Source organism: Malaclemys terrapin, chromosome 1 (assembly GCF_027887155.1).
Source record: "Malaclemys terrapin pileata isolate rMalTer1 chromosome 1, rMalTer1.hap1, whole genome shotgun sequence".
In the NCBI taxonomy this organism is placed as follows: Eukaryota; Metazoa; Chordata; order Testudines; family Emydidae; genus Malaclemys; species Malaclemys terrapin.
The window spans coordinates 243215600-243359778 of NC_071505.1; the positions used below are offsets into that span (position 1 = coordinate 243215600).

The 144179-nt window shown below is 44.1% G+C and overlaps 3 protein-coding genes across 4 annotated transcripts; 1 reads left to right on the plus strand and 2 right to left on the minus strand.

Moving 5' to 3' along the window:
* Positions 1-5110: 5110 nt before the first annotated feature.
* CUL4A (cullin 4A) lies at positions 5111-95226 on the minus strand. The gene is made up of 20 exons (XM_054011182.1): positions 94644-95226; positions 92806-92921; positions 80591-80694; positions 74227-74296; positions 72240-72313; positions 71825-71987; positions 67251-67340; positions 66304-66386; positions 64182-64249; positions 46653-46771; positions 44088-44280; positions 42458-42562; positions 32166-32276; positions 31167-31252; positions 30053-30160; positions 25836-25949; positions 24420-24525; positions 13072-13244; positions 12074-12226; positions 5111-6416 (listed from the first exon to the last, which is right to left on the minus strand). The coding sequence occupies exons 1-20, from the start codon at positions 94795-94797 to the stop codon at positions 6321-6323; spliced, it is 2286 nt and encodes a 761-aa protein (XP_053867157.1). The 5' UTR covers positions 94798-95226; the 3' UTR covers positions 5111-6320.
* A 6237-nt stretch (positions 95227-101463) lies between these two features.
* On the plus strand, positions 101464-120800 carry PCID2 (PCI domain containing 2). 2 transcript variants are annotated; one of them, XM_054011149.1, is made up of 15 exons: positions 101464-101591; positions 101837-101923; positions 103886-103975; positions 106260-106333; positions 107368-107433; positions 108009-108050; positions 108625-108679; positions 112208-112311; positions 114467-114542; positions 114656-114797; positions 116309-116409; positions 118084-118157; positions 118310-118435; positions 118652-118775; positions 119875-120800. In XM_054011149.1, the coding sequence occupies exons 2-15, from the start codon at positions 101888-101890 to the stop codon at positions 119962-119964; spliced, it is 1200 nt and encodes a 399-aa protein (XP_053867124.1). In that variant the 5' UTR covers positions 101464-101591; positions 101837-101887; the 3' UTR covers positions 119965-120800. The 2 variants fall into 2 exon arrangements, with proteins under 2 accessions (XP_053867124.1, XP_053867132.1); XM_054011157.1 differs by lacking the exons at positions 101464-101591; positions 103886-103975 and having other exon boundaries at positions 101612-101923.
* Positions 120801-122360: 1560 nt separating this feature from the next.
* On the minus strand, positions 122361-141153 carry PROZ (protein Z, vitamin K dependent plasma glycoprotein). Its single transcript, XM_054011137.1, has 8 exons — positions 141002-141153; positions 138760-138923; positions 136130-136154; positions 135089-135202; positions 132124-132255; positions 129619-129707; positions 124016-124139; positions 122361-123513 (listed from the first exon to the last, which is right to left on the minus strand). The coding sequence occupies exons 1-8, from the start codon at positions 141069-141071 to the stop codon at positions 122996-122998; spliced, it is 1236 nt and encodes a 411-aa protein (XP_053867112.1). The 5' UTR covers positions 141072-141153; the 3' UTR covers positions 122361-122995.
* Between the last annotated feature and the right edge of the window lie 3026 nt (positions 141154-144179).

Genomic DNA, 144179 nt, shown 5'->3' on the forward strand with positions numbered 1-144179 from the left:
CGGACTGAACCCCCCGCGCGCCCCGCTCCAGGCACGGGTGGCTCGAACACAACCCGGCCGGGGCTGGCCCGTCAGCGTGAGGCAGGAAGCAATTCAGCTCCTTAGTGGAGTCAGAGAGTTGAAACAATAGGGGCCGCTGCCCCACACGCAGCAGGGCACCTGCAAGGCTGCCCCGCAAGCCGGGTGAAGTGGGCAGGTGGGTTTCACTGCGGGCTGGTTATAAATGCAGGGGCTGTGTCTGCCTGTGGGCAGCAGGGAGCTAAGAAAACCACTTGTTTCAGAGTAGCAGCCCTGTTACTCTGTATCCGCAAAACCAACCAGGAGTCCTTATGGCACCTTAGAAACTAACACATTTATTTGGGCACAAGCTTTTGTGGGCTAGAACCCACTTCATCAGATGCATAGGATGGAAAATACCGTAGACAAGTATAAATACACAGCACATGAAAAGATGGGAGTTGCCTTATCAAATGGGGGGTTAGTGTTAATGAGAATTCAATTAAAGTGGAAGGGGGGCTGTTCTCAACAGTAGAATACCAAGGGAGGAAATCACTTTTGTGGTGGTAATGAGGGCAATGTAATCAGGGTGGTCCATTTCAAACAGTTGACAAGAAGGTGTGAGTAACAGTATGGGGAAATTAGTTTCTATAGTGACCCATCCACTCCCTGTCTTTATTCAGGCCTAATTTGATGGTGTCCAGTTTGCAAATTAATTCCACTTCTGCAGTTTCTCATTGAAGTCTGTTTTTTTGTTAAAGAATTGCCACTTTTAAGTCTGTTATTGAGTGTCCATCGGCTGCTTGCAAGCGTCGCACAACTTCAAGCCCGGGGCATGCCCCTAACTGGGTGCACTAAACTAACTCTGAACTCAACTACTTTAACTATAGGTACTACTAACTATGAACTAACAGAGTCCAAGAGGGAAGCTGCAGCCAAGCTGGAGCAGAGCAGTTCCGATGCATCTTCACTGGCGGCAAGAAGGAACTGAGGGTGGGGGGAGCGCACAGCACCCCTTATATTGCACCACAGAGGTGCCACTCCAAGAATTGCTAGGGGAAAAACTTCTGGCACTGGTGCACATGGTGAGCACGCACACCTATTGTGGAATGCATGTGAGCAATCACTCAAAGAAGAACTAATATTTAACCTGAAGCTAAAGCTGAAACTATTTGCCACTTCTTCAGCCAAAAATCTCCCTTAAGAGAAGGTTTGCATCAGCTCCCAAAACTCAGTAGAAACTTGGTTCATTTTAAGATTGATTCCACTTTATAAAAACAAAAAGACCGCATATTGGAAACGAGGGAAAATCACAACTTTTAACTGAGCCCCCTTAGTTCTGTCAGCCTTCCATTTTCCCTTCTAGCTTTACATTTAAAGACACAATATTTATACTTCACAGGTGGCATATTAGAAATGTGAGCTATAGAGCATTCCTATTTTGTTTCGTATATGTCTGATATCTCAGTATTCCATCAACATAACCTTTGAACTTTCCATATAGTACCATAATTTAATCTCACATGACCTAGCTGTTTGGATATAGAGATACACTAACTCTTTGTACAACCCATGGAATCTTTGTATGCAGTGTTGTTATAACCATGTTGGTCCCATGATATTAGAGAGACAAGGTGGGTTAGGTAATACATTTTATTGGACCAACCTTTGTGAAAGCTCAAAAGCTTGTCTCTGTCACCAACAGATGTTGGTTCAATAAAAGATTACCTCCCCCACATGGAATCTTTGTGAACTATGGGAAATGCCTCAGGCTGCTTTTGCCTAATCAGAAATTGTTAAAAGATAACCCTAAGGAAGGTCAAGTTTACACAATCACTGTATGATTAAAAGGTATTGAAAGTTTCAATAGACACTGAAGATGACCATAGAATGGATAGATATGCTTCATAGTTCTAGGTTAAGGGAACCTAGTTGAGGTTGTTTGTGTGAAGTTAACTGCACTTTCGCATACTTTAAAAAAAGGGGAGAAGGTTGTAAAGTAGAATCATAGTTTAGGATTTATAGATTTTTCTAAAATTCATGTTTTGAGAAAACTAGAAAATTCTATTAAGACTTCTTTGGCTAACCTGGTACAGAAAAGCAGCAAAGTAGTGTTAGCCAGTGCATTTAGGTTATGTTTATATGCACCACATGAATAGCTATATATTATATAAATACCATATACGTGTGTTCTGGGTAATCATGCTAAGTTGTACACTGCTTAGTTTAGCTCATTTATGCTTAGGCATATATCCCATGAGGCCCTGGGAGATGTATAGCTCAGCACTTGGCTTAAGCAAATACAAAAACTGTCAAAAGCTAGATATACGAGCATTATGAAACAAAGGTACAAGGTAGTATAAGGAAATAATGAAAGATGTATGAATGCTTTGTATTAGGGAGTATCTTCATGCCCCTTAACATTTGGTATTTAATATTCAAACGAAAGATGGGAAAGTACAAGGAGGCACCAAAGACAAAGCTGGCTTGTTAAACTTTAAGTGCTCTGTTACTTGTAAACAGCCATGCTATAAAAGATGGCCAGTTTAAAGGGGCACTTGGGAAGCACATTCTCTGTCCAAGATGAACTGAACACACTGCGAGACTTCAGTTCCCAGGAAGGATTGGTGATGTATTAACTTTTTCATGTACCATAGTGTGTTTTGTCTTTAGACAACTTTGGCTGAGTTTGGTTATGTGATCTCTTGAATGTTCTTAATATCAAACTGCAAGTATAGTCAATGTATTGGCTATACCTTTTAGTCCATAAAGATGTGTTGTCATAAAGATGGTTAGATGCTGTAGTGGAAAAGATATGGAGCACAGGACATTCAATCACACCGTAATATGATTGTTTCTCCCGGTCAGCTTAGTTAAAGGATATCCTGTCGCTCATGCATTAGAACTATTTGTTTTACCACTGAAATTCTGTTTCTAGGAATATCTTGTATTATAAATCAGTATCTCAATACATTGTGGTAGGGTTTTTCTGCTTTTAACACCCCAGACCTGAGAGCATTTAGATTTCATGGTGCAGAGAATGAAGGAGGGTCAGCTCTACTGCCTGACCCTTCATCAGAGAGGTACATCACTTGGTCACTCTTCTCATCATGGGTGCCCCCACTAAATTAATCAGTCTGGGGAGAGAAACCTTTATATCCTAAGCTGCTTTTCTATAGTCTTACTTGGGGCCTTTTAGATAAGTGATGGCTACAGGCAGCATGCTTCAACATAACCTCTTCCTAGTACATGAAAAAATAGTTACCTCTTTTTCCTCCCCTCCCCACAAAAAAAAGGGGGGGGCAAAACAACCCCCGCAAAAGTCTCCCACTCCAAAAAAACCCCCAGAGCCCCGATACATACAGTATTTAACTTTTCATTGTGGGTTGGGATCTGCCTTTATCTCTAGCCACCATTGCAAGAAGCTAAAACACTATGGTGGAAATCACTGCTGTTATCATTGAAGTCCTCAAGAGGCACTCTTCCTCTTGTGGACCACTAGAGACAGAATTCACCAATTTTTTAAAAAAGCATCTAAGGAACGCTTTCAGTAGTGTCTGAATATGAATCCGCAGCAGAGGAATTGGGGCCTGAGGGGGAATTACTGTTTGTGCTAATTTAGGGACAATTTAGATCATAGGTTGGTTTTAATTTACATGATATTCCACTGCCATATCATGGGTGAATAAAGAATGATTGGCCTCTAATACTAGAGATGCGTATATCTGGTACCATAAGACAATTACAGTATTGAACAATATTATTACCATACACCATTTATATTATAGTGGCATAGAGACTGTACAACCTTCAGTCTATCACTGCAACAAAATTCCTCATTGTGATGTAAACACAGGGAACTGTACTAAGATCAACTCATTTCACATAAGCCACTAAACAGTATGACGACTCTGGTCACTAGTGACTTGGATGCAAATGTATTAGTTTTAAAAGGCTTACTCATTTGTTTGGGCTGCAAAAATGCTAACAAAAGGATTGTAAAAAATCTTTTTATTGCTATACAAGTGAGAGTAATTTGGCTAACAAATACCAGTCTCTAGGTAGGTTGTTTTTTTAATTACATAGCTCAGAATTCTTGTCTGTCAATTACCTTGCTTCCACAGCAAGAGCCATTTCTCTTGTTGATGAAAATATATCTTCTAATAATAGCATCAATTTTTATTAATTTGTTTTTAATCAAACACTAGTCAGAAAGTTAGAGTTTAATTTTTGGGTGGAGGGTAGGAAAGATAAGGTAGAGCAGTGGTTCTCAATCAGGGGTCCAGAGCCCCCTGGGGGGAGCCCACAAGAAGGTTTCAGGGGGTATGCCAAGCCCGGGCAGCATTAGACTCACTGGGTCTCAGGACAGAAAGCCGAAGCCCTGCTGCATGGGGCCCTGAGCCCTGTCACCAAGGGCAGAAGCCAAAGTTTGAGCAATGTAGCTTTGCAGGCGGGGCCCCCAGTGGCTTGGGGCCATGGGCAATTGCCCTGCTTGGTACCCCCACTGCTAGCCCTGGCTTTTATATGCAGAAAAACAGTAGTTGTAACAAGGTGGGCGGTGGAGTTTTTATATCATGGAAGGGTGGGGGGCTCAGAAAGAAAAAGATTAAGAACCCCTGAGGTAGAGAGCATTGTTCAAATAGCATAGATTATTGGATTACTGCCTGTCACTCACAAATCTTTAGTCTGATGAAACCTCTGCCCCGTTACACTTGTGTGTTTATTACATAAAGCTTTTTATTTTAAAACACAAAAAACAGCAGTATGTTTTAGCAAACTGACTTTGGCTGGTTGTAATGTGAATAGGGAATAAATCAATTAGTTAAAGGTTAGGTCTATTAATTAATCTTCAATGACAGATTGAGATTAAGTGCCAAATTCACATGGTGGCTAAGAAATTAATATTTAATACATATCAATGAGATTTTATTTGAATTAACTAAAGATTTAAATATTAAAGCAAGTTAAAATATAAGTCTACATTAAATTACAATATTAAATAGCTTTTAAATACATTTGTTGTACTAAACATATGATAGGGGGTTTGGTTTCTAACACAGAGGAAAAGGAATAAAAATAATTCAAAGAATGCAATACAATTCATGAGACCAGATGACAGAATGAGGACTTTAATATGGAAACCCAGAAGATGTCAGCTTTTAGCAATGGATACTTAAGAAGGGGTTGTGGACTTATAATTTATGCACAAAAGTCATATTATATAAATTTAGTAAGTGATTTTCAAGAAAATATTGCTTAAATTCTCATTAGGCCATGATCAAAACTCCTTTGGTAGCTTTTAATCAGAATGAAACACCATTATGCAAATCCTGTAAAATAAAACAGGTTTGTAAATATTACCACAAAAAAAGTATCTTCCTTATAGTTACAATTATCTAACAGATCTACATGTCCTTCATTCTTTAATTCAAATCAACTTACATATATACAATATGTAATAGGGAACTCACAAAATCCATACTCTCTCAAGACAAAAATCTATGCTTTCACAACATCGAGACTGTAAAGCCTTTGAAATCTTTTCTCTTCTTGTGTTGAGTGCACTGTACAGTAATTATCCTATATTTGTCTCTAAAGACAAACTAAATTATACTGAAGTTTTACATAAACAGTGATACAAATCACTTGCCCTAGAGCAAAAAATTCCACAAATGAATACCTCAGCTAAGTAATCAGACAGCTCACTACAGACATTTTAACACAGTTGTCCTCTTGGCACTTCAAAGATTTCACTTCAAAACCTGATTTATCCAAACCAGACTGAAGTTTAGAACTATTTTGAAAGAAAATTAAACAAACATGAATATAACAGTATCATGGTGTATAATTTCAAGAATTCACTGAATGTTTGTACACAAGTGTTAATTAATTAAAAGGGGTTTTAAAAGATACCAGAGTGATTTTTTGTAGCTAAAGTATGCAGCATTAAGGGTCTTTATGGATGTGCACTCATGAACACATACATAAATAAGCCAGAAAAAGAGTATTTTTTTACCTTCCCTTCCAACTTCAAAAGTTAATTTTAAACAAAGTAGAATAAATGTATCTTGAACTCAAAAGAACAAATGGAAGAACTAAAAGAAATAAAAAATGTGCCATTTAAAAATCACTAAGGAGTCTTGACAAGGATGATCGAAGAAACATTTCCTTTGCTTCTCATCCACACCAGTGCATGCAGCTGGTTGAATAGTATACATCAACTTGAGGATCTGCTAAAAGTAAAGTCTGCAAACAGCATAGGTATTTAAAGTCCTGAATACATGATTCTGGTGTCTTCTTAGAAAAAAAAAAGTTCTCTCCCATTATGCAACATAGTGGTATTGGTTGGGGTTGTCTTTGTCTCTCTCCATATAGTCTCTATCTATGAGAGATTCAATCCTTTTTTTCAAGTCTCCAGGCTATAAGAAAAGATCAAATTGGTATTATGTTTAGTAATATAAATGAAATATAAAAAACTTATTTTCAATCCCACTATAGTAAAATGAGGACAGTAATCTTTATTTTAAAAATTGGCACTATAAATTGTATAACAAAATACATCAAATTAAAAATGCATTTCTATATATCTATATCTATAAATGCATTTTGTTATATAACTCCTGATAAAACCTGTTGACTTCCCCCCCATTGTTAAAGAAAACATATTTTAACATTTGAATCTTTGATTTTGATTCAACCATTAAATCCTACACTATTTCCTTATTTTCTCATCTTTTAGAAGGATAGAAAAGAATAGAAAAATTAATGAAAAAGACAATTATCTTTTCCGTAACTGGTGTTCTTCAAGATGTGTTGCTCATGTCCATTCCATATTAAGTGTGTGCGCTCACCACATGCACCGGTGCTGGAAGATTTTCCCTCAGTGGTATCCGTAGGGGACCGGCTCTGCCGCCCAATGGAGCAGCACGCACAAGGGGCCCTGCTGGCTTCTCCCACCCTCAGTTCCTTCTTGCTGGAAACTCCGACAGTGGGGAAGGAGAGCGGGTCATGGAATGGACATGAGCAACACATCTTGAAGAACACCTGTTATGGAAAAGGTAACTGTCTTTTCTTCTTTGAGTGCTTGCTTATGTCCATTCCATATTAGGTGACTCCCAAGCAATGCCAATGGAGGCAGGTAGGAGTTCACAGACATGTAGATTGCAACATAGCTCTGCCGAACCCAATGTCATCTCTGGCCTGCTGAGCAAGGGCGTAGTGCGCTGTGAACGTGTGAACTGAAGACCATGTCGCAGCTCTGAAAATGTCCTGAATAGGGACATGCGCCAGGAAGGCCGCCGAGAATGCCTGAGCTCTGGTTGAGTGGGCCCTCACAATCAGCGGCGGTGGGACCTGTGCCAGCTCGTAACAGGTCCAGATGTAGGTGGTGATCCAGTTGGAAATCCTCTGCAAGGACACCGGAAGGCCCTTCATCCTCTCCACTGTCACGATGAAGAACTGGGTCGACCTGCAGAAGGGCTTGGTATGCTCCAGATAAAATGCCAGGGCACGTCTGATGTCCAGGGCATGCAGCCTCCTTTCCTTACTAGCGGTATGTGAGCTGGGACAAAACACCAGGAGGAAGATGTTCTGGTAAACATGGAAGAAAGACACCACCTTCAGCAGAAAGGCCGGATGGGGTCACAGTTGAACTTTGTCCTTATAGAACACTGTGTACGGTGGCTTCAACGTCAGAGCTTTAAGTTCCAACACTCGTCTCGCGGATGTTATGGCTACAAGGAAAGTGACATTCCATGACAGGTGGGAGAGGGAGCAGGAGCCCATAGGCTCAAAAGTTGGGCCCATGAGCTTAGAAAGAACCAAGTTAAGGTCTCACTGTGGGACAGGGACTCAGGCCGGTGGGAGGAGCCTCTCGAGACCTCTCAGGAATCAGACCAACATGTCGTTGTGAGAATACCTTTTGGATCTGTGGGTGGAAAGCGGAGATAGTCGCAAGGTGCACCTTGACAGAAGACTGGGCCAGCCTCTGGTTCTTAAGATGGAGCAGGTAATCTAAGATAGATTGTAAGGAGGAGCGCATTGGAGAAATGCTACACTCGGACGCCCAGTGGGAGAACCTCATCCACTTGGCCAGGTAGGTCACTCTAGTGGAAGGCTTCCTGCTATTCAGGAAGATTTGCTGGACCTCGTTAGAGCAGGCCTGCTCCTCTGGGTTCAACCACACGGCGTGGATGCTATGACGTGGAGGGGGGCAAAATTGGGGTGTCAGAGATGCCTGCGATCCTGTGAGAGCAGATGGGAAGGCTCCAGGGAGCGGACACCATGTCCATCAGCATGCCGATCCAATGGTGGTGAGGCCACGCTGGGGCGATCATGACTACTTGGGCCTTGTCTCTCTTGATCTTTGACAGGACTCTGCTGATGAGCGGGATTGGTGGAAACGCGTACATCAGTCCCCCCGCCCATGACAGGTGAAAGGTGTTGGAGAGGGAGTCCTTGCCCAGACCCTATAGGGAACAGAAGTGATGGCATTTCCTGTTCTGACTGGTGGCAAACAGATCCACTTGGGGAGTTCCCCACCTCTGGAAGAGTTTCTGGGCTACATCCGGATGGAGCAACCACTTGTGGTGAGAGAAAAAGGATCTGCTGAAGTGATCTACCAGCGTATTCCTGACACCGGGGAGGTGATAGGCCTACAAGTGGATTACATGCTTGATTCAGAAATCCCACAGAGAGCCTCTTGATAGAGAGCTGACGAGTGCACTCACTCTTGCCTGTTGATGTTGAATGTCGAGGTCGTATTGTCTGTCAACACACTCACCCCCTTGCCCGCCAAGTGTGGTACAAAGACTCCACAGGCCAACCTAACCGCTCTGAGCTCGATGATGTATATAAACATCATCTCCTCCTCTGGGGACTACACGCCCTGGGTCTGAAGGTTGCCAAGATGCGCTCCCCAGCCTAGGTCTGAGGCGTCCAATATCAGCTTGATACAGTGACAAGGGCTGTCGAATGGAACTCCTTCCAGGACCGCCCTGGAGTCCGTCCACCATTACAGCAAGGTAAGTATCGTCAGCGGGATGGTAACGACCTTTTCCAGGTGATCTCTGGACTAGGAATAGACAGTCACCAGCCACTGCTGTAAGTGTTGCACCCAGAGGCTGGCATGGTGGACGACATACGTACATGCTGCCATGTGTCCCAGCAGGCGCAGACAAACCCTAGCCGTGGCCTGGGGGAACGCAGACTCCCATGCAGAGGTCCACCAATGCTTGGAACCTCTCCTGTGGCAGAAACGCTCTGGTGCAGGTGGAGTCGAGCACTGCGCCGATGAACTCTATCCTCTGCACTGGAACTAACGTTGACTTTTTGTCGTTTACCAGCAGGCCCAGGATCGGCCTGGGTTGGGACCTGGATTGACCTTTGACCAGCCAGTCAGTCATCGAGGTACGAGTAGATCTATATACTCCAATGCCTGAGGTAAGCTGCTACCACTGACATGCACTTGGTAAACACCCTTGGCGCTGTTGCTAGGCCGAAAGGGAGGACCGCAAACTGGTAGTGGTCCGATCCCACCATGAAGCGTAGAAAGCACCTGTGTCCTTGGAATATCGCTATATGGAAGTACTTCAAGTCGAGGATGGCATACCAGTCTCCTGGATGGAGGCGGCCAGGGAGACCATGCGGAACCTCAACTTCTTTAGGTATTTGTTGAGGTCTTGTAGGTCCAGGATGGGAGTAGATCACCCTTGGCTTTTGGGATTAAGAAGTGCCGGGAATAGAACCCCTTGTTCCTGTACTCACAGGGAACCTCTTCCACCGCACCCAGCTGCAGCAACCCTTCTACCTCCTGCGCGAGGAGACTCTCGTGAAAGGGATCCCTGAAGAGGGACGGTGAAGGGGGGTGGAGACAGTAACTGTAGGATATAACCCTGCGGCACTGTACTGAGGACCCAGCGGTCCGAGATTATGGTGGTCCATGGCAGGAGGAAAAGAGAAATGCGGGTGGAGAAAGGCAGGAAAGATAGATCCGGGGTATAGTCTGGCAGGTTGCCGTTGGGTTCACCCTAAAAATACCCACTTGCTCCCCTGCTTGGACGGAGGGAGGGGATGGGTGCCTCAGGCGGCATTTGTAGCCCCTGCTCTTTTTGTGGCATGGCTCCTGCCGGGATTGGCTGTGGTTTGAACCGCTTACAGACTTAAACAGGGGCGTACAGCCCTAGAGTTTTCAGGGTAGTGAGGGAGTCCTTGAGCCCATGCAGCTTACTATCTGTCTGTTCTGCAAACAGGGCCTGCCGAAGGGAACGTCCAGCACTGACGGCTAAGCCTCTGTCGACAGACCCTAGAGGAGCAGCCAGGATGATTGCTGCATGGAGATGGCCGAGGCCATGGTGCAAGCCACAGAGTCAGCCGCATCTGAAGCTGTCTGGAGGGCCAACCTGGCCACAGTGGTGCCCTCTTCGAGTACTGTCCAGAATTCCTTCTTGGACCCTTCGGGAAGCGAAGCCTCGAACTTGGTCATTGCCTGCCACATGTTGTAATCGGAGCAGCCAAGGAGGGCTTGGTGGTTGGCCATTCTCAACTGAATGCTGGAAAATGAATAAATCTTTCACCCAAACAGATCCAGTCTCTTCGAGTCTTTATTTTTGGGTGTAGGCCCGGGTTGCCCCTGCCTCTCCCTTTGATTAACAGCCTCAAGTACGAGAGAGTTTGGGGCTGGGAGGGTGTAGAGATACTCCTGGCCTTTAGCTGGCACAAAGTATTTACGTTCAGCCCTTTTCAAAATGGGGGCAGGGAAGAGGGGGTTTGCCACAGGGCATTAATAATTTTTGATTCCTGTAGGGGCAGCTGCCGTGGAGCAGAGGATGTAGTAGTTCCTCTTCAGTAGTTCATGATCCTTAGCATCAACTTGTGGAATTGAGTGAAGGGTACCTGTGATGGCTTCGTCCAGCGACAATGAAGACGACGACAATGTCGCCTGATGGTCCAGCAGGCTGTTTCCCTGTCTGCTCATGGGCCTGGGAAGTTCTGCCTTCTGGGGTCTCCACCTCTGGTGGATAGCGGGATGCTGGGGCCAATGGCCTATCTGAGGCCCCCACCTCCGAGCGGACTGTCTGCGAGGGCTGGGAAAATCCCCATGGGTTCCAGGGGTACCAGGCCACCGGCTTTGGGCCCAAGGGGTTGGTTGTGGTGCCGACGATGTGGACATACTGCCAGTGTTTGTCCTGCAGTCAAGGACTCCTGCTCAGTTCCACAGCTGGAGGTGGAGTGTTCACTGGCAGGTGACCATGATCGATGGAGGCATCGAGCCACTTAGCACGGGTCTTGGCTCTCCTCTAGCCCTGTCGTTTTCCTTATGGAAGGGGGAGGGGGGAAGAATCTTCCCCTTGTGGTTATCTTCAGCTTCTTGATCGGAGCAGGGGAGGGGGATCGGTGCTGGCTCAAAGATGGCACCGGCGGGGCACTTCACACTGACGCTATGGTGCTCAAGGCTGAGTCGGACCTCTGCTCTGGTGCCAGGGTCAGTGCTGACTCCATCAGGAGCGCCCTGAGACGGATGTCTCTCTCCATTTTTGTTCGGGGTTTGAAGGATTTACAGATGTGACACCTGTCGCTTATGTGTCCTTCACCTAGACACTTCAAACAACTAGCGTGTGGGTTGCTGATGGGCATAGGCCGCTTACAATGATCACAGGGCTTAAAGCCTGGAGACTGGGACATGCCCCGTACCTAGGCTGAGTCCCATTCAGGACCGCTGAACAAGAACTAACACTAAGGGAACTATTAATTATTTTACAACTATTTTACAGGAAACATTCAGAAGAAACACTGAACGAAAAAAAATGCTAGCCAAAGCAGCAGACGTTCCAGGACCGTCCTGGAAGGAACTGAGGGTGGGATGGGCCGGCAGCGCCCCTTATACTGCAGCATGTGTGCGCCGCTCCAGGGGCACCAGAGCCGGTCCCCTATGGATACCACTGAGGGAAAAACTTCCAGCACCAGTGCATGTGGCGAGCACATACATCTAATATGGAATGAACATGAGTGAGCACTCGAACAACCAGGTATTTTAAAAAATTCTAGTATGGATTGAAAGGAAATTAAGTTCACTTACCTTTACTGGAAATTTCAGCTGATTATACAATTCAGAAACAAGAAGGTTATGGCAGAGCGTCTTTCTCATCTTCATTATTCGTACAATAGCAGCATCAATCTGATATTGTCTATCTTGAAACACTCTTTCAGTTGTGCTAACCTGTTCTTCAACCTAAAGGACAAAACAACATGCATCAAGCCATCTTTCATTGCCAATTTTTCTGTCTGAGTGTTTGGTTAAGCTTTAGGGAAATATACAAGTAATGTGTGGAAGGAAACAATATTCATTTATTCTTCTCTTTCTGACAGACAAGCACGCACACTTAAAACCTGGGCTCTGGGATGTTCTGATGCTGTTAAAGGAAACTAAGGATACAAATTAAGCATATGCAAAGCAAATTCACATACTTCTTATAAAATGTTAACTTGATAAACCAAACTACAATAAAAAAACAACACTATTTCTTTAATTAAAAAAATACATCAATACAGACGAGGTTTCTATGGAACCTTAATGTATATGGACCTTCTGAAATAGAGAATCATTCCAGGACTGTACGTTTCAAAGAGTTCTGTATGTTAATGGCAAAGAAAACAATTGGACATGCTAATTAACACATCAATCATGCTGACCCCAAGAATTGGAATCCATTCCCAAAGATATTCACAGCAACAGAGGGGATGATAATTATTTCAATAACTCTCTTCTCTCCAAATAAAAACAGTTGATATGTTAACAGCATTACTTTTGTTCTGTTCAATTAATGTAATGTAAATACTTCAACTGCACTGTCCAAACAGTTAAGATGTATTGAAAGGTATGTGAGATCATACCAATTTAGGACACAAACCGACTACCAATGAGACTAGAAATATTTCTCGCCTCCCAGGATGAGAAAAATATTGCTGAAAATGCAGAGACTGTGTCAACTCAGCCAGGACATATAGGTAAGCAAGGCACAGTATCAGTATTGTAATCAAAATAGATGCAAAGAGTAAGAGTATTTTAATACATACTGTTTCTTTCATCTGTATTTGGTTGATCTTTATTCTAAACAATTTATGCTTGAAGTCACCATTAAAAATGAATTTGTCTCCATCTTCTACATCCTTGCCTTTTGGATTTTTAATCAATACTCGTGCTTTCCCACAGGCCAAAGACTGCAAGGTTCTTCGCAATTCACTGTCCTCTGTAAACAGGTTAAAAATACAATAAAAAGCTGACTAGAAATTTGAAATATTAAATTGTTAATTTATAAATACAATTTAGAACATTCCTCCTTTTCTGAAGTATATTGCTATAATTTCTTCCAACTCATTCCTAATTATGCAATGTAATTCACAACTTTAAAGGCCCAATCCTGCATATCTTACTTATATGTAAGAACTAACAGTATTTCAACATTGTACAAGACATGAACAAAGACGTGGCCCCAGCCTCAAGGAGTTTACAATCCAAAAAAACAAAGATCAGACAAGTGTCAGAGGGGTAGCCATGTTAGTCTGGATCTGTAAAAAGCGACAACAAGTCCTGTGGCACCTTATAGACTAACAAACGTATTGGAGCATAAGCTTTCGTGGGTGCATGCGTCTGACGAAGTGGGTATTTACCCACGAAAGCTTATGCTCCAATACATCTGTTATTCTATAAGGTGCCACAGGACTCTGGCGCTTTTTAAAGATCAGACAACAATGTACTTGGAGACTTAAGAGATTTAAAAAAAAAAAAAGTAAATTGTGTCACTCTGTGCTTCATCATTGGGTACTGTGATATGAGTATGTTCTAAGGTGAATATTATGTTAAAAGAAAAAGTGGACAGCTGTTCATGCTACCAGGAAAACATTTATGCACTAAAAACAATACAATATGGAAGAACTAGAAACCAAGGAATTGACATAATGAATCTTAATATGTAAAGCACAAAGTCAAAAGCAACTTTGGTGTTAGGCAAAACAAACATATTAATACACTAAACATTTAACAAAAGTCTTCACAAAGTTTAAGTCCTGAAAATTTCAAAGTGAATGTACATTTTGTTGTTCTCTGCCTAATCTCTTGAATACCATTACCTGAAATATAAAAATCACAATAAAATGTGTTAAGATAGCACTGCGTGTAGACCTGTGAACTGAAATAGCAAAGGTTTTGCAAGCTAGTGCTGAAGTGCATTGGAAGAATTGAGTAAAATGCTAACATTATTAGGTCTAAAATTAGCCCTATTAGTTTAGTTTTCACATTCCTGCAACACCACCATTAAGGGTATGGCTATACTTACCTCTGGGTCCGGCGGTAAGCAATCGATCTTCTGGGTTCGATTTATCGCGTCTTGTCTAGACGCGATAAATCGATCCCGGAAGTGCTCGCCGTCGACGCCAGTACTCCTGCTCCGCGAGAGGAGTACGCGGAGTCGACGGGGGAGCCTGCCTGCCGCATCTGGACCCGCGGTAAGTTCGAACTAAGGTACTTCGACTTCAGCTACGTTATTCACATAGCTGAAGTTGCGCATCTTAGTTCGAAGTGGGGGGTTAGTGTGGACCAGGCCAAAGAAAACCCTTTTTATTCCTTCTTTTGATGTAAGGGAGGGATGGACAATTATTTACAAAGATATTAAATTTACAAAAATATTAGATTGCAATAATTAAACAGTAAGCACCTATATGCTTTATATTTTTGAAGCACTCTATTTGAAGCACTATAAAGAATGGTTACTCTCCATTAGCTGTGGTTCTTCAAGATATATTGTCCACATGTAATTCCACTTCTGGTGTGTATACATCCTAGGCACAGAAAATTAGATTGTTTTTGAATAGCAGTGTCTGTTGAAGCCACAGCTGTGCCCAGTACACTACACTTCGGGTACGTCTACACAGCAATTTAAGCCAAGATCTGAAACCAGGCTCAAGCCAAACACCCATTGTATCCATACTGCAAATGTGTTAACCCAGGGCTCAGACCCAAGGTCCCAGGACCCTGCCAGGATGGAAGGTCCAAGCCTGGATTAAGCTGGGACCTGGGATCTGAGCCCTATTAGTTTCCTGTGGGTATGTGGCACCAGCTTGACTTAGGTCCCAGAAGTCCTCCAGATATATCCCAGAGTTCCTGGCAGCAGAGGAGCAATACTGCAGGCAGCCAGCGCAGCGGCCCTTGCTCCTGGGTCTCCCCTGCCCTACCTGCGGCTGTGTGGCAGGGACGGCCAGGCAGCGTGCACTGTGAGGGTGGTGAGTGGGAGCCAACCCCCAAACTTTCCCGCAGTCTCTTTGGGATCCATTATCCCTGTTTCCCAGGGTGCGGCAGGAGCAGGGACAGAGGATCCTCAGGGGTTGCTGGAGTACACTGCACCCCAAGCTCTGGGCATGCACTTCATTACTCTGCAGCTGGCAGCAGCCAGTGTGTGTGTGTTCATTCCTCTGATACCTTCATTTTATGTCACACTTCAAAACAAACAGACTTCCCACTTTAAAAATTAAGAATGGCAAGTTTCATTTTAATAGTTTGACAGTCCTGGAGAGACAGATGTTCTGATTATCCTCAGAACAGATGTGCATGTGCATTTTCCTGCCAATATGACTCAGCTTAGAGCTGGAGAGCCCAATTCTCAGATTAGATAGTAGTTCAGTAGAAAGCCTTCTCAAACTGCAGTTCTACTGAGAGCCACCAAAGGAGCTATTTATGCCATTTATGTACTCATGTGCTCCTTAAGGGGACCCGAGTACCATTAATACCACCACCGCAGTTAGGAAACAGTGTGGGCAACAGTTTGTCCACAGTGCTACACATTTAAAGGGCTAGAGTGTCAACACTGGGGGTGGGGGCGCTAGGCATAGGGTTACTGGGATAGGGTTACTTTGACTCAGGTTTGTGCACTACAGTGTGGACTTCGAGTCCTAGGTTTGAGCATGGATCAGAAAATTCTTAATCTAGGGTTAAAATACAGTGTAGATGCTAAAGCCCAGGGTTCCCTGACACACGTCAGCTGACTTGAGTCCCACTAACCTTAGGCTTACATTGCTGTCTAGACATAGCCTCTCTGGTGCTGCACAGAAGAGGATGTAAAGGGGGAGTGACTGCAACCACTCTTCACCAAAACAGAATCCAGCTGATATAGGGCTGCAAACTAGCAGATAAGGCATGCGAGTCATGGCGTACATGTGGACAACATACTTACACTATAGTAACTGGTTCTTCAAAGTAACGACTCTACTCTTCTTCCAGTGATGTCCATATGTCTACTTCTGGTGACTCACAAGCAGTGATATGTTCTGAAAGTGGGTGATCACAGTCTACTAAAAGAATGTCTGTAAGACAGCTCTGTCAAAGTGTGTGTAAGACCGGGAGTCCTATACCAAGAAGAAGTGCTGGGAAAAGATGTGGACAGAATTCCAGGTAGCTGCTCTGCAAATCTCAGATACTGGGATTCTTATTAGAGAAGCAGCAGAGGCTGCTGGAGCTCTGGTGGAATGGCTCCTATCGGCATAGGTGAGTTCAAACACACACTCATAGAGCAAGACAGTCCGAGTTTCATTTAGATAGTCTTTAGGTGGATATAGGCTGACTTTTCATCCCCTCAGCAAAGGCCAGAAACAGTCTAGGCAAGCTCCCGAATGGTCTTGTTCTGTCCAAATGAGAGAATCCCAACAACATCTAAAGTGAAATTTAACTTCCCCTGGATTAGCACAAGGATTGGGAAAGAAAACTGGCAGGTGGATCACCTGATTCAGGTGAAAATCTGAGACAACTTTAGGAAAGAACTTTGGGTGAGGTCCTAATGTCACTTTGCCCTTATGGAATTCTGTATACAAGGGTCCTGCTATGAGGGCTTGGATCGGTCCTATTTTTCTGGATGAGGTTTTAGCCACTAAGAAGGTGGTCTTCATAGACAGGTAGTATAAAGAGCAGGTAAATAAAAAAGTTTCAGGGGGAGGCCTCACTAACCCTGATAATACCACAGTGAGTTTCCAGAGGGACAGGGTCTCTTGGACTAGAGGAAAGACCTGAAGCTCTTGAGGAACCTAGCAACTGTTGGGTGTGAAGACAGATCTTCAATAGGAAAATGAGCAGAAACTGCCATCATATGGACTTCCATAGAAGTAATGGAGAGTCCTAAATGCATTAGGGCCAGCAAGTAATAGTTGCTACTGGGTTTTCTAGTGGGAGTAGGTGCTTCTGCATTGCCCAAAAAAGAACCTCTTCAATTTAGCTGAATAAGTTACTCGAATGGAATCATTTCTGCTACAAGCCGAAACATTCTGGACTTTCACAGAGTAGATTCTGTCTGTGGCTGTTAGCCAGCCAGCATCAAGCTGCGAGGTGCAGTGATGCTGGGTTTGAGTGTAGGATCTGGCCCTCAGTTTGTATGATTACATCTGGCTGAACCACAAGTGTGATTGGGGGCTGTGTTGACAGGCTCATCAGCTCAGACTACCAGAACTGTCTGGGCCATGCTGGCATTGTCATTATCATCCTGTTTGAGCTTTCTCAGGATCCTCTGTATCAGTGGAATGAGTGGGTAAATAGGATTCCCAAAATACAGGGAATGCGGAAGGCCAGACCCTCCTCTAGAGCAAAATACTTGGCATTTCTTGTTCTAGTCTATGGCAAACAGGTCTATCCTTGGGCATCCCCACTTGTAGATGTAGCTGTCTTGCGGAAATGCGTTCTTGACTGAACACTTATGTTTGTGTATCGTGTGCAGAACTGATCTGCTAGGGTGTTCTGCAAGCATGAAAGATGCAAGGCCAAAAGGTGTTACTTGGAAGCTGATACACCAGTCTCAGAGATGGATTGCTTCCTGGCAGAGAGGTAATGAGAGTGCCCCTCCCTGCTTACCAATGTAGTACATTGCTGTAGTATTGTCCTTCAGTACTTGGATTGTGGTTCCTCAGAATACGGTGGGTAGGAATGCCAGGCAGACTTGGTTAACAGCTCTTAGCTCTAGGATATTATGTGGAGATTTACTTCTTGTGGGGGACAGATCATAGTCCCTGCATCTTAAAATGGTCCAGGTGAGCTCCCCTTCCAAGAATGGATGCATCTAGTCACCAGCTGTTTAGTGGATAGAGGCAGTAAGAATGGCACTCTACTGTGCACACGTAGAGCGTCCTTCCATCAAGCTAACAAGGAGAGGGCTTCTTGAGAGACCATGACTGTCATATCTATGAGGTGTCTGCTGGGTAGATAAACTGGTCATAACCATACTTGCATGGAGGATAACTGAAGTCTGGCAAACTGCATTACTTAGTGCAGGAGGCCATTTGTCCCATGAGCCTGAGAAATGTCCTGACTGATGTCTGGATAACCCTCGAGTTGCTCAGTAAAGTTGAGAATGGTGTCCAGAGCCTCTGTCTCCCAGAAGCTGGGATGGGATGACAGGGGATGGATCACTTGATGATCACTGGTCTGTTCATTCTCTTTGAAGCACCTGGCATAGGCCACTGTCTCAAACCCAGAGTAGCGAAGAGTTCCAAATGGATGGAGTGATCACTTGTTGAGGTGACTGCCCCAAATCAACCAGTTGAAGTATGGGTAGATTTACACATCTTGTCTCCTTAGGTGAGATGCCACTGCTAGGTTCTTGGTGAATATTCTGGAACTGTGTGGAGGCCGGAAGGAAGCACTCTATATTGACAGTAACCTGGAATGTGAGGTATTTCCTGTGGGCTGGATGAACTGCAATATGGGAATAGTTATCCAAAATGAAGAGCCACAAACCACTCTTGAGGATCTAAAGTAGGAATTATAAAAAGCTAGTGTTCCCATTCTGAACTTGAAACAATGGATGTATTTGTTGAGGTCCAGAATGGAATGCCATCCCCCTTTCTTCTTTGGGATTAAGTAGTAATGTGAATGAACCCTCCCGGCCTGGAATCCCACACTCACATTTCCCATTACTATGAGTTGCAGAAGGGAGTCTACTTCCCTCCTTAGCAGTATCTTGTAAGAGGGGTCCCTGAATCTGGATGGAGTACCCTTTGTTCATGATTTCCAGGACCCACTGATCCACACAGTTACCTGTTTCAGGCTTCCTTGAAAAACAGATTGTTCTCAAATGACGGGAAAGGAAAATATTCTACAGTGCTATGCAACTCTCAACTGTACCATCAACCTGTTGATAGGAAGCTGAAAAAGTGTGTATGTTGGGGATAGTAATAGGAAGAAGATTGTTTTCGGTTGGGGTAATTCTGTGACCTGTATTGCTTTGTCCTGGAAGCCGGAGCTTAGAACCCCAAAGAATATAAGGTGGCCCTTGCATCCTTTAAAGCAAGGGTCGGCAACCTTTCAGAAGTGGTGTGCCGAGTCTTCATTTACTCATTTTAATTTAAGGTTTCGCGTGCCTGTAATACATTTTAACGTTTTTTAGAAGGTCTCTCTATATATGTCTATATATTATACAACTAATAAATAAATTAATGGAGATATCCTATCCTCTAGAACTGGAAGGGACCTTTAAACCTCATTGAGTCCACCCCCTGCCTTCACTAGCAGGACCAAGTACTGATTTTACCCCAGATCTCTAAGTGGCCCCCTCAAGGATTGAACTCACAACCCTGGGTTTAGCAGGCCAATGCTCAAACCACTGAGCTATCCCTCCCTCAACTATTGTTGTATTGTAAAATAAACAAGGTTTTCAAAATGTTTAAGAAGCTTCATTTAAAATTAAATTAAAATGTTGATCTTATGCCGCCGGCCCACTCAGCCCGCTGCTGGTCTGGGGTTCTGTTCACCTAGGCCGGCAGTGGGCTGAGCAGGGCCTGTGGCCGGGACCCTGGCTGGCAAGGGTCCGGCAGCCAGAACCCCAGACCAGCAGCGAGCTGTGCGGGGCCGGCAGCCAGGACTCCAGGACAGGAGTGGGCTGAGCGCCTTAGCCCACTGCCGCTCAGGGTTTCCATCTGCCGGCTCCTGCCAGCTGGGGTCCCGGCTGCCGGACCTGCTCAGCCCGCTGCCCGTCTGGGGTCCTGGCCCTGCCCACATACAGTGGGTACCTACCTTCTCCCTAGTTCTGGCCCATTCTCGTCCTCTCTCTGCACTGAGCTGAAGGTGGGAGTGCACTGAGCACAGGGCTGGGGGTGAAGCTAGAATGAGGGAGGGGGCTCAGGATTGGGGCAGGAGGTTTAGGTGTGGGGCACTTACCTGGGCAGCTCCCATTTGGTGCAAGGGGTGCAGTGGGAAGAGTGCAGGAGCTCCCGTTTGGTGCTCAGGGTGGGGGTGGGGATGTGGGGGGTGCATGGGGTGTGGGGGGCTAGGTATGTGGGGAGGTGCAAGAGTCAGGGCAGAGAGCTGGGGGCATGTGAGGGGGTGCAGGTGTCAGGGCTGGGGTCGCGGGAAGGGGTGAAGGAGTCAAGCAGAGGGCTGGGTGTGTATGAGGGGGGTACAGGGCTCAGGGCAGGGGCCTGGGGTGTGTGCAGGGCACAGGGCTCGGGTCTGGGGGGGGGGGGCAGGGCAGGGGGCTGGAGGGGATATGCCCCTATTCCACCCCCCCCTTCCCCAAGGCCCTGCCCCTACTTCTTCTCTGCCTCCGCCGGGAGCAGCGAGCACACTGACTCTGCTCCTTCCTGACCCCCTCCCTCACAAGGACCATCAGCTGATCAGCCGGCAGGGAGGGAGGGACAGAGAGGCGGAGGAGGGGCAGGAACCTTGCACACTATGGGAAGAGGCAGGAGAGCCGGCAGGACCAAGCTTCTGCCCCCTGACCCCGCAGAGGGTGGGGGCAGAGGGTGGAGAAGAACGGGCGGGGCCAGGCTGGGCAGGATTTTTAATTGCACACTGCTGCCTGCCGGGACTCCATTAAAAATCGTGCCATTAAAAATCGGCATGCGTGCCATAGGTTGCCGACCCCTGCATTAAAGTGTGAAGATCTTTTGTGTGAGTATTGAAAAGGTCGCAGCCTTTGAAGAACAGGTCCTCAGTGGTTGTTTAGAACTTCTTTGGAATATTGGACGACTGCAACCAAGAGGCTCTATGCATAGTACAGTAACTCCTCACTTAAGGCTGTAGTTATGTTCCTGAAAAATGCGACTTTAAGCGAAACGATGTTAAGTGAATCCAATTTCCCCATAAGAATTAATGTAAATGAGGGGGTTAGGTTCCAGGAAAAATTTTTTCACTAGACAAAGGACTGTATTTTTTTATATATAATATACACACACTCACATAGAGTATAAGTTTTAAACAAACAATTTAATACTGGTACACAGTGATGATGATTGTGAAGCTTGGTTGAGGTGGAAGAGTCAGAGGGTGGGATATTTTCCAGGAAATGCCTTACTGCTAACGATGAACTAGCAATTGGTTGAGCTCTCAAGGGTTAACTCTCACACTCGACAAGGCAGCAGGAATGGAGGGAGGGGAGACAGCATTGCAAACAGAGACAGAGACAGTGAGTGAGTGTGAGAGAGAGAGGCGCATTTCCCCTTTAAGTACGGTGACCCTACTCTTAAGTACACTGCCTTGTTAATTAGATCAGCTTGCTGAGACCGCAGTTGCTGCCAGCAAGCTCCCTCTGTCCTGAACCCTGTCGTGTGTCCCCCCCCCTCTATGGAAGATGGGGTAAGCGGGGTGCAGGAGCGGGGGGAGGGGGACACCCTGACAGCCCTCCTCTTCCTCCCCTCTCCCCACCCCCCACACAGCAAGCAGGAGTCTCGGGGAGCAGCTCCAAGGCAGAGGGCAGGAGCAGCACATGACAATGGGGGGAGGGACAGCTGAACTGCCGGCAACTGATAGCCTGCTGGGCAGCTGCTGCCCAGGGAACTTAGGGGAGCAGGGAGCTGATAGGGGGGCTGCCGGTCCACCCTGGTTCCAAGCCCCCACCAGCTAGCTGCAACGGACTGCTCTTCCTGCAAGCAGGGACAAAGCAGACAGCTGCCAAACGATGTCAGAAGGGAGCATTGCATAATTTTAAACGAGCATGTTCCCTAATTAATCAGCAACGTAACAAAACAACGTTAATCAGGATGACTTTAAGTGAAGAGTTACTGTAATAGCTGTGTCTGAGGCATCAAGGGCAACTTACTACCACTTGTGATCCTGTGAGACTTCTGAACTCTGACATTTGGTCCCCATTCAATAAGTTCTATTTAGCCAGGAATGCTTGGTAGCTCAATATGGGCATTTGTAAGCTAGCCTGAGGAACACGCCTTGCTGCCAAAGAATTCAAGTTTCTTCAGGTCCTTGTTCCATGGTGTCATTTTGGATGGTCCCTGTTGTTTGGACCTCTCAGGGATGCCTGTAACCACCAAGGACCCAGATGCGGGGTCATTATAGAAGTAACCAAACTCCTTTGAGGGGACTTGGTAGCAGCTATCTGCCTTATTTGAAGTGGGTTCCACTGAAGCTGGGGTCTATCATAGGTCTCTTGCTGGTTTCAGCAAGGCTTCATTTATTGGCATTGCCAATCTACCAGAGCCCAAGGAACACAGGATGCAGACATTAGGGTGACCTTTCCTGCATTCTCTCTACTGCAATTTCCAGGGTAACTGCCATTTGTTGGAGAAGCTCCTGGAAGATCAGATAGTTTGTTTCAGCACTGCCAGACAAAAGGGGGACAGTGTCAAAGCGAAGATGACAATATCACTGTTGAGATAGAGCAGGGTGGTCTATGTGAGACAGATGTCCAGCCTATGTCCTGGTACTGATGTTGAGATGTATAGTAGACCAGCTGACCTTCCTGAGATGGATTAAGAGGGGACACAGACCTGGCTTTGGAGGTGGGAGAACCAATGAAGCTCTTTCTACTGGCTGGCTGGCATCCCCAAACAGGCTCAGCATGGCCATTATTGCTTAAACTAGGGGTATGGAGAGAAGGAAGATACCACAATGGGTTTAGGGCCCAAGGGTATCCTGTACAGGAATTGAGATGGTGGATCCAGATAGCACAAGGGCTAAGAGTTTCCTATTAGTTGTCTGCAATGGTGGCTCCAGCAGATTGGCTACTGTCAAGTCAATCAGTATTGCGAATCTCATCAGGACTGAGAGCTTGTCCTTCAGATCAGCCGGTAGTGTGGTGGGTGCTATGAATGCTGGTATGGAGCACTCTAGTGCCAAGGTAAGGTGTTTGGATGTCAGTGCCGGGTGTATCAATGCTGGGTGTTTTGTGGTCAATCGATCAGTATTGGAGGAGTCAGAAACAGGCTCCAAAAGCAGTGCTGAGGTCATCTGATGACAAAATGGTGCCGAGACATCAGCATTATTTAATCTGAGCCCTGAACTGCCCCCTAGTTTGGATTTATTCAGTGCTGCTGAGGGAAATCTCTCTCCAATGAAACCAGTATTCTTTCCTCCCTCTCTCCTCAGAAGATTGAACTGAGGCTGGGTTAGAAGCTCTCTCGTCAACAAGTGAGCCCTGAAGTTCAAGGTAGACCCGAGACTTACTGGACCACTCACAGAGACTAGTCTAGTTTGGCTGTTGTCTTCTTCTCAGGCTCAGATAATGCCCTTACGCATCTCTCCAAGAGAAAAAGTTTTGGCAGGATTCCCTTTCTTTGTGTGTCCTCTTTGAAAAAGAGAAACATATCAAGCATTTATCCTGTGTATATGCTTCATAGAGGCAGAAGCAGCACATGGAGTGTCCAGGATTGATAGGAATAGCTACCTCACAAGAGGAAAAGGATTTGAATCCTGGGGATTTCAACTGCACCATATCCAGGGGTTCTGGTACTGGGAATATCTCGGAAGCTGAAGAGCTTGTCTTCTCACGCAGAGATGCGGACAGTGTAGAGGTTCCATCTTGCTGCCCTGGGTAGTAAAAAGTAACTGGAAGGGGGCTGCAGTTGCTCTGCCCTTTATGCCCTCAGCTATGGAGTGCCAGAGGGCATGTGGGCTACAGGCACAGTCTCAACAGGCACTGGTTTTAAAAAAATAAAAAATAAAAAAATTGATCTTGTGCTCATGCACACCAGAAGCGGAATACACATGGACAATCACGCAAGGATATTAATTCAAAACCCCTTCTCCAAACCAAAACTAATGCAATTGTTATAAAAAGGTCATTTTAAAGTATGATACTTGAAACTACAATAGAACCTTAATAATCTGCACACACAAAAATGGAGTCTCTACTTCTCAAAGAATTAAAAAAGCTGTAGTGAGGTCTTGTTAGCAAGAATGCATCAGTTTTACAAAATATACTACAGATCATTTACTAATACATTTATGAAGTATCAATGTTATCTAAAAAGTAGTGGAAGTATATTTTGTTTATCTTTTTAGTATTTACATACTCGCTGATTCACAAAAGTGTCTTAATAGCCATTGCAAGTTACTGAAATTAGCAACGTTCTGCTGTACTTAAAATTAGACTTACATCCAAAATCATATTTAGAAGCTATTCAAATGAAAGAAAATAATGAATGCATGAAGTAAGTTTTCATACCTACACCAGTCGCCATTTTAATTTCTTCAAAAATAAATTCACCTCCTTCATTAAACATAAGCAGCACTAATGTCTGGAAGAGTGACACATGAAACTCTTTCTTTCCCTACAAAGGGAACAAAAAAACCACAAGTAACTGTAAATGATTTCTAGAGTTGTGTACAACATTTAGAGTATCAACTGTATTCTATACAGTGCCAAACTTCAAAAACAACTCTGATAACAAGTTGTACGATCTATAAATTATTTATCAAATAGCTTCTAGATTAAGATAAATGTGTATTTAAAAGGATTTTGCTGCCTGCTTATGTATCCTAGAATGTGGTGCCAAGGAAATGTAACAATAGCAAGACAAATTACACACACACACACCCCAACCCCCAAAAAAACCAACAACCCAACCAAAGCCTAAACAACCCTGGATATTATATTGATAGTGTAGTGCACTAACAGGTTACTTGCATAGCCCAGTATTCACCTAACAGCATTTTCTTCTAGGTACCCACAGTGAGTGAAATCCTGACTTCAATGAAGTCAATAGCAAAACTCTCATTGACTTAAATGAGGCCAGAATTTTACCCAAGGTGTTGTTTAATAGAGGTAAGCAAACTAACATGAAAGATATCAGTGTCAGATAAAACTTGACAGAACATGAACAAATTCTCTAATTCATGCAATTCTGCAGCAACAGCGTTAACAGAAGTGTGGCATTTGTAAAATTAGGCAATGGGAAGGAGATTAATAATTCAAGATCTCCATGCACAAACAACATTTTAAGTCTGTTGTCAATTACAAACTTGTCAGTCATCTTAACTTCACATGATCCCATGGCTCTAAAGTTTGCATTTATAATTAGTCATCATTAACATCAGAGTACAGTGTCTGTGTACAATGAGGTTATGTTACTGATGAAGATATCTCATGACATAGAACAAAAGCTATGTTAAGAAACATTTCAGTTATTTAATACTTTAATAATTCAAAAGCATTTAAATTTAACCACATTCATTAACTTATACCACTGATACTTTTCAGCATGGCTTTGTAATAGCTAAAGCTAATATTCAATCACTAGTTCCTTCAAAATACTATTAAAAAAATTTCCACCCCAATCTTTTAGTTTCCTGCCTGCTACAGGCTTCTCTTCATCAATAAATGAGACTTCTTACTGCCCACAACAGTCACTGCTGAAATACGTTTCACACTGGAGTTTTAACATGTTTAACTAAAATACCACATTCTAAATAAATGGCAAAGAAAACAAACTTTTATAATAGTTAATATAGACTATTGTTAGATTCTAGTCTTCTCTGCAAAAAAATTGTTTTATTAATGTACTGCTTAAAAAAGCAAGAGATGCCAAATAAGTTATTTTATTTAAAAGCAGATGATTAAGCATTAAATAAGCAAACATACTTCCTTAAATTCTGCTTTCAAGACAGCATGCCCTAAAGTGGTCTGCCACTGAAGCTTTCGACCACTGTGTTTTCCAAGATAAAAGGTCTTAAATACCTCTTGAAGCTTAACCATCTGTAAACAAAAGAAAAAGAGGGAAAAAAAGTGAACCTATCTTATACCAAATTTAATCGATCAGACTGATTTTCACAGTAGTGTGTTAGGCTCATCTTAATATTTAAAATAAAAAAGTTTACACAAAAGTAAAGTTCAAGGGCCAAATCTGCCCTCATTTACATTGGTGCCAGCTTAAACAGCAAAAATTGATGCCAAACATTCATAGAATATAATTTTCCTGAAACAAAATACATTTTAGTTAAGATAAAACCAAATTCCCATTAAAAGAATAAGAACATATACCAAAGTGGTGTTTTCATCTTAGGCCTACCATCAGATGTTCCCCACATGCGACGAAGTCAGAGGAGGAGGAGGAGAGAAGGTTCTGAAAAGCCCCACTCCCATTTTGCACTCTGCTCCCAAGTCCTCATAGACTTTAAGACCAGAAGGATCATAGTGATCATCTAAGTCCAGGGATGGGCAAACTATGGCCCGCAGGCCAAATCCAGCCACCAACCGTTTTAAGCCAGCCCTCGAGCTCCCGTTGGGGAGCAGGGTCTGGCATTTGCTCTGCTCCGCCGCTCCAGCCGGGAAGCGGGGTTCGGGGCCGTGCCACGCCGCTCCCGAAAGCGGCGGCATAGCCCCGTTCCGGCTCCTATGTGTAGGAGCCAGGGGCCTCCGCTCCACACCCTGCCCCCACAGCTCCCATTGCTGGGAACTGCAGCCAATGGGAGCTGCAGGGGTGACGCCTCTGGACAGGGCAGCACGCAGAGCTGCCTGGCCGCAGCTCCGTGTAGAAGCCAGAGTGGGGACATGACTGCTGCTTCCAGGAGCCGCTTAAGGTAAGCGCTGCCTGGAGCCTGCACCCCTGAGTTTCTCCCCACACCCCAACCCTGATCCCCCTACCGCCCTCCAAACCCCTCAATCCCAGCCCGGGGCACCTCCTGCACCCCGAACTCCTCATCCCCAGCCCCACCCCAGAGCCCGCACCCCCAGCTGGAGCCCTCACCCCACCCCGCACCCTACTCCCCCACCTCAACCTGGAGCCCCCTCCTGCACCCTGAACTCCTCATTTCTAGCCCAACCTCTGAGCCATCACCCCCTCCTGCAACCCAATCCCAATTTCGTCAGCATTCATGGCCCACCATATAATTTCCATACTCAGATGTGGCCCTCAGGCTAAAAAGTTTGTGTGTCCCCCCCCACCCACCCATCTAGTCTGAGTTCCTGCACATTGCAGGCCACAGAACCTCAACTAATGGGATTTGAAAGACTCTGAAACCTACCAGTTTCTCCATGTGGAAGATGGGTTATATCTGGTAAAACAGGTATGTATATAAGCTGTTTATTGTTTTCAAAATGTTTTTTTCATAATTTTTTCCTAAATATTTTATGTTTTGAAGGCTGGCTGGTTAACCATTTTGTGAATTTTCAACCACTTTCTTTCCCCCACCCACCTTTGAAATTTGAGAAGTTTTGACCTATTCTAGTTTACTCCTGGGGAATTTTGCACCACTGTGTGCGCGCAGAATTATTTGCTTCCCTGCAGAAAAATGACTGACTTTCTGATAGGGAAGCAAAGGGAAGCCGCAAAAATAATCATGTGCTGCTCTCCAGCAGCGTGGGTGTGTTGTTTCGGGCATCTGGAGCAGCCAGGGGGGAGAAAGAGGCAGAATGGGGCTAGGGATGCCCCAGACAGTGGCTCTCACCCTGTGCAAGGCTCAACAGCTAGTCCCGGCTGGGCTGGGCAGGACAGGACTTCCTCTTCCCCTAGAAGTAGCGACCAGGGCTGGGTCAGACCCATCCCCAGCAACCTCGCTGGCTGCAGGAAACTCCGCAACTCCCCCCACGCTTTCTTTCTCAGCCATAGGGGGGAGGGATCCCTGTACAGGGAGCTGCTCCCCCATCCACCCAACTCCCGTGCATCTGGACCCACCTCATATCCAGATCGCCCCATCAAGCCTCACCCCCTGCACCCAGAACCCCCTAAACCTGAACCCACACCCCACCAAGCCTCACCCTCTGCATCTGGACCCCACCCTTGAACCCAGACTAATCCCCTCATTCAAACCCCCACCCCAACAAGCCCCACTTCACCTGCACTTGGACCACCCGACTAGCCCACCCAGACCCGCACCCCAGTGAGCCCCACCAAGACAGAACCTGGATCCCCCTCCGCAGAGCCCTGTACATCCAGACCCCCCCTGCTGAGCCCCAACCACCTTCATCTGGACCCCACTGCACAGTCCCATTGCCTCTGTACCCAGAACTGCCCCCAATGAGCCCCTATTCATCCAGATCCTCCCCCAGCAAGCCACCCGTGCCCAGACTGCCCCACAAAGAACCCTATCTCTCCATACTAAGCCCTTCCACACTTGGGATCCTGCTGGGCTGCGCCTGCCAGCCTACATCGCGTATGCTTGGCATGGAGGAGCAGGGCCCTAGGGTATTTCTGGGGCAGGCCTGGCCCTTGTGCTGTGTCAGGGTCGGGTGCTAATACCAGACACCTCTGTGTTCTTGGGTAACCAGGGTGCAGTATCCAGCCTGACTCATGAAAGACACCCCCCCGCCCCCATCTCTGCTTAAACCAAAATCCATCAGAGGGGAAAAAAACTTGCAGAGAGCAATGAAAGGCGTTGGGAGACACACCTAGACCCCTCCTGACAAGGGTGACAAGATTAAGACATCTCCATTAGCATACAGATGGAGAGCAGAAACAACTCCCCTAGCCTCATCTGCATGAAAAATGGGACAGGAAGACATCTCAATTTACATACAGAATGGAGAACAGAAAACCACACTGAATTCTGGGACCAGAAAAAGCAGGGAAGCACTGCATCATGGGAATCTCTGCTCCAGATGCTAATGAACCTATGTCTGCACACACCCAGCTCAGCAATTATCAGACCAATTCTAGTAATGAATCCTTAATTGATATCCAAATACTGAAGCAGCCTACTTGCATTGTGAGCTCCCTGGAAGAAAACACCACCCATAGCCAAGAGTGATCAGCTCCTATTGTCTAGCCTAAAGAAAACCCTTGAGTCACCAGCTTACCCATAAACAAATTTAGTGTTCTCCCTTGAACAATTGTATTTTCTCTACAAAAATCCCTACTCACCCTCTAGTCAGGGTTCTGATGCTTAGATCCAAACTAGGCATCAGTTCCACTGGAACTCCATCTTCTCCTGACTGATTGTGCTGGGGGCTCTGCCTGTCTCTAGCATTCAAGACCCTCTGCTACCACCATCACCTGGGAACCCCGACCAGTTCAAGCCTCATGGAGTGCGTAAGACACACACACCCCCCCCCGCTCTCTCTCTCTGCTTTCCTTTCTACCTTAGGTATTAACAGTATTTAAATTGTTATTTTTGTCTTTTTTTTTTTGTCTTTGCCGACCGTATAAAGCTGAATTTGCGCATGTTAAATGCGCGTAAGATGCGACAGACCCGTATAAAAAGTCAGCTTGAAAGTGCTGCTTCATCCAGCCCAGTGAGTCCAGAGACATATAAGGGGTCAGCTTGACAGTGCTGATTGACCCGGTCCGCTCAGACTTGCTCTGTTAATGTATGTGTCTGTGTGTGTGTGTTCATCCAGTTTTAGGGCTGGAGAAACCCAGCTCTAGGGAACCTAGGTCCTGCAAGACAGCGCCATTGAAAGGGGACTTGCAGCAGGGAGAAGTAGAACTCCATATAAAAACACAAGTGACACAAACAGTACATTGATAAAATTACAAAATCCCCTTCCCCAGAAGAGTAACCCGAATAAATGAGCATACCCCAAAGTAATGGGCATATCTGTAACAGTGCAGCCTCACCACTGAGTCCATGTCCCGGGGGAGGGAGGGGCTGCAGGGTGATCTCCCACCTCTGTGCAGTCTGAGGCCTGTGCTCCCCACTGCCATGCTGGAGCCTCCACATTTATTTATTGACAAAATTTTCAGAATTTTAAAATATTGCGTGCATAATTTTTAATTTTTTGGTGCAGAATTCCCTCAGGCATACTAGTCTAGTTATACATAATTGAAAACAGTTATAATTGGATGTGTTAGGCAACCTAAATATTGAAATTCCTAGTCCTCTGCCATGATAGACTGCAAATTCTAGTTCTAAAAGACTCACCTCTGGAGTTAAGTGGACTTCCACGGGTGTATAGGTTGGCCAATATCCCATAGTAAGTATATTTACCGTCAGGTCTATATTGCCTGGATCACTTTGGTTCTGCATATACTAAAATAAAATAAAATTAAAAAACCCAAACCTGTTAAAAATTCTGCTAACACAATAAATCAAAAATAAACTTGGAAAAGTAAATCAATATATGGCTTCTGTTAATATCTGGAATACTGATTTTTTTTTTTTTTTTTTTAAACAGTGAATTAATTTTGGCACAATGAATTAATTCTGGCAAGTCATTAAAACACCCAAAGAGCTGACTATAAACCAAAGTTGAATTTATAAAGCATTTCTCATTGGAGCACTGTGCAATACAAAAATCTGTGATCAAAAACAATTAACTGCTACAGCAAACATAGGTGCTCTTAATTTTTTAAAATACTGATTCCAGTTGGAAATTATGGACAGTATCAGGAAGTTTTCTAGAGGTGATGTCCACAGTTGGAAAATGCTCTAACTCCCACTGTCCGAAAGTCATGCAAAGGCACACTACTACATACCTAAGCAATTCAGAACATAGTGAATGGTTGGGAACAAAACAGACAATATGATTATCTATTAGATCTGTTCTTCTAAAGGACTTCAAAGTCAAAAGAATTTTAAAAAATCCATACAAAAACATTTAAGGGATGTTAAGAAGATACACCATGGTACATTTTAAAGAAATGCAGTCTAGACAGCACTTGGGCTGGGCATCCAGAGAACATAACAGCAACAATCCAGTCTGTATGGCGCAAGAACATTCATCACCAGATGTAGGTCATTCATACTGAACTAATCACAACCTGGCAATAATTCCCACATGATAAAATGGAGTCTTAAAATCAATTTTAGAGATGGGTCTAATAATAAATTTAGTGGCAATACTACATTCAGGCTTTATTATTAAGAGTTAAAACAAAATCAAATGAAACTGTAGGATCAGATAACGTCCCAGCAGATATGCTGAACTATAAACAATCTGTGGAAAATCTGTTTTGTCATGGTTTAATTCAATACAATTATGTGATATCATCCTAGCTAGTGTAAATATACCATGCATAAGTGAAGTTAAATTTACCTGCTTAAACTGAATCATGACATCTTTTGAAAGTTCCATATCCTTGAACATTCCCTCCAGTTTACTGGTGAAAGCAGCACCACATTCTGTCACAAATTAAAGCAAAGTTTCCATGATTATAACAAACATAAAACAAGTAATAAAGGCTTAAGCTTAATGTTGGGCTAGTGTGACTGTCCCTGGGATGCAAATCCAGATAAGCTGAGGCTCCCATCTTCTGCTTCTTACTCATCTTTACAATTTCCTTTGTTCTACTTCCCTTACAATTGTTCACCGCCTTTTCACTAGAAAATCACTTCAAACTATTTTACTAGTGCTTGAAGTGTAAACCTTAGTTAAAATAGCAAGCTGTGTGCAAATCCTGCATAACTATACCACTGTGACAGGGTTCAGGTGCAAACCCAGACCAGTGAGGGGTTGTGTCACCACTTGCTCTGCAAGCCTGGGTGCCTCACAATGCTTTGCTGCTGTTGCTCCCAACCAGGGACACACTCAGCCAGCCTATCAGCATGTAGATCACACCCTGAGTGTCTGTGTGCTAAGACAGCCCTGATTCAGCAGCTCTGACTCCAGCAGCCCATTTATAGCCCCACAGCCCCACTTTGGCTTCCACCAGCTTTGGTTATAACACTTTCAGGGTGACCCCAACACACTGCCAATCCCAAATTTTCTCCAACCCGTGTGCTCTGTAGTGTCCAACCCTCTCCTGGACAGATCAGAGAAATTATAAGGTTAGTCTGTTCTCTAAAGTCCCCAAAGCACAGCACAGCTTAATGTCACAGATTTCCAAAAGAACTCCACTCCCATTTAGGCACCTAAATTAAAATTTCACATTTCCTCGAGTACATAGCAATCAGCAGTTCCTACTCTGAACAGTGGGAGCCATACGGTGCTCACTCCTTTTGAAAATCTGGCCCAGTCACTTTAACATAAATATAAATACAGGTTCAGGTTTAAAACATAAAGGAAGTAAAAAATTCAACATTTGCAGCTGCTCACCATGTTTAAGCTTTGACAGCATTGACTTCTCAGCATCTACTGATGCACTTTTTCCAACCAGCAGTCTTTTGGCCAAATCTTTCTTATAAAATGCCTCAAACACATCTTTACCTGTATGGAGAGAAAACAACAAAAAACCTTGAGAAATCAAACATTACACCTTTACTACTTATCTTCAATTATACAGAATGTCCTTTCTCTTGACTTGCTGAAAAGTGGAAAACAGTTACATATCTGTACAGTAACTGTTCTTCGAGATGTGCTGTGCACATATACGTTTCACTAGAGTTGTACGTGCTCCCAACACACTTGAGTTGCAGATTTTTGCCTGCACTAGGCTGCACACATGCCCCCTGCTCTCCTCACTGACCAAGTCGAGGATTACCACCATCTCCCTTTCTGTTCCCTCATACCACAGTTTAACATCCGAAGCAGTGGGGAAACTAGGAGAGATTATGGAAGGTAAATGAGCACAGCGTATCTCAAAGAATAACAGTTACCATACAGGTAAAGCAAGCATTTTTTTCTCCTTCGAATGATTCTGTGCATATACATTCAACTTTGGATTATTTGAACAAGAGATCAAAACACTGACTTACCAAGTTTGGCGTCATCTCATGAAGCTTGAGAAATAGTTGTATGTGGAGAAGGTACGTAAAGATGACCATGTTGCTGCCTTGCAGATGTCTAGGAATATTGCTCAGTAAGGTAATCAAAAGGTAAGAAGATAGAAAAGTCATTCTGTATTGCTGAGAAGAAGTGAAGTGGATTCTTAATGAACTAACTGAAAGGCCAGATGATTTCAGATGCAGTAGGTAGTCCAGTATGTATGTATTCTTTATATAGTGAGGAAATAGTGGGATGGCACCGAGATCAAAAGCTTCTTCCATTGTGTGGTGTATGTGGCCCTGGTGGAGTCCTTTCTGCTACTCATCAAGATGGCTTGGACTTCTCAGGACAATAATCTCTCACACATATTCAACCAGAAATTATCCATGCTGTGAGGTGGAGAGATTTAAGGTTAGGATTCAGACACTTGTCCAAGTTTTGACATAGGAGATCCTGGACCAGGGTAAAATTATCAGTGGCCTGATAGAGAGCTGATGTAAGTCCATGAACCAATATTGTCATGGCCAAGCTGGTGCCACAAGGATTTATGTTGCCTGGTCTCTTTTCATCTTCCTGGAGTACTCTTGGAATGTGAGGAACTGAGGGGAATGCACAGAGCAGATGACTGGACCAGAGAAGAAGAAAGGCATCCAGCATGGAACTTGGGCTGCAGCCCACTCTGAAGCAAAATTCCCTGCATTAGTTGTTGAGGTTGGTCACAAATAAGTTTATTATTGGGTACCCCTACTGTTGGAAGATCTGGAGAAGAACATCCTTCCTGACTGACCACTTGTGTTGGTCAAGTTTCTACTGAGGGTATCTACAACAGTGTTCCTCACCCCTGGAATGTAAAGCTTTTAGCGAAATCTTGTTTCTTATACAGAGATTCCACAGGCAATTCGCTTGTTGGAGCAGTTGAGATGACCCTGCAACCCCCTTGCTTGTTCAGATAAAACATGCTAGTGGTACTGTCCATCAGAACTTAAACTGGTTCCTGATGGTGGATATAAATGTCTTGCAGGCTTGATGAATAGCACAGAGCTCTAACACTTTTATGTGGAGTGAGACCTCCTGAGGTTACCAAAGAACTTGTGCCTGGAGCTGACTGAGATGACCCTCCCAGCCTTTGGTGAATGCATCTGTTACCAGAGTCATAGTCTGTTCTGGTGGCAAAAAGAGAGCCCCATTGCAGACGTTCAGAGGGTCTATCCAGTAGTCCAGGGACTGAAGCTCTTATGCAGGTATGCAAATCAACATGTCTAGTGAATACCACTCAGTCAGTATGCTGAGGAAACCCAGGCTTGCAGACAGTGGAGGTGAGGTCTGGCATGCAGAATCACATGTGCATGAAGCCACATACCTCAATAGTTGTAAGCAAAAATAAACTTGTCTTTGAGTTGGATGTGAGGTTTTAGGCCCAAAAAGCTATGGACTGAATCCTGTCCACAGGAAGGTACCCACAGCAGTTATGGCGTTAAGGACTGCCCCTATGAAAAGTTATTCATTGTGTGGTCATAACTTGAGTTTGTCTATATTCAATTTCAGGCCTGGACCAGAGAGCAGCGGTCTGATGACAAAGATGCTGTTTTGAACATGGGTACTTGATCTTCCCCAAACTAGCCAACTGTCCAGGTAAGGAAATATCTGAATACCTACCTACTGTGACAGACCCAGACCAGTGGGGTACAGGAGTCTGGTAGAGGGCAAATATCCTGGGCACTGGATGAGTAGTTTTCTGTTCCCTGAGTGACCAGAGTAGGGGCTGCACTAGAGTAATTAGGAACCTGCTAGAACCAGTTAAGGCAGGCAGGCTAATTAGGACACCTGGAGCCAATTAAGAAGAAGCTGCTAGAATCAATTAAGGTCGGCTAATCAGGGCACCTGGGTTTTAAAAGGAGCTCACTTCAGTTTGTGGTGCAAGTGTGAGGAGCTGGGAGCAAGAAGCGCAAGGAGCTGAGAGTGAGAGGGTGTGCTGCTGGAGGACTGAGGAGCACAAGCATTATCAGACACTAGGAGGAAGGTCCTGTGGTGAGAATAAGGAAGGTGTTTGGAGGAGGCCATGAGGAAGTAGCCCAGGGAGTTGTAGCTATCATGCAGCTGTTACAGGAGGCACTATAGACAGCTGCAGTCCACAGGGCCCTGGGTTGGAACCCGGAGTAGAGGGCGGGCCCGGGTTCCCCCCAAACCTCCCAATTGACCTGGACTGTGGGTTCTTCCAGAGGGGAAGGTCTCTAGGCTGTTCCCCAACCCACATGGTGAATCTCTGAGGCAAGAAAATCCACCAATAAGCGCAGGACCCACCAAGATAGAGGAGGAACTTTGTCACACTACGCAATGCAGATTGGCTACCACCACCATCATGCACTTGGCAAAGGTTCTTAGGGTCGAAGATAACCCGAACGGAAGCTCTGTGTAAAGGTAGTTGTTGTTGCTTGCTATGAACCGAAGAATCTGTCTGTGGCCAGGATGTATTGCCACATGAAAGTAACCATCATGCAAACAAGGGCAGTATACCAATCTCTAGGGAAGGGATAATGGAAGCAAAGGTGACCGTCCTGAACTTGATCTTACTGATGAACCAGTTTAGGTTTCTGAGGTCTAGAATGGGACAAAGACCACAAGATTTTGGGGAATCAGGAAGTACTGGAAATAAAAACCTTTTATTGGTAAGGTACTTCCTCTCTGCTCCCAGCTCCGAAAAAGACTGCACTTCTGGAATCAATACAGTCTTGTAAAATGGGTCCCTAAAAATGACAGGGAAGGTGGACTGAGGAAGAGGAAGGAGCTGAACTGGGTAAAGTATTCCTCTTTCACAGCTGTACACCCACTTGTATGATGTGATCTGCTTCCGAACACTGTATGAGAGACAGAGAGAGAGAGAGAGAGAGATAGAGGTAGTATTCAAAGGGAAGGAGAGGAGATATGGTCGGTGTACTGTCCTCAATGGAGTAGTCAAAACAACTGCTTCAAAGCTGCAGTGGTCTGGTAAGAAGGGCCTGTTGTGGATGAATCCGACTGATGACATCTCTAGGAGGTTTAAACCTTCCTTTGGAAGTATCCTGAGACATCTGCTAAGAGGTCTTGTAGTACGGCTGAGGTTTAAATGGTTTCTTCTTTGTTACTGGGGTGTAAACCCCCAATGACGAGAGGTCAATCATTGATCTTTTAAGGTGCACATGGCATCATCCTTTTCTGGGGAAACACTGAACTCTTTGAAGGCTAAATCTCCTATTGTATTTTGCAACTTTCTTGGGATGGCAGAGGGTTGCAGCCAAGAGGAGAATCTCATCAAGATAGGTATAGCCAAGGAGCATGAGGCAGCATCAGCTGTATCAATGGCTGCTTGAAGCGATGTTCAGGCAGCAAGGTGTCCTTAAGAAACTAATGGCCAAGAATTCTTCTCTGTACCCCTCAGGCAACTTGTCTGCAAACTTGGACACTGCTGACCAATTAAGAAAAGTGTATTTAACCAACAGTGCCTAGTAATTTGACACTTGCTGGCAGTGGTATAGGCCTTCCTTCCACACAAGTCCAGTCTTTTAAACTCCTTATTGTTAGTGTCCCTGGGGTGAGACTGCCGGGCACACTTAGTAGTGGCCATAATCTCAAGGAAGTCAGGAGTAGGATAGAAAAGAAATAATCAAAGTCTTGCTGAGGAACATGATAGCGCCTAGTCATCTGCTGGCAGTGGGTGGGATAGAGGCTGGCGTCTGCCAGAGGGAACTGACTGGTTCCAGCAAAGGCTTCATTAATGGGAAGGGTGATCATTCTTGGGGAAGGAACCTGTAAGATGTCTAGGAGCTTGTGTGAGTTATCTTGTACAAGCACCACCTGTAGTCCCAAAGATATGGCCACCCTTCGCATAAAGCCCTGGAATTTTAAAATCTTCCAGAAGAGATGTTGATTCCAGGTTAACAGCCTCATCCAGAGAAGAAAAGAAATATTTGGGGCAGGGGGCATGAAGAGATTCCCCCATTATCTTCCCTTCTTCTGTAGGCTCCAACAAAGGAAGAGGTAGAATGACAGCAGAAGAAGCTTCCCTAGAAGTGCATGGTATGATAAAGGTGATCTTGTAGATTGGAACTCTTCTGAGAGGGTCTAGACCAGAGGTGGGCAAACTACGGCCTGCAGGACCGTCCTGCCCAGCCCCTGAGCTCCCGGCTGGGGAAGCTGGCCCCTCCCCCACTGTCCCTCCTCCCCTGCAGCCTCACCTCGCCGCGCCACCAGCGCTCTGGCCTGCCGCTCCTGCCGGGCAGCATGGCTAGCTGCGAGCTTCTGCTGCTCTGAGAAGCATGGTAAAGGGGTGGGGGGTTGGATACGGGGCAGGGGGTCGCCGAGGACAAGGAGTGGGGCGGTTGGATGGGGGGGGCAGTCAGGGGACAGAGAGCAGGGGGGTTGAATAGGGGGTGGGGTCCTGGAGGGTGGTCAGGGGACAAAGGAGCAGGAGGGGTTGGATGGGTCAGGAGTTCTGAGTGGGGCAGGAGCCAGGCTGTTTGGGGAGGCACAGCCTTCCCTACCCGGCCCTCCATACAGTTTCTCAACGCCGATGTGGCCCTCGGGCCAAAAAGTTTGCCCACCCCGGTCTAGACCTCCATCACAATTCAAGATGGCCCATAAGCCCACTGGAGTTATTCCACCATGCTGGGGCTTCCTTGTAAGAGTGCCAGTCATGACTTTCAGATTAGTTTCTCTGGAACAAGGTTGGTAAAATGATGTAAAAAGACCTTGGAGGGGATCTTGGTGTCTCATGGTCTAAGTCTGAAGAGATGCAACTCTCCCTAGTAAATAGAGGAGCAGTCTCTGTTGGTGTTTGTGTAGGTCTCTGTGCTGGAGAAACATGGTGCTGCCCCAATAGGACCCACACAGAAGCAGCATCTGAGGGAGCAGGTGGCAGCGGGCAAGACAGCTGGAACATCAAGATAGACAAGGTAGTGCCTATACACAAATGCAAGAAGCCTGCGAAACAAGCAGGGAGAACTGAAAGTCCTGGCACAGTCAAGGAACTATGATGTGATTGGAATAACAGAGACTTGGTGGGATAACTCACATGACTGGAGTACTGTCATGGATGGATATAAACTGTTCAGGAAGGACAGGCAGGGCAGAAAAGGTTGGGAAATTGCATTGTATGTAAGAGAGGAGTATGACTGCTCAGAGCTCCAGTATGAAACTGCAGAAAAACCTGAGAGTCTCTGGATTAAGTTTAGAAGTGTAAGCAACAAGGGTGATGTCGTGGTGGGAGTCTGCTATAGACCACCAGACCAGGGGGATGAGGTGGACGAGACTTTTCCCCGGCAACTAGCAGAAGTTACTATCGCAGGCCCTGGTTCTCATGGGAGACTTTAATCACCCTGATATCTGCTGGGAGAGCAATACAGCGGTGCACAGACAATCCAGGAAGTTTTTGGAAAGTGTAGGGGACAATTTCCTGGTGCAAGTGTTGGAGGAACCAACTAGGGGCAGAGCTCTTCTAGACTGGCTGCTTATGAACCGGGAAGAATTAGTAGGGGAAGCAAAAGTGGATGGGAACCTAGGAGGCAGTGACCATGAGATGGTAGAGTTCAGGATCCTGACATAAGGACGAAAGGAGAGCAGAATATGGACCCTGGACTTCAGAAAAGCGGACTTTGACTCCCTCAGGGAACTGATGGGCAGGATCCCCTGGGAAAATAACATGAGGGGAAAGGAGTCCAGGAGAGCTGGCTGTATTTTAAAGAATCCTTATTGAGGTTGCAGGAAAAAACCATCCCGATGTGTAGAAAGAATAGTAAATATGGCAGGCGACCAGCTTCTTAACAGTGAAATCTTTACTGATCTTAAACAGAAAAAAGAAGCTTACAAGAAATGGAAGATTGGACAAATAACCAGGGAGGAGTATAAAAATATTGCTCAGGCATACAGGAGTGAAATCAGGAAGGCCAAATCACACTTGGAGTTGCAGCTAGCAAGAGATGTTCAGAGTAACAAGAAGAGTTTCTTCAGGTATGTTAGCAACAAGAAGGAAGTCAAGGAGAGTGTGGGCCCCTTACTGAATGAGGGAGGCAACCTAATGACAGAGGATGTGGAAAAAGCTAATGTACTCAATGCTCTTTTTGCCTCTGTCTTCACAAACAAGGTCAGCTCCCAGACTGCTGCACTGGGCAGCAAAGTATGGGGAAGTGGTGACCAGCCCTCTGTGGAGAAAGAAGTGGTCCGGGACTATTTAGAAAAACTGGACGAGCACAAGTCCATGGGGCCAGATGCGCTGCATCTGAGGGTGCTAAAGGAGTTGCTGGATGTGATTGAAGAGCCATTGGCCATTATCTTTGAAAACTCATGGCGATCGGGGGAGGTCCCAGATGACTGGAAAAAGGCTAATGTAGTGCCCATCTTTAAAAAAGGGAAGGAGGAGGATCCGGGGAACTACAGGCCAGTCAGCCTCACCTCAGTCCCTGGAAAAATCATGGAGCAAGTCCTCAAGGAATCAATTCTGAAGCACTTAGAGGAGAGGAAAATGATCAGGAACAGTCAGCATGGATTCACCAAAGGCAAGTCATGCCTGACTAACCTAACTGCCTTCTATGAGGAGATAACTGGGTCTGTGGATGAGGGGAAAGCAGTGGATGTGTTATTCCTTGACTTTAGCAAAGCTTTTGATACGGTCTCCCACAGTATTCTTGCCGGCAAGTTAAAGTAGTATGGGCTGGATGAATGGACTATAAGGTGGACAGAAAGCTGGCTAGATCGTCGGGCTCAACGGGTAATGATCAATGGCTCCATGTCTAGTTGGCAGCCGGTTTCAAGTGGAGTGCCCCAAGGGTCAGTCATGGGGCCGGTTTTGTTCAATATCTTCATTAATGATCTGGACGATGGTGTGAACTGCACTCTCAACAAGTTTGCAGATGATACTAAACTGTGAAGAGTGGTAGATAGGCTGGAGGGTAGGGATAGGATACAGAGGGACCTGGACAAATTAGAGGATTGGGCCAAAAGAAACCTGATGAGGTTCAACAAGGACAAGTGCAAAGTTCTGCACTTAGGACGGAAGAATCCCATGCACTGTTACAGACTAGGGACCGAATGGCTAGGAAGCAGTTCTGCAGAAAAGGAGCTGGGGTTACAGTGGACGAGAAGCTGGATACGAGTCAACAGTGTGCCCTTGTTGCCAAGAAGGCTAACGGCATTTTGGGCTGTATAAGTAGGGGCATTGCCAGCAGATCGAGGGACATGATCGTTCCCCTCTATTCGACATTGGTGAGGCCTCATCTGGAGTACTGTGTCCAGTTTTGGGCCCCACAGAACAAGAAGGATGTGGAAAAATTGGAAAGAGTCCAGCAGAGGGCAACAAAAATTATTAGGGGGCTGGAGCACATGACTTATGAGGAGAGGCTGAGGAAACTGGGATTGTTTAGTCTGCAGAAGAGAAGAGAATATGGGGGGGATTTGATAGCTGCTTTCGACTACCTGAAAGGGGGTTCCAAAGAGGATGGATCTAGACTGTTCAGTGGTAGCAGATGACAGAACAAGGAGTAATGGTCTCAAGATGCAGTGGGGGAGGTTTAGGTTGGATATTAGGAAAAACTTTTTCACTAGGAGGGTGGTGAAGCACTGGAATGGGTTCGGGGGGGGGGGGGTGTGTGGAATCTCCTTCCTTAGAGGTTTTTAAGATCAGTCTTGACAAAGTCCTGGCTGGGATGATTTAGTTGGGAATTGGTCCTGCTTTGAGCAGGGGGTTGGACAAGATGAACTCTTGAGGTCCCTTCCAACCCTGATATTCTATGATTTTATGACAGGTGCCAGTGGTGCCAATGGACGTCCGAAATGAAAAAGCCAGAGAAACAGATGGAGCCATGCTGATAAACATTGTTAACAGTGTTGCACACTACAATTTTGTAGTTTGGATTTTTAAATTAAATTCTTAATTTACTGTGATATGATTGGTTCTCTCTCCGGTGTCCAAATGCAGCTGATGACTTATTTTCCCCCCTTGGTCAGCTGCAATCACTCACTCACACAAAATTGTATTTGCCAAAAACATCACCTTCCCTCCTGGAGGCTGGTTTATTAATACACAAGATAGGCCTCTCTCTATGTTTCAGAAAACCCCTTCTGTACACACTTCCTCCTCAGGCTTTTGGTATACCTCTCACTGGGCTCTGCAAATAGTCCTTTGAAACATAAGAGTTATATGAATATCCACAAGCCTTCACCTCTTCCATCAGGGCTCCCCCAAATCCTCTCCTTAGGTTTCAGGTTCCACCACCCCTTGGTGTAGAGGTACCAAGAGAATATTTCAGATGCAGGGTTCACTTTTCCTCCAGGCAATACATAGCTTCTTCAAAGTATTCTCCCTCCCGCCCCCCCAAACCATAGCAGACTCCTTTATTGGGATCTGCCAAGAGGAACCCAATGCTACCACAGCAGTTCTACTTCAGATCTCCCAGCATAGAGACTTCCAAGCACCCCCTGGGCCACTCTCCCACTGATAGAGTGGTTTGGTTGTATAGAACAGCTATGCCACTTTATTAGTGGGTGAGAAGCCCAGGAGAGAGCAGGGAGAGCTTGGGAGTCTCTGCTGAGAGATATGAAGGGAAATAGCTGGTGACTATAAGTCCCAGAATATCTGTCCTTAAAGGGCCAAGACCCAGAAACTTGAGTACTCAGCAACACGTGCCCTTAATGTCCTGCTATGACCTATGTACTAGATTTCACCAAAAAGAAATATTAGTATTTTGACCTAGCCTTTTAGTTCATTTAAAAACTTTAAAATTATACATATACATATATTAAAAGAAAGATAATAAAAAACAAAAAATGTAGTCGCAGTTTCATATTTAGCATATCAAATTAAGAAAGATTAATCTCTTAGCCTCAAAAATATGTATTTCCTTCATCACCTCTGCCAGGATTTTCTTTGGTTTTGACAAACAAAAATCAGTCTGCACACAGTTCTATTTTATGGTGAACATCTGCTGTCTGGATTGCTATATAATAATAATTCTGGAAAATAGCTCCATAGCAAGAGCAAAGAGGGGTAAAAAGAGGGACACCCTGCCTACATCCCCTATATAAAGGGCACAATATTAGAAACTGCAACTATTTGGACTTAAAAAGCTTTTTCTCGTTAGTTTAGAAATTTAGGATTTAGCCCATTTTTCTCCCCTAAAACAGCCAGCAAGTCGTTCAATTAGACACAGTGATATGCTTTTCCTGCTGTTCATTTTAGCAGAAATGTCCAGCTAAAGTGCTTATCTTTTTTATTATTTGGTACAGAGTCATTTTTGGAAAGTGCACTGCAGTAAGCGGTCGAGCACTACAGTGACATCCTCTCTTCTCTCTACCTTGACCCACTCTGTTTGCATCCTTATGTAAGGGAGGGATTGGGGATGAAAAGGATAAGCCACTGTTTGCTGGGCTCCCACATACTCTATCTGGGAAGCCAGTGGAGGGAAACTGTGGGGGGGGGGGGGGGGGGGGGGGGGAAATGCTATCAGTGACCTTCCCAGCTTCCTGATCAGAGGCCACGTTTAACCTGTGGTCTTTGTGCAGCGCTCCCACTAACATCAGTCTCTAATTTTGTAGTCCCAGTTTATAGACTCTTAAACACATCACAAGTTTGTCACTGCTGCACTAAATCAATTAATAATTCTAGCAGTAGCATTGAAGATAATCTTTTAATCACATCAATTTTAAACCCTTCTTACCATGAATGAATCTGAATATTATCATGATTTTGTCAAGGATTCTTTCCAGTTCTTCATCTGTTGCTTCCTTATTTCCAGCTCTTAACTTTGAATCCACATGTTTTGCTACAAATAAATAAAAAAATTGAGGAGCTTAAAATAAAAATCCCTCTAAAATTACTGTAATGTTTCCACTTCTAATATTACTGATATTAAAACATTGGTGAAATGCCAAATGTTCTGTTTTGTAATCAATTTTCCCTCCTCCAAAGTCAGTGGAATTATATTCAAGTATTATGTTATTAGTGGAAAAATTTATGCCACAAAGGATCTGACCAAGATAAAGATTAATACAACAAATTAGCTTTTAAAATGAATGTACTAAAACACTAGAATCTTCATGATATGTTCACTACAAGAACATTACTTGTTGATAGACAATGTTTTGGAATTATGCAATGCATATGAATGTATTATATGAGAAACAAAAACAACACAAAGACGACTATTTTTGTAGACCTTTACCATGCCCTCTGGCTCTCACCAAAACTTAAACAGAAGCGATGCTTTCAAGTTAGTAGCTTGATAATGGTAGAAAAAAATACAATTATGCCATGAATTTTAATTAAGGTATAGAAAGCCATATGAATATCCCTACTCTGGGTTTTACTAGGTTACGTGTCAGTGGGATGAGAAGGAAGCCATTGTAACAGCTGAGGATACAGTACCCACAAGTGGCAATAAGCCCATATCACTGCTTTGCACATGTCAAATAGTATTCAGTCACCTTTCCTATGCAAGGGTATTTTTTAGAAAGCCATTTTTCAGGTTAGCAGGCAAAAGCAAAAGAATATGGTATAGACAGAAACTAAGGGGCAGATCCTCAGCTAATGTAAATTGCAGGAGCTCCATTGACTTCAAAGTCAGAGCTATGACAATTTACACCACCTGTGGATCTGTCCCCATACTACTTATTCTGAAACATTTTAAATACTCTTTGTCTAATGTACACTAACTGATTAAGCTTCCCTTTCCTGACTTCTGAGGTCCTGAGCAATTTTCTTCTTTACAACTCAGTCTTCCTGTAACTGAATGCTTTTAAAATTGGTGCTCTCCTGAGTTTAGCTCAGGGGAAAAAACAATCTGACAACCAAAAAAACTCCACTATTTCTTCCTTCTTAGGCATATTTTTCTTAGCATTGTCTATCAGACTGTATGGGAAACTGAGGTTTTAAACACCAGTATAAGCCTCATCCATAAGACATACCCACTATTCTATTCTGAAGAAATAGTTAAATTTCTTTTTCTAATAGCTACTCTTCCCCCTTAGCAACGTACTCTGCTTTAGGAAATTAGCCACACGGGTTTCTAAGCAACTGTCAGCATCAGTGACAATGTAAGCAAGTAGGGGTGCAGCAATAGCAGGAGTTAACATGCTCCGTCACGTGACTGAGCACACACCTGACAAACACATCCAGACTTTTACCTGGATCCCATGACATATCCAGACTAATTTTTGCCTGGTATCCCAAAAGCAATTCTTCCAGTGGGCTATGCATTGCATTGCTATTATACTAGCATACTCAGTATGCTTTAGATTATTATGCTTTCTATAGGTTTTAGAAATATTTTACAGAAAAATATTTTGTACCTATCAATTCTGCAGGCTTATTTGGTCTCTTGTTGATAAATGTTTCAAAGGATTCCTTCATCAAGTTTATAAATTTCTCATTTTTCTGAAAGCACGCTTCTATGATATGGTCCACTTTATCCTTAAAATCTAGTAGCTCTTGCACCATATCCTTGTCCTTTTCAGGATTAACCACTATTGTTGTCCCAAAGTTCTGTAAAAACAAACACTTTTGATAATCAAATACTTCATTGCTACCTATCTCCCCCCACAGACACATACACCCTTATGAAATTTAGCAATTGGAAAATTTTATCAGAGGCGCTTAATAATAATTGAAATCTTAAAAAGCTGTTAAAAATGATGAGATGCATTGAAATTTAAACACAAAACCAAAAAAATCCAAACACACATTAATGGATTTCAAACAGCAATGTTTAAGAGATCACTTACATTTAAAACAGAAACTAAACAAAAATTACGTATTAGACATGGTTGTACACACACAAGTTTACAGTTAAATACATGATTTACGTAAAAGAGTATGTGAAAAAGTGTAGCAAGAATGTTCAGTGTAATGAAAAACTTTGCATGACTTTTTTTTAAACCCACTGAACTGTTTATTTGCAGAAATAACTGGATATGATTTAGCTGCTTCTGGTTACTCCAAGATTCTAAGGTCAACAAGAGCTACAAAAGTGAAAAAACAGAGCCGTCATCAGGTTGGGGGTGGGAGGGAAGCTATTGACTCGTAAGGACAAAATTCTCGCTTTATCATTTTTTAATCTTATCTTGTTTCTACTTGTGCCCAGCTCTCCAGTGGAATTATAACACTATTTGCCTACTGAATCAGACAGTCTACACAACAGTGTTTGATTGACCTGCTATTTAAGATGGCTTAAGAATGTTATTATCTGGTAATTGTCACAGTGGAGGACAGTGACCAGATTTCCAAAGTGAAAAACTGGGACAACTGCACAGAGGCAGCAGGATGGCAGATCCACGTTTTTCTATTCGCTTCTATCTTAGCCACTGTAACCGCTGAAAAACCAAAATAGGCAAGACAACTCAGACTTCCCTCTTAACAATTAAACAGCCACAGCAATAATTCATAGATATGATACTTGATACACTGCCTTGATCCTGCCTGAATCCAACCCCTGGCTCCCAATGTCCGCTTACTCCATATCTCTAGGTGCTCACATGGCCCCCACTGCTGTAGTATCTGAGCAAATTTACAATCTTTAATGTACTTATCCGCACAACACCCCGAGTGGCAGAGAAGTACCATCCCCATTTTATAGATGAGGACCTGAGGCACAGAGAGGCTAAGTGACTTGCCCAAGGTCAGAGAGAGAGAGAGAGAGAGAGCGCGCGAGCGTATCTGTGGCAGAGCAGGGATTTGATCCCAGGTGCCTTAATTTGCCCTATACACTCTCTCATACCACCAGGACTCACCTCTCCAAAGTTGTCAAACCTTCCCTGTGACCTGACCCCTCCCCCATCTATTCACCAATACTTTTGACCAGTTTCCTCCTGGTGTTCATGGCTCCCTGGACTCCATCTCCAGGAGTCCTCAAAACTGGGAAATGTACAAGTTAATTAAAACTTGAACAGAAAGGGGAGTCTAGTCCTAAAATCTGGGCTGTATCAACTTTTCAGGCGGCATCAGGTCATCCTATTCACATGGGATTTTCTCTCACTATCTCTTGGAGTACACAGTCTCAAATGCCCATCAGTCTCTCTCCCATCTCGGAAGCGACAGTTGAGTGGTTACAACCAATGATATGACTATACGCTTGGTTTCCCAAATGCTAATGTTTCTGACATGCCTTCCGTAATACTACCTCACAATGCAAGACACGTGATTCCAGGAGTTTCACTGGAATGTTTTCTTATCATACAGTCAGCCCCAGCTTAAGGTTACAATTTGAAAGCATCTCCGCTAGACTGCAAGTTCTTCAGGATGAGTAAACTGTTGTATGTTTATACAATGTCTAGTACAATGGAGATGAGACCTCTAAGTGCCACCAGAATAGATTTTTGAGAGAATTCTTCTCACTTTCAAAATAATAATTTTAAAAACCTTTAGCCTGTTAACTGTTATAAGAAGCAGAAATTATTTATAACATAACAAATCTGCAGTGCTGATGGAAGTATCAGCCGAGATCTGATGTTCCAATAGTTTCAAAGGAGTGTGACTAGAGTGTCAGGAGAACTATATATTTTGAACCAAACATAACTAACTTTCCAGCCCAACATTTTCTCAAATCATATGAAGTTCTGATTTAAAAAAAAACCTCTTTGCACTGTCCAGTCCTGTAAAATGAACAGTTCCTAAATATGATTTTAAATCAAAATGTGTATGCACTGTGGTTTCTCATCATAGGAGCTTTCAGAATATTGCTGAACAAAATGGGTGCATTAACAAAATAAAAAACCCACATAACTGCTTAAAATATAATTTTCATGAACACAGTTGAGTGTTTTATTGGTTCTCATTACTTGTTTTTAAAAACCAAGCAGCCACTCCACTGTGGACAGCATAAATATGAGGACAGTAAGATGCAATAAAATTTGAAATACCTTGATGTATTCACTCCAGTTTTGCAACAGGATCTGCTGCCCACCTTTTACCCGGCTGAACAGCTGGTATGTCTGGGTGAGATCTGATATTCTGTTTTCATCAAGCAGATTATCAAGTCCTAAAATAAGAATAAACCAACTTTAATGTAGTGATATAAATGCAGTTAAAGACAGAATAGAGGGTATGTGGGCTCTATGAAATAATCAATACAATTATAACATTATGGCAGCTACAATTTCTTTTGTAAAGAAGAGTTATGCTCAGTATTGACAAGTGTCTATGGACTAGATCCACAAAGGGATTTAGGCACCCAACTGCCATGTTAGGCAGCAAAGTCCAAAATCTAGATCCTTAGAACACCCCATTCAGTTGCCACCTAATCCTGCACACATCTAAATGCCCTAGGTGCCTAAGTTTCCACCAATAAAGTCCCCATAGGACCTACATTTCTGCTGATGGACGTCAACACAGCTAAGTCCTGATGCCCAAAACTAGCTCACACCTCAGTCCCAGCAGGATTAATAATATAAGAATTCCCCTGCCTATCTCACCTGTGAGATCCAACACTGCCGGGGAAGAGAGGTGCCCCCCTTATGGCCTGTAGCCCAGTGGGTAAAGCACTCAGCCAGGATGTAGGACACCAGGGTTCAAAACTCTACTTTGTCTGATCTGGAGCAGGGACTTCAATGCTGGTCTCCCACTTCCCAAGTGAGTGTCCTGATCACTGAGCTAAGGAGTATTGGGTGGATGGGGGTGGTAGCCCATAGGGCTAGCTTGCCGCTATTATAATCACTGTCTTGCCTTCATTATATTCTGCCTTTATTGTATTCAGCAATAATGCAAGGAACCTAATAGGCAGGGGTGCTGGAACAATTTGTATAGTGCGGGTGCTGAGAGTTATTGAACCAAACTGTCAGCCCTGTATATAATGGAAACCACTTCAAGCCAGGGGTTGCGGCAGCACCCCCAGCACCCCTAATTCAGAACCTTTGCCTACAGGCCTGTATTCTGTAAGACACAGCATAAATAAGGCTTGAGGCCTATGAACTTTGGCATAGATAAAAGGCCCAATGGAAAATCCCAAATATAGGGGAGCTGAAAATAGAGTGTTTAAGGGGGATTTCCAACCACAGGAACATGGGTCCAACCACAAAAACGTCAGAGACAAATTGATGTTCATAGCAACAACAAAAGGTAAATTAGCTACATCTGCAGATACCTAACTACAAGAGGCCCATGGCAACAAACTGACGTATATGATAGTTAGCTGAGATCATTAACATATAGGAGAAAGACAATCCAACATTAGTAAGGTAAGGAAATACAAATAAGGAACAGGGGAGAAACCCCTACTAAATATGCACCAGACATAATGGCATCAGCATAACATATTACAAAAGTTGCATCCCAGCCTATGGGTAGTAGGAGAAAGATGTAGCTTTTGGGATGTGCCAGAATGATGGCTGCTGGTGATGAGAGGGAAGGTGACGGTGAAATTCTTAAGTAATCAATGTAATTAATACATAACCTATAGATCAGGCTACAGGGTCTCTCTCTGGCCTGGTCTACACTGAGTTTAATTCAAATTTAGCAGCGTTAAATCAAATTAACCCTGCACCCGTCCACACAACGAAGCCATTTACTTCGAAATAAAGGGCTCTTAAAATCGATTTCTGTACTCCTCTCCGACAAGGGAAGTAGCGCCAAAATCGATATTGCCATTTCGAATTAGGGTCAGTGTGGCCGCAATTCGACGGTATTGGCCTCCAGGAGCTATCCCACAGTGCACCATTGTGACCACTCAGGACAGCAATCTGAACTCGGATGCACTGGCTAGGTAGACAGGAAAAGCCCCGCAAACTTTTGAATTTCATTTCTTGTTTGCCCAGCGTGGAGCGCACAGGTGACCATGCAGAGCTCATCAGCACAGGTAATCATGCAGTCCGAGAATCTAAAAAGAGCACCAGCATGGACTGTACGGGAGGTACTGTATCTGATCACTATATGGGGAGAGGATTCAGTGCTAGCAGAACTACGTTTCAAAAGACGAAATGCCAAAACTTTGAAAAAATCTCCCAGGGCATGATGGAGAGAGGTCACAATAGGGACTCATATCAGTGCCGCGTCAAAGTTAAGGAGCTCAGACAAGCCTATCAAAAAGCAGAGAAGGCAAACGGTCGCTCCAGGTCAGAGCCACAGACATGCCGCTTCTACGCTGAACTGCATGCATTTCTAGGGAGGGCCGCCACCACTACCCCACCTCTGACCGTGGATTCTGAGGCAGGGGTAATCTCAGCCATGCCTGAGGATTCTGCGGATGGGGAAGATGAGGACGACGACGATGAGCTTGCGGAGAGCACACAGCACTCCATTCTCCCCAACAGCCAGGATCTTTTTCTCAGCCTGACTGAAGTACCCTCCCAACCTTCAGACAATGAGGCCATGGAAGGGACCTCCGGTGAGTGTACCTTTGTAAATATAAAACATGGTTTAAAAGCAAGCGTTTTTTAATGATTAATTTGCCCTGACGACTTGGGATTCATTCGCAGCCAGTACAGCTACTGGAAAAGTCTGTTAATGTGTCTGGGGATGGAGCGAAAATCCTCCAGGGACATCTCCACGAAGCTCTCCTGGAGGTACTTTCCAGAAGATTTCTGGGCAGTGCAGCCTTATTCCGTCCTCCATAGGTAGGACACTTGACCACGCCATGCTAGTAGCAAGTAATCTGGTATCATTGCATGACGAAGCCTGGCAGTGTACGGTCCCGGTGTTTGCTGGCATTCAAGCAACATCCGTTCTTTATCTCGCTGTGTTATCCTCAGGAGAGTGATATCGCTCATGGTAACCTGGTTGAAATATGGGAATTTAATTTAAGGGGACAGAGGTGGCCGTTCCTACTGGGCTGTTTGCCTGTGGCTGAAAAGAAATCCACGGGGGGAGAAGGGAGGAATTGGCGCTGAGCTTTTTGTGAGGGAGTGAGGTGTGGGATGCGAAAAGAGAAATTGCATTCCCTTAGAAGGGCCATAATATTTTTATCCGCCCTTTTCCAGGTGGGTGGGACTGTTGCTGGGGTTTGCCAGATCATTTTGGCCTGGCCCATGACAGCATCATTAATTGGCAGGGCAATTATGGAAGAAGTTGAAGTCTGCAGGATGTCCAGAAACATATGCTGGGATTCAGCTACTTCTTCTACTGGTATGTCCAGGGAATCTGCCATCCTCTTAGAGTGTTCCTGGAACTGTTTGAAATCATCCTTCATGGTGGGGTATGGGGGCATGATGGCTTCAGCCAGAGAGGAGGATGAAATGTTGACTGCTGGTGCAGCTTCCTGGTCTGAAGTTTCCTTTAGTTCCTCAACTGCCTCTTCCAGGGCTTCAGAGGGTCCTGGTACAAAGGATGAAGGAGAATGCCTTGACCTCACCCTGGGTGGACTGGGAGGCTTGTGGTATAGTGGGCGGTACTGGCACCCATGTGCAGTGTAAGGCCACTGTGTGGAAATGGCCTGAGTGGTGGCAACCATGAGGGTCTGTACCAGCGCTAAGTTTCAGGTCCTGGGCGATAATCCCATTGTTACAGTGGACCTGGTCTGGTAGATGCATGAACAAGGAAGGAGTGATGGGAGGAGTAGATTTCCCCTTCATCCTCATCATCCTCATCACTCAATTGGGGGTGGAGCTGAGCTGGGCGGTGTGGTGAGTTGGCTCGGTACTGGGTGTGCTGGAGTGAGGTCGGTACCAAGGAGATTCTGGCGCCTGAGGAAACCAGAAGATCCTGGTAGTGGAGGAACTGTTGCGATACCAAGAGCATCGGTAACAAAGATGGTGTTATCGACAGTACCGATGCATGTGCCGTGGTTGTCGGTGCCGAGGATTGTGCGCTTTGCGTTGTAAAGGCAGAAGGTGGCGCCACAGCCTGTAGCAGTGCAGAGCTACTCAGCACCATATGCCTAATAACTGTTCTTTAAATTTTTTTTGGCCTTCCTAATTATATTTTTACACTTCATTTGCCAGAGTTTATGCTCTTTTCTATTTTCCTCACTAGGATTTAACTTCCACTTTTTAAAGGATCCTTTTTGTCTCACACTGCTTTTTTTACTTTGTTGTTTAGTCACAGTGGCACTCTTTTGGTTCTCTTACTATGTTGTTTAATTTGGGGCATACATTTAAGTTGAGTGTCTATTATGGTGTCTTTAAAAAGTTTCCATGTACCTTGCAGGGATTTCACTCTTGACACTGTACCCTTTAATTCCCTCGTGGTGGTGGCCATGAATGAAAGGGGCAGACAGCATCATTCCAGTACCACCCCATACAATAGGGACTGGAGAGGCAGAGGTTTTGGTTTCTCTTTGTTGCCTTGTCCGAGCTAGCCGGCTTAAGGTCTTTGCTCACGTGGTACCCACAGTATCAGATGGTCCTGCTACCTTGCGGGACAGGATCTGGTCCAAGAGGTGAATATAGCTGGATCATGTGGGAATAGTGACCATAATATAATTAAATTTAACATCCCTGTGGCAGGGAAAACATCACAGCAGCCCAACACTGTAGCATTTAATTTCAGAAAGGGGAACTACACAAAAATGAGAAAGTTAATTAAACAGTAGTTTGTAACCTATCACAGATTCTGTACCAAATGATTGTAGGGTAGCTAATGTGACGCTAATTTTTAAGAAGGGCTCCAGAGGTGATCCCCACAATTACAGGCCTGACTTCAGTACCGGGCAAACTGGTTGAAACTATAGTAAAGAACAAAATTATCAGACACATAGAAGAACACAATTTTTTGGGGAAGGGTCAACATGGTTTTTGTAAAGTGAAAACATGCCTCACCAATCTACTAGAATTCTTTGAAGGGGTCAGCAAGCATGTGGACAAGGGGGATCCAGTGGATATAATGTACTTAGATTTTCAGAAAGCCTTTGACAAGGTCACTTATCAAAGGCTCTTAAGCAAAGGAAGTTGTCATGGGATAAGAGGGAAGGTCCTCTCATGGACTGGTAACTAGTTAAAAGTTAAGAAACAATGGGTAGGAATAAATGGTCAGTTTTCAGAATGGAGAGAGGTAAATAATAGTGTACCCCCAAGGATCTGTACTGGGACCAGTCCTATTCAACATATTCATAAATGATCTGGGAAAAAAAGGGGTAAATAGTTAGGTGGCAAAATTTGCAAATGATACGAAACTACTCAAGATAGTTAAGTCCCAAGCAGACTGCGAAGAGTTACAAAAGGATCTCTCAAAACTGGGTGACTGGGCAACAAAATGACAGATGCAATTCAATGCTGATAAATGCAAAGTAATGCACATTGGTAAACATAATCCCACTATACATATAACATGGAGTCTAAATTAGCTTTTTCCACTCAAGAAAGATCTTGGAGACATTGTGGATAGTTCTCTGAAAACATTCACTCAATGTGCAGCGGCAGTCAAAAAAAGCGAACACAATGTTGGAAATCATTAAGAAAGGGATAGAAAATATGACAGAAAATATCATATTGCCTCTATATAAATCCATGATATGCCAACACCTTGAATACTGTGTGCAGACGTGATCGCCCCATTTCAAAAAAGATATATTGGAACTATAGAAAAAGGGCAACAAAAATGAGTAGGGATATAGAACGGCTTTTATATGTGGAGCGATTAATAAGACTGGGACTTTTCAGCTTGGAGAAGAGATGACTATAGGGGCATATGATAGAGGTCTATAAAATCATGACTGGTGTGGAGAAAGTAAATACGGAGTTGTTATTTACTCCTTCTCATAACACAAGAACGGGGGGGGGGGGGAGAGGAGGGTCACCAAATGAAATTAACAGGCAGCAGGTTTAAAACAAACAAAAGGAAGTATTTTTTCTACAGACCGCACAGTCAACCTGTGGAACTCCTTGCCAGAGGATGTTGTGAAGGCCAACACTATAATAGGGTTCAAAAAAGAACTATCTAAGTTCATGGAGGATAGGTCTATCAATGGCTATTAGCCAGGAGGGGCAGGGATGGTGCCCCTCGCCTCTGTTTGCCAGAAGCTAGGAATGAGCGACAGGGGATGGATCACTTGATGATTACCTGTTCTGTTAATTCCCTCTGGGGCACCTGGCATTGGCCACTGTCAGAAGACAGGATACTGGGGGCTAGATGGACCTTTGGTGTTGACCATTCTTATGTACCTTGGAGGTGGAAGGTCCTGGCACAGTTGGTACTGATGGGGTCTGCCAAGTCGGAGAATGCCACTTCTTGGCTGAGGAGGGGAGTTCTGAGCCCGCTTTTTAGTTGCCTTCTTGGCAGAGTACTTTTTTGCCAAAGTGGGTGGAGGGGAACCTCTGTCAGATGCTGCCATGGGATACCAGTGTTGGGGAGGGGGGCGCAGAGACCTCTCCATCATGAGGCGCTTCAAATGCAGGTTTCTCACCTTCCTGGCCTGGGTTTTCAAGTTGTGGCAATGTGAGCACTTCTGCAAGATGTGTGTATCGCCAAGGGAGCGGCTCGCCATACTATGCATGCCTGTCAGAGACCAGTACAGAGAGTCTGCACGTAAGGAAGCGTTTAAAACCTGGGGAGCTGGGAATGCACCTCAGAGAAGGGCTTTCTCCCATGATGGAGGGTAACAATGCTATTCTAAGGGATGACTAACAACTGAAATTTAATTTTCTAATATAAGAGAAAAAAATTGTTTTTTATAGAAAGAAAAAATAAACTGTGACGGGGAAGTAAGTATTAACCTAGCTAACAACTAACTATTAACTAAACAACTAGAAATCTAAGTTCGACTAAAGAAGCTAAAGTACAGAGGCATGGCTAAGTGCTTTGTCTGAAACTGAGGGCAGAGAAGAGACTGAGCAGGGATTGGTCGTACGGCACTATGTAATTGCCTAAGATGGCGCGAGACGGGGACAATGCATGTGCGACCCAACCAGGCACTGCTACTACAAATCTCCCATTACATGCACAGGGACACTCCTTGAACAACATTTAGTTATTCTACACAAAGTGAAACAGTTTCAACAGGAAAGACTGGGCTAAGCCCACCACAGAACCCTCCAAAGCCCAACGGTTAGGATACTCTCCTGGGATATGGGAGACCAAGGTTCAAATCCCTATTCCAAGTAAGGCAGAGTGTGGGTTTGAACCCAGGTCTCTCACATCCTAGGTGAGTGCTCTAATCAGTACATTATGGAGCCTAATGAGGGCACCCTACCACCTCAGTTTTTTTGCAAGAAAGATCAGCCCTAACTCCAGGAGAGGATATAATGTCTGTGAATTCCAAGTGGAGAGAGGTGCCTAAGTCTCTCTGGATTGGGGCTTAGGCTACCGCTCTGTTCTTGACTAGCTTAGGTGGCTCCTTGATAAGAATTCTGGCTTTTGGGAACTCCATTCTTAAGTAACTAATTCTCCCCATGCATTGTATAGGGAGCCTAGGTACCTAACTTTAGGTGCCCTGCCACTTAGGGGAACCAACAGCCTCAAGTCAGGCATTCCAAAGCTGAGCCTATGTCCCCTTTATGGATCTAGGTCTGTATTTATACAGACTTAAGCAGTTTGTTTCTTTCAAAAATATTTTACCACAAACGATTTCAACTGAAGTATTTACATTTTCCTACCAGCTGCTGCCTATTGAAAGCTTGCTGTGAAGTAATAATAATACCTAGCTTTAATATAGCACTTTTCATCGGGAGATCTCACACAACTAACAAGAGGTCAGTAAGTAAACTAAAAAAACTGCCCCAACTCTAGAGCAGTAAAAATATATATCCTGTGAGAGTTTCTTTTTGGGTGCTGTGGTGATTTATGTTTCCTGTGTTAAGTATCAGCATAAACTCGCTGTTAAATAGTATCAACACAAATTACCACAAATTCTTTCCACGCTCAACTTTTGCCTTTACTAATGCATCCCCTCCCATATGAGAACAGAATTCATGTCACCAATTTAGCTGATATTACACTCAGGTTTTGTGTCATGTTCTAACATATTACACATATTCTTCTATTTATGGATTTTGAAACTTAATTGGATGACTGGTAATGACTCCAAATTGGTAATGATTCCAAATACTGCTGAATTATCTCATGTTCAGATCAATTCCTGAAAACCCAAATCATTCTATTCTTACCAGCACTGTTATTTTGTGCTGTAACTTAGTCTACTTTTACAAAGGCCAGGAACTTATTCTACTTTTATAAACAAACAAGAAAAGCAATTCAAGGATGATGCTGGATAAGAAAATGCAAATAAAACTGGCTTGCTCAGTCTTTAGTTATTGCAGCAATATACACCATAAAAACACCTATAATAGCTAAATTACAATGTCTTGAAAATATATGGTAGATTTTCTATTGGGGAGCAGTGGGCGATGAAGAAAATTATACTCCGCTGCATCAGAAGGTAGCCTCCTAAGTCAGAGATAGCAGCAACTAAACAGTACAGGGAAGTCTCACATTCATCTATTAGTTGTTTTCAGCACATGAAAAGACGGTTACTCACCGTTGTAACTGTTGTTCTTCGAGATGTGTTGCTCATATCCATTCCATTAGGTGTGTGCGCGCCGCGTGCACGATCGTCGGAAGATTTTCTACCCTAGCAACACCGGCGGGTCGGCTGTGGAGCCCCCTAGAGTGGCGCCTTCATGGCGCTGAATATATACCCCAGCCGACCCGGCGCCCCCTCAGTTCCTTCTTGCCGGCTACTCCGACAGTGGGGACGGGGGGCGGGTTTGGAATGGATATGAGCAACACATCTCGAAGAACAACAGTTACAACGGTGAGTAACCGTCTTTTCTTCTTCGAGTGCTTGCTCATATCCATTCCATTAGGTGACTCCCAAGCCCAACTTAGGTGGTGGGGTCGGAGTGAGACATTGCTGTGTGCAAAACCGCTGACCCGAATGCAGCATCGTCCCTGGACTGCTGCACTAGTGCATAGTGAGCTGTAAACGTGTGGACTGATGACCAAACCGCCGCTCTACAAATGTCCTGTATCGGAACATGTGCCAGGAAAGCAGTCGAGGAGGCTTGGGCCCTCGTGGAGTGAGCGGTGAGGTGCGGTGCTGAGACACCTGCCAGGTCATAGCAAGTCCGGATGCAAGACGTAATCCAGGAGGATAGGCGTTGTGAGGAGACCGGTGAGCCTTTCATTCGGTCGGCCACTGCAACGAAGAGTTGCGTCGTCTTTCTAAAGTGCTTTGTGCGGTCAATATAGAAGGCCAGGGCCCTTCGTACGTCCAGGGAATGCAAACGTTGATCCTGGCGAGTGGCATGTGGTTTGGGATAAAAGACCGGGAGAAATATGTCCTGGTTGATATGAAATGGAGAAACCACCTTAGGGAGAAAGGCAGGATGTGGACGAAGCTGCACTTTATCCTTATGGAAAACTGTATAAGGGGGCTCGGATGTAAGCGCCCTGAGTTCAGAAACGCGCCTTGCTGAGGTAATGGCTACGAGGAAGGCTGTCTTCCAGGATAGATACAAAAGTGAACAGGTGGCTAGTGGTTCAAATGGAGGACCTGTGAGTCTGGAGAGAACCAGATTAAGGTCCCACGTCGGGACGGGCTGACGCTGTTGTGGGTACGTCCGGTCTAAGCCCTTGAGGAATCTAACGACCATCGGGTTAGAGAATACCGAGGACGCGAATTCCCCTGGGTGAAAGGCTGATATAGCAGCCAGGTGAACTTTGACTGAAGATATCGCCAACCCTTGCTGTTTTAGGGAGAGGAGATATTCCAAAATGAGAGGAATAGGTGCCTGCAACGGGGGCGTGGCTCGTTGTTCGCACCAACATGAGAACCGTTTCCACTTGGCCAGGTCCGTGGTCCGTGTTGAGGGCTTCCTACTGCTCAGCAGAATCTGTTGGACAGAGTGCGAGCATTGCCGCTCTGCCTGGGTGAACCATGGAGCAGCCACGCTGTGAGGTGGAGTGATTGCAGGTCGGGGTGACGCAGCCAACCGTGGTCCTGAGAAATGAGATCCGGACATAATGGAAGCGGGATCGGTGTTTGAACCGAGAGTTCCAACAGTGTGGTGTACCAATGTTGTCTCGGCCACGCTGGAGCGATCAGAATTACCTGTGCCTGGTCTCTGCGCAATTTTAGCAGTACCTTGTGGACCAGAGGAAACGGAGGGAAGGCATAAAACAGGTGGTCTTTCCAGGGAAGGAGAAACGCATCCGAGAGGGAGCCCGGAGCTCGACCTTGTAGGGAGCAGAACACGTGGCACTTCCTGTTGTCTCGAGATGCAAACAGGTCTATCTGGGGAAACCCCCACCTCCGGAAGATGGAATGTATGATGTCCGGACGGATAGACCACTCGTGTGTCTGGAAGGACCTGCTGAGTCGGTCCGCTAGAGTGTTCTGGACTCCAGGGAGGAACGATGCCGTGAGATGGATTGAGTGGGCGATGCAGAAGTCCCACAGGCGAATGGCCTCTTGGCATAGAACTGACGAACGTGCTCCTCCTTGCTTGTTGATGTAAAACATGGCCGTGGTGTTGTCGATGAGAACTAACACACAACGGCCACGTAGTTGATTGAGAAATGCCTGGCACGCCAGGCGCACCGCCATCAGCTCCCGAACATTGATGTGCAGGGCTAACTGGGGTGCAGTCCACAGGCCCTGGGTATGGTGTTCGTTGAGATGGGCGCCCCAACCCAGAGAGGAGGCGTCTGTGACCAGATGCAGAGAGGGTTGTGGGGCGTGAAATGGCATCCCTTCGCAGACCACATTGTGATCTAGCCACCAGGTGAGGGAGGTCAGGACCGAGTTCGGGACCGTGACCACCATGTTCAGGCTGTCCCGATGTGGACGGTATATTGATGACACCCAGGTCTGGAGTGGGCGAAGCCGAAGTCTGGCATGCCTGGTTACGTACGTGCAGGAAGCCATGTGACCCAGCAGGGTAAGGCACGACCTCACCGTGGTAGTTGGGAAGGCCTGTAGCCCTTGAATGAGGCTCGTGATGGTGCCAAAGCGGTTGTCTGGCAGGATGGCTTGTGCACGTCTGGAGTCTAGAACTGCGCCGATGAAATCTATTCTCTGGGTAGGTTCTAGAGTGGATTTGTCCTTGTTGAGTAGGATGCCCAACTCATTGAATGTGTGCACTATTCTGTGGACGTGAGCTTGAACTTGCTCTTTGGTGCGACCGCGTACCAGCCAGTCGTCTAGGTACGGGAACACCTGTATCTCCTGCCGACGAAGGTACGCTGCCACGACAGCCATACATTTCGTGAACACTCTTGGGGCCGAGGATAGGCCGAAAGGAAGGACTGCAAATTGGTAGTGCACCGTGTTTACCACGAATCGCAGGAAGCGTCTGTGAGGTGGGTAAATTGAGATGTGAAAGTATGCGTCTTTCATGTCGAGGGCGGCGAACCAGTCTCCAGGATCGAGGGAAGGGATAATGGCCCCCAAAGAGATCATGCGGAACTTCAACTTTACTACGAATTTGTTGAGTCCGCGCAAGTCCAAGATGGGCCGCAGACCTCCTTTGGACTTGGGGATCAGGAAGTAATGGGAATAAAATCCCCTGCCCCTTAACTCTATCGGAACCTCCTCTATGGCCCCCATGGCCAGGAGCGTAGAAACCTCCTGTATAAGAAGTTGCTCGTGAGAAGGGTCCCTGAAGAGGGACGGGGAAGGGGGGTGGGAAGGGGGGATAGAAGAAAACTGGATAGCGTATCCCTTCTCCACCGTGCGGAGGACCCAGCGGTCCGAAGTTATAAGGGACCAAGCACGGTGGAAGTGGGAGAGGCGATCCCGGAAGGAGGGGGCTGGATCCTGGGGGATGACTGGGGCGCCGTCCTCGACCGCACCTTCAAAAGTTCTGCCTGGGGCCTGAAGGTGGTCTAGGTGGCCCTTGGTTTTGGCCGGGTTGAGGGCCGGTCCACCTTCTTCTACCACCTCGCCCTCGCCTCCGGGTCGAGTCCTGTCTCTGACGAGGCGGGGGGGGGGGGGGGGGGGTAGAAGCGCTGAGGCTGCGGCCTAAATGGTCTGCGCTGAGGGCCCACAACATGCATCCCCAGGGAGCGCATGATTGTTCTCGAGTCCTTGAGGCTCTGCAGGCGAGAGTCCGTCTTGTCCGAGAACAATCCATGTCCCTCAAAGGGCAGATCCTGTAGGGTTTGCTGCAGCTCCGGAGGCAAACCCGAAACTTGAAGCCTGGAGATCCTCCGCATAGCGATACCCGAAGCCAGGGTCCTCGCAGCTGAGTCTGCTATGTCCAAGGAGGCCTGCAAGGAGGTCCGAGCCACCTTCTTACCCTCCTCTACCATGGCTCCAAACTCCTCCCTGGACTCTTGGGGAATCAACTCCTTAAACTTCCCCATAGAGTTCCAGGAGTTAAAATTGTAACGGCTCAGTAGCGCCTGTTGGTTCGCCGCTCTAAGTTGCAGCCCTCCGGCTGAGTAAACCTTACGGCCAAACAAATCGAGCCGCTTAGCCTCGTTTGATTTAGGCGCTGCAGCCTGCTGGCCGTGGCGCTCTCGTGCGTTCACTGATGCCACCACCAGTGAACACGGTTGGGGGTGGGTATACAAGTACCCGTAGTCCTTAGACGGGACAAAGTACTTCCTTTCCACCCCTCTCGCTGTGGGTGGGATAGAGGCAGGAGTTTGCCATATCGTATCCGCATTGGTTTGTATCGTGCGGATCAGGGGTAGCGCCACCCTCGATGGGGCATCCGCTCCGAGGATGTTCACGATAGGGTCCTGTACTTCCACTATCTCCTCCGCCTGCAGGTCCATATTACGGGCCATCCTACGCAGGAGATCCTGGTGAGCCCGAAGATCTATCGGAGGGGGACCCGTACATGAAGTGCCCGCCACTGCCTCATCCGGAGAGGAGGAGGAAGATGCCTCCGGTGGTACTGGATCCAAGGGGGGGTCCTGATCCCCCTGCTCTTGGGCCGGAGCATCACCTGTACTTGGGTCTATGGTGTCAGGTGGCGTGGACACGGAAGCCTCCATGCCCCCTGGCGGAGGCCGAGAGATGGTGGATTCTGGGGCCCTTCTAACCGAGTGACCCGAGCGAGAGGTCGATGGTATTGGAGCCCCTTGCTCCTGGTGGTACGCCCACGGGGTCCAAAATGACCAGTGAGATGGTCCATGAGAGTGGTCCTCTGCCATCTCCTGCCAATGGCCCAAGTTCCGTTCCTCGGCTTGCCCTTGAGGGGGGTATGCCGATCTCGACAGGTCCTCCGAGGAGCGAGACACAGATCTTGACGGCCATGGCGGTGCCGAGAGAGATGAAACGATCCCCGTGGGCTGCGGTGCCGCACGGTACCGGTCCGGAGATGATCTATCTCTGCGCGGTGCCGGCGAACGGTGCCGGGACCGCGATCGGTGCCGATGACCTCGTCGGTGCCGGGAGCCGGATCTGGACCTCGACGAGGACCTGGAGTATGCCCGGTGCCGGGAGCGGCCTCTCGACGTCGAGCGTCGACCGTAGCGGTGCCGAGAACTACGTCTCGACGTTGATCGGTGCCGACGATCATAGCGGTGCCGAGACGTAGAACGGTGCCGCGACGAAGATCTTGGCCGCGAGTACGACCGGTGCCGAGGTGATATTCGGTGCCGGGACTGCGAGCGGCGTGGGGACCTGCACCGGTGCCGAGGTTCCAGCCCTTGTGATGGAGGGCGCATCAAGGCAGGTTTCCCCCTTGACTGGACCGGGCGGGTCAACGGTGCCGTCGGTGCCAGTGGTTGAGGCGGTGCCGGCTCCGTGAGAGCTATCAAGTCTCTCGCCGCCACGAAGGTCTCCGGAGTCGACGGGAGTTGTATTACCGCCGGTCTCGGTGGAGACGCTATCTGCACCGGACTCAACGGCCGCGGTGTCGGAGTCGACAGTGCTGGAGGCACCTGTTTTCGGTGCTCCACCGGCGCACTCGGCTCTACCCCCGGCACTGGGGGAGCCGGCGTCTTCGGCACAGAGGTCCCCGTCTTATGGGCTTTTTTATGCCCCGGGGATAATGACCGGCGTCGAGGTGCCTGCTGCGGTGCCGACGAGGTCCGGTGCCGGGGAGGTTTGTCCGACACCGCCCACGTTGTCGGCATTGCCGGTGCAGCTGGGGCACTGCGCACCGAGGCGCTAGGTGCCGGGGCCTGGCTCGTAGAAGGAGTGTCCGGGCTAAGTGCCGCCTCCATCAGGAGTTGCCGGAGCCGAAAGTCCCGCTCTTTCTTGGTCCTTGGTCTGAAGGCCTTACAGATCTTGCACTTATCTGTTTGGTGGGACTCTCCCAGGCACTTCAGACAGGAGTCGTGCGGGTCGCTCGTGGGCATAGGTTTAGCGCAGGAGGCGCACTGCTTGAAGCCGGGAGCTCTGGGCATGAGCCCGGGCCCGCGGCCGGGGGAGAAAGGGGGCGACGACCCCCTTAGTCCCCTGGACTATTATAACAAATCTAACAACTTTAAAAACTATTTAACTATTAAACTACAAACACTAGAACTAGAACTATAACTACAACTGCGAATAACTAACTAAGCTAGGGAGAGTGGAGAACAGCTATGCCGCGCTCCACAGTTCCAACGACCGTCAGGGGCGGTAAGAAGGAACTGAGGGGGCGCCGGGTCGGCTGGGGTATATATTCAGCGCCATGAAGGTGCCACTCTAGGGGGCTCCACAGCCGACCCGCCGGTGTTGCTAGGGTAGAAAATCTTCCGACGATCGTGCACGCAGCGCGCACACACCTAATGGAATGGATATGAGCAAGCACTCGAAGAAGAACAGCCGATTTCATCTTGTAGTGCTCTCTTCTTCAATATTTGTCAGTTAAAAGGAAAATCAAATATGGCGACAATCTCCCCTGCTCCCTCAAGCCAATATAGTAATACTTCCCTTTTTCTTTCCATCTCATGTGCTTGGATCAATCACACAACTTCTATTATAGCACACATTTGATAGGCAAGGAAAATATATCTGAAATTACTCTGTAACAGGAAGGCTGCACCCAACTTCTTGAAAGTACTGCCATAGCCTTGGAATGCTTTATTACACTCACAAGACAAAAACCCAACAAGCTGGTCAGAGGCAGTTGTACTTATACAAGAAAAGTTTCTTATACATACTCAAAGCATTTTTAAGCTTTTATTTTCCTGTATCAAACTGACTATACCACATGCCTTCTCCTAAGGAACAAAACCTACTAAAGGTAGTTAGTGTCTTCTTCTATTTGCACAGCACACTTGGATGTCAAGTGGATTATAATGTGCCGCTAGATCAAATGAATGCAAAAAGTTATGTAAATCGATAGGTGTTAGACTTACTCAAATTTAATTTAAGTGCAGATACAGAATGTGAAAGCCGAACTAATTTAAATCTACAGATATCACAATCTCAAAATGTAAATATAAAAACCAATTCTAGTATGAAAATTGCACATATATTAATTGTCCATATCTATATGGAGATATATTATAAACTAGGAAAGAGTTCGGAAATAAAACAAGACCGGATACCATTTCTTACTCAGATGTCTGCTACATAAAAATGTCAGTGTGAAAACCTTTTATAATAACATCAATTCCACCGATGACAAATGACATCAATTCCACCGATGTATATCAACAAGAGAATTAACTATCTAAATCCCTATATTTCAAAATAAGTTTAAGACGGAATAAAACAGTTAAAATAAAATGAAGTACATCAGTGAAGGCCGAAGATTGTACAAGTATATTTATATATTTAAAATATGGACAAAGAAAGAGGAAGAAACGAAGTAAGATGTCTAATTCAGCACATAAACATTATGATGGTTTGGCTGTTGCACAGCAAGCCACCTTGATAGAATCTCACACTGAGGGAGGTTAGAAAACAGTAGAGAATTGAGTGTGGGACGCTAAATCCAGTTTAGGGTTTAAAAAAAAAGTTTTTTTTTTTTAAATAGAAGTTTGGTGCTAGAAGCCCTCTCAACAGAGAGCAAGATAGATACAGTAAGAAGTAGGTTCTGGAAGAGGATGGCAGCTGGTCAGTTACAGACAGCAAGTAACAGAACTGGGCTATACTTTTTGACGGTTTTTGGGTTACTGAAACTATTTATAAATTCAGGTTAAATTTTGGTCCACAGAATGGAAAAATGGCAAAACAGTTTGTTTTGCCCATTTTGAAATTAAACGTTTTGACTTTTCATTCAAAAATAGCATTTCATTTGGAAATTTTGCTGTAATCAGGAGCCAAAAAATCTCAACGCATTATAGGTGAAACCGCGTTATATCGAACTTGCTTTGATCCACCGGAGTGTGCAGCCTCGCCCCCCCCAGAGCACTGCTTTACCGCATTATAGCCGAATTTGTGTTATATTGGGTCACATTATACCAGGGTAGAGGGGTATTTAAAATTATATATTATATATGGATGGGTGAAAAACACCTGAAATAAAACACCGGGAAAAAAGTGTTTTGGATTGAATAATTTTGTTTGACCCAAATCGAATATTTTTCTTTTTTTGTTTCAGCAAGGAAAAAAAAAGAAAGAAAAAAATTAGTTTTGCTTCAAACTAGACTGAATTTTTTTTCCTCTGAATATTTTGGTTCATCCTCGAACCAAAAAAATCAATTATTCACTCACCACTAGACAGCAATACTCATAGGTCCTGAGGATAAGTTACTGAAATGTGAGACAGTTAGCGAAAGAGGTAGACTGGTGAAGTAGACCAAATCAGATAATTTTCCATCTGATCAGGCAGAGAACTAAAAGAAGCCAATGTCAGAAGTTTTGAGAAAAATATCCCAAGTATTTTATTGAAAATAAAGGAAGAATAAGTGGAGGGAGGGGACTTTCCTGCAACATGAAGAAAACAAAGAAGGGTGAGGCTAAGTTACCAGAAGACCCAAAACCTAAAGATCACCCAGAGCTAAGAACAGAAAAGATATTTTATATCAAAACATATATAAGATCAGGAAACATCAATCAAGCTTAAAAATCCAGTGAAAGAAGAAGATTGACATGATTGTTCCTGTTAATTTTTAAAAAACCAAGAGGATATCAGAGGCACTGATCACTCAACAAGTACTTCTGAAGAAGACTAAGACAAATCTGAGATTTCCAGAGACACACCAAAGGATGCAAAGAGAATATATATTGTACTGGCTTAACAGGTAACCTCACTGAGACTTCACTGTATTTGACTGTACAAAGATTCTTTAATTATATAGTGACAGGCAAACTAGAAGTTAATTCTACCTGTGCTGTGTGATTTATATAGAATTACTGCAGTAATTTAAGTGCTTGTTTTGGAAGTTTATATAATCCTGTGCCATTAGCACTTTTTATTTTGGAGATGACTAGTGGCACTAAGTATGGGTGAAGGGTTTAACTATCTTTAAACAGTTTTACAAAACTATAACCAGAATCATCATGTATTCTCACACACACACAATCTTGCCCTGGTAGCTGGAATAACTTTATTCGGAGCTGGCTTTCAGTATGCGTGGAAGTCGCTGCTATGGCCCACATTCTTTACTAAAGTAATAGTTGTACAATCTACCATAATTGCAGAGTATGAGAATCTGTCCTTCAGTGTAGGTTACAAGAACTAAGAAAGATATACCTTTTTGCAAAATAGCTGTTAAGTGCTCTCCTAGTAGTTGCTTTTCCACACAAGCAATTAGTAGTTTCCTGTGTAAGGCAAGAAAAAGCACATAAGAAATACTGCACAGTTTAAGGCAATTACTCTCTTATCAGGATGTATGTGTGATTAACTCCCATTACTACATGACAAAACATTGAAAATGTACAGTTTATTCTAATTTTGCAGTCTGTATTTTACATAAACAAAAAAATTCTAACAGGAATAAACTCAAGATAAAATACTGCAAAAATATATGCAATTAAGAAATGGAGATTCTAATTAAAATGTTACTTTAAAAAACAAGCTCTTGCTATTATTCATAACACCTTAAAATTATATATTAAAAATTAGAACAGTTTTAAAGATTCTTATTTACTTTTTCTTTTTATAGAAAAAGATGGTTCTAAGCTGGATCCTCAAAACCAAACAACCCAGGTTAGTGTGGTTCAAAATTCAAACCCAAATTCTGAACTAAGGTTTCATGGCTAACGAAGCACACTTATGAGCTGAATTAGAACCCCATATCAGACCACCAAACTCTGGGAGAAGATATTAAACTTGGTTCTGAATTTTGCAATGTAGGCTTATCTCTACTTTCCACCTATAATTCAGATTATTTACTTACTGCATTTGACTAAGACTGGTCAGTTTCCTTTTCTGGCTTTTATGTATTACTAAAGTGGTGAAATGCTTAGGTTGAAAATATTGCAGAGCAATATTCTGCAATTTTTCAACAACAAAAAAACCCCAAAGCAAAACAAAACACCCAAATCCTGGCTTTACACTAATATATTGTAAGTCAACAAATCACAGAATAACTGTATTGGTCTTAAATTTTAGAAAATATGTTTTTTACAAAACCTAATTTACGGGTTTAAATTAACCCGACATTATTTTTGATATGCAGCGTTGTTGTAGTCATGCTGGTCCCAGGATATTAAGAGAGTACTCCATCAGCACTTCACCTATCTTGTTCTCTATTATTTCTGATGTTATTTTTCTCCCTGAAGGATCATATCTATTCCAAGTACAAATCTAATACATTACATTTTTTACTTTTTTTAATATTCTTGCTGCCCCCTTCACACATCTAGAAGGGTGGTAAACTCTGAGGTATGAGGATCACTAAAGGAGACCAACTTCAGATCCCGTAAATGCTGCTTCTTAAAAGGATCAAAGGAAATCAGTGATGATTTATGCAAGGCTTTCTCATTTTGCCTTCACAGAGCTCTCTGACCCCAGTGGGCCCAGACTTCCATCCTGAGCTGAGACAGAAGCTGGGACCCACAATAAGTCTCTGCACAGACTGGCCTCGCTAGAATTCCAGGCTACTCTTTATTTGAGCTGCATTTTAAAGCCATGATTCTGCAAATACTTATGCATGTTCTTAAATTCATATATGTGAGTAGTTCCATTGATTTTGATGAGACTAACTGTGGAGTAAATATCAACCAACCTGCAAGTAAGTATTTGCAGGATCAGGGCCACAGTTAGAATTTTATAATATATAGCAGCTGTCTAAAAAAATATTTTAGTTTGCATTATACATACACTACAGCATAGATTGCAGTAGATAATTTTAAGTAATGAGAAATAAGAGATATACTTTAATAAAGTCATCATTGTAACACGATCAAATGCCAAATATAGCCTAGAACACGGTTAATAAAAGTGGACTGCCATTTTAAATAGAGCTCATGAGTGAGGATACCTAACAGTTTCATTAGGCAAAAAGAACGTTCCCTTCCCTCAGGCAGTTTGAGCTAAATGTCATTATAAGCGCATGAATGGTTAACCTGAACTACTATTTTTAAAGTCCAAATGATACAATAACTCAAAGATTTCAAAAACCTCAAACTCATATTGCTAGATCTTTCCAGATATTTTTCTCTCCCACTTTTTTCTTTTTATCGTGTATTTTAATCAAGATACGTAGCCTTCGTAAAACAAAGTTCTTTACAGATAATCTCAATATTATTACCCTTTTAGATACTATTAAAATAATCTGCCTTCTTTCGAACCATGGATAATCACATTACTTTATGAATGGATAGCAAGCAGGCTTGGCCTATAGTGAAAATGGAAGAAAAACTGTACTCACTGCGTGCTATGGTCTAAATATGTTATCACTCGGTCTCCTTCTTCTTCTAAACGTTTGTTAACGTGGTGAAGATATTCTGGGACCTAGCAAAGAAAAGAACGCAATGATTTAATTAGTGAACACAAAGGAATATGACATATGCATAACCTTTTTATCATGACAATTATCTTAACTATACATTAGCAGAGTACTGACAAGATAGCATTAGAGAAGAAATTAAGGATGGCATAATCCACAGAGACACGGGTGTGACATGACAATTTACATCAGTGTCATGTAGACACTTGCTTTCAGAATATTTGCGGTGAGTCAGTTAACTTTCACAGTTCTCATTTGGGAGAGCCAATACATTTATATTAACTAGGGGACACTTATTTGTTTTACATTTTGGGAAGTGTCTAAATTTGTGGCCTGTCAACAGGACAGTATTGCTTTAACCCAAAAGAACAGAAAACAAAACTGTCTTAGTCTATTGAGTAAATAAGCCTTTTTTAAAACTCAACTGCTTAATTAGGTATAAATGAAAGAAAAACTGGAATGACACTAAAGGACACACATTACAGTTTCTTGGGTGAAGTAATGTTGACAATACCCCCATAGCTCTTACTATTTTGTTCTCCAGCAGCATGATTTTAGGTAGCCCAAATTTTACTGGGTTATCTCAGTTCTAGTCATGCACTTAAAGCAGTGGTTTTCAACCTTTTTTCATTTGCAGACCCCTAAAAAATTTCAAATGGAGGTGTTGTCCCTTTTGGAAATCTTAGACATCCGTGGACCATTGATTTAAACCACTGACTTAAAGATACTTCAACGCACTGGATTCAATTCTCCCTCTCAGATACACCAATGCAGCTCACACTGAAGTACATGGAGGTGTACCTCAGCATAGAATTGGGCCCCACGGTCTTTTAATTAATTCCTAGTGCTCATTAACACTGTGTATTTACCTCTCTTTCTTGCATTAACCTTTGGCCCTCTGCCGCATATAAACAATTTGTCTCCTCCAAAAACTTTTGTTCAAATGATTCCTTGTAAACCTAGGTAAAAAATGAAATTATGAATTTAATTACTTATTAACCTCATGCTTAAGGCTGGCTTTTTTATTTTTAGTTGTCAAGATGAAAGACAAAAAATATCCCACGACACAAAATTGTCTGTCCTCAAGAAAAGTGCCACTGACACTACTGGATAATGAAATTCTTGATTTATTTGTATAATAGGTAGAGGATGACCAACTGCAATGGGAGCTTTCCCACAGCATATCATAAGTGTGCTTCAATCAGGGATTCAGTGCCTGATTTGTCTAAATCAATGGGCTTCTGTTTAAATCACACAGACAGGCACCAGTAGCCAATATAACACAATTATGGGACTCCAGTCCAGTTGAGTTTGATCCTCCTGCCAGCATTCCTGCTGCAAATGCAATAGCTCCAAATTAGTGAAATCACAGCAAAGAACCGATAACTCCTTTTCGGTGAAATGCTTGGACTAATCAGGAACACCGTCTCCAAAATAATCTTCATCCAAGAAATCTGGGGTTTGTCATCTTGCTTTGGCTCACTGAGATAAATGAGGTGCAGATGAACTGGACTATCCTTTCCCTCTTCAATGTCTATTGCTGAACTAGAGGGGATTTAAAGAAGAGTAACAGGAATGATCAAGGTCAATGAAACACTGTCATATTAAAAGAAATTGAAAAGACTGGTATTGTTTACTTTAGAAAGGAGACCAAGGCCTGGTCTACACTGGGGGGGGGGGGGGGTGTCAATGCAAGATACACAACTTCAACTACAGGAATACCGTAGCTGAAGTTGACATATCTTATTCCGACTTACCTCCCGTCCTCACGGCGCAGGATCGACTGCCGCGGCTCCTCCATCGACTCCGCTACCGCCGCTCACTCCGGTGGAGTTCCGGAGTCGATGGGGAACGTGTTCGGGGATCGATATATCATGTCTTAACGAGACATGATATATTGATCCCCAATAAATTGATCGCTACCCGCCGATACGGCGGGTAGTCTGGACATACCCTAGTAGAGAGAACAGGATAAAAGTATACACAATAATTCATGACCTGGAAAAGGTAGATCAGGAGCTTCTCTTCTCCCTGCCTCATAACAAGACATGGGGGCATTCACTAGAATTAAAAAAAGGTAAGAAATTCAAAACCAATGGAAGGAAATATTTGTTCATATAATGTGTAATTAAATCATGGAACTCACTGCCACAGGAAGTTGCTGAAGCTTTAACAAGATTTGTATGAATATCAAAAATATCTTGTTATCAAAATGAATGATAAATTTTGTTGAAGTGAAATTAAATGTCATGCTTCAGAGTTTAGTTATCGTATTGCCTGGGAGATATCAGCACCTGGATGAAGAGCCACTGGCTGAAGCTAGGCCCAGGCAAGACAGGGCAATGCCAGTTGGGAGAGAAAAGAACTTTGAAAACTTGCTGCCACTGTAACATCAACCCACCATGGAGGACATCTGCCCTCAGACTGTCAGACTCCTCTCTATAATGTTCACTGAAGTGGCCACAGCTGTGAAAAATGCCCTCTTTATATCTACAGATAGCCAGACAGACTGAAGCCCATTCTGATCAAATTCAGACTTGATCACAGGAATTATTCTGTAAGCTTTAAGTTTGACTACTGCAAAATGACTACTTACAAACGTTGAGAGTGCAGCAGCCCACCAATTCATCATCCCAGCCCTGGTTCTTTACACTGGCTCCCTGTTGAAGAGCGACTCAAATTCTAGGTTTCATTCCTTATCTTCAAAACCCTCCAGGGGAACTGGCCCAAACTATATAAAAGGACACCCCCACTTTTTGGGATCATAACCTCATGCAGTCACAGTGCTTTGGAACAGTAAGTCTCAAAAATGAGAGTCATGTGAGCAGAAGACAGAACTTTCTCAGCAGCTGGCCTTCAACTACAGAACTGATATCTAAGGAAAACAGGATGAACAACAGCCTCACTGCTTTCAAACAAATTGTAAAACTCATTTCATTAACTTGGCTTTCACTTAATAACCAACCTATTTCTGTGGGGATGTGGAGGGAGAAACAGCAATCCACGTTTATTTACTGGAGCATCTATAAGCAGCAGCCATGGTAAAAATACCTAGATTAGAGGCTATCTAGCGTAGAACTAGAAGTATCTGTCTGAAATAATTCAAAGGAGAAAATCGTATCTAAATGGACACATGATCGGAAGGAATCAAGAAAGGGGGTATATTTAGCTTTGTTTAGCAGAGATCAAAAAACCTACTGTTAAACCCTAGCCTCTTAAAAATCTGACAGACATGAAAAAGGTGATGCAGCTATGAATACCTGGGCTAATAAAGGGGAAAGCTCTGGCAAAAGAGAACACACAAGCCAGATCCACATCTTCCAGCATGGACATTCATCGAGCATTACATTGTCTAAAGACAATGACTGACAGAAGCTTATCTTCACCTATTGTAACTACCTCAAAGAAGCAGTATTACATATTTATTTTTCCAGATATACCAGAGCCCGTTATGGATGATGGTTAGGAGGCTTAGCAGGAAAGGCAGAAACTGAGCCAGATTGGCTTTGCAGTGCCTTATCAGAAAATGAAATAGTTATTGTTTTTTCTCTTACCCTTCCCCTAATATCTCAGACATATTTAAACATCCTGTGAACAGGGAATACCTAACTAAATTAAGGAGATCCAAGCTAAAGAATTTCCTGGAAGGATGAAAGGAGGCTCATGACCTATGTTCTACCAAAAAGAGAATGGACAGCATGACTGGAATGCTGACAGGAAGCTCAAGTTTACCTGAATAGAATGTGCAAAAATTATTAGTCCACTTGGTCACTCATGCCTATTCAAGTATAATCTAAGTGAAAATCCATGAAATTACAGCTTGACTGCGTCCATATATCGAATGCTTGGACTTCATGCCCAATCTTTTTTGGTAATCTCTTAGAGAGGCCAGAATGTGGTGATAGGTTTTGTGATGTAGACCCTTTTCTACTGGACCTGGACTAAGCCCAAATTCTTTTACTTATGCCAATGATATATATTTTTGGTACTACATTTAATCTGTGTCAGGATTAAAAGACTTTTGAATCAATTAAAGGCCACATATTTTAATATAGAATTACACTGTTTAAAAATACAAATCTGAAGTCAATCCAGTAGCTGGAGAACATTGCAACAGTGTCTCATGCTAGATACTCAGGTCTGGAAGCAAAGTCAATTTTCTCACTACCAGGACTGAGACCTGCCTTTGGGTACATGCTCCATGAGAAGGATTTGGTCTCATTTATAGCAATTTACAGTGGACATATATTATTTGGGAGCTGCAGACCCATGATTTAAGAATTATGATATAAAACCTCTGCTGACCTATATTGGTCATTGCCTACAGCTGGAAAAAAAGGGAAAGCAAAATGGCCTCATCTAGTGGACAAAAGGAGAAGAACGTAAGAAAATAAGAACATAAGAAAGGCCGTACTGGGTCAGACCAAAGGCCCATCTAGCCCAGTATCCTGTCTACCGACAGTGGCCAATACCAGGTGCCCCAGAGGGAGTGAACCTAACAGGCAATGATCAAGTGATCTCTCTCCTGCCATCCAGCTCCATCCTCTGACAGACAGAGGCTAGGGACACTATTCCTTACCCATCCTGGCTAATAGCCATTAATGGACTTAACCACCATGAATTTATCCAGTTTTCTTTTAAGAACGACAGAGTAAGTGATAAGCAGGACACAGCCACGTGTGTCTCAAGGAGATAACTTTTTGTCTATCGTAATAATGAGTTCTCAAATACTTTCAACTGACAAGTTTAGATTTACTGTTGACACACTGAAAAACAAAAAGGAGCATTTCAATACAATGCAACTCGATTTTCTTAAAAAAAAAAAAAAAAAAAAAAAAAAATACTAGATTTTTCCCAGATTTTTTGGTTGGAAGGGAGCGACAGGCATGGGTGTTGCAGCTAATACAGCCACTCACTTGTATCACTCAAAGGAGCATCCCTATTTAAGCTTCTTTTATAAATGTGTGTCAAGCCATCCAAATTAGTTCATACCTAATATAATTGTAGCAATACTGTGTTTATGTGATAAATAAACGGAGGAGCCAGCAAAGATACAGGCATGTGAACGCGGATACAGTATTTTTAAGTGTATAATTAGCGACTTACTACAGGATGAATTAACCTTCTTTGGAAAAAATATCACTAAACTAAAACTTCAATCTAGCCACTGGTATTAAAAAAGAATAAATGACATGCTCGGTTTTATTTTACTGAATAATTTAATATAATTTTAGTGGAAAATTAATTAAGCTATAGACAGAAACTGAACAGTTATATGTACAGCTGCTAAACTTAATCATGATCCTGAAAATATGGTTTTAATTCCAAAGCATATGTTAATTAGAAAAAAGTTACTCTTCTAGGACACGAAAGAATTAGAAAGGTCCACAATTTGTGTCTGCCTTTAAATGTGGCAGCTATTAGTAAGGTTTGCTATACTTACCTGTAGATCAGACAGCATGCTTAACAGACTTCGTAACAGGCTTCTGTCCACAGTTTCACCATTCCGTTCCCGTTCAATCAGTAGGAGGATTCCATCAATGGTCTTGTTTTGAACTAGTTTATCACTAATAATGTGCTTTCTAAAAAGCTCTAGTCCCATATCCCTGTATAAATATTGAAAATTAATTAAAAAATCAGAAATATAACTTGATTTATAGAATATTCCCAGACAAAAACTGATCTCACACATTTAACTCCATACATATACAGGGAATTTTACAGAAACGAAAGATGTTACATGTGTTACATACACAAAACAAAATAATTGTGGGGGGAAAAGTAAAGTTTAATCTTTACAAAAACAATAAGTTCACGTTCAAAAATTATGTTAGCAGCGTACTTACACAGATACCTACCATATAGAAGGAAGCAATGAATTCTGAAGCACATATGTACGATCCAAAAATAAGAAAATGCTTCTAATCATGATCTGCAAATGTAAAACACTGATTGAACCAATTTGCCTGTTTACAAGCACACAGGATTGTATTTTATATTAGAATCTGTGTTTGTGTAATTAAGATGTCTTACAAGTCAATTAACTTTATAATTTTTGCATGTATTAAATCAGATTATTTGTATAAAGGTAAAAGTTTTTTAAAATTGTAGACCTTGATAGCAATACTACCTAAGCACAAACTGTATTATAAGATGTATCCCAAATAATTCCAAACCCTGTAGTCAATTTTAAGAGCTATTAAGATTGTATATCATCTTGCATTATTTCTACTCTTCAACCACCCAAGAAGTGCACCAATACGCTTCCAATGCACACCATGCAGTGGTGTACTACTATTAATTGAACATTAAAAATATATTTTTAAAAAGCAGTTTTATGACGGGAAGAAAGTGGGTTATGCAACATAACCTTTGCCTATGAAAATCAGTTCCCAGTAAAATGATGAGAAAATAGGGGAAGGTTATAAATACTTCTCACTATCAATATGAATATATCTGATGCCTTAATTTTTCCATATCTCTATTGCTTAAAAAGAGAAGAGATTCTCTAGGTTATTTAGACCATTTCCACCACCTCTCCCCTCATCCCCCATTAGTTGAGCAACAGTTTCACATCCAGCAACCAATTTTAATTCTTATAAAAAAATTAAATATGGAAAATTGGCCTCTTCCCAGCTTAGATTTCATGCTAGAACATACATTAGAAGTGGCTAAAGAAGCCACACACTGAAACTTGGCACTCTTGTGGGGCGGGGGGAAAAGAGAGAGAGAGAGAGAGAGGTTTAACACTGCCACCTTCTTTTCTCTTCACTTTCTTATATGTGTGGTTAATATTTATTGACTGAGAAATCTTCCCACTGGAAAATGTGGTTTAGTCTAAACATCTTTTCACAGGAAAGCTCCAATTTCAACAAATTTTTTCAATGTTCTGACTGGAATTTTTTTTAAATCTGTTGAATAGAAACATACTTTCTTAATGTTTTCTAAGAGGAAAGCAGTAAATAAGTTGGGGGTCTTCCCCTTCTACCTTTTCTTTTTTTAAAACAGTGAAAAAAAGGGAAAAGTAAAAGAGAGAAAGGAGAATAAAACCTCCAAATGAAAAAAAATATGAAAATCCAAACATTTTTAGTTTTCATAAACCAAGCAAAATGATATTTTAAGTTGAAATGAAAATGTTCATTTCAGAATACTATGTGAAAACTAAATTAAATACTTTTCTTTTGTTTAGAAAATTCCCATGAAAACCTTTGAACGGTAATTTTTTCTGCCACATTTTTAATTTGGGGGGCAGGAGTGCAGAGATTGGCATTTCCAACCAGTTTGTTCTTAATCTTCCTAATTGCCCCTCTGCCATCCCTGCAAAGTGCCGTTATCTTATTTTTTAAACATTACGAGTGATATGGAGAATTAAGAATATTTTATTAGTGTGATTCATGCCCTGATGTCCTATATCACATTTTTGCCTGTGAAGATATCATAACCAATTTGAGGGAAATTATCCATGTGTTTGAGAGTTTAATGTTTTCTCTGTTCTTTCAATGTTAACTTTGAACCCTTCTGATTTTATAGGTTGGAGAAGCACCCAAGAGCTGTTAAATGCTGCTTATAAACAACCAGGAAGTACCCAGAAAAAAATTGCAAGTGGAGGATAAGTGCAGACCCCCTTACTGTTTGGAGTGAAATGATACATTATATATAAATAAATGAATAAATAAAAAAAGTTGGGGGGAGGTGTTTTGATTTTTTAAGAAAATTGCTTTTCAGTCAAGGCTGAAGGACTCTTTGAACTCCCTCCCCACTTCTGATTTTTTGTAATGTCCCCAGCATTTATTTACCAGATCTCTTTGATGTCTCAGGGATTTGCATTTTGAATAGTCAACTTACCATTTGTCTGCAGTGATCTTGCCAGCATTTATTTACCTTCTTTAAAAATAAAAGACTGTCCAGAGAATCTGTGCAGCACCTGCTAAGGAAAACTAGTTCATCAATACTTTTTTGAGGCCAGATACTAGTGATTATCTTTATTCAGTACATTTTTGTTCAGGAAGTTATTCAGTAAAGTTGCTCTATGGGCACAAATGAAATTGCGCTGGAAGTTAGGGATCAGAATTCAGTTGCTAAAAAGTGCTGGACCAGCAGAGGGCTGGGAACTCTTCCAAAGGCATGACTCAGTTTTTGAGTGAATGCCTCAGATTGCTCTCCTGCGCCTCCATCTGCACTACATAATTCTGACAGGTTAAAGAAGACATCCCACTTAAATCAAAAGCAACTCTCCTTCCCATTGAGGAGAGCTGGGAGGAACGGTCTAAAAAGCAATTTTGTTCATTAAACTGGTTTACATCAGATATAGTTCAAACAGCTGTATTATTTTTAAAAACTTTCAAGGGCTTAAATAATCCTCATTAAACTCCCCACAGGGTTCACCTAAAATCCCAGATCTTCATGAATTTATCTTCATGAATTGTGGAGGCTACTTCACGCAACAGCAGACTTTAGCTGTGATTTAAGCTTTCTGAGTTCCATTAAACCATTTATGAAGAAATCCAAATGTGGCTACTCTTCCCTTCAAATACAATAGCAACTCAAGTCTCTGTAAGCCAAATTTTGATGACTACCATCTTGTGTCAATGGAACAGGAAAGAAGTATACTTGTCAGATGTAGAAATCTCAGATCTCTAAAAATCGTTTGACAGAGAAAATCCTAAATTTAAAAGCACTCAATTCAGAAGATCAGATGAAGTCTGGGAGTCTGAAAAGAGAGGGGTTATATACAATTCTGACTGAAGATCGATAGCTTTTGACAAAATGAAAAAACCAACCCCACACCCACAAGATCTGGTTCAAGCACTGAACACACAATCCTCTGGTATTTGCAGAGCCACAAGAGAATCAAATCAGCAAAGAACATGACAATTTCATGGGAGGACAAACTGCTGTGGGCCACAGCAAGAACCAATTCAAGGTTGTTGGTGGCATTCACAGAGCAGATGGTGGAGCACCACTTCTGGGCCCAAGAAATGAACACTAACTGGTGACATCGTATCAGAATGGAGGCTTAGCATGCTGAGCAGTGGCTGCAAAAATTCTGGAGGCGCAAAGCCACATTCCTGGATCTGTGCACCAAGCTTGCTCCAGCCCTCCAGTGAAGGGACACCAGAATGACAGTTGTACTGAAATGGAGGAGTGAGTGACAATCACACCGGAAACTTGTGATGCAGGATCGCTACCAGTCAATGGGAAATCATTTTGGAGTTGGCAAATGCACTGTGGAGGCCGTTTGTCATGCAAGCGTGCATGGCCGTTCATCGTCTCCTACTATGCAGGACTGTGACTCAGCAACATGCATGATGTGGATAGATTTGCCGAAATGGGGTTCCCGAACTGCGGTCGACCAACAGATGGCATGCATAACCCTATTTTGGCATCAGACCACCTTGCCAGCAGAAAGGGCTACTTTTCTATGGTTATGCAAACGATGGCGGATCACCAGGGATGCTTCACTGACATCAGTGTTGGCTGGTCAGGGAAGGTGCATGACGTTCACATCTTTAAGATCACAGGACTGTTCAGAAAGCTATAAATAGGGACTATCTTTCCCAATTGGTGGATTACCATTGGCAATGTTGAAATACCATAGTGATTCTGGGAGACACAGTCTAACCCTTGCTCATGAAGCTGTACACCGGCTACCTGGACGGCACCAAGGCAAGATTCAACTATCGGCTCAGCAGTTGCTGAATGACAGTTGAACATGCTTTTGGTAGACAGAAGGGACACCAGCATCCCTTCACTCACAAGACTGGATCTCAGTGAAAAAAATATCCCAATAGTTATAGCTGCCCGCTCTGTCCTATGTAATATCTGTGAAGCAAATGGGGAAAAAGCTGCTGCCAGGGTGAAGGGCAGAAGTGGAGTGTGTCTGCGGAGTTTGAACAGCCAAACACAAGTGCTACCAGAAGAGCTCAATACGGAGCTATATGGCTCAGGGAGGCTTTGAAAGAATATTTTAACAGTGAGCCACAGTAGTGCTTTGGGGTGTAATGTGCTCCACATGGCCGCCTTGTTTCTGGGGCCTGTTAGGAATTGTATGGTGCTTGATGTACGCCTATAAATACAACACTGTCTGTGCACCTGTCAATTTTGTGGTGCTTGCTGTACATTTATGATTATTACACTGTCACTGATCCTATGAGATGTTATTGCACAGTGTGACAAGTGGGTGCTTTTAGTACTGCTAGGCACTCTGCAGCATATGACGTGAACTAATAAAGATGAAATATTTCCCAAAAGATTAGAATTTTATTCACCAGCGCAAAGAAAAATTTCTGCAACTTAAAAGCAAATACAGTAACTCCTCGCTTAACGTTGTAGTTATGTTCCTGAAAATGCAACTTTAAGCGGAACGATGTTAAGTGAATTCAATTTCCCCATAAGAATTAATGTAAAGGGGGGGGTGGGGTTAGGTTCCAAGGAAATTTTTTTCACCAGACAAAAGACTATATACACACATATACATATATATACACACACACACACACACACACACAGTATAAGTTTTAAACAAACAATTTAATATTATACACAGCAATGATGATTGTGAAGCTTGGTTGAGGTGGTGAAGTCAGAGGGTGGAATATTTCCCAGGGAATGCCTTACTGCTAAATGATGAACTAGCATTCAGCTGAGCCCTCTAGGGTTAACCCATTGTTGTCAATGTAGCCTCACACTCTACAAGGCAGCACGAATGGAGGGAGGGGAGACAGCATGGCAGACCAAGACAGAAACACACACCCTGTGAAGGAGAGAAAGAGAGATGTGCATTGCCCCTTTAAGTACGCTGACCCCACTCCAAGTACACTGCTTTTTTAAGTAGATCAGCAAGCTGAGACAGCAGCTGCTGCCAGCAAGCTCCCTCCGGCCTGTCGTGTCCCCCCACTGCTCTATGGAGATGCAGGGTGCAAGAACGGGGGGAGGGGGATACCCTGACATTAGCTCCCCACTTCCCCCCCACAGCAAGCAGGAGGCTCCCAGGAGCAACACATGGCAGTGGGGGGAGGGACAGCTGAACTGCTTAGCAATTGATAGCCTGCTGGACAGCTGCCACACAGGGAACTTAGGGGAGCTGATGGGGGGGACTGCCCTGGTTCCAAGCCCCCACCAGCTAGCTCCACCGGGCTGCTCTTCCTGCAAGCAGTGAACAAAACAGGTGGCTGCCAAATGGCAAAACAGGTGGCTCCCTGTTATAAGGGAGCATTGCACAACTTTAAACAAGCATGTTCTCTAATTGATCAGCAATGTAACAATGAAACAACATTAACCGGGACAACTTTAAGTGAGGAGTTACTTATGCTAAAAACTTAAGTTATGGAACAGAAAGAACATTTATGCCCATTTTAGCTAAACACATAGCAACTGTGGTTTTCACAGTCAGTGTATGTGAAGCTGTGGTTGTTCTTAATGTCCCATGGGATAGAGTGGTAGGGGAAGGTATGCAGCTTCCGATGTCATGAAGAATGTTGAACAAAGATTTAGGAAGTTGCTGTAATGAAGTTCTCCAGGGACTGCATAGGGAAGTGAGCCCATGATTACTGAACCTGTAGGTTCATAAGGGTCTGCAGCATCTGTTTGTGCTGCCAGAGAAGCCGCACTATGTCCTGGTGTATCTCCCTCTCTTTTTCCTGCTAGGACTCCTGGGCCTTTCCCCTGTCCACTTTCTTTCTTTCTCCAGGCTGTCTGCAATATTCACCCTCCAGGTCCTTTGCTCATGGTCTGATGCAGCACTGGCATGCACAACCTCCTTGAGCATGTCCTCCCGGGTCCTCTTTTTTTCTTCCTGATCTGGCTCAGGCATCCTGCAGGTGTGGAGGGGGAACCCCTCAAGGCTGCAATGGCAGCAACTACAAATAAAATACACAGAGGTACCTTTGCCACAATAGTCATAATGGAAAGTGAAAATTAAGATTCAGAACTCCCTTTCCTTGCTCCCCTAAAGTTTGAAACAACACACGCTTATTGACACTTCTGCTTCAGAGTGCTTGTGCACAACACCACTCAGAGCACCAGCCGTGGTGAGTATGACCCACCAAAGGTGAGGGAATTGTTCGGTTGCATGAAACTATGCATATAGGACAATGGCACTAAATGCTGGCACCATTTTCCACTGGCAGTGATGATTTTAGCTGGTATCTCACTCTTCAGGATGACAAGGGCACAGAGAGCACTAGGGTCCTGAAACCACGAAGGCCCACATGCTGCTAGCCAGTTTACTGCAATGATGCCTGCCAAAGTTATTGTCAACAGACACAGGAAAGCGTCCTATCGCAGAGAAAGAAATAAGACTGCCATCCCTAAAAACCTTTCAGAGAGGATTGCAGAATACCTCCATGGAAGTTTCATTGACATCTCTCAGGAGGATTGAAGGGACATCCCTCTGTACATAAACTGCTCTGCATGTCCGTCCCCCCACCTAACTGTACAGAGATGACAGCTCTCTCTCTCTCTTTGTTGTAACCCGACCTCTTCTAGTATGAGTAAATTAATGAAAGGTCGATAGTACCCCCAACTTAACAGGACAAAACTATCAGTACATCATTGAATGGAAAATACAATTACACACTTACCCAAAGTTTCTTCCTCTGTATCAGGCTTTCCCATGCTCAACTGCTGGGACTGATTGGTCTGTGGTAGATTCTGAAACAGGTACTGGCTTGCGGCATAGGTGGACCCCTGCCGATTGCATGTCCCTCCTCCTTGCCCTCACTGTTCACAGCAGGGGTCTGTGACTCAGGTTCTTCGTAGGTATCCACAGTAATGTGCAGGGTGGCAGTGGGGTCTCCGAGTATGGCATGCAGCTCTTTGTAAGATTGGCAGGTCTGCGGGCTCGAAACTGGATCAGAAGACTAGGAGGCCAACAGCTGATATGACCTGCCGCAATTCCTTCGCTTTCACCCGGCACTGCTGGTGATCGCTATCATAGCCCTCTCTCCTGCATCCTCCAGCCAATCTGCTCGTAGATGTCCACATTTCCACAGCTAGTCCACAACTGTGCCTGCACAGCCTTTTCTCCTCACAGGTCCAGGAAATCCTATACCTCCTATCCTATACTCCAAGCTGGAGTGCATCTGGAGCATGTAGCTGGCATGGTCGGCTGGACAGTTGCACACAACAAAGGAGAGCTGCTAGATGTGCTTGCCAAGCTGGATAATCAGGAGCAGGCATTTCAAAAATGTATAAGGCTTTAAAGCGGGGAAGGGGGGGGGAGCCTTCGGGTCTCTGTGACCCCAGGCAGTGGAGTTCACAACTGTGACCAGAGCGGTCAGTGTTGGGCATTATGGGACACAGCTGTTGTAGGACTATTAGGGCTGACATAGGTAACTCAGGGCTTGTCTTCACTACCAGGGAGATTGATGCTGCTGCAATCAATGCAGCGGGTGTCGATTTAGCGGGTCTAGTGAAGACCCACTAAATGTACGGCAGAGTGTTCTCCGGTTGACACTGGTACTCCAGCTCTCTGAGAAGAGTAAAGTAAATCGACCAGAAAGTATCTCCCATTGACGCAGTGCAGCGAAGACACCCAGGGTAGAGTCGACCTAAGCTACATAGCTGGAGTAGCGTAACTTAGGTCAACTTATCCTGGTAGTGAAAACAAGCTCTCAGTGTCTACACTCATGCTGCGTTGACCTCAGAACATTGACAATGGCTCAACACCTCTTGGGGAGTTGGTGTTACAACATCACTGTAATGGGGTGCTTGACAAATGTAAGTGTAGACACATGCACATCAAGGACGACACAAGACAGCTTACATCAACCTAACTTTGTAGTGTAAACCAGGACTAAGTGGCATGTAGAGAGTTTAGAAGGTAAAAATATCCAACACCTTATCTCAAAGCCAGGGAGCAGGACTGCTGTACAACTTTCCCCCTGTAACCACTCTCCTCCTTATGCAATAGCTGTTTCAAAAGAGGTTAACAAAGCACTGCTTACAGTCATGAAAATTTTCAGACCAGGTATAAAATTACTCATGCACCCTTACCATGAATGAAAATGCTATTCATATTTTATTGGTCCACAGAAATTATTCAACTAAGGCAAGCAGGTAACTAGAATTTTGTGAGATTGATTTAAAGATCTATATTGAATGCTTATATAACACCTACACATTTGTTTTATCAATTGCTGTTGTGTTACCTTAAAAATAATTTAAAAAGTATTATGGGACTGTATTTCTGTGTACAAGAAAAGGATATTCTCTGAACTGAAGGATTTGTGCTTTCACATGATCTTCACAGACTTGCCGGAGCTGTTTGTACAGTGTAGGGGACACTTTATAAGAACAGAGGTTTTCGACAGCCTAAAAAAACAAAGGAAGTTAGAAATAAACAAACGATATCCTGTCCAGAGTGCACGTTCCAGCATAATTAACATAATGAAGGATGCTAAAGGAAAAATCACAGATGAAAGGGGAAAAAAAAATCAAATTTATCCATCTAAACTAAAAAAGAACTACTGTTAAAATGTGTTTATCATCAAATTACTGGGAGGAGGGGAGAGAAATCAACATTTCATGGAATTTTTCATTTCTAAATCTGAATCCTTGCCACACCATCACATGTTGCTTAGGGCACAAACTAGATTCTGACACCCATCTATCCCGAGCCACAATTTGAATGTCCTCAATATTGCTAAAAGTACAGGAGTAACTGTGGCACCTTAGAGACTAACAAATTTATTTGGGCATAAGCTTTCATAGGCTAAAGCCCACTTCATCGGATGCATGCAGTGGAAAATACAGTAGGAAGATATATTATTTATATATATACATATATATAAAAATAATATATTATATACACACACACACACATACATATATATAAATATATCTTCCTACTGTATTTATATATACACACACACACAGAGAACATGAAGAAATGGGTGATGCCATACCAACTATAACAAGACTAATCAATTAAGGTGGGCTATCATCAGCAGGAGGAAAAAAAAAAAAACTTTTGTAGTGATAATCAGGATGGCTCATTTCCAACCGTTAACAAGAAAGTGTGAGCACCTCTTGAAAGTGATCTGCCACTTGCTTTTTTTGTTCTTTTTATGTTATTCTTTCCTGGTTTATCCCTGACAGGCCCTCCTGCTGGTGTAAATTTGCCAGTTAGGACCTTTATCCTTTAAAATGTTTTTATCATCACCTCTTTCAGCAGTCACTGGTAACATTACTCATTTACTTCCACTTGTCTCTCTCACACTGCTTTATCCTTAAAAAAAAAAAAAAAGATTTTTGCTGCTCCTTTTTCTGGAGGTATGTGTTTGCTTTGACTTGTTTCCTTTCTTTCACACAGTTCTAAAATCTGGATAAGTAAGGATATGTGGATTAGTTTGCCTGGAAACCAGCTGCAGTTGTTGGCTGCTGTGTAAAAATAAAGCCACATCTTGACAGATGGATGTTGACTTCTTACGGTATCTAACTCTTGTAGCACCTGAAATCTGTTCTTCAGTTCAGTTTGAAACTGCTGCTGCAATATATTGTCTATTAGCCTTTTACTGTCAATTTTCTTAATGTTTTTGGGTGGTTTGTTTTTCTTGAGTGGATCACTGGTCTTGACCAGGGGTCGGCAACTTGCAGCATGCATGCCAAAGGCGGCACACTGGCACTTTACAGCGCTGCAACTTTCTCACTCAGAGGTGTGAAAAAACACCCCCCTAAGCCCAGCAAGTTACAGCGCTGCAAAGCGCCAGTGTAGACTGTGCTCCCAGCGCTGGTAGCTATGCCCCTTGCGGAGGTGGGTTTTTTTTAAGAGCGCTGGGAGAGTTCTCTCCCATCACTCTGCCATGGCTACACAAGCCACGTTAAAGCGCTGCCGCAGCAGCTCTTCAGCATTGCCAGTGTAGACTAGCCCTTAGTGGACTTTCCTGCTATGTCTAGGCGAAAACATGCATGGACATGACTTGCCCATGTGACTCCAAACACCATCTCGTTACTGTAATTTTCCACCGTGAGAACAATGGGTTTCCCTTCGCTTGTGAGAAGCTATAAAACAGGTGTGGGCAAACTTTTTGGCCTGAGGGCCATATCTGGGTATGGAAATTGTATGGTAAGCCACAAATGCTCAGGAAATTGGTGTTGGGGTGCAGGAGGGGGTGAGGGCTCTGGGGCTGGGCCAGAAGTGAGGAGTTCAGGGTGTGGGAGGGGACTCCAGTCTGGGGCAGAAGGTTGTGAGGGAGAAGGAGCGGCAAGAGATTGGGGCACGGGATGGGGTCAGTGGTGTAGGCTCCGAGCGGCGCTTACCTCAAGTAGCTCTTGGAAGCAGCAGCATGTCCCCCCTCCAGCTCCTATGTGGAGGTGCGGCCAAGTGGCTCTGCACACTGCCCCATCCGCAGGTGCCGCCCCTGCAGTTCCCAGTAGCAGCAGTTCCCGGCCAATGGGAGTTGTGAGGGTGGCGCTTGGGGTGGGGGCAGCATGCGGAGCCCCCTGGCTACCTGTAAACATAGGAGCTGGAAAAGGGACATGCTGCTGCTTCTGGGAGCCTTGGCACATGCGGGGCAGTCTCCGATCCCGCTCCCCGGCTGGAGCGCAGGAGCAGGGCAAGCCCCAGACCCCGCTCCCCAGTGGGAACTCAAGGGCCAGATGAAACAAGCTGGAGGGCCGGATGTGGCCCCAGGGGCATAGTTTGTCCACCTCTGCTATAAAAGGTGCTGGAAACATCTCCATTTTGTCTCTTTCCCGCTCAAACCTCTGAACTATGAACTTATACTAATGAGAGCATTCTAACCAAGGGACTAAGGACCTTCCAATGATTTGGAAGCAACCAGAGACTTAACAAGCCAGCAGTTTATTCCATCACTGCTACAAGCCTGACCCAAGAACTTTGCAATTGTTGTATGTATTTGATTCCTTTAAACAATTTTAACTCTCACCTTTCTTTCATTTTATAAATAAACCTTTAGGTTTTAGATACTAACTGATTGGCAACAGCGTGATTATTGGGCAAGATCCAAGTTGTATATTGACCTGGGTATGTGGCTGGACCTTTGGGATCAGAACAACCCTTTTGTTTGATGAAATTGGCTTTAAAGAACCACTCATCTTTAAGGCTAGTGTCTGGGTGTTGAATCCAGGACTGGAATACTTAAGTAGACTGTTTTTCTGACTTCTTGTTAGCCAGTGTGGTGAAACAGAAGTTTACTTTTGTTGCTGGTTTGGTGTATCTTATGGGAGATTAATCACCAGTTTTGGGTGTGTCTGCGCTATTTCTCAGCAGTTTGTCCTGAATTTGGTATTCTCAGTTGTGACCAATGGAGGCACGGTGACAGTGGGGAAGAAAAAAGAAGCTGCACCAGTGCTCCCTCACCTCTCCCCCACAGCTCAGACGTGTCTGTTCGGGCATCCCAAGAGAGGTAAATCACTGGGGAGAGGGCTCTGGGGATGCCCCGGCCACCCAGGGACGTTAGTCCCAGCTGAGGGTTGGGGGAGGAGGAGGTAGATGGAGATAGAGTTCCCCCTTCCCTGCACAGAGCATCCAGGGCTGGGTCAGATCAAGACCCAGAAACTTCCCTGGACTGCAGGAAGCTCTGCACTGTGGGGAGAGGGGAGGGCTGGGCGGACAAGGAGAGCAGCTCCCTGTAGAGTGACCCCTCCCTCCACCCACACACCAGGGACCATCCCCCACTGAGCCACCGCCCTCCCCCAATCAGGAGTCTTCTGCACACCCCACCACTAAGCCTCCTGAACCCTTACCCAACCAAGCCTCACCCCCTGCATCAGGAAACCCCTACATCCAGACCTCCCCGCACCCAGAACTCCCCACAGAGCCCCCCTCCACCAAAACCCCAACCTTCACAAGCCTCATCCCCCTGCATCGGTAGCTCCCCACACCCAGACCACTACTCCACTGAGCCCCAACCCTGCACCCTGACCTGGTACTCTTGAGGGAATTCTGCACCAAAAAATTTAAAATTTTAAAATTCTGCATATTTTAATTGTCAAAATAACACAAACACAACAACAATATAATCACACCGCTTTCAGTTATGTTGGCAATTTATTTCAAAATACTTGTCAGCAAATAATTGAAAATGGTATGATTATATTGTGTTATTTTGACAAATAAAATATGTACAATTTTGCAGAATTTTAAAATATTGTGCACGGAATTTTTATTTTTTTGGAACAGAATTCCCTCAGGAGTAACTGATTGCTGGGCAGTAATGGAGCAACTACTTTACTTCCACACACAGTCCTCTGAAAAAAATGCATATTTTACAAATTTCTAATTGGACCAACAGCACAGAGAAAGCCATTATTTTCCATCCTTTAATAAGATTATAACCACAACATACACAGACACAAAAAGCACCATTGTTAATTAAGCACAGTTACCAAGTGATATGACATGTATATAAGCATCATTAAATAAAGATCTAGTGTATCCAAATGTGTATGCCTCCTAGGTCTAGATCACTCTCAAAGTTTAAGGTTTCATCTTACAGACACTGCAGACTATGTAAACCCCTTAGGACAAGTACAGTGAAGGGAAGATAGTACCAGTATAGTTACTGTATCAGCATAATTCTATTTTAAAATTTCATATGCCTATAACCATCAAGAGAGACTTTCTTATAACCTTTAGAGAGAGAGTTCTTCATCCCAATACAGGGACCTGATCCTGCAAACTGTTAATCACACAATTAAGGGTTCTCAGGGTCAGGCAAAAAAGTAGTAAAGACTGGAGGGTGGTGTCTTAAGAGGAAGAATTAGCATTGTCGTTACTCAGACAAAAATTCTGTAGGTGTGTTAATCAGTGGTATGAACCTTGCTGCAGAATTACGCACTTATCTGAACATACTATTATAGACACGTTATTAAAAACTGTGGGTAAGTTTTTTTTGGAGTACTGTCTCTCATCCTTAACCATTAGCTAACTAACTATATTGTTTGGAAACTCAGCAATTTCACTCAAATAAACTGGTAACCAGTGCAGTATGTGAAACACAAGTGCATTATGCTCCCTAAAGAAAGCACTCCAACTCAGCAGCCATATTCTGAACAGGCTTATTTAGACACAAGTAGAGTGCTCTGCAATGACCCAATCTGGAAGTGACATTGGGGTGGATAATCAAGGGAAGCTTCATATTCAAGAATGATCACTATCTCCTTGCCAAGCATGGTTCCAAGGAAAAACATGTTGGACCATTGCTGATACCTTAACATTCAGAAGCAACCATGGGTCTGACAAGAGCACCAAGTAACAAGCATGAGTGACAAATGGCACACTAATTATTTCCATCAAGAGGAAAAGGAATTACTTTTATTTCCTCCAACAAACATGTTTTCTGCATTACACATTCTGTAGACAGAATGCTGCTTAGTTATCTTCTAGAAATGATGAAACAGAGCTATATAATTGGTGTCACTTGCACAATAAAGGTACAGTACAGACCCGTTTACGCACGGATGTCGGGAGTCAAGCCGTCACGACCGCGTGTTAACGGATCATGGGTTAAGAGGGCCATGCTGAAATAAGATATCTATACTGTATATACATGTATAATTATCTAGGATTACATATGTATTCACAGCATCCCAAATACTGCAGGCCTATCTGTTAACAGTGCTTTGCAAGAATATAAATTCAAATGTGTAATCTAATAAAAACATTACTATTACTAAACAGGGGTGAAAGTAACTCAGGACACTTACCGGTAAGGGGCGGGGGCAGCTCTGGCCCCCGGAAAGAGCGGGGCCTCAGACGGAAGGGGCGGGACTAGGGGACAGCATCCCCCAGCCAACCCTTCCAGGCCGCCTGGTCCATACCGCCCAGGGTTCCCGTGGTAATTTAAAGGGCTTGGGGCTCTGGACACCGCTGCTGTAGTAGCAGCGTCCGGAGCCCCAGGCCCTTTTAAATCGCCGGCCCCGGGGCAGCTGCTCCCTTTACCCCCTCCCACCCGTCGGCGGCCGAGGGGGGGGGCAAAAGGGGCAGGGGCCTTAAAGCGCTGCAGGGTCCTTTGCTGCGGCAGCACATTAACGTTGCTGTAGGGTTCCTACCAGTAGGGCTGCCGACGGGGTGGGGGAGAAAGGGGCAGCAATGTTAAAGAGCTGCCGTGGCAGCGCTTTAAGGATGGTCCTTTGCCACGGCAGCACTTTAAGGATCCTTAAAGTGCTGCCGCAGCAAAGGACCATCCTTAAAGCACTGCTGCCCCTTCCCTCCCTCTCCCCCCGCCGGCGGCAAAGACGTACAACATGTTTCCACTCCGCACTTCCTGTCGATTTCTACGTCAGTGAGTTAGTGAGCAAATCTGTAGCACTATATAGCAAGTTCCTGTACCACGTGTTAGCGAGTCTCACGTGTTAAATAGGTAGCACTGGGAGGCATGGCGCTACCGTGCATTAAGCGGATTCGCACGTAAACGGGTCTGTACTGTAATGCAATCCACGTTGCCTCACATATATATAGTGGACCCCTGTTTATCCAGTTTAATTGGGACCAGATCAGATAATCAAAACCCCAGATAAATTGGAGAATGGGAAAATGTGATGCTGCAGCACCATTAAATGGCCACAGGAGAGATCACCTGCTTCTGACCCTGGATTCCTGGTTGTTCAGTAAATGTGGAGAGCTGTTTAAGGGAGGGTCAGATAATCGGGGTTCTACTGTATTGAACAGAATGACAGACTAGAACCCTGAGATTCACAATGATACAAATATTACATGCTGAGTCCTCCAACAGAAAAAAAGAGAAGAGAATGGGGCTCTCAAGAGCAACCCCACCTACCAGCAGTCCCTCATGGTCAGCAGCACTAAATGCTGCCAATAGATTTAAAAGAATCAGCATGGACACTATGGGCTAGATTCACAAAGAAACGTAGGCATGGTGTTGCCTAACTTGTAGACGCCTAAAAAATCACTGGGATTCAAATGCCTGGGCTAAGTGCCTAGTTTCCCTGTACAATGAATGGGATTCAACAGACATCTCAGAATGGGATTCAGAGAAGCAAGCATGGTAGGTGGCTCCCCATGTAAGCTAGACAATGGGAGATGCAAAGGAGAGGGTTGTGTCCTAAACCGTGCCCCCCGCAGGGAATCTAGAGCCTAATTCTAGGTAGCAGAGAGGCTCCTCCCTCCACTTGGAATTCTCAGCTGCAAACTCTCCCAGAGTTAGTTTCCGAATAAGGCTACTTTAATTCTAAGAGTGTCCACAGAGGGGCTTAATGCAGTTTAACTAATCCACTTTGAATTAACTAAAGGTCTGAATTAAGATTTACTTTCCCGAGTGTCCCCATGTAGACAAGCTGAAAGACTGGTTTACTAAGCCTAAAGTAAATGACTTGTTTCAGATGGAAAAGTTAGGGCTGGCCTACCCTAGAAAGTTAGGTCAATCCATCTATGTTGCTCCGGGGCATGAAAAATCCACACCCCTGAGCGACAGAATTAAGTTGAACTAACTCCCAGATAGATAGCGCTAGGTCGATGGAAGAATTCCTCCATCGATCTATCTACCTACCGCCCCACGGGGAGGTGGATTACCTACACTAAAAGGAGAACCCCTCCCGTCGACGTAGGTAGTGTCTCCACTAAAGTGCTACAGTGATGCCGCTGTAGCATTTTGAGCATAAACAAACCCTGAGCCTTTTTAAATGAAAACTCAGAAGCAACTGCATCACATGATTTCACCGCTCTATAATGTCTGTAAGCAGCCTTTATTCATAAAAGGAATGCAAGGATGTGACAGAATTTACACCTGTGTCCACACCCTGGCCTACACACTACTGTAATGATCTTTGTACAAAGAACACCTTGTGAGATGTCATTTAAAAACTCATAATTTGCTGATAAATAGTATCATAGCAAAATGCACATAGCAGGATTATATGTGAAGTTATAAACAAGCTGAGATTGTGACTAAGAGTATGCTTTCCAGAGAAGTCTGGGGATTGGCCAATCCAATTCCTCAGAAACAAATCACAAGCTGATGCTTCAGCCAGGTGTAAACAAAGCTGATGGACCATTACCTGCTAAGTGACCACTCATTGGCAAGAAAGGGAGCAGGAGCAAAATAAATACATGAATAAAAATCTACATCTTAGCCAAGAAACAGCATGGAGTTCCCACCCACCCAGACTGCCTGTCGCCTTGCTCCCAGCTGGAAATGCTTCTCAAAGGGGGGACAGAACTATAGAAAGGGGCAGACAGCCAAGGGGTTCTGTCCTAAGAAGTTTGGTCAGTAAGACTACTGAAAGCATGTGGTGAGAAAATCTTGCTTCGAGTTTACCATAGTTTGTTAAGTTTCAGAGTAACTGAAGCTAGGCATCAGCTATGTTTTATCTTTATTTTTCTTGTAACCATTTCTGACTATTATGCCTCATTACTTGTACTCACTTAAAATCTCTCTTTGTAGTTAATAAATTTGTTTTACCTAATCCAGTGTGTTTAAATTGCAGTGTTTGAAGAACTATTTGAAATAATAAACTGGCATATTACTATCTTAAAGAAATAATGGACTTGTACTGACTTGTATTGTCCTGGAGAGGGCTGGACAGTACAGGACATATATTTCTGAGAGAAAATCTAAGACTGGGAGTGAGTTGAGATCACCCTACAGGTCAGAGACACAGTGTGGCTGTTTAGCTACAGCTCACACCTGGACATAGCTGGGAGTGACTTACATGCTGGAGACTGTTTGTGAGCAGTCCAGACTGGAGGCTAAGTAGCAAAGCAGTGTAAAGGGCACCCCAAATAAGAGAACAGGAGTGACACAGCTAATCACTAGTCTAGATTGTACCCTGAGTATGTCACAAAAAGAAAAGGGAATACAATTAATCTACTGGAGCCAGAAGATAAATCATCGCCAGTGGAAGTAGCAGTGCATTTCCTCTCTAGTGCATCATAAAAATAAACAAAGCTATGTTTATCAAATGCTTTGTAACACCTTCACCCTAGGACTGGTGATTTTCTATTATAGAATTATAGTGCTTGTCTACATTACCATGCAATTTGGACTATGTTAATACGAACTAGGAACCTTTTAGTTTGTTCCCATGGCATCCACACAGGATTTACAGTGCAGCACTTTGATGAACCAATGATGGGTTTTTAAGAATAGGTTAGAAAAACACCTGTCAGGGATGGTATAGGTATACTTGACCCTGCCTCAGCATGGGGTGGGGACAGAGGGGAAGAGAGGAGGAAATGGACTAGATGACTTTCAAGGTCCCTCCAGCCCTACATGTCTATGATCCTATATTAGGAAATCACCAGCCCTGGAGTAAAGGAATTACAGAGCATTTGAAAAGCATTGCTCTGTTTATTTTTACTTTTAGCTTAGCTGAAGGCTCAAATTGGTGAAGAAGAGTGAGACTCAGATATGGCACAACTATTATTTCTACAAACCACTATTTTTTTCAAAAATCTCCAAGCTAAATATTTTAACAAGCACTGTAGGCTTAGGCATCATTATTGCAAATTCTTCCCAAATTTCAAAACTCAATGACTGATTTTAATTAGACTTTACTCACCAGTAATTATTTGCAGTAATCAAAACAACATGGGAAATGACAGATGATTATAGCTTTTGGTTATGTGGCAGACCAACCTACTTAACACATGGGTTTCTGCAGGCCAGCTGGCCTCCTTTCATAATGGAGTAAAGACCACAAAGATCAGAGGGTAAAGAGAACCTATACACACACGTTCCTCCCTGTGCATGATTTCATATCCAACACCAGGCAGTTAAAATGATCTGTAACCACATTTCTAGTCAAGCCTGAATTATCTTCTCTCTCCTTCTCTAGGTGAACAAACAAGTGTGCACAGAAACACACAATGGAACCTTGTTAATTAGCACTGATGACTGGAAGATCTGTTCTGAATTAGTGAATTGCCATTATGAATTACGTTTTGCAAATTAGTGTGCAAACAGGTGAACTGGCAATTTCCTTGCTTTTTCTTTTATGATGTATCCAAAAATCCATCCCATCCCTTCCCTTCTTTCCCACCCACCAAAATCCTTGTTCAGGCCTTGATAATTTCATGCCCATGCTACTATAATCTCCTCTCAACCTTTGAAAGCTAGTCAAACAAAATTACAAACATCTGGACTTTTTTCAAATAAGAAAGCACAAAAAATTGTTACGATTTTTCAGCCTTGAGCTTAAAACCCTTAAATAGGGATCAATATTATTCAATTAGAATATTGCTGTCTTACAATGCCCAGAATGTAAATAATACAAGTCAAGTTGTCTATTTAAAAGAACAAGCTACATCCCTTTATTTTAAAGGTAGTACTGAATAAAAAAAGAAAGTATTTTTAGAACTATACGTTAAATGCCCCCACAGGATCAGGGAGAAAAGGGCAATCAAGCCTTTACCAATAATTATGATTTTTGTCTTTAACATTCACACCCAATGCAGACTGCTAACTCCCAGCATGCTCTCCGCTAATGACCCCAAACCCACCACAGAACTCCAATGAAACTCATAGACCACTTCTGGTGATATACAATTTCTTAGGCCCCAATACTGCAACAAGTAGAGCCCTGCAAAAATGAAGATATCCGCTTTATATCCACGGATGTGGATGCAGATATCTACGGACCATGTTTGTAAATTGGATTCGGATACAAGTTTTATATCCCCACAGGGCTCTAGCAATGAGTTCCATGCATGCCCATGTAGAAACTCACTCATTTCAGTTGCACACAGAGGTGGTACATCTTGCTGGACTAGGGAAAACACATTTTGTGCATTTTGCAATGCTGCAGTTACTGAAATTTATAAATATTCTAATTTTATGTGCCATAAAACACACAAGCTATAAAAAAGAATATTGAGGAAAACAACTGAAAACTGACCATATTTAAAAACAAAATAGAAAGGGAGGAAAGAAGGAAACAAGTCATGGATATGTCCTTTACCCCTTCATGCAATGTTCTTTCATTATTTTAAACAAGAATTTTAAAGTCTCTAACTGTCATGTAAATATAATAAATGTGTTGTTGCCCACCCAGGTCTGAACCAGGGGTGTTGACTCTGAAGTTTAATTGTGATAATGAATATTGTAACATTAACAACTATTTCACTGAAGACCAAAGCATGCAAGGTAGAGAACCAATTATACTACAAGTATCTCATTTCAGCATTCAGAACCAGCAGAGTTTGGGAGAGTATGATCACTTATTCCCCTCTCTTTCACCCATTCTGACCCCTGCCAAAATGCATCCTTCCACAGTCCTCAATATGACTAGCTAGTTAGATGGGCCCTGTCAAGGCTGATACCGCACTCTGGCACTTTGAGTGCAGAAGGTGGGGGCCCGCAAGGACTCTAAAAATCAATACTTGCCACTCCAGGCTTGTATTAAACTTCCAAGGTTACAGCTTTTCTCTGACCGTGGATGGATAGATGCTGCCACCACCCAAGTGCAAAACCCCTTTGAGAACCCAGGAAGGCACACTCGGGAATTCCTTCCTGTGGAGTACCCTCAAGCCCTTCCCCTCCCCCCCAATCTGGGGAAGACTGAGAAAGAAAACAAAGGAAATCACATGTCACCAGCTAATTAAACAACATGTGCACAAACCTCTTAGGACACAAAATCCAATCCTGTTTTTTAAAAAGATAAATTCATTAAAAACAAAAAGAAAGAAAATACATTTGGAAATGTAGGCTATTGCCAGATTAAAAAAACAACACAAGAATTAAGCATCAAGAATAACCTTCTTGAGGTCCAGCATAACGGTTACAAGCAAAACAAAAGCATTTGGGGTTAGCACAGAGGAGTTCACAAGCCATAAAGAAATAAAAAGAGATAAACCTATTTGTGTCTTCCTAAACATTTCCTGATCTATTTACATATCTGAGGGTTTCAAGTGAGTAGTTTCTAGGTATGATTCAGGTGATTTTTCATACCTGGCCCAAAGCTTCTTACAGCACAGTTGCTCTATTCCCTCTTGCCAGAGAGCAGACAGACAGACCGACCAAGGGGAAGTTTTTCCCCCAATTTTAAAAAGTTCTAGCCTTTCCATTGGCTCTTTTAGTCAGGTGCCCACTCCCTTCCTTTCACCTATGTATCGCAGATAGACTTTTTAACACTTTAAAGGTAAAGCAAGTAGAGAACAGCTACTAAGAGGGATTTTATAGCTAACTGTCTGGCTGTCCATAAAAGGAAGCTACTCCTCCCCCCTTTTCATTTATCACAGGCCCCAATCCTGCTAGCTCTCCATGGACCATCAGAAAGTGCCAAGGACATTTGGGGAGCCACTGATCCAAAAAACAGCAAACATACATTAGGAACAGAATACTGACCTAATCGGTAGCCAGATGATATACATTGCGCAAACAAAAATCCCATTTACATTTAAATGTTTATAACAATGAAAATCCCAAAGCAATCAGTATTATGCTCTACCACTTTCCTAGTTTAAAACAAACAAACAAAAACCCACAAAATCTTGACTCTTACCTGGTAGAGCTCTTCAAGGTTGTATTTAATGGAGGTGCTACTTTGTATAGCTCTCACTGCTTCATCAAGCTTCTGCCATGTGTCCTGTGTGTAATTATCAGGCAATTTAGGTCTTTCTGTAAAACCAGATACAAGTAGAAACTGAACCCGCAATACAAGATTACTTATAGCTATATATTTTAAAATACTTTTGGAATAATTTAATAAAGTGAAAGACACATTCGATTTCACTTCACACTTTAAGCTTGATTTTTTTTTAAATAAAGGAATATTTGTAATACCATATAATATGGCAAAAGCCACTAAGTGCCATTTTTATCTCTGAATCGTGGCATAGAACGGCCTTGCTCCTGCAAGAAACTTCACATGGACTACCTCTCTTCACATGCAAAGATCCCTACTAAAATATCTGCCCAGACAGAGCAGCTTGCATGATCCTGGACAAAATTTGTAAAACATGTGCAAGGGTACTATCTCAGAATGCACTCAAGAAGTAAGTGTTGCAATTAATGTTTTTTTATTTAATAAAGCTTAAACAAACATTCCAAACACTAGCAAACTAATATGGTCTACTGCAACATCTTTGACACCACTCTAGTTTCAACACTAGCTATAATAGATTTATTTTCTATATACTCTTTAAAGAGTAACTGACCATCGAACCATTGTTGTACATTATCTTAACTACACTGTGTGTAATAGAACTTTTTACACATAACATATATTTTATTACAGAACATGCTGTTAACTGAAACATTAGAAAAGACTGCAACACAAACTGTTGTCTATATAGAAACTGCATCACTTCGTTGAGATGAGGAAAGGGAATACTAAAGCTGTACAGATGCCAGACACAGGACTAGTTAGACAGGGGAGTTGGGTTCTGCTGCCAACTACACCACTGATGTGCTGCGTGATCCTGGAGAAATCACTACACTTCTTTATGCCTCATTTCCCCTATCTGTAAAACAATGGTACTAATACTCAATGGTGCTGGATCTAAAGGTGCTGCTGCACCCCTCGCTTGAAGTAATAATAACAAACACCAAATACATGGTTTCTATCATCAGCACCCCCAACTGTTCCAGCATCCCAGTAATATTGGCCTGTCTTTGAGACCTACAGATGAGAGCTACGCTAGGGCCCCTGTGCTCAGAACTTCATATATGTAAGTAAGCTGAATTAACTTCCTTGGGGCTGGAGGATCAGGCCCCTGTTTGCCAAAAAAAGTGATTGGCTATACACAGTGAAGAGACGAGCTGAGTAAGGGCCCTTGTAGCTGTTGAGGGAGGCACTGAGAGCAAGTTAGCCGAGTTAAGGCCTTTTCACGGTCCCTTTCCAGAGCAAACCCAGCCTGGCACGTATCTCTTGGTGAGGAAAGAAGTGGAGCAGACCCCACACATGACCAGAGGAGCGGCGCTGGCGGCTGGGTAGGGGCTGCGCTCATGGGGTGCAGGGTGTACCATGGGCCCCTGGAGCTCGGCCTGGAGAGCGGTCCAGAGGCTACACTGACCCCCCAACCACAGGGCAGGGTCCTCGGGCGACCGCTCCCCACCCTGCCCTGTCTGACACTATTCGCAGTAGCAACAGCCCGCAGTCAGGGCCCCTCCCAGCCGGGCCCAGCGGCCTCCCTCTCCGGGGAAGGGGCGGAGGCAGCAGGGCCAGGAGTAAAGTAAACTCAGGTCAGGACAGGCCGCAGGGTCCAGTGGCTGCGGCCGGCCGGATGGGCCGGGGCCGGTGGGGAAACACAGGACACTTCGAGCCGCTGCCGCCAGGCGCTGGGGACTCGCCCGCACCCTCGGCCCCGGCCCCGGCCCGCACCCCCAGCCCCGGCCCACCTCTGAAGTTCTTGATCACGAGCTTCTTGGAGGTGGCGGCGGCGCCCCCGGCCCGGGCTCCCGCGGCCGCCGCCAGCGAGGCGGGCTTGGTGAGCCCGTTGGTGTGTCCCACCAGGGCCGACAGGTGCGGCTTCTTCTGCGGCTCGCCGGCCATGGCCGCCCCCTTCGTGCCGGAGCGCGGCTCCCGCCCCCCCGTGCCCGGCCGCCTGCTGGGAGCGGCTGCTGCTCTGTCCGGCGGGCGGAGAGTCACCGCCAGCCCGGCCTCCCCCCGCGGCGCCCCGGCTCCGGGGGCCCCATCAACCCCGCCCCGCGGAGAGGGGGAGGGGGACAGGCCGTCACCCGGCCGCGGCTGCAGCCGGCTCCGCCGTGTAGGCAGCGCGGCCTCGCTCACAAGATGGCTCCCGAGAGCGGGGCTGGCGCTGCTGCCGCGCCGGACGCGGGGGGTTGAAGCGCCTGCGGGGCGGCCCCGGCCGGACTCGGGCCCCTCTCTGAGGCAGGAGAGCGGCGGCTCCGCTCCCCGGCCCGCGGGGGTAACCGGGAGGAGGCGCCGCTCGGCTCCCCCAGAGGCCGAGCAAGAAAGTGAAGTGGCCTCAGTCTGGGGCCGGGGGCCCGAGACGAACAGGGAGAGCAGCGCGGGATCCCCCGAGAGCTGAGGGTCTGTCTCTGGCCAGTCTCCACGGAGCTAAAGGGGCTTGTTTTCCAGCCGGGCTCGTTCAGTCACGTTAACGTCCCATTACTGAGGAGCTCCATGGCCTTAACTGACCACGTGCTTCAGCTTCTCCATTATTTTGCTATTATGTTAAACTAAGGCCATTGGAAATCCCAACTTTTGCCCAAGGCTTTGTCTTCTCTGCGAACGTGTGTAGTTTTCACACTGAGATAAGCACCTACCCAGGGACAAAATTCTAGTGGAGACAAGACACTAATTTTTACCTCTCTGTAGCCAGACATGGACTACAGTTTTCTGGGGCCCTGGGTCAGAGCAAGTGGGGGGCCCTCCCCACCCCTTCCACCTGCAGTCCTCCCCACTATCCCCCCTGTGCTCCTGCGGGGCAGCAGGGTTAGGGCATGGGAACAGGAGCACCAGGCAGAATGGGCATGCCCCAGTATCCCAACCCTGCCCCCTGGCAAGAGTGCCAGGTGGAGCAGGTGGGTGCACTCCATTTTCTAGGGCCCCCCCAATTGGCTGTGGCCTCTGGGCACAGACCCCATTGGCCGAGGGGCTAATCTGCCACTGTTTGTAGCAGAGGTCAACCCAGGTGTTGCCCTTGAGGAGCTACAATCATGGTGGAATCTACCAGTGGCTTGTTTCTGCTCAACCTTTATGTCAAGATAGATATCTCGGGTAACTATGTAACATCACACATCTTCTTACAAAGAAAACAGGCCAAGACCGTAAAAGTTTGTACCCGAACACAAAGCCCGACATTTCTTGGTGTTCCTAGTTTCCCCTTCCCAGCCCAAAACACAGCCTTATTTTCAGAGCAATGAACATTAACCACTAAATTAAATGGTGCCTCTGACAAGAAGGGTCCAGTTGTTTTTAACTTTCCATTCTTGCTAGGGTTGCAGCAGCTCCAATGGTGGTAAATGTCATAGAAGCACAGGTGTTGACCAACCTCATGTCACCTAAATCTACTCAGAGCAGCTCTAGACAGCACACTGTTTAAAATCAGTACTCCTACCGTAGAAGAACCTGTACTAGTAGTAATAGTAGAGAATTGGACATAAGTATTTTTTCATGTCAATGATCACTTGTGAAATTTTTGACCCAAATGTGCCATTAAGAACATAGAGAGCGAGAAGGTGGATGAATAGGTAATATCTTGTATTGGCCCAACTTCTGTTCGAGAGACATAAGTTGCCCAATAGCAACTCTGTGGGTGAAACCAGACAATTGCTAAGATCTCAAATGAACTCACACAGGAAAATGATAGAAGACATAAACATCACATCAGCTGTGGGTGAACTCTTTTTCACAAGGCAATCACTCTACATCTGGCTTATCAGTCCTCAACCTCAAAGGAAACGTGCACAACACTTTCAAAACATGAGCCTGGGAGCTTAAATTCATAACTATACTTGAGACTAAAAATCTTGGACTGAATGGAGACACTGCATTTATGGCTTATTACTCAGGCTGTCAAGCGATTAAAAAAATTAATTGTGATTAATCGTACAATTATAAAGATTAATCGCACGATTTATCGCACTGTTAATAATAGAATACCATTTATTTAAATATTTTTTGATGTGTTCTACATTTTAAAATATACTTACTTCAATTACAACGGAATACAGTGTGTAAAGTGCTCACTTTTTATTTATTTTTATTACAAGTATTTGCACTGTAAAGAACAAAAGAAATAGTATTTTTCAATTCACCTAATACAAGTACCGTAGTGCAATCTCTTTATCATGGAAGTTGAACTTACAAATGTAGAATTATGTACAAAAAAACTGCATTAAAAATAAAACAGTGTAACATTTTTGAGCCTGCAAGTCCACTTAGTCCTACTTCTAGTTCAGCCAATCGCTCAGACAAACAAGTTTGTTTATATTTGCAGGAGATAGTGCTGCTCGCTTCTTCTTTACAACGTCACCTGAAAGTGAGAAAAGGCATTCTCATGGCAGTGTTGTAGCCGGCATTGCAAGATATTTATGTGCCAGCTGCGCCAAACAGGGCCGGCTCCAGCATTTCTGCCCCCCCAAGCAAAAAAAAGCCACAATCGCAATCGCGACTGGCCGCGGCAATTGGGGGGGGGGGGGAGCCATGATCGGCGGCGGCAGTTCGGCAGCAGGTCCTTTGCTCCTAGAGGGAGTGAGGGACCTGCCGACCCCGAATTGCCGCACATGCTGCCCCTCTCCCTTGGCCGCCCCAAGCACCTGCTTGTTAAGCTGGTGCCTGGAACCGGCCCTGGCGCCAAAGATTCATGTGTCTCATCATGCTTCAACCTCCATTCCATAGGACATGCTTCCATACTGATTATGTATTCTACTCGATAACAATCCAAAGTAGTGGTGACCGACACATGTTCATTTTCATTATCTGAGTCAGACGCCAGCAGCAGACGGTTGATTTTCTTTTTTGGTAGTTTGGATTCTGTAGTTTCCACATTGGAGAGTTGCTCTTTTAAGACTTCTGAAAGCATGCTCCACACTCATCCCTCTCAGATTTTGAAAGGCACTTCAGATTCTTAAACCTTGGGTCTAGTGCTGTAGCGATCTTTAGAAATCTCACATTGGTACCTTCTTTGTGTTTTGTCAAATCTGCAGTGAAAGTGTTCTTAAAACAAACAAGATGTGCTGGGTCATCATCCGAGACTGCTATAACATGAAATATATGGCAGAATGCAGGCAAAACAGAGCAGGGGACATAAAATTGTCCCCCAAGGAGTTCAGTCACACATTTAATTAACACATTATTTATTTAACAGCGTCATCAGCAAGGAAGCATGTCCTCTGGAATGATGGCCAAAGCAAAAAGTGGCATACAAATGTTTAGCATATCTGGCTTGTAAATACCTTGCAATGCCAGCTACAAAAGTGCCATGCAAATGCCTGTTCTCATTTTCTGTTGACATTGTAAATAAGAAGAGGGCAGCATTATCTCTTGTAAATATAAACTTGTTTGTCTTAGCGATTGGCTGAACAAGAAGTAGGACTAAGTGCACTTGTAGGCGCTGAAGTTTTACATTGTTTTAGTTTTGAGTGCAGTTATGTAACAAAAAAAATCTACATTTGTAAGTTGCACTTTCACGACAAAGAGATTGCACTACAGAACTTGTATGAGGTGAATTGAAAGATACTATTGTTTATCATTTTTACAGTGCAAATATTTGTAATAAAAATAATGTGCACTTTGATTTAAATTACAACACAGAATACAGCATATATGAAAATGCAGAAAAACATCCAAAACATTTAATAAATTTCAATTGGTACTCTATTGTTTAACAGTACAATAAAACTACAATTAATCAAGATTACTGGTAATTTTTTATAATTAATTTTTGAGTTAATCATGTGAGTTAACAGCGATTGACAGCCTTACTTATTACAGCAATCTGTAACCCACTAATGCACCCCAGCTACCACTCCCCTCACCCCACTTTCACCTTGATTGGTCCCTTGAAATATGTGCTATTTATGTTAAACAATCTGTTCCCCCTTGTATAGAGCTGTGACACTCTGAGTATATTTCCCAGACCGGAAGAAGAGCTCTGTGTAGCTGAAAAGCTTGTCTCTCTCACCACTAAGAGATATTACTTAACCCAGTGGTTCTCAACCAGGGGTACACAGAGGTCTTCCAGAAGGTACTTCAACTCATCTAGCTATTTACCTAGTTTTACAACAGGCTACATAAAAAGCACTAGCGAAGTCAGTACAAACTAAAATGTCATATAACACTGCTCTACAGCCTAAATGCTTCTGAAATAAATGTAGTCAAACTTTACTAATTCTGGGTCACTGAGAACAAAAATGATGCTTAAAATTGTTAATTGGCTCTAGTTTTCAAGATATGCTATTGGGTCAATATATACGACCCTTGACTTGGGAATGGCGGAGGATAAGTGAGTTATAAAGGGAAGGGATCTCAAGAGTAAGGCAGAGCTGTTGGGCTCCAGACTACAGCAGTGGAATCTCCTGGCAGGTGATGTTAGGGTTTCCATGTTCCGTGACCATCAAAAGGATCTTGTCCCATTCTTCTTCATGGAAGGTGATCTTGTAGCCTGCAACAACATCCATGGTGTGATGGCAGCCCTCAACATCGTTCACGATCCAGATAAGTGGAGACTGTTCATTGATTCATTGAAGACGAGTCTTAAAGCTGTTTTACTGCATAATGGCAATGTTTTGCCATCAATTCCAGTTGGTCATGCAGTCCATACGAAGGACACCTATGACAACATGAAACAACTTTTGAGGTGCATAAACTATGACCAACATCAGTGGCAGCTTTGTGGCGATTTGAAGGTTGTTGCTCTCTTGCTTGGTTTGCAGACTGGATACACAAAGTACTGCTGTTTTCTCTGCAAATGGGATAGTCGTGCAAGAGATTCCCACTACATCAAGAAAGATTGGCCACTCCGACAGTCATTGGAGCCTGGGAGGAAAAGTGTTCAGCATCCACCACTTGTTGAATCAAGGAAGATTTTGTTACCACCCTTACACATCAAGCTGGGTCTGATGAAGAACTTTGTCAAGGCCATTGACAAAACACAAGCAGCTTTCAAGTACCTCAGTGGAAAATTTCCAAGGTTAAGTGAAGCTAAGATAAAGGAAGGTGTCTTTGTTGGTCCTCAGATTCGTGAACTTCTTTGAGATGATGCATTTGACCATGCACTGCGTGGCAAGGAAAAGACAGCATGGAAAGCTTCCAGTTAGTGGCAATAAATTTTCTCGGAAACAACAAGGCAGACAACTACAGGTTGTTGGTGGAAAACCTCCTCAAGGCATACAAAAGTCTTGGTTGCAACATGTCACTAAAGATACATTTTTTGCACTCTCATCTAGATTTTTTTCCACTGAACTGCGGAGCAGTGAGCGACAAGCACGGCGAGCAATTTCACCAGGACATTGCAACAATGGAGAAACACTATCAGGGCAAATGGAGCCCATCAATGCTTGCAGACTATTGCTGGACAGTGACAAGAGATGCTCCATTTACTGAATACAAGAGACAAGCCAAGAAGCGCCGAGTAGACACTGAATAGGACTAAACTATGTACAGAATAGTTTTTTGCCTTTTGTTTCATAATAAATTTTATTTATATAACCCTTTTGCTGATTTTTAAAGTTGTTACATAAACAGGACAGGTGAAATATTATCATGTAAAGCAACCATAAACACATGAAAAGACCTAGGTTTACAATTTATGATTAAAACTCTACTATCTACATAATATACATAGACATAAAATGTAAAAACTTAAATATCTTAGAAACAGTAGCCAATCAGTTGTTTTAATTGTCATATTTGAATTCAGCACATCAAAATACATAATAAATAGCACATTTTATCTCTGAAGCAGACTTCTCAAAAATTGTAGACCAGTGTAATTACTTGTTTAAACTACACTATAAATGATACACTAAGTACAATATTTATATTCCAATTAATTTATTTTATAATTATATGGTCAAAATGAAAAAGTAAGCAATTTTTCAGTAATAGTGTGTTGTGACATTTTTGTATTTTTGTCTGATTTTGTAAGCAAGTAGTTTTTAAGGTGAAACTTGGGAGTACGCAAGACAAATCAAACACCTGAAAGGGGTACAGTAGTCTGGAAGGGTTGCTAGCCACTGTCTTAACTCACCTTCTCTCTTTAATAGTCTGGGACCAATATGGCTACAAGGCTGCATACAGGGATGTTAGAATAATTATTATGGGGTGGTGGGTGCTGAAAGCCACTGTACAAAACTGTGAACCATGTATTTGGTTATTATTAGGTCAAGCCAGGGTGCTCCAGCACCCCCAGTTCCAGCACCCCTGACTGAGCCAGCTGCCCTCCCAGCTCGCTGCAGCTACAGGCACCTCAGAGATGCGCCCTCCCGGCAGCGTGCGGGAGCAGCACAGGCACGCACAGCAGTCACGAGGGCCGGCGAGCGCTTTTAGCGCGGCCGGGCTACCCCGTAGCAGGCGGAACGCTACGTTCAACTGGGGCGCGTGACGCTCGTCTCATAGTCCCGCCCTCTCCGCGGGAGCAGAATCAGGCCCCACGCGCCCGCCCCACTCTGCAGGACGAACAGTAACAGCTACTCCACTTTTACCCAACGGGTCGCGCGGGGCGGGGCGCTACGAGGGCTCATCACGTGAGCGGCGTGCCCCGCCCGCGTCATGTTATTTACGCAAGGCTGGCGCGCCGTGCGCGAGATGGAAGTGTCGAGTGTTTGCCCCGCCCACGTGGTGTGCTGGAGTGAGGCGGGAGCGGCGCTGCGAGCCAGGTTAGTGGGTGCGGGGGAGAGTGAAGCGCGTCCTGGGAAACCGCCATCCCCCTTGCTGTGCCTGTGCCTGGTGCAGCCGCCCGTGTCTGGCTCCGCTCCTGGGGGTTTGGTGTGCGGGGGCTGCTCCGGGCTGAGCTGAGGGAAGCCCCTCGCTGGCCCCGCGGGGAGGTGGAAACGCGGGTGGATTTAAGACTGTCGTGATAACTTCGTTTCGCGGTGACACTTCTGTTTCCTTGGCCGCACAGGACACGCCCCGCGCGTGATCTCCAGCACTTGCCTGGCCCGCTGGTCTGTCCATGGCGCACATCACCATCAACCAGTATTTGCAGCAGGTAAGTGGATTTTATTTGCCACCACCATTGCCTGTTTTTTCTCCATACTACAGATAACTTCCCCTGTTCAAGAAAAGGCAACCGAGAGTCTGGGAGGTGATAATTAAATAAGCTTCTCCTAAGACTGTTATGAAAACAAAGTAACATTCATATGGCGCTTGAAAATGCAGGGCCTGTATAAATATGTAGACCCCAATCGTGTGATAGGATCTGTTAGTTTGGGCTGTGGCATCTTTACGAAGTGGGCATGTCTATACTGCAGCTGAGAGTGAGCCTCCCAGCCTAAGTAGACACACATACTAACTCAGGTCAACCTAGCGCGTTAAAAACACCAACGTGGATCGTGTAGCACAGAGGGTAGTCCAGGCTCTCAAGCCCCCCGCATCTGAGATGGGGAAGCTAGCCCAATTCTCTGCTGGACCCACAACTTCCATACTGCTATTTTAGTAAGTTATCTCAAGCTCTGCTTGCATGAGGCTGTCTACCCTGGCTGGGAGATTTGCTCCCAGCTGCAGTGTAAACATACCCAGTGAGGCTTTGCACAGGTGCTGGGGTCTGCATTAATGGATGCGATTGTAGGATCAAGGCCCAAATATACTTGCTATAAAGGTTCCTTCCTTGTCAAATGTAATGCACACTCTTATTTAAGCACCTTAATGAGACATGTCACATTTGGTCAGTTCTGCAAAAGGAGCCAAAAATTAAATATTAGCTGCCCAGATCCCTTTCCCAATTTCTGTGGCTTATCAGTCATGTTTTTATATCTTTAGAAAAGGTTTTTCCCCAGCTGTTGTTGAGTGACAGACCCACAAAACCATAGGAAATTTAATATAATAATCAGTGAAATGACTGTTCACAACATTTTGTCAAATGCATGACGTAAAACTGTAAAAAGAAAGAATTTTTAAATTGATCATGTCCCTTTAAATAATCATTGCATTGCAGTATATTTGATCATGATAGGACATTCTGGAACCTTAAATCTCTAGCTCTGTTGTCACATTTCTTAACTGCAATAACAAAGTTATGCTATCTTTTATTGTCCAAATTCTCTTCATATTTTTAGATTTTTCTATTGAGAATTTTGCATCAAATGTCTTTTTTTAAAAAAGCATACTCTGAAGATAAAGTCAACATGGAACTAAACTCATTGATTGTATGTGGACTATACTTAACTGTTTAGTAATGCTTTATTTCTTTATTGAAAGTCTTAGCTGACCTTACTAATTTGGTTTCTGCTGCTGATTTAGAAGTGGGAATACATTTCCCTGAATAGTGTAGACAAGAATAATGCCATGTGCCCAATCCTGTATCCGATCCGTACCCAAAACTCAGACTTCTTTGTGAACTCACATATGCTCTGGGTCCAGTACTGTAGTTCTGACTTCAGAAAAACTTCCCCTTGAATTAAAGAGGAAGATTTTTCTGAGTAGGGAAGGCAGGATTAGTCTTTTTATGATTGGGCTGTGTTGTTAAATACTAATATGTATATGAAATACATTTAAGAATCCTTATTAATGAAATCCAAACTCTCCTTCCTTTCATCAACTCCAGTGTAAAATATTCAAAACTTGGTTTATGACTGCAAGTGTACTTTTTCTTCATTGAAGTCTGTCTATTGTTGTTATACAAAGTTTCTAAATTCTGTATAACTACTCCCAACGAAAGACAGTGGACCCATATAATTGCCTTGTGAGGTCACTGATCTGAGACACTTTGTACAACTAAGGAAAAATAAAGGTGTCTGGCTTTTTCCTGTTGAATTTTTAATGTCTCTCTTCCAAACTAAAACTTCTTGGGAATAACATATGAGAAATTAATATTTGCAGGGTCATTGACAAGAATGCAGATGTCATCATAAGAGGATGATTTTTATTAGATATGTGGCAATATGTGTTACACACATTAAGGAACAAGATCTAGCCTTAGCTATGTAATTTTTTCTGTAATTTTTTTGTGTAGGTTCTGGAAGCCATTGATTCCAGAGATGGACTGTTTTGTGCAGAATTGGTGTCATTTAAGCATCCTCATGTTGCAAACCCCAGGCTTCAGGTACAAGAATTAGTTGCACTAACAAACCAAGGCTCCAATCCTGCAAGGCACAGGTGCCGATTCCATGGGTGCTCTGGGGCTGGAGCACCCATGGGAAAAAAAAATAGGGGGTGCTCACCACCCACTGGGATGGCCAGTTGTTGGCAGCCAGGTATCCGCTGTTGTGGGGGTGCCTCTGCAGATGAGTTGTTTGGTATGGGCTGCCTGGGCGCAGCTGCAATCAGCTGTTTGGCAGGCAGGCTCAGGTCAGCTGTTTCGCACCCCCTGCTCCAGCAGGGGCTGAGTGAGCCTTACCCAACCAAAAAAAAAAAAAGCCTTAGGGTTAGGGGTGGGTGGCCGGACTAGCAGCAGCAGTGCAGCCAGCCCCTGCTTACCTGGGGTCGCCCCGCACACACTTCTTGGGCTGGTGGCCATGGTGTCCACCTGTATGGTTTCTCCTGCCAGGCTCGACTCTGGCCACAGCAGGCATTAGGTGACTCAAGGGAGCCCAGCTAGGCTAGGGCTGATGGGTGCAGTGGCAGATTAAGGGGAGGAAAAGCCCTGGACCCCGGCAGGAGCCTAGAGCCTCCAGGAGGTGGGGAGCAGAGAGAGAGAGAGAGAGAGATGGGGAGAAGGGACATGGGTGGGAAGCAAGAAGGGGGAACATCAGGAAGGGGAGCAAGGACTTAGAGAAGAAACGAGAGAGGGAGAAGTGCAGGGAGAGTGATAGGAAAGGAGAAAAGAAAGAGGAAGGGAGAGGAGAAAGACTCCCCACTGCTTGTCCCGCCAATATGCCTTCTTCCCATAGCCATCAGTGGCCCTCAGCTCTCAAACTGGCCCTAAGCAGGTGTGAAGCACAGAGGGAACGCAATGTCTTTAAACTGGGTTGTTAGTGAAGACAGCTTGTAGCTGAGTGTAATGATTTTAATATTCTGTAATTCATGATAATGTAATTATGTAGTTCATTACTATTTTAATAATGATTACATTAAGATACCAATGATAGACACACATTCAATAACTAGAATATGAAAGAAATGTATAAATATGCTGAAAATTGCCAGTTTGGGGAGGGAGGCTGAGCCCCCCCTCAACACGCATACCTCGCCCTTAAGGCAGGAGGGGGCAGAAAGGAGTGAGTGGGAGGCCCTCAGGGGCGGGGATCTAAGGGAAGGAGGCAGAGTGGGGGCAGGAAGAGGTGGGGTGGGGCCAGGATGGGGCACCCACCAGCAAAACCAAAAGTCAGCACCTATGCTGAAAGGTGAGTTGCACAGGCAGACTTCTATTAACTTCAGAGAGGCTCTGAAAGGGTCCAGGAATTTGCTCATTTGCATGAAATTTCTGGGGGCTGAGATGGAAATATTCCGGTAGTTCTGAAGAAAATAACACAGAAAAGAATAGTGTGCATAACACGTATGTAAGCAAAAAATCCCCCACAAAACAAACCCAAACTCTCTTGCTCCAGAAAGGAGAGCCTAGTTAGGAATAGTTAGGGGAAAACAATTTTTTTTCCTCTAAGAATGAACATCCTACAAAATGTAAAAGCGAGCAACAGTTCTGTAGAAAATCCCTCTTCAAAAGATTACAGAGTTTAATGAAGTTATATTTTATCTATAGAATGTTTAAATAAGCTATAGACTTCAACAGAGAATGACATATTATAAAATTACTTCGGTTGGTTTAAAACATCTTTTAAAAATTCTGTAAGACTTAATGGTGTTATGTGCAATTTTTAAAAACTGTGCACTTAACCCAAGGTCAACTGAAGCAGCAATATGACATGAATTCCATTAGCGACTATTGCTATTAGCATGCATCTCTTCTCTTTCCTGCCACAACACAACACAATTGTAGGATGCTGTCCAGAGAAATACAATGAAACATGGAAATTCTATTCTGTTCAGGTTTTTATACTTCACTGTAGTATCTGAGAAGTGAACTCTATCATTGTCACTAATCTAAACGTCTCTTGTTCTTTCCCCTTCCCTTTTTGTCTGTACTGTCTCTTTTTGCTCTGTCAGAGATATCCTTTTATTGAAAAAATTGTTGTTTAATAAGCCAGAGCAGCACACCTTTCTGGTTTAGTTTCTCTCTTTATCTTGTTCCACGACATGATTTTTCCCTTCCCTCCCCATTTCCTTAACATTGGTTCTCTTTAATTTTCCACTTTTCCTCTACAATGAGCATGACTGTTAATGTTCTAATATATAGCTAAGGCTTGTATGTATAAAAATACTAGCTTGATAAAAAATGCATGTTTTTATGGAATTTTATACATTTAATGTTCCATTGATTCTTTAATTAGCTTCCATCTCCAGAAGACAAATGTCAACAAGTTCTGGAGCCACCATACGATGAAATGTTTGCTGCTCACTTAAGGTAAAGACGGATTCAGAATGAGAATTTTAATTTTGTTCTATCCAGGTAAAAAGAGGAAAGGACTCCATGAATTGATCTGATTTATTTGGAAGGTCACTGTCAAATGGGGGAGGGGAGAGAAATCACACCTTCATCTGAAAATTTTGTACTTATTACTGTTATAAATAATCCCTAAAATTGCTATAAATAAATGATACAGAAGACATTCACTGATTTCTTTTTTTTTTAGTTTACTGTGTGGATTTTGATAGTACTTCATGTATAGTCCATGTCACCATCTTATTGATAATGCATGCCCTTTTCCAGGCGCTGCAAAAGTGTGTTTGCTTTTAATAGCAATAGCAGACTAGGGTGACCAGATGAGAGGAAGAAAATATCGGGACACATGGGGAGGGGCGCGGTGTCCACTGGCGGAGCAAAACAAAAAAACCCAATGCTGCTGGCGGAGGGGGGGGAAGTGCTGCCAGTGGAGCGAAATATCGGGACAAATTGCGTCCCGACCAAAGATCAGTCAGGACGCGGGACAAACACCTAAATATCGGGACGGTCCCGATTTTATCGGGACGTCTGGTCACCCTATAGCAGACCCAAAAGTGAACAAATGGGAAAGAGAAATTTCTTAAATAGAAAAAAGTGATTGTAAACCTGTGAAAACTGGCAGAGCTCTTTCATGCATCTTTAGTATCCAAAGTATTCCTTTACTGCTTTTTAAAATTAAATAGAGGTCAAGCTGACATTGTCTTTTTAATTTTCTCTCATTCAAGAATCTTGCAAATTTATCTATCTAGGTTATATTGAATGACAGTTGTAGAGATGTCATTTAAAACTGATGTGTTCAGATCTATTGCTGTATAATGTCACTCAATATTCAATTCCAATATTTATTGCTGTTTAAGAATACTTCTAATAGGTCTATTACTAAAACAAACTGCAAAGCTTTAATTTATCTATAGAGAAGGAGACTAATATATTAAGCTACACTTTAAATATAAAACACTTTTCAATGTCCTCCTTAATGCTTTTTCTTTTGACAGATGTACTTACGCTGTTGGAAACCATGACTTTATTGAAGCTTACAAATGCCAAACAGTTATAGTACAATATCCTTTACCATCAGTTCATTTGAGAGCTCTTAAATGAACTATCTGGGATAACTTCATGTTTGAGGAGGGGAAAATTCTTTCAAATGTGCTGGAGTTACAAAATATAAATATGGTTTGATTTCAGTGTGTGTGTGTGTAATATATATATATAAAAGCTCTTTAGATTTGTAACGAATGAAACCCAAATAAAATTTCCCCCTTCTCCTCTCCACAGGGGTCAAAAAAAAAGTACCACTTGCCCCCAAACCAGAGAACTAGTCTCCTGGAGTCCCCCACATAATGTAGAGGGGAGGATGATATTGCAAAGAGCCACTATCCTGTTCCCTTCCTTGGGCCTCTCCCACTCTCATGTGCAAGGCACCGCGCTTCCTCAGTCAGGGTAAAGGAGGTAGCATGCAACAGAGCTGGACTCATTCCTTATGTGCCCCTACACTCCAATTCCTGATCTGTTGCCTTTTTTGCAGTCTTCTACACTCAGAAATAGGGCATACCATATAGCCTCTTACACCTATCCCATTTTACTTCACGGGTCACTTTGTAAATTGTGTGTTGTGTTCTCCTAAATATAACACATCATTCCTGCGAGCATTTCAAGCACATAAAGAAGAAAACTGGTAAGTACTTTATAAATGTAATGTTAGTAACTAGGCAGCTGAATAGATTTAGATGATTGTTACTGCTACCTTTCATCCCAAAATGCAACCATAGTTCAATTAAGATACCACCATAAAAATAACTTTCATTTATCTATAATGATTTGTTATGTACACCAGTTATTTACTAATTAAAACTGTTATGTCACTCTGCCCTTTTGAATTTGTATAAGGGACTCAAGCCCAAAATCTGTTCATTTCTCTGTTCAAATTGTTTAGCAAACTTTGTTTTCCTTTAAGTAAAGCATTGATTGCAGGATGATGTTCTGCTTGACAGTTTGTCACCTGGAGATTAATTAAATGCATTATTCATTTACTGCAAGTAATGATGTGTGAAACACTGACCTTTTAAAGACATTTTCCTATAAAATGTGATTTTGTAAGATTTAAGGAAAGGAAAACTGGATATGTAGGAAATTGTTCCACCAGGAACACTTACCTCCATATGGACTAAAAAATAACTTGTGTGGCTTAACCTGCAGTATGGATTTAGTTGCTCATGTATAATAAATATATTGATTTTTTGCTTCTGTAGGGCTTTGCCTATTATGTATGCTGTAGCACTTGATCTTCGAATTTTTGCTAATAATGTAAGTAGACAGAAAACTTGAAGTTTAACAATTTCATGTACTCTAGCTGTCAATAAGGAATTTATTTGACTGTGAAGTGTCTTAAACTTTCAGCCTTTGCTTAATCTTATCTGTGTTCTCCCTTTTATGTAAGGAGGTGTTACAAAATAATTAGGGTTGTCAAGTAATTAAAAAATAATAATCTCAATCAATCACACTGTTAAACTATAATAGAATACCATTTATTTAAATCTTTTTGGATGTTTTCTACCTTTTCAAATATATTGATTTCAATTGCAATATAGAATACAAAGTGTACAGGACTCACTTTATTTATTTTTGATTACAAATATTTGCACTGTAAAAAAGAAAAGAAATAGTATTTTTCAATTCACTTAATACAAATACTGTAGTGTAATCTCTTTATCATAAAAGTTGAACTTACAGATGTTACTCCAGGAGGAAATTCTGCTAGAAAAAATTCTGGGCACAGTATTTTAAAATTCTGCAAATTTTATTTGTCAAAATAATACTATATAATCACGCCAGTTTTAATTATTTTGATAATTCATTTCAAAATACCTGTCAGCAATACAGACACACACAAAATTCCCCCAGGAGTAGAGAATTAAAGAAACCCCTATGACAACCCAGTTCCTGTTTCTCTGCCCCCTCCCGCAAGAACCCAGCTGGGGGGCCAGACACTCACACCTATTCCTCCCCCCAGAGCCCAGCTATGCCCCCCCTGTCCAGCCCAGACACTCACACTCCCTTCCCCCCCTGAGCCCAGCTGCAGGGCCTTCTCTGGCCCAGACACTCTCATCTCCTGTCCTCCTAGAGGCCAGGGATACAGAGGCAGAAACAGCGTAATGCTGGGTCCTGGGCTTGCAGGGTGTTTCCTGTAAGCCGCCGCTTCCTTCAGGGTATGTTGGGAACTGCAACTGCTGGGAACTCTCCAGTTCCCTCCCCCAGCACTGTCTTCTATTTGCAAGCTGGGGTCTGCTGGGTACAGCCACCCCTAGTGGCGACCAACATCTCTGCAGCCAATTTTGGGGGTGGGGAGGGGGAGAGAAAATTCTGCACCCACAACACTAATTTCTGCAAAATTCTGCATTGCGCAGTGGTGCAGAACTCCACCAGGAGTAAAATGTAGAATTATGTACCAAAAAACCTGCATTCAAAAATAAAACAATATAAAACTTTAGAGCCTACACGTCCTCTCAGTCCTATTACTTGTTCAGCTAATCGCTCAGACAAACAAGTTTGTTTACATTTGCAGGATATAATGCTGCCCGCTTCTTCTTTACAATGTCACCTGAAAGTGAGAACAGGTGTTCGCATGGCACTGTTGTAGCTGGCATCTCAAGATATTTATGTGCCTGATGCACTAAAGAATCATGTGTCCCTTTCATGCTTCAACCATTTTCCAGAGGACGTTTGTCTTAGCGATTGGCTGAACAAGTAATATGCCTTGTTTTGTTTTTGAGTGCAGTTATGTAACGCACAAAAAAAATCTACATTTGTAAGTTGCACGTTCACCATACAGATTGCACTACGGTACTTGTATGAGATGAATTGAAAAATACTGTTTCTTTTGTTTATCATTTTTACAGTGCAAATATTTGTAATAAAAAATATAAAATGAGCACTGTACACTTTGTATTCTGTGTTGTAATTGAAATCAATATATTTGAAAATGTAGGAAAAAATTTAAAAATATTTAATTTCAATTGGTATTCTATTGTTTAACAGTGCGATTTAAAACTGATTAATCACGATTAATTTTTTGAGTTAATAGTGTGAGTTAACTGCAGTTAATCAGCCCTAAAAATTATATATACTCATGGTTTCACCCTTATTCTTTCAATAGTGTAAGTTGCTTATTCTAACCACCTCTTATTTTTGGCCCGGACCCTGGGAGGTGCTGAGAACCTGCAAGTCTCTCTGATGTCAGTCTAGGTTTCTGATGTGATTTATGGTTCAGAAAAGCTCTGTGGGGTATGCCTTAATTGCCTCAGTAATGCTTTTACTCCCTGGCTTCGTGATTGGGTAGAATTTTCTCCAAGAAACTTTTTTTGAAATAGATTGGGTCTCCGTGGTGGACCATGGTGGTAGTTTATGTTGCAGTGGGGAAAAACTTCATTTCTGCCTGGAGTAGGAAATGGTCTGAACAGGGTAGTAAGTAGATCCTATATTTTATGACCACATCCAGTCTGAGGATCATAGAATATCAGGGTTGGAAGGGACCTCGGAAGGTCATTTAGTCCACCCCCCTGCTCAAAGCAGGACCAATCCCCAACTAAATCATCCCAGCCAGGGCTTTGTCAAACCTGACCTTAAAAGCCTCTAAGGAAGGAGATTCCACCACCTCCCTAGGTAACCCATTCCAGTGCTTCACCACCCTCCTAGTGGAAAAGTTCTTTTTTCTAATATCCAATCTAAACGTCCCCCACTGCAGCTTGAGACCATTACTCTTTGTTCAAGATCCAATCTTGATAAAGCCGTTTATGTATTTGGGCCCATATATTACCTGTAAGAAACCTGAACTGGAGGGTCTGTAAGGGAGTTTTTGGTTTATCGGACTGGAGAAGTTTGTACACTGATTGGATTGGTGTTATATGAGAGTTGACGGCGCATCTGAATAGATATATCTTCAATAACAAGGATGAGTCTCCATTTCTTTTTTTGGCCTGTTTGCATTTTTTTTAGGGTAGTTAAAAGTGGGGAAAATGTAAACAAAAGTCAAAATTAAAACCGCTTAATTCACAAGGCAAATTCTAGTTCATATTAAGGCCATTGGTTTGTCTTTCTTTATCCTTACTCAGAGATAAAGTTGTACTTTAGTTAATCCACCTTTCAGATCTCTCCAGTCTTATGTGTTATGTTGCCAACTCATGATTTTATCATGAGCTTAGCAATATTTGGTGTTTTTCTTTAAGTTCCAGCACCTGGAGTCCTGTGAATTTCAGCTTTCATTTACAAGAAAAATTGCTGGCCCTCATAGTTGCAGAGAGAGCTTGAAAAAGTGAACCCTGAGGTCTCATACACCAGAAGGCAAATTAAAAGAACCCAAATTTATTTTTTAACTAACTTTTATTTTTTGGGGGTGGGGGTGGCTTGAGTCATGATTTTTTTGAAGGCTTGTTGTTGGCAACACATAGGGTGACCATATTTTCCCAGAGGGAAAATGGCACACCCGTGGGCCGGGCTGAGCCCCAGCGCGGGGACAGCCCAAGCCATCCCTGAGGGCCCCCAGCCTCCCTGTGCGCAGGGTTGCCAGAGGTCACCCCTCGCCTCCCCACGCTTGGGCCGGCCTGAGTCCTCCCTGCCTCCTGTCCATGCAGTGCCAGCCTGAGGTTAATGAGCGGGGGGTGTTCAGAACGTCCCAAGAGATACTTTATTACATACAGTATGTTGGGGTGACAGGTGTAAGGAACTTACCTCTTTACTTTACAAGATACTATGTTTAAAGAACTAGTCTACTTTCTGCTTTTAAAAAATGAGCCTGGACGTAGGAATACATGATGTCTCTCTCACCTTGCATGCTAGGCTGATCAACAGCTGGTGAAGAAAGGGAAAAGCAAAGTTGGTGACATGTTGGAAAAAGCAGCAGAATTGCTGATGAGCTGTTTTCGCGTCTGTGCCAGTGACACGTGAGTGAAAGATCCTTTCTTGATCTTGTGTTGAATCATTAAGAAATGTAAATAACTTTACCCATTTGCAAAGAATGAGAATTACCGTATATATGCGATCATAAGCCAGTTCGTTTATAAGCCTATCCCTCCTCCAGATGGATACGTAAAAATGGAAAATTTTTATAACCTGTTCATAAGCCAACCCTATAATTCAGGGATCGGCAAACTTTGGCTCCCAGGCCATCAGGATAAGCCGCTGGTGGGCCGAGATGGTTTGTTTACCTCGAGCGACCGCAGGCTCTGTGGTAAACTGTCCCGGCACGCCAGCTGCTTACCCTGATGGGCTGGGACAGCAACTAGTGGGGAAATTTTGGGGGCGGGGAGAAGCTGGGAGTCAGGGGAGTAAGCCCTGTGACCACCCCCTACATGACCCCACCCCTAGCCTGGGATTCCCACACTCTCCCCATCCCATCCTTTTCCACTTATCTGGGGAGGATCAGGGGAGGATGTCTCTGGCTTGGCTGGAGCTGCTCCGGCAGGCTGGGCAGCGTGCCCACAGCCTGCTCCAGCAGGCCAGACCAGGCTGCGTGGCCGTAGCATGTTCCAGTGGGCTGGGTGGCTACAGCCTGTTCTGGGGAGCGGGGCCGAGCGGCGTGGCTGCAGCCTGCCAGCCCTGGAGCTGCAGCTGCTTTGGAGGCTGAGGGGAGAGCAGTGTGGCCAGAAGCGGAGAGACGCTGGCCCCGCCTCTTCCCTTCTGGCTGTGCTGCCTCTCCTTGCTTCCTCTGTTGCAGGGAGGGGCTGTGTCCCACCTCTCCTTCTCTAACACGTTCATAAGCCGACCCCCTTCTCTGGTGCTTCCCTTTTTTACTAAAAAATATCGGCTTGTGAACGAATATATACGGTAATTCTCTCTACTAACCAAGACCATATCTGGGTCAGGGCAGTCACTTTTCTTGCCTGCCTTCTTCCCTTTGTGCTGTGTTCTCTCCTGAATATCAACTACAGTTGGAGAGGCTTCTCTTTAGGCTTGATATTCTTAGCAGGAGTTGCAGAAGAGACTAATTTACATCCTGGTCTCCCAAGGCAAACAATTAACTCTTTGTCCTGTTCCATTGTGAAGTTTGTACATGCCATCACAGCGAGACTGGGAGAGAGAGAGTTTTACTTCAGTCTTCCATTCTTAAGATTTTTAATGTTCTCAACATGGAGAAAAGGCTTCTTCACTCTCTCAGGCGCATGCTACATACAGGTGTGCATAAGGCCACAGGAGGGGAATTCCACTGTAGTGAACCCCAATCTCTCTCTCTTGCAGTATGTCTTGTAGTAGTCTATCATAACTAGTGTGTAAAGTCTGGAGGAGGACAGCCTTAAGTTATTTAAACTTCTGTCATTAGCTTAAAATCCAGGGAAACTCCTAAATAAAAAACGTAAGATCACTCAAATATTTCCTATCAACACAATCACAAGGAAATCTCCAGCTAAGTAGCATTAGCATACACAAAAGTCTAAAATTACTCTTCAGACCTCCCAGATATCGTAATATCAAAGCACACTTAGATTTCTCTCCTGTACAACAAGCTCCCTTTCAGTTCCAGTGTGCAACCACTCAGATGCACACATCATGTTCTTCAAAATCTCATCCAAATATACAAACTTAACTCCAGTCTGAGTATTTTAAGAAGAAATAAACGCTATGAGAATTTCAGAGTAAAATCATGTCTCTCTCGAAGATGTCTTTCATCTTGCTGTGATCGGAGTTAAGATTGTGCATTGAGTGAAATTCTGAGGAGATGGACGTGTACGTTGTTGGTGGCGATATAGATATTGGAAGTGTATAAATGGTAAGACAGGTGACTTGAGATTGGGGTGGATACCCTTGTCTTACCAAGCGACTTTCTTGATTTGAAGTGATTGCATTGATGGGGGAACACAATTGAGCAATCTTAAAATTAACAAAGATTATAGAATGGAAATGGGATTGGACGCTTTGTTTTGATGAAGATTGTATGGTCTAAAATTTACAAGGAATTTTTGTCTTGTTTTTGTTTGATATTAATGTAAGACCATTTGTTTTAAAAATATGGATCAAAGGCGTGTGAAGGGAATTCATTCTAAAAGCAAAATATGTATTTTCCTAAAACATTCATTTCTAATATTTTATCTTTTGTAACAGTCGAGCTGGCATTGATGACTCCAAAAAGTGGGGAATGTTGTTTCTGGTGAATCAGCTGTTTAAAATCTATTTTAAGGTATGATCCAAGTCTACTAAGTTTGTTTTCTTTGTATTTCATGTTCTAAATCAAGTTCCGTTTCACATCGTGCTACATTGATATACCTTTCAATCATGTGACTTTCTTCTCAGATTAACAAACTTCATCTATGTAAACCATTAATTAGAGCTATTGACAGCTCAAATCTGAAAGATGAGTACAGCATGGCACAGAGAGTTACGTTCAAATACTACGTTGGACGCAAGGCGATGTTTGACAGTGATTTTAAGCAAGGTACTATATGCCAGTAGAACAGATTTATATTCTCACTGCTGGGAGTGAACACCAGCTGATGTGTTTTATGTGTGTGACTCAAAACCTGTTGTTCGGTCAGTGCAAAGACAAGATCCAAAGGGATTTGCTGCAGGCTCAACCAGATTAGAGTATGGATTACATTACAATTCTAATTGCAACATGTAATCAGTCTTGAACTATTTACATCTCCAAACTTTTCTTTAGCATACACTTTATACATTTGTTAAACACGTTACTAAAATGTGTTTTCTGGGTGAGTGTCCAGCAAGGTACCTTGTGATTTATGTATATGAGAGATGTTTACAGCTTTCTTGCCCTTTTGGATGTCGCTTGTGCATCAGACTTTCAACAAACTGTACCATGCAATTTAGCTTCTTGGTGCATTGATGTTGAAGACACATTGTAGCTTTATTTAACCTTTCTCAGTAATAATATTATATGAGACTTTAGGGTAGTGGCTCTCAACCTTTCCAGACTACTGTCCCCCTTTCGGGAGTCTGATTTGTCTTGCATACTCCCAAGTTTCACCTCACTTAAAAACTACTTGCTTACAAAATCAGACATAAAAATGTCACAGCACACTATTACTGAAAAATTGCTTACTTTCTCATTTTTACCATATTATAAAATAAATCAATTGCAATATAAATATTGTACTTACATTTCAGCATATAGTAGATAGAGCAGTGTAAACAAGTCGTATGAAATTTTAGTTTGTACTGACTTTGCTAGTGCTTTTTATGTAGCCTGTTGTAAAACTAGGCAAATATCTAGATGAGTTGATGTATCCCTTGGAAGATCTCTGAGTACCCCAAGTGGGACAAGTACCCCTGGTTGAGAACCACTGCTTTAGGGCTAGACTGTGCAGCCTTCACTCATGTTGGTGGGTGCTGGGGCTACTTGCTTGAGTGCCCCATGAGTAAGGTTGCACAATATAGCCCTTTGCAAATAAGGACATTTCCAGTCCTTTGCTTGTCGGTCTTTCATAGTCACTTGCACAACTTGGGCGTATGTTTACACATTATATGCCATCTGACTTCCCTGAAGAAGAGCCCTAACACATAATTTTGGAAAATGACATAGCATGTAGAAACGTAAACATCCTGAAATTTTCCCTCTCCTATAACAGTAACACAGTAACGTTGCAATATTGAGTTGGAATTCTTTTCATAATGTAGTTTGATTGTGCAACTGCTCCATCTGAAATGTAGTGTCAGCATATCTTTTAAAAGGAAACCGTTTTTATGCTAATGCCCCATCTTCAGTGAATCCAACAATTCTTAAGGCATTTATGTTTATATTACCCTTTTAGTTAGTGTGCAATTTAGATTGACTTAGTTCCTGTGTGAATACTTCTAGGTTATTGTAAATATGGGAGAAAATGTTTTGACAGGCTCGAATAAACATATTATTTATTTGTATGTTTAACTCATTTTTGCTGTTGGTCTCCGTTACCAACAGCAGTGCTGATCCTCTTTCTGTGTCTACAGCTGAAGAGTATCTGTCATTCGCCTTTGAGCACTGTCACCGTTCAAGTCAGAAAAACAAAAGGATGATTTTGATTTATCTTTTGCCAGTAAAAATGTTATTGGTGAGTGATTTAGCTCTCTACTTCCAAATCAGTCACTGTGGGAGAAATGACCAAGCTGACACACACTATAGCATGACTTCCCCTGATTTTTATTCAGAAGCTGTCTGGAGCCCTATCCAGACACAGGCGTCAGCTCATGCAGACTTTGTATGGTCAAGGCCGAGAAGTATGGTTTGTCAAGCACTTACTTGAAACTGGTGAATTGTAATTTTTGTAATTGCAGAAAAGGGGGGTAAAAATTACAACCCTAAAAATTTTTTTTGAACTTGTAAATTATCCCGATAAATAATAAAAAGTATGATTCCCCACACACTTCCTAATTCCAAATTCTGCTCCTAGCTTCATAGCAACAAAGGCACCCACAGCATTGTAAATGGTGCGATTTCAGTGTATAAGAGGAGTGCAGTATTGTAGCTCCATAGCTGTCCCCTGTGTAAGTGTGGACGGGGGGGGAGAGAGTGGGTACAGGTCCGTCAGGGCAGATTCTTTCATTTTCTCACCCCACAAGAGGCAGAGTGTATGTAAAGGCCTGCATAGTCTACTTGAGCAGGTCCACAGCCTGAAGAGGAAGGATTCTTTCCTTCATGCCCCTCCCTTACCTGGTGTGTATATACCCTCTGAAGATGGGTGCTAGAGGAATTGCCAGGTAGAGAACTTCAATCCTGATGTTTGATGAATTCACTCCTTTCTTTTTTTTTTCCAATCTTGGAGCTCTTTTGAGCAGTCATGACTAATTACACTAAATGAGGCAGTCTTGTGAAATGGGAATGCTAAACCCATTATTAGTGGCATGAAACAGAAATGCAAGGCTTTTGATAACCAAATCATTTAGTACCTTAAATTACTGTCTTCTCTCTTCTAGAGCAGTTTTGCCACATAGAAAGCCCAACTTGGCAAGATTATAAGCTTCCAAACTTTACACTTATTTAAAAATGTATTAAAAAAACAAGTGGCTGTTTGCTCACTGAGAGGTAGCTAGAAACCTAGAACGCAGAGTTCTGTTTCACATCTCATCTGATTCTCCAACCAGTAAAGGATCTACCACTGGCATAGCAGTCAGTTAGCTATGTTTCAGTGCTGCCTGGGTTGATGTGCAATCTAATCTCTGCTGTGTAAATTAAAAAACACAAATTCCTTTTTGGTACTGTGTGGTTCAAAGTCTCATCAGACCTGATACAATGAGAATGAGTTTTGTCTTTTCAAACTAACTTTTTTTTTAAGAAAGGACATTAAGAATCCACCAAGAGAAATTACGGAAAATATGTCTGGTTAGACCATCAATAATCTTAACACACACATCAGTCATGATTACTTGTGTGTTCTAAAACAGTTTTCTGTTTGCAGAGTGGAGTGCAACACAAGTGTAAAATTTGTAACAATCTAGATCATGTGAAGCGTGACCTACTCTGTAATACTAGTTTTATAATTGATCATACTACCATATTTTTAAAGTTTTTAAAACCCACACTTCTGTAACTATGACAGACAAATGTTTGTTGGCATGATTAGTGATGTAGTGTATTGGGGACCTAAAAATACCTCAATTCACCTCCTTTTTTTCTGAAAAAGTAAAGTAGATAAATGTTTGTATTTGTATTTTTGTTTTTATAGATGATTGATTTGGAAATATATTTAAACTTCTCCTGAACATTTTTAACTATGCTTGCTTTTCAGGGCCATATGCCAACAATTCAACTTTTGAAAAAGTATGAGCTTATGCAGTTTGCTGAAGTAACTAAGGCTGTGAGGTACAGTATATTTATTGGATCACGTATTTTTGTTCAAAATAGTATTAAGTGAAAGGTTTTTATAGTATGTGAAAAATATCCATTGAGTTAGATATTTCATCTTCCCAGAGTCATACCTTCTCATGGTACTTCCATATTTTCTGTCATTTTAGTGAAGGAAATCTTCTGCTATTGAATGATGCTCTGACAAAACACGAGACCTTCTTCATTCGTTGTGGTATCTTCCTGATCCTTGAGAAGCTGAAAATCATCACCTACAGGAACCTGTTTAAGAAAGTGTAAGAGAAGTAGAAATCCTATTTTGTGGAAGGGAGATCTTCATTTGGTTTCACCACAGAATTGAGTTTAAAACATCCAGGGTCCCTATTTGTCCCTTAGAGGCCACAGCTTAAGCAAAGTGAATTATGGTAGAAGGGCCCTTTTGCTCAGAGAAGCAGAATTTTGAGGTAATTGTGCCGAAATAACTGAAATGTATTTCTGTTTGTGTCTTTCAGATATTTGCTACTTAAAACCCATCAGCTATCTCTAGATGCCTTTCTGGTTGCCCTGAAATTCATGCAAGTGGAAGATGTTGATATTGATGAAGTCCAGTGTATTTTGGCTAATCTTATATACATGGTATGTGTTCACCATTCATTAGCTTGCCTTGGCAACTGTTGTTGGTAGAAATGACTACACAGAACAGGAAGGTTAATTACAGAAGGGTAATAATAGGAAGTGTACTGTGTTTAGGTTTTTGGGGGGCTGCTTGTGCGTTATACTTGTACTCATTTGTTCCTCTCATGTATCTAACTACAGTGAAGATTCTTATGCTCTAATTCTTGCCTTTTATATGCAAAACGGTAAGGACTGCAATTGAGTTTTCATTATAAAGCTAATCTTTGCCCTTTTGCTAAAATCTACGACCACAGTTACAAAATTGGTAAATTATGACTAGGGCTGAGGTAGAATATTTTATACTAAATTTGAGTTCAGTTAGACATGGGATTCCTGATCTGACATCCTAAAAATAGAGGTACTCAGAGTTCACGAGCTGAATGATAGGGAAAAGATGTAAAAAAGGAGAGAGCTAAATTAGTTTACTGGACTCTTGTAAGGGTCTAGTGCACATGAACAAAGATGAGTTAATTAAGCTCTGTGTTTAAAGGTTATTAAAACTTTGGTCTTAAAATTGAGTAATCTAGGAATAGATTGGAAATTTATAGTCCTTTTTCTTGTAGAGACGGACCTCAAAATGTAAATTGGCAACTAGGAAGGCTTGTCAGTAACAGCAAATTCAAAGTTCATGGGCATGCTTAAGGTCCCTATGTAGCAAAGTATTATATATAGATATACCTAGCTCATAGAACTGGAAGGGACCCTGAAAGGTCATTGAGTGCAGCTCCCTGCCTTCACTAGCAAGGACCAAGTACTGATTTTTGTCCCAGATCCCTAAGTGGCCCCCTCAAGGATTGAACTCACAACCCTGGGTTTAGCAGGCCAATGCTCAAACCACTGAGCTATCCCTCCCCTCAAACTTAAGTGTGTGATTGACTTAATAAAAATATATCTTATTTATATTATTTGAAGTCAATGGGACTACTCATGAATTTAAAGTTAAGTGTGCGCGCACACACACACACACACAGATGTTTTGCTTGATCAAGACTGAAGGTAGCAAAAAGAAACTTATTGCCAATTTTCAATACTAAAACATCTTTCTTTTTATCTCTGTCAGGGTCATATTAAAGGATATATATCTCATCAACATCAGAAGCTTGTGGTCAGTAAGCAGAACCCATTCCCTCCACTTTCTACAGTGTGTTGAGTTTACTGCACCTTAGATGGAGTATTTATAAGAGACTCTACTTGTCAATGGAACTGTTTCTCAAATTGCTCAGTGGAAACTGTTAATGACCTGGTTATGTTCATTACTGGAATACACAAAAACTGTTCATGACTCCTTTCCCAGTGGGATAGGGCCTGCCAGCTTGACCAAGCACAGAGAACAAAATGCTTCCTTTTTAAAGTTAGTTTCTACAAACCCTGAAGTATAGTGGCTGGAAAAGAAACAAGAACATTTGCAAAATTTCAGCTACACTTTTTAAAAAGCCTGCCTCACCTGTCTCAAATGTCATGTGTAGTGACACCCCTTTATATTCCCGTAACTATTTCTGTCCTTATCTGTCAAAAGCAAGTGTCCATCGGCGACACAATCATTCTTCATAGGCAGAAACAATGCTTTTATTTCACCTGTTCTTGACTTAACTCCCAGTTATGTGAAACTTCGTTTTTTTCGGTAATCTTGGTTGTATCCAACGCTCTTCGAACCCTCTTTAAAAATTAAGGACCCATGCCTGATAAGTGCTGCACCCCTGGAACCTCACTTCAATTTCAATAGGATTTCTGAGTGTACAGCAGGGTGTGAGGTGTGGTTACCAAAGGCCCAATTCTGAGCAGCAATAGGTAACTGTACTTGTTAAAGTTTCCCTTTGAGGCACAAGAATTTATTTAGGCAACCTAGTCCTACTCCATTTTAATTCTGATTTTGTGGAATATTTCTGCCAGTAGGTCCATTCGTTTAAGTGTTCTTTATTTTTGCACAGCTTACCTGTTGTTCATGCTGGTTGTTTTGTAAAATAATAAACCAAATGTGATATTTTTCTCTTGGTGGTGACAGTGATAATTTTATTCCAGACTGTTTTTAGCACCAGCACACACCATCTAAGACATTTAACCGTCTTTATAATGAAAGTTTCAATCAAATTATTATAGGTTTATAAAAAAAAAAATACTAAAGCACCTATGAGGTAAGTAGTTTCCTAGATTGCTATTATTTTAATGGGATATTCAGGCTGTTTTCATTGTTCTATTAAGTTCTGACTTATTCTGTACCATAGGAGAACTAAAAGTTACAAACCCAGGTTGTTTTGCCACCTGCATACAACATCCTTCAGTAGCACTTGAAAATAGAACTGTACTTCTGATTTCTGTGCAATTTGCATCTAATGGTGTTCAAGTGATTTAGAGTTGACATGTGAGAGGGTCATTCACTTTTTTTGTTTCTGCTGAAAATGATTTTGCATAGTTTAAAAATAAATTGACTCTAGCGGTGAAAAATATTATTTCATTATCAGTTCAAATATCAAGTCACTTTCCCCACTGCCAGAGCCTTTCCCTGCTTGTAGAGTCTTTGGCAGAGAAAGGTTCCCCCCCTTTTACACTGCTAAAAGTATCAGTGTAGAGAGGGAGGCACTGCTTGGGCATGTAGATATGTATCCTTGGGTTCTGGCTTGCCTCGTTTCTATTTGCCTAAGCCATGCCTCACCAGCTACACTGCTATTTATACCAGGGCGAGCTGGCTGTGGAGTATCTGTACCCTAAGTCATTCTTATAGAAGTGTGGGTTCATAGATCCACCTTTTGAAAGCATCCAGGCAAGAGTGTTAGGAAAGTGTTACAAGCAGGTTGTATCAGTATGAAGAGTGTATATTTAAGGAGAGTTTGAGAGTGGATAACTAAAACATGCAGTACTAGGAAAAGAATCCAAGCCTCTTTATTTTTTGAATCCCATTCCCATTGACCTTAGTGCTGTAGGATTAGGGAGGAAAATAGATGTGCTCTATTCAAACTGCCCCTCTTTCTGTAGGACAAACAAAACCGGCAGGGACTGGGGTGTGATCACTGCTCCTGATTGGCTAAGACTAATGTACAGCCTATTCTTTCTGTAACTCCATCTCCCCTAGCTTCCACCTCAGCCCACTTGTCTCATTTACCTGTTTGTCTTGTCTTTAGCATGCAAGTTCTCTGGGGCAGGGATCATCATTTACTATCTATTTGTACAGTGCCTAGCACCGTAGGGCTTCAACCACACTGGGCAGCTCTAGGCCCTACTACAATGTAAATAGAGATGGTCAAAAAGCTTAGGCTGAACAGTTTCTTGTCAGAAAATGCTGTTTCATCAAAATCATTACATTTCACAAGGGTACATCCAGTGACATTTGATGGCACAGTTTCAGAAGGATTTGAATCAAAATGGAGTACTTTGTTTCAGCTGGGTTGTTCTGACTTGACTGTCCCTACTCACTAGCAAGAATGTAGAAGCAGGGCACTGCAATGAGCTCTTGTCTTGCAGCGATTTCATTACTTTTACAAAACATACAATGAAGCATCAGCAATAATTAAAGCTAAATTACACTTGTCAGATGAACAAAGTACATGGTAGTGATGCATTAACTTTTTATTTTGCTTTTGCTCAAATGGGGCAAGGTCATCAATTGGCAAGCAAGGGCCACTCTGTTGCTGCCCCTTGGGCAGCCTGCCTGGGTAGTTGTGACTTGAGGAATCACTTCACTTATGTCTGATTTTTAGACTATTCCTGTTCTAGGGTCTGATTCAGCAAATCTTTACTCAAGTAATCCAAGTCAGGGGACGCTTTACAAGTACTTACATGAATAAAGTTGTGCAGGATTTGGCCATATACCACAGTGAACATCACTGGTCCCTGAAACAGTAACTGCAGTAGGGACATTTCAGTGAGTAGGGAAAATGATTGTGTATTAAAAATAAATGAATCAGTAAAAATTTTAAGATCTCTTAGGAGCAGCTTAGATGAACAGTGCTGTACAAATTCAAACTCATTCTTTTCACAGTGAAGTAGCCACATGTCTACTACACCAGTCCTCAATCCTGTCTTTGGAAAGAGAATGGATTTTGTTTGAGGGATGAACTACAGATAAATATTTACAGTATTAACATTACAACACAATACAGGCTGACCTTGCTGAAACCAGTCCAATTGCTGCATCCAAGTGCTCTTTGTAATTGCAGTTATGGAGTTGGTGCTGTGGGGACTTTCTTTTATTCAGTTTTTTGTTTGAACCACATCATATATCTTGAAGTCTTTGCGAAAATAAATGGTTGCCAGTTACTTACATTAGTTGGCCAAGCTCCAAAAATACCTGTCAGAAACCAAGTGCCTTTGTAGTCATAGGCGATAAAGTTTCCTCCTGCCAGCTGCCAGTCCACAGGTTCTGGGTGATGTCCACAGTACTGTCTGTTCGTAAGACTTGTATTGAGTATTTGTTCACATTCCCTTTCAGCAAGGTAGGAAACCTGCAACTCAACTAGTGAACCTCTCACCTCGCTTTCTTCCAGTTTCCAGCCACTGACAGTGCCTGCCAACTGTGGCATCAAAACATGTTCTGCAAAGTCTTTGTCAGGAAGACATATAGGATGGTGGTAGTTGTTGCACTCAATGTGCTGTCCGAGTTGTAGCAATGCAAGGTTATTTTCACCAGTAGCTTCATCGTACCGTATATGTATGTGTTTCTCATTCACATCTATTACCTGTGCAGCTCCATGCATCCTGTTATTCCCTGTGAAGTTATGACATGTTCACTGCTCTTAGAAATAGTTTTAGCATCTTTCACCAAAGGTGAACACAGATTAATTGCTAATAGTTATGGGAGCCATGCTGCCAACATAGCTACCACCATTACTGTGAAATAAGGGTATGATAAAGGCAGAAGCTACTAGTAGGTGTTGATTTTACAGCAATTAAGCATATCAGATCCTGGTTATACAAATTTTGAAGATGCTTTTTAACTCTTCAGGAGCATACAGGTGTGAGTGAATAGGAAGAAACTATAATTTCAGGATGACAAAGTAAAATATACAATAAAAATGGGCGTGAATGAACATTGCCAATTGTTCCCTATAAGTAAAATATTTTAAATGCAGACACTGTTTCCTGGGATAGACAGAATGTTCTGAAATGGCAATTTTTATATGTAAACTCTTTGGAAGTATGCTTTGACAACACAAAAATGTAGATTGACAATGTGCGGGGAGGGGTGAGGAGAAAGCTTGATCACTTACCAGTCCTAACCCTGATATCAGAATGATTGTGCAAAAGGGCACACTCAGCTGTAGTCAACACAAAGTTGCTCTTCACAAGAACACCTCCACAGAATCCCTTTCCTTCCGAATTTAGCAACAGGACCTATAAAACAAAAAACAGTAAATTCTGCTGTTGTCTTTAACTTTGTACAGGGCCGTCCTCAGGATTGGTGGGGCCCTGCACCATATTATTAAACTGGTGCCCCTATGCCTGACAGCAGCCTGGGGAGGGGGAAGGGACGAGTCAGCAAAGGATACCAAGATGCCCAGTCTGCCTCACGGCAGCGGAGACTCACGTTTCCCTGCAGAGACCTCCCCTATCTTCTCCCTCAGGCAGAATGTGCAGCACCAACGCATTAGGCTCTGTGAATTCGGCCCCTGCCTAAGGAGACTGCAGTGCGTGCTGGGTGTGCGTGAGCCGACCTGCTCTTACCTGCTGTCATGGGCAGTTGGGTGAAGCTGCCACTTGGGGAGGTTAGCTCCCCAGCCCACCTCTTCTGCCTGTGGCCCCACCCATACTCCATTCCTGCTCTCCCCCAGGCCCTGCCCTATTCTGCCCAGGCCTTTCCCTCTCCCCACTGTCTCCCTTCTTTCTTCCCTCCCCCACCCTGCTCACCCCTTCCAGCCAAATCCATGAATCCAAATGAAGCAAATGACATTTGAAAAAAACCCCACTCTTCTGCAATTTCTTTCTAAAGAAAATGGAGCATGTGTTCCACTGCATGCCAGATGGTGAAGACTAGGGTTACCATTCGTCCGGATTTACCCAGACATGTCCTCCTTTTTGTGCTAAAAATAGCGTCCGGGGGGAATTTGTAAATCACTCAAAATGTCCGGGATTTCCTCCCTCCCCCGGCAGAGCAGAGCGAACGGCTGGGAGGGCTGCAGGAAAGTCACGGGCTGGAGTCCGGAGCAGCTGTAGAGGAGCTCCTCCCCCACTCCCTGCATTCTGAGCTGGCAGCTCCTCCTCCCCGGCAGCCCCGCGCCCCGCTCCAGCAGCACTGTGCAGGGCCGGGGACCGGGTTGTGTGTTGTGCTGGGGAGCGCAGCCAGGTGTCCGGCTCGCACAGAGCCCAACACCCTGTTCTGAGCAGCAGGGTAAGGGGGCCGGGGGGCAGAAGAAGGGGCAGGGAGGTTCTGGAGGGGACAGTCAAGAAACGGGGAGGGGTCGGGAGTTCGGGGGGGGCTTTTTGGGGGGAGTGGAGAAAGTTTTGGGCAGTCAGGGTACAGGTAGGGGTAGGGTCCTGGGGGGCAGTTGGGGGGGGTCTTAGGAGGGGGGCAGTTAGGGGACAAGGAACAGGGAGTCTTAGGTAGGGGGTGGGGTTCTGGAGGGCAGTTAGGAGCAGGGGTCCCAGGAGGGGGCAGTCAGGGGACAAGGAGCGGGGGGGCGGGGGGCTGGGAGTTCTGGGGGGGAGATGTCAGGGAGCAGGAGTGGGGAGAGGGATCGGAGCAGTCAGGGGACAGGGAGCAGAGGGGTTTAGATGGGTTGGGAGTTCTGGGGGGGGGCTGTCAGGGGGTGGGGAGTGGTTGGATGGGGCGTGGGAGTCCCAGGGGTCTGTCTGGGGGTGGGGGTGTGGATAAGGGTTGGGGCAGTCAGGGGACAAGAGGCAGGGAGGCTTAGATAGGGGGTGGAGTCCTGGGGGGCAGTTAGGGGCAGGGGTCCCAGGAGGGGGCAGTCAGGGGACAAGGAACGGGGGGAGGGTTGGGGGTTCTGGGGGGGCGGGAAGTGGGAGGGGCAGGGGTGGGGCTAGGGCGGGGCTCCTCCCGTCCTCTTTTTTGCTTGCTGAAATATGGTAACCATAGTGAAGACTGGACATTAGGGTGACCAGACGTCCCGATTTTATAGGGACTGTCCCGATATTTGCTTGTTTGTCCCACGTCTCAACCAATGTTAGGTCGGGACAATGGAGAAACAAGTAAAGGCGCCAGAGCCCGGAAGGGCTCGTGCCCCCCCCCCACTCCACCCGCTCCCTCCCCAAATCCCCGCCTCTTTCCCAAGCACGCAATTCCTCCTCCCTCCACAAGCGCTGGAGGGAGGCCCTGGAGATGCAGGGGGAGCGCGGGGCCGGGGTGAGTGAGTCCAGCCTGGCCCCGAGCGCAGGCAGGACTCAGTCGGGCGGTAGAGAGAGTAGGGGGGCAGCCCGCAGGGCCAGGCAGCGGCTGTTCTCCCCCCCGGGCAGTGGGACTCGGGAGCAGCCGCTGCTGCAGCTCCCACCGGAGGAAGCAGCCATGGCGCTCGGCAGCTGTGGCTCTGGCGCCCGAACCACCCGGGCCTGTTGCGGGGACCCAGCAGCGCGCACGCTGCGCCGAGCCCCTGGCCAGTCACGTCTGGGCTGGCTGCACGGCTGGCTGCGCAGCTGGTGCAATCCCACGACGGCCCGGGGCGGAGACATCGGCAGCCCAGCCCCGTTCATTCCCCTGTGGGACCCGAGCAGGATGGGGGGGGGCTGGGGCCTGGGGCCAGCTGCCCCCACTCCAGGGCCGCCCGCAGGATTGCACCAGCTGGGCAGCCAGCCCGATGCGACTGGCCAAGGGCTGGGCGCAGCGTGCACACTGCTGGGTCCCCGCAACAGGCGCAGGCTCGGGGGGGTTCACAGGCGCCAGAGCCGCAGCCGCCGAGCTTGGCCAGCGGCTGCTTCCTCCCCCCACGGCAGTGGGAGCTGCAGCAGCGGCTGCTCCCAAGTCCCAATGCCCAGGTGGGGAGAACAGCCGCCGCCTGCCGTCCCCCTACTCTTCCTCCAGGTCGGCGCCCAAGTCCTGCCTGCTCGGGGCCAGGCCGGACTGACACTCACCCCGGCCCAGCGCTCCCCCTGCATCTCCGGGGCCTCCCTCCAGCACTTGCGGAGGGAGGAGGAAGGGGTGGGGTTGTTTTTTTGCTCTGTCCCTGCCCCGTCTCCCCCATGTCCCGATATTTGACCTGGGTGATCTGGTCACCTTACTGGACATGCAGAAGGTACCCAATTAAAAGCACTAAATTTAGGAATAAAAAAATGTCAGTCACAGTTTTTGTTTGTTTGTTTGTTTTTGTTTTAATATGCCCTGAAGTTTGTCAGAGATTTATTTGCAAAACTTTGCAGTAAGTTAGAGTCAGCTGTCTTGCTGAATACAACACTAAATATTCTGGAATATGCATGATGCAGCTCTTCTGTTTTACATTTTCTTAATCAGTATTTCTAAGCTGATTTTATATTTTAAATGTCCTCTTAAGCCTTCATAAAGTAATCATTTCAGATTACTACATATTTAACTCACTGAAACAAAGACATTATTTTAAATTAATCAGTCACAGAGGTTTGGTGTGTTCATAACAATGTTCATTGCTTTTAGAAAAAGGGAACACTAATTTACTGTGTGTGATCTCCATAACAATAGACATGTTGATGAAATTTCATCAACTTTAAAAAATATGTTTCTAAAGATTTTAGTCCTAAGAAAGGATTTTATATCTTATGAGGTACTGATTTTGCTGGAGGGTTCTCTTGAGACTAGTTCATCTGATAGCTGGACAAAGAGTTTCCCTTTCTTTTCTTCTGACTATCTGGAAGGAAAAGGGTGTTGTCCCTTTAAGGGCTCTCTGGGGGAGGGAGGGGGCGGTGAAGGGAGAAAGGGATGGACAGGAAGATTTTGGAAGCAAGTTTTTTTTTACTTGGGAAGCAAGTTATTTTTAACTATAGTAATTAAAATTAAAATGTGTATTTTAGATAAGGGTAGTCTTTTGAAGGATTTATTTAAAAAACTATGAAGATCCAAGCATTTAAGGCTAAAGATGATTATGCATCTAAAAATCTATGCAAGGATTTTTTTAGAGATGTGATTTTGTAATCTTCACCAACTCACTAATGAAATATTTTTAAGGCAAATTTTAAACTAAGGTCCTGTAGACTAACATGTTCTGAGTAAATATTACGGTAATGCACAACTGTTTTTGTCAGTAAATTCAGAAACTGACAGTATATAGCTGGGGATTGGCAAATGCCTGTTAAATGGCTTCATTACCACTTGAATGTCTCTTTAACAGTTTCAATGTTGTGCTAATAGGTCTGGGTAGGCTTCTCACTTTTTAGTTACTAGATCCCCTCCGGAGTCAGAGTCACCAGGCTGCAGCAGCTAGCTGTGGGAGCCTGCAGGAAGGGTCAGAACAGGGCTAGGAAGAGCTGGGCGGGTGGACACTAAGACCCAGTGGTGCCCCAAATTTTCAGGTGCTCTACGCAGCCGTGTATGCTGTGTATGCCTAAGGACGGCCCTGACTTTGTAATATGATGGGATAAGAGCAAAATACTGAATTATTATAAACAGCTAAGATTTGTAATTTAATTATCTTTCAAATGAAATGTCCACATTCTGCCCTATTAGCCCCGGGGATCTCATTCCTATTTAAGCATCCAGAAAACCTCCCACTCTAGGGTTACCATATCTGAACTTTCAAAAAAGAGGACATTCGGGGGGGGGGCAGGGGTGTAGCCCTGCCCCCTAGCCACTCCCTCCCACTTCCCACCCCCACAGCCACCCCAGAACCCCCAACCCATCTAACCCCCACTGCTCCCTGTCCCTGACTGTCCCAACCCCTCTCCACACTCCTGCCCTGACAACCCCCCCAAACCACAGACCCATCCACACCCCCCTTACCCTGACTGCCCCCCTTCTCCAACTCCCCAGCCCCCCTACTGTGCCACTTGGGTTAGAGCAGGTGTCTGGCTCCGCGCCCCAAGGAGCGCCCTGCCCCGCCGAGTGGCATGCTGAGGCTGTGGAGGAGGGGGGGGAAGGGCTCTGGCCTGCGCGTTACCGCACAGGCGCACAGCCCCGCCCCCCGGCACTGCCGGGCGGCGTGCTAAGGCTGCAGGGGATGGGGGGAGCCGGGAAGGGGCTTTGGCTGCCGAGGCCCCAATGCGAGTGGCGCTCGGGCTGCCCTGTCAGCCGCTTTTCGCTCTTTAAATAGCCAACCGGGGGGAAATCCCGAACATTTTTAGATTTTTAGAAATTCCCCCCGGAAGGCTATTTAAAGAGCGAAAAGCCGGACATGGCCGGGGAAATCTGGACGTATGGTAGCCCTAATTTAGCCCATCAACAGCTGCAGTTGCAAAGAAATCAAATAGGGTTGTAGTAGTGAAGAGAGAAGAAGGTAGCACTAAATATCTAATAATATACCATATATTATGCGACTGACAATTCAGAAGGGGTTCCCCTTACATAAGCACTGAGTCATACGACTTTCAAATTATATTGAAAAAATGGTAGAATCCTGCTATATTGATACTTGATGCTCTAGTAAGTTTTCTAATAGTGCAAAGGTAAGTGCAAGGAATGAGATGCTGCCAAACATAATTTATAAATTGTGACATTTAAATACAGTAAGTTACTTTTCTTATTTTTCAAGGAGGTTGACTACAACAGTTTGTAATAATGGGTCTTGCTGTCTTCTACTGTCTATCACCTCTTTGCTTCTACTTATCTGACCTCTTGCTTAGTTAAATCTTCAAAAAATGTTTTAAGTACTCGAAGATAAGAAGTGTGTTGCATCTGAGAACACTGCTTTACTATAGACTTTTCTACACTAACAGTATTTCCAAAGATCTCTATAAATACCTGCCAAGGGAATCCTCTGTTGCAAGTCGTCTTAAAATAACGAGGCTGAAGGAATTTAACGTCATCAAGTCTGCCACATGCACATTGATCTAGCAATGGTTAAAAGAAAAAGACATGCAAAAATTTTTAAATTTTGTGGTGATGTTTGAAGATCACCACTATCCCGAACATATTGTGGTGTTCCCATTTTAACGCTTTAAGATCACTGGTTCTTCCCTTCCCCCACCAACCCCTCAAAATGGAGGGCCAGATCCTCAGTTTCTAGTAGCTTGCTAATGACTTTGGAAGATCAATGGTTTATTTATTGTTTGCTTCTTTCATAATTTCCCATTGCAATGAGTGCTTGATATTTATATCAAACAAAATCCAACCCTTTGAAACTTATCTTTTCAGTTTGTGAGTCCTTGAGGGTAGGGACACTGTTTCACTATTTGGCTGGACAAAATAATTCTCTTATTGCTATGGTCAAAGCAATTATGAATATACTACCATCTGCTGGCAGGTACAGTTTTGGAGAAAAGATCGCTCCTCTACTACAAGATTTAAACCAGTAACACCGCTGCCAACTAGTGAACATTTGCAATACGTTGTACCAGGCGCTTCCCCTACCCTGTCAAATATTTTACTGCCTAATAAGAGGCAGGGATTGGGCTTATATATACTGAATTGGGGAGCCAGTGAAACATCAACCTTGCTCCCAAACAGACTCCAGACATCTTCTGGATTGGGGGAGCACAAGTCCCTTTCATAAGCAATGTGGCCCTACTCTTCTAGCCTACATAGGGAGGCCCAACATGCGACCTTGTCCAGTTGGAAAAATGATGACATGCCCTAAAAGGACCCCACCCTTTCCAACCACTGAGTCAAATTATTCATGGCTCCAAAGAGCAAGCAGGTGCTGTGCAGGCCCCATCCCCCCCAGTCCCTCCACACCCATAAAGGAGCGCTGCTATATCACCACAGAACTGTCTTACCTTGCCTCTTGCTTTCCCAGTGCTTGTCTGCCTATGAAATAATTTGCCAGTTGTGCCAAAGTATGTTGTTTCTGAGGTATAGCTATAAATGTCAGTTAGGAGCTATGCTGAGGGCAACATCAAATCTGTGGTTCACCAGCCCTCAGACAGATATGTCTAGAGGCTACTGAGTGTGACGAGTTACCATTGGGGAGAGGAGAGGGATGGAAGTAGGACTAGAGTGACCATATTTCCCAAAGGGAAAATGGGACACCGCATGGGGCTTGCTCAAACCATCCCCCCCGTGTGAGGTTGGCTGAAGACACCTGGCATCACTGCAGTTGTGCATGGTGGCATTGCCATTTGCCACCTCCCCACCAACATTCCTCTGCACCTCACTCAGGGGAACATGCCCCACTTTTTTTTTTTTTTTTTTTTTTTTTTGGCGCAAAACTGGGCATTTGTCCCATTTGCTTTTGCCACGTGACGATCAGTTGTCAAGAGCAAATGGGACAAATGCCCAGTGTCGTCAAAACAAAATCAAAATGTCTGAGACAGGGCTTTAAAAGGGGATTGTCCCGGCCAAAACAGGACATAAGGTCACCCTAAATAAGAGGGATCAGAGGGCTATTTGATACTGAGCAGTGTGGGTGTGCTAGTTGGTGGAAGGGAGAAAAAAAAAGTGGCATAGCTGCCAAGGAGCAGTGCCTCCTAAAATCTTGATGCCAGACCATAACCCCATTGATACATGTGTAGAGGGGCCTCCACACATGGAAGGGAGCTCAGCTGCCTTTGAGGCACTGTCCCTTCCCCCATCTGGCCCATTGACGTAGGAGGATCAGGGCCAGGGGCGGCTCTATGTATTTTTCCGCTCCAAGCACGGCAGTCAGGCAGCCTTCAGCGGCATGCCTGCGGGAATTCTGCTGGTCCCGTGGCTTTGGCATCCCCGTCGCCGAATTGCTGCCGAAGCCGCGGGACCAGCAGACCTCCCGCAGGCATGCCGCCAAAGGCAGCCTGACTGCTGCCCTCACGGCAACTGGCAGTCCGCCCCCCCACAGCTTGCCGCCCCAGGCACGCACTTGGCACACTGGTGCCTGGAGCCGCCCCTGATCAGGGCTGCTCTCACAGCTATTCACTGCATAGGCATGTGCTACCCTGACTGCAGCAGGGAGAGTTGATCTCATGGCAGCAACCACAAAAAAAAAAAAGACACAGGCAAAATAAAAACAATGGGCCTGAGTCTCCTCTCACACCTGTTTTAAAGACGTAACTCAATTGATTTCAGAAGAGATACTCTTCTACACTGGAAGTGTTTGGAAAATCTGGCCCAGTGAATGAATTTTAGGATTTGCTTTGCTCTAAAGCTGTGTTTGAGCAACCTTGTATTTATTTTTTCTCTGGAAATTCATCATTACTGGAGCTCTCAGGACACCTCCTTTTGGTTCATTCTAATGGTCTCAGTGCAGTCATAATAGCTCCTATTGATGCCGTTCCCCCAGCCTGCCTACCCTGGGTCTAAGCATGCTCTCTTCTGACTTCTTTTTATACTTACCTCTTGGAATGCATGATTTTTTATCTTCCCCAAGTTCATAGCCTTTTGCACATGCGCAGCGGTAGGACTGAGATCCTGGATAGCAGAAGTGTTGACATCCCTCTCTAGTTTTGTGTTGACACTCATTTTTAGCTAAAGAGAACAACAAAAGCAAAGCGCTGAGAAACAACAATTGAGCAATAAACTGGGATTTTCCTGCACACCATGGGCCCTGTTTTGCTAAGCAATGACATTTGCTCACTTTTCATGCTCTTCTGAGCTCATCATTTAAGCAATTCTTGCTACTCCCTCTTTTTAACTTGTTGGAGAGGTACTGAGCCGCAGCAACTCCCATGAAGTCATTGTAAAGTGAATTGCTCCCTACCCCACTGGATCAGGCAGGATGTATTTCAGGATTGTGTTTGTAGGTCGTACTAGCTAAAGTAACACTAGCTCTTCTCTGCATGGAAAGTGCCATGACATGTATTTGCACTGAGTGCCAGGTGTCTTTGAAGGAAGAGAATGATTGTACTTTTTATGGAGGCAGGAGTTGCTTAAAAAATAAAGGACTTAAGCTGTTCTTTTTTGGCTCTTTTTATGCTCATGCCAAGAAAATTTAAATTTAACAGCAACCAATGTAAAAGAACAGAAAATAAAAGAAGCATTTCTTGCCTCTGAAACAGAGCCAGTCTCTTCAGTTCGCATAGCTGGGCAAACACTTGAGATTTGCTTGGCACTAAACAATATTAAAAATAATAGGCAGATCCCCAAGACTGGACATTTGGTACCTGACACAGCTCAGGGATGAGGAGGCATCAAAGCTGCCTTTAAGCCGTTTTTGTGGCTCTGTGAGGCTTGGGGCTGTGCAGGTCCAGCGGCAAGGGATGAGCTAAGTTGTGCCAGTGGCAATGGTCCCCAAGGAGGCATTCCATGGTTGGGGACTGCCAGAGCTAAAGATGACTGTGGCCATTGCCCATTAGTGGCTGGTCACCTAGCCATTGGGGGAGGCTAGCCCCCAGCCCCTCCCCTTCTACCTGAGGCTCTGCTTCTTCCCCTCCCCTTGTGCCCTCCCCCCCCAGAAGCCCAGAGCCCCCCCACCCTGGAGCACCTCGCAGAGTGGCAGCAGCACCCTCAGCCCCAGAGTGCCAGGCAGCACAGTCCAAGCACCAGGTAGGCAGCACAGCGCCAGCCACCCCGAGTCCCCACGATAGGCTGCCCAGCCCCAGTCAGCCTGGACCAAGGCAGAACATCAGGCACTGCAGGAGGGGGCCTCCTAGGGATGGAGCATAGCAGGGCCAGACCAGGCTGTTTGGGGAGGCACAACCTCCCCTAGCCTATGATACCCATCACCCTGCCATTGCCCCTTTTCCCAGCTACACCACCTATGCCAGAGGGGCTAAATTGGCCCACAGCACCCAGGGATTCCTCCATACCAGGGCAAATCCCCAAATAACCAAATGCACTGGTTTTAAGGTTGGTGAAGTAGCACTAAGCAGCAGATTCAAGGACCTGGCCCAATGTGTTTTTAAGTACTATTACTTTTTCTATCCTTGTCTAGTTAAATTGATATCCATTCACATTCTAAACTAGACCAGAAAAACATTTAAGCTTTGTTATCAGTCAGTTTGTCGGTGTAAAGGACTTTCTAGAATAGGGAATTCTTAAAAAAAAGTAGTCAGCTCCATGTAAATGAGACTGCCTGTGTCCTCCAGTTTGTTATGTAAATAAAACAGTAAATAGTAACAATTGACTAATTATGAAGTATGTGCTCAAGTTCTGAGCAATTTGCTCAAAAGTGCTTGTAAAATGCAGAATAGACCTAAGAAGAGCACAAGTATTATTTACGTTATCTTTATGCATCAAAAAGCTACATATCTGATGTAGAAAATGGGGGGTCTGTGAGTCTGAATCCCAACAAAATACTTTCTAAAGAGTCGGATCTTCGTAACTAATTAGCCTGTTCACACTGGAAGAGGCCTTGGCACCCCGAAAATTTAAACTTTGAATCTTTCAGTTTTTTCTTAAGGATAACATCAACATGGCAGAAATTCACTTTTTGGGATAGACTTCCTTTGTCCTAGGGACTAGTACCTGAGGTCCTTACTCAGTTCTTACTGTGGCAAACTCCCACTGAAGTCAGTGGATGTTTGCCTGAGTCAGGACGGAGTAAAACTGAGTTGGATTGCCCCCTCTAACAAAAAAAAAAACCAAAGAAAAAGAATCCTGGGACCCATGGAGGAAATCTCCACAAAGATCCCCCATCGAGTTTCCCCCAGATCATTTGATCAGATGGGCAGTAGTTTAGCTCCCATACTCACTCCATGGGAACCTTGAGAGGAATCCACTACAGCAGGGTTGCCAAACATTTTCAGGAGTTGGACCATATCTTAATGGATTGTCCTGTGTGGGCACCTGCTGACCTCTCATTCATGATGGTGGGGGCAATTTTCCCTGCTATTTGCAATCATACAGTTTCCCTCTGGCAACTACAGCAATTGCTTACCTGGAGAAGTAATATTAGGAACATATTTAAGGCAATAGCGTCTGGAGTAGAGAGAGCACCATGTGACCAGCTAACAAGTGATCTGCAGACCACACTTTGAGAACCTTTGGATGATGAGCAGAGGGCCATCCATACAGAGGCCCTCTGCCCTGGCTCCAGGCTCTCAATCCTGCCTCCGTTGCGGCTTCACTGGTGCCATGGTGCCAGGGTTTCTTCTGCCCTTTGCTCCCTCCTCAGTCTCTCCAGGATAGAAGGAAGGTGACAGGGCACAGCAAAGTTAATGCAGCCACACGCTGCATTAACATTTTAGCGGATTTACCTCAGGTTGTTGAGATGAACAATTCATATCCCCTCTTCCCATGCGTCACTGTCATGCATCCTCCACTAGGAATCACATATTTTAACATAAAACAAACAATATAGACTGTCTGCATGAGGTCCATATAGTTTCCGTGGTAGCTTCTAGAGGAAATGTTGCCTTACCGAAATTACAGTTCGGTCCTTCATAAGCATCCATGCAGGTGCAGGTGTAGCTGCGAATGCTGTCCTGACACACACCATCATGCTGGCATGGGTTTGAGGAGCACTGTCTGCCACCTGAATGAATGTTGCATCAGTAAGAGTAATAGGAGTCATCAACAGGGACAAATTCCTATTCATGACAGAGCTTTCTTCCCAGCATGGAATCTTTTACCAGCACAGCTGTGTTGGTCACAAATCACACTTCCTCACACCTCTGACTGACCCAGGTATGCTCACAAAAGTTTGTAAGTGTAGATCTGGTTTAAGACCCATGCTCTGGGAATGCCCTGCCAACACCACCCCGACATAGGATTGTGTGTGTGTGAAGCAGGCGGGGAGGGTGCACGCAGGGCTGGCCCAACTACCCACCTTGTAGATACATCCTGGGTGCTGTGCCGAGTACTGCCTGCATCCCCTTGCTGCCATCCCTACATCTCTGGAGTGGGGGGAGGGGGGGCAGAGGGGGAAGGGGGAAGGGGGAAGGTGGACCTCTACTACAACTCTGGCTCCTCTTGACAGAATAAGGGCTCTTGCTGTTGCTCTGGGGGGAAGAAGAGGCCCCTTACCACTGCCATTCCAAGGTAGGGAACAAGGCAATGGTATAGGATGGTTCTAGGTGACTGGAGCCACATAGGGCTCCATGTTGTGGAGTGCCCAGAGTCCCAGATTAACTTAGCCCAGCCTTGCATAGGGAAAACAATAAAAGAAATAGCCTATTTAATGTCATTGCATCTAGCCAAGTAGTCTAACCCTATTTTTTTGATTTACAGTCTTGACTGTTAATTATTTCTCAGATGGCTTGCTTTTAATGACTCCACTCCTACTCTTTTTTTGTGTACATCTTCTCCTCCCACTTCAGATGCTTGCTAAACAGTAGTAGGATACGTAAAATAATGTGCAAGTTGAATAAACTACTCGAGAGTCTTTTAAATTCCATAATCCTAACTGTAATGATCCCTTCATAAAATCATTCTAGAAAAAGAGATTGAACAGTCAACTTACTGAAATAGCCAGCCCAAAACTTCTTCTGAAAAATTTAAAAAGAAAAGAAATATTGTTACAACTCTTGGCTAATACCTTTCCCCACAAATACTTTGTCACAACATAAAATGTGCAAGAGAACAAATCTTATAGTCTATGCTTAAAAGGTAAATAGTCACACAAACTTTGGTCCTGGTCCTATACTCTTTACTCAGGCAAACTTCCCACTGAATGCAATGAGACTTTTCCTTGAGTCAGGAGTACAGGATCAGAATCTATTACTTTATTCCAAAATAAATATTTCCTATGAAAAAAATATTAGGGAGGGAAGGAGAAATATGTGTGGCATGTAAGAAACATCTGGACAATGATGTGACAATGTATCATTACAATACCTAACCCCATTGTCCCCAAGTCTGGCAGTGATCACCACTTGAAATCTTCCCCCCACAACACCATCAGCCTGGGAAGGGAGCCCCAAGCTCTGTCACCTGGGCCCCAAACAGCAGAAAGTTCGGACGTGTTTTGATTTGTTGTGTATTGCACCATCAGTGACAGACGTTAATTTTTTAAAATATAAAATCTGTTTTAAAGGATATGTGAAATAGCCGAGTTCCCCCAGTGTGTGTGTACACATTTCAGGCTGAGTTTCCTGAAGTGCAGGCATAAAACAGCCTAACATTTCAAACATCAGAACAGAAATATAAATTAAAGAACATCTTATGATATTTATGCCAATTTCATGATTTATTTATTTGGTCCCTCTCACAATGTTTGTTAGGGTTACCATATTCAAACATTTAAAAAAGAGGACACTCCACGGGGCCCCGGTCCCGCCCCAACTCCGCCCCTTCCCCACCCCCGGCCCCGTCCCAACCCCACCCCTTCTCCGCCCCCATTCCAACCCCTTCCCCAAAGTCCCTGCCCCAACTCTGCCCCCTCCTCTGAGCACCCCACATTCCCCCTCCTCCCTCCCGCTCTGATCTTGGTTGGGGGTTGCTAAGTGCTTCCCTGCTCCCCACTCGCCCCGCAGCCCCTATGCCCTTGCCTGCCCTGCTCCTTCTCACCCTGCAGTCTCTGCACCCCCACTTGCCCTGCAGCCTCTGCACCCCCCGCCCCTGCAGCCTCTACACCCCCCCCCCACCACCACCACCTGCCCTGCTCCCCCTGCTCACCCGGCAGAGGGAGAAATGCAGGCTCCACATGGAATTAAACACAGCCCCTGCTGCTCTGTGGGGGAGGAGGGAGCGGGGAGGGGGAGGGACTCTGGCTGCTAGAGGCCCTAGTGGCTGCGAGCAGCTTTCAATCAGGCCAGGCGTTCAATCAGCCGCGCCGCACAAGGGGAAGGGGGAAATCCCAGACATTTCTACTTGATTAGAAATCCCCCCCGGACGGCCATTTAACACTGAAAAAGCCGGACATGTCCGGGGAAACCCGGACGGATGGTAACCCTATGTTTGCTCTCCCAGAATTGGCAATACTGACTTTTGATTGTGCTGGTTAACTGGAGAGTCGAATAGGACTCAGGCTTTGGACCACTTCCCTTGACATTAACAGAGTTGGAGCAAGCATTAAAATACAAGGCTGCCAAGTGTCAAACCCATAGGTGCTGGAACTAGAGGCTCTGGGGGTGCTGAGGCACCCCATGGCTTGAAGTGGTTTCCATTCTATACAGCGTTTACAGTTTGGTTCAGTGGCTCTCAGCACCCCCACTACATGCATTGTTCCTTCCTCCCGGTCCCACGTCTCACATGGCACTCAGGCCTGCATCTGGTCACTTAGGCCCACTGGAATCTCATGGCAGACAGTGGACTTTTCCATGCTGTTGCTCTTCCTGGCCACTGGTGTGTGTTGTGGCACCTGCTGAGCATAGGGTGACCAGGCAGCAAGTGTGAAAAATCGGGACGGGGGTGGGGGGTAGTAGGAGCCTATATGAGAAAAAGACGCAAAAATCGGGTCTGTCCCTATAAAATCCGGACATCTGGTCACCCTAGCTGAGCAAGACTCCTTTCTGCCTCCTCTCTGCTGCTTCCCCTGCTGGATCTCAGCCAGGAAAAATGCAGCTGGGAGCAGAGGTGGTGGCTGTATGTGTGTGTGTATGTATGTATAGATAACACTGCTCTTGGGTTCACCCCCCCCCCCAAACACACACCCCAGCTGCACCAGCCTCTCAACATCACCAACCCCTCCCAAACTCCCCCTGAAGCCCCACTACCCATATTGCTGGCCTTGGCACCCCTTCCCCAAGCTGCTTCCCTCACTCTCCCTGCAGATAGGGCCCCTGGCAATGTTCCCCTAACATGCACCTTATGCACTGCAGAGAGGTAGCGCGCTACACAATGCTGTACTTGGAGGCATCTGCTTGCTGCTCAGTAGAGGGGGTTCCCCTCGTAGCTGCTGCTGATTGTCCCTGCCAGGAAGTCACCACCTCTTTCTTGGCCCCCTCTCCCATCATCAATCCCTTATTCAAACACTGTAGCAAAATAAGTGTTGCGGTGCAATGCAAGATGATTTCACATTGCAGAGAAATCTAGGCAATACAGTTAGATTGCAAAGCATCAAATATTGCCATAGTGTAGCCACTTTCTGACCAGCTAAGAAGCAGCAAGTGTTGCAATTCTTAGAAAAACAAACAAACAAAAAATACCTACAGTGTCTTCATGGTCTTCAAATACTTCTCTTGCCTCTTCATATGTGCATCTTTCTTCTAGGCACTCTCTTTCCAAGTTGCCTTGAAAGAACTCCTCAATAATTAGGAAAGACCCACGCTTATGTCTTGAGATAACTTGATTTGCATTGTTGGCCGATAGGAAGACTGAAAAGTTGTACAACAAGAGGCACTAATTAGGATTACCAGATAGCAACTGTGAAAAAATGGGACGGGGGGGAGGGGGCAATAGGTGTCTATATAAGAAAAAGTCACAAAAAACGGGACTGTCCCTTTAAAAATGGGACATCTGGTCACCCTCGCACTAATGTAAATATATAGATGGTTTTCGTTATCTACTTCTGTCTCTTCTTAAAATAGGTCAGGAAGCAGGCAGTTTTTAATATGAAGAGAAATATGAAGGAATTGCATTAATGTCAAAGTTGTACAAGTGCATATACTGCACCAGCACTTTTCTTAGCCCAGATTGGACTGGGAAATCATGGAATTTTGTCCAGTGCTTAATTTGTAATGAAAGAGGTGCCATTTTTTTTACTTTCATAACTGATGTAGCAAGCCCAGAGGTGCCAGGGTTATAAACTGCCAAGCCCAGAGGTGCCGGGGCTCAGCCTTGGAAAGCCCTCACACAAATTAAGCACTGGTTTTGTCTTTATTTTCCATTGGGAAGTGCAGGATTTGAACCCTGTAGAATAGGAAGTTAGTTCAGCCTTGCCAATCCCCAGATCTCAGGGAGTCCACCAGAGGCAGGGCCATCCACATGGCAGTCCTGTATCCCTACCCTGCCTCCATTGCCCCCTGCTCTGTCCTGGACTCCATGACAATCTGGTTCAGATGGAGTCATGTTACCATACATACTTGTTAAGTGTAACAAGCACACTTATCCAGAACCCTCTTCTTCAACTGGAGATCTGCCATACAGACAGGGTGCATGGTAAACTTAGTGCTGACTCTGTATTTAATTGCCCGCAGAATTCTTCTTGGAGGGAGAATTAGGCATGTCCCTCTAGCAACCTCCTCTCCCACCCTGGCTTCATGCCACCCCTCCAAAGCAAATTTACAAACCTGTGGAAGGGGCTTCTACAGGGCAGGGAAGGGAGGAGAAATGTTACCAGAAAGGCAACACTCCCCACTTTAGAACCCTTGGGAGAAGATCCATGGGGTTTTAAAATTCTTCTGTAGAGGTGGAGGGAACGATTTGTGCCTCAATTGTTATTTAAGGGCCCAATCCTCCACTCCTTACTCAGACTGACTCTACTGAGAGTCTTTGCTGAATAAAGATAGCCAAATTTGGTTTTTAATTTACGTGTTTGGGAAAGCAAATATAATGTACAATGGCCAGAAAAAAAGACCAGTTCCTTAGGTGTAGGAGACTAGAACCATGTGAATCTAATGAGGGATCAAGGAACTGGGGGCTATGATACTTAGGAACACAACAATATTGTGAAATTGTATGTAATTTCTTAGTTAAGCCTTTAAAAAAACAAGTGAAAAGAGAACAGACTAATTCTAGTACCGTTTACACGGTTTTAAAAAATGAATTCCATGATTTAAAACAAAAACAAAACAAAAACTATCTAGTGCACAATATATTTTTTAAAATGAGAGTCATTTTTCTTGCATGATTGATAGTGTATTTTTGCCATTAGTTTGATTTCTGGTGCATTTAAAATATCTTTTTAAAATCATATTGTGGTACATGATTGATGAACTTCAGTGAAAATCATTACTATTATTACTGTGAGTGTCATGCATAAATGCAGAGCTTCTTTCTCCTTCTCCCATCCTTTCCTCAGACATCTGAGATACTCTAGAGCATTAATACAGAAAAGTGCATCTATGCAAATCACGTAAAAGCAATGTCTTTTGGCCTTCTACCATAAACTCAATTTTCATCAGAACGATGATTAGAAAGACCAAGTAAGAAGGCACTTTACTTCACATGTGGGCACTCTTTATGGATGATAAGTACGGAGTTCAGAGAAAGCATTGTACTGAAGTTAATAGAATAACATACTGTCAAATAAAGCAAGGTTTTTGCATCAGTAACTGAATTGCAGTTTCTGCTAAAGTGCACAAGAGAAATGTGGTGAAAATTAGGACCTGTCAGCTTCAATGATAGCCTGTACGACAAAGTTAAAACAATACCAGGCAAATAATATTTTTGTGTTTTAGGAAGATCACCACAAAGCCAAATTAAAACAACAACAACAAAACAAATGCCATACCTGTCTGTTCTGTCTGAAGGAAAAGGAGGACAAAAGGAAGAAAGCATATTGTCCAAAAGTGAGTTGCCATTTTGATCCACTGTAATAGTTAACTGTAGCTTGCCTGCATTCCTGCAGAGCTTTCAGGGAAGTTGAGAAATGTTCAAGTTGAAAGTTCAGTAACTCTAAGGCCAATGCCTGGGCTCAGCGTCAACAAATGACAACCTATAAAAAAAAAAAAATTTAGTGGTACAACAATGCTCCCATTCGAGGAAAGAGGCAATCCCTTATCCTTTGGACACATGGGGTGGAGCAGGTTTGCTAGCTATCCTGAAAACTGCTGGGCAGCACCACATTTTGAACATCCATCCCATATTCCAGTCCCCACTTTGCATTACACAAAAAGGGGAGAGCTGCTAAAAAGCTGACAGCTAGTACCATATGTAAGTGCAGTACAGGTAGAAGTTGGAAGATAACTGGTAGGAGAAGAGTACCCAGTAAGACTGGTTTAGGATTTAGTAAAAAGACTGTTTCCATAAACTATTTACCAGGGCAATAACAGGTTAAGGAAATTCCTTACATTGCCTTTCAGAATCTCTGAAAAATGTTCTCAGCTCCATTGTACCAGTCAAACTCCATTGACTACTGGGGTTGCATTGAATAACCAGGGGCAGAATTTGTTCCGTAGGGCTATATTTTCATGACACCTCCATCCTCGCTTTTGGCTGCCAGCGGCAGTACTACACCCTCAGAAGAGATGGGAGATAGAACCCACTTTAGCAGCTCTCCACTTTCTGTTTTATGCGGAGTGGGAACTGGGACATGGGCTATTTTTGTATAATCTATAGTAGCTTCTACAACTGCTCTCAGACATACATAAACACACATACATATCTGTACAAACACTGTGGCCACTCTTACATGTACCAGCGGCAAGTCTGGCCCCTGCCTGGTCAAGGATCAAGGGAAGCAGAAAGATGGTTTAGGGCCTTTGGCTCCGATCCAACTGTGCCCATTGAGCTCAGTTCATCTGAAGATTGGCCAATAGGTTGGCTCTCAGATTAGACAGACACCTTAGTAATCAAATAAAAAAGCATGTGCATTTCAGCATAAAAAAGGGAAAACATCAGGCTTTTGTCTGGTTAGAGTCCTTCAATAGTTCATAGTTCTTTGGTGTACTGCATTTCCATTCGCTATAGTTTGACAGACTTTTTCTGATTCATCCAAATTGAGCTAAACTGGTGTAAGTTTTCCTGGTTAAAAACCCACACAATATGTGACTTTATAACAATAACAATGCTAAGACTATTCAGAGTTTGGTTTGTTCCTTTTCGCTCTCTCACAATACTGGCCATCATGTGTATAATTAGTAATACAGTACAGCAAGTTTGGCTTGCTTAATGGAGTTAGCTTAAAAACATGTCACCACTTGATGTCACCATATTCACAGGACTCACCTGTGAAACTAAAGGGAAATTGTAAATATGTTTTTTACAAGCTGATTCTTTCTACACATTAAGGTCAATGAAGAATCTACTCTGGATACAAAGATAATTATTGCAATCAAGTTAATTGCAAAATGGTGAGTCAGAAGCTACATTATTTGCAGTTTAGGTTGCATGTTAGGCTTTCCTTATGTTATTGTCTGGTTTGTTTTCTTTAAAAAAATAAAATAAAATCTACTGAGTAGTTGTCCTATGCCTTTATTTCCCTGGACATAAATCAAAATGGATCCACTCACATATAGCACTGCCTTTGCAGTAATATCCAGCTACAAAAGGCAGTAATCTGTACTTTGTATTTTCATATTATAGAAAATTCAACAAAGCTTTTTAAAAAGTCACTCTTCTAGTGTCTCCCCATATGGCACTTCTTTATTCTTGTTCACTTGGATTTCTTCTTCATAAATAAGATTGTGAGCACTCAGAGAGGTGGCACATTAATGTGAACCTAGAGACCCCATTATCTATTTCCCTTTTTCATTAGGGCAGAGTACCAGCTCTGCTGTAGTGAAGGTTGAAAAGTGCTTTCTCTTTAGAAGGACTCTTCTATGCGCTCTAACATCCACAGGCTCTCTCAGATCGTCTTGAAATCCATCATGCCTTGTGGGGATGCTGGTCCAAATTTGGGGTCATTTGAGCAAGGAATAGCTCAAGATACAACCCCTCTCCCAATCCAATCCCCCAAACAAACAAATGCTCCCCTTTCCCCCCATTCTCCTATTGATCTCAGTCACTTGACATTTATCTCAGCTAGTGCATGGCACCCACTGTCGCTGAAAAGGTTTGGCTTGCTAGCATGGTACATGCCAAACATTCATAAGTCAAAGAGGTTGAAATGTGAATGTGCAGCAAGCCTAAGCCAGAGGGTTTGCAGACAGTCCATTGTTACAGTAGCTGGATGGCTCCAAGGGACATGCTATGGTCATTGAACTTGAGCTAGACCCATGCACTGTAAATTCAAAGCCTACCATTGACAGAAATGATCTGTAGGCATGTTGCTACCATCTGCCTCTTTTAAGGGTTTCTGTTTCCTTTTGGGAAATGTGCCTATTTGCACAGCTAATTTAGAAGTGGCACTAACTGTTTTCTGAACTGTAGAGGAGTGGACTCACCCCTGCAGCACCTCCTGCTGGTCTCTCAGGGAATTAGCTCATTCCAGCTCCTGGAGCGCCCTCTGCAGGCCGGTGATCTGCCTTTTCCTCTGGCCCCAAGTCCCTCCCAGCACCCCGGTGCCCCTGTACCTGGGGTGCTGCCCCCTAGCAGTAACCCCTCATCTCTGGGTCTCCCCTCCCTGGGGAACCCCCACCCACTATCCCCACCTCACCTCAGAATAAGGCCACTGCCAGTCACCAACTAGCCCCCGCTCCCTGGGGCAGACTACAGTATAGGCCACTCATCATTGGCAAGGTTGGGTTTGGACCTGCTGCCTTGGCCTACCCCTGGGCTGCCCTCTGCAACCCCCAGTACCCCTTGGCCTAATACTAGGCTGCAGCTTGGAGCTCTCCAGGCTGGAGCTCCTCAGCCTGTCCCCAGCCCTGCTCCACCCAGGTACTCTGTCTTAACTCTCTACAGCCAGGCCCTTCTCTCTCTGAATGCAGAGAGAGACTCTTTGGGCTCCTGGCTCCCAGCCTTCTTATACAGGCCAGCTGTGGCCTGATTGGGGTGTGGCCCAGCTGCGGCTGCTTCCCCAATCATCC

Bases quoted from the DNA above. Each gene is read 5' to 3' on its own strand.
- CUL4A (XM_054011182.1), bottom strand. From the start codon at position 94,797: ATGGCCGGCGAGCCGCAGAAGAAGCCGCACCTGTCGGCCCTGGTGGGA. The intron at 80,695-92,805 runs GTAAGAGTCAAG...TTGTTTTTTTAG, and splicing joins ACCTTGAAGAGCTCTACCAG to GCTGTCGAAAACCTCTGTTC. The intron at 30,161-31,166 runs GTAAATTTAACT...ATTTTATTTTAG, and splicing joins TCATGATTCAGTTTAAGCAG to TATATGCAGAACCAAAGTGA.
- PCID2 (XM_054011149.1), top strand. From the start codon at position 101,888: ATGGCGCACATCACCATCAACCAGTATTTGCAGCAG. The intron at 107,434-108,008 runs ATATCCTTTACC...TAAATATAACAC, and splicing joins TGCCAAACAGTTATAGTACA to ATCATTCCTGCGAGCATTTC. The intron at 116,410-118,083 runs GTGAGTGATTTA...CTTGCTTTTCAG, and splicing joins TGCCAGTAAAAATGTTATTG to GGCCATATGCCAACAATTCA.
- PROZ (XM_054011137.1), bottom strand. From the start codon at position 141,071: ATGGCAACTCACTTTTGGACAATATGCTTTCTTCCTTTTGTCCTCCTT. The intron at 138,924-141,001 runs GTATGGCATTTG...ACAACTTTTCAG, and splicing joins CCTTCAGACAGAACAGACAG to TCTTCCTATCGGCCAACAAT. The intron at 135,203-136,129 runs GTAAGTTGACTG...ACATTCATTCAG, and splicing joins GTTTTGGGCTGGCTATTTCA to GTGGCAGACAGTGCTCCTCA.